Genomic DNA, 144179 nt, shown 5'->3' with positions numbered 1-144179 from the left:
CCATACCACTTTCCCCAAGCACTGTCCATCATTAAAAGCATTATGCAGACTGAAATCTTATTGATTTCAGTGGTGAAAGTTAACTCTTCATTTGAGTTTGTTTGTTTGAATTCAAGAGGATTAAGAAGTGTTTCATTCTGATTGGGTAGTGCCCATAATGTTTATTATCCATACATAAAGGTAAAGGACCCCTGGACGGTTAAGTCCAGTCAAAGGCAACTATGGGGTTGTGGCGCTCATCTTGCTTTCAGGCCAAGGGAGCCAGTGATTGTCTGCAGACAATTTTCCAGGTCATGTGGCCAGCATGACTAAACTACTTCTAGCTCAACTACTTCTAGCTCAATCTATAAATGCTCTTTTGGACCATTCTCCTTTTCAGGAAGGATGAAGAAAGCTCTAGTAGAAAAATCCATGGTCATCATAAGACTACTCTGTGATTTGCACAAAGGTCTCAGAGCAGGAGACTCTCTCTTTGCTGGTCTTAATAAGGATGTTCATATGGTGAACATATGGAAGAGCTGCTAGAATGCATCTAAAGAAGTTGGGACTGTAGGATTTTTCTGTCATGGGATACTGCTTTAGCAACTACAGTGCATACCTCTGTTTGTGTCTCAGAAGCCACAGAGCTGTTCATATTAACCTTTTCTTACAGGTGTTTGTAGATGGGTTCTGGGGGAGCAGGAAGTTAAACACTGAATGGCTCAATGCCACTGATTCCGACATGCACTCACGTTCCAAGGATTTTGAGATAGGAGAAGGGGGTGGGGAGGAAGTAGAGCAGATATTCAATATTTATACTGAATGTCTGCCTCACTCACTAAAAATTCTGGACTGGGGGGGGGTACCCCAGCATTCCTTGAAATGCTGTGGGGACAAAGCATCTTTATCGACATGGTCATGACTGCATAGAGCTGTTCCACAATGACTTACAAAACTCAGTTCCACTTCCAGTGGAGAAAGGCTGACCTGCCAGACCATTGGAATGAATGAGTTTCACTTTCTGGGCCAAAGAGTTCCTGGCAAGGTTTGACCAGAGGGCAGAACAGAGCAATCACAAGGGATCAGGACCCTGGTCAGCTCCCTGTGGTACAAGCCTCAAAGGCAACAAGCTAGAGCAGGGTAGTCCAACTTTCCGATCAAGTGGGCCACAAGAGAACCTGCGGGGTGCACACTGTCTTGTCACGCAGGGGAAGGGGAGAGTGAGGCCAAAATTGGATGCCCTCTCCAGTCCTTGCACTACCTTCCCAAAGCTAGCCAAATGAGCAGGGTCCTGGAGCCCTCCCACCTCCTTTCCAAAGCTGGGAAAGTGCTAACTAGACTGGGAAGGAGGCAAGAGAACTCCAGGACCCTTGCTTGCACGGCTTTGGGAAGGCAGCGTGAGGGCAGAGGGGGGCATGTCAAATGTTGCCAAGGGCTTCCAAAATAGACCTTTAGGGCTCCATGCAGCCCTCAGGCTGTGCGTTGGGCCACCCAGGAAACCTGTTGTAAAGGTGTTGTCATTTATGCCTCCTGCCTTGGCTCTGGCAGGGCTAGGGAGCCTCCTGGTTCAACTGTTTGTAGGGTGACAGTGATGGGGAGCCCTCGCCATGAGGTGTCTTCCTTGGATTGGAGTAGGAGTTAGTCTGTCAGGTAAAACAGATATCAGAAAGACTGACTTCTGGGGCTCTTCTTTTCCCCCTGGGGAGTCTCTGGAAGGGTAAGTATTCCTGGGCTTCATTCTTTCCCCATGTCTTCCCCATCCCTTGTTGCACTAGAGTCTGAGTCTAGAGCCAAAACGATGTGGTAGCTTCTGCATACTAGACGTATGTGTGTGCTCTGGAAAGTACCTACAGTTTTGGATCCTAACTGCATTGTGTATTCCATCCAGCTGACCCACATGCAGTGTTCTGCTCCCTGTACTGTTAAATAGGTCATAATTCAAACAAGGGTTTACCACCCATTAAGTCTGGCAGGCTGCTACCCGTTGTTGCTAAGTTTCCTCTACACTGTTGCGAGCACAAGGAATGTGAATTATAGGCTTTCATTTAAGGAAATATCCTTTCAGACTTGCTGGCATTTCTTTATTAGTTCTCTAGTTCTGTATCATCGGTGAAAACTTTCCCACCTCCTTTGAAGAGCTGTGTGGTTTCCTTGCTTGATCATCATTTCTAAGTCAGTTATATTACAAGTTCTTTTGGACATCTGGAGAGGCCATTTTGCAAAGGAAGTGAATTCGTTTAGGGAATTGCATTGTAATTCCTCTTCTCTCCCCCAATGTACTCAACAGGCGGGATGAGCAGGTTAGATTACCATTTTCTCAGGACAGCTTTCCAGCTGGCGCTGTCCAGGTGTTCTGGACTACAACTCCCATCAGTGTGCTGATGCAGTAATAGTAGCAATTTAAAGATTGCCTGGATCATTGATTTTGCTGCAGTATTTTCATGTGTGTTGTTTGACAATTGAATATAGGTTCCATAGACGGCCTTGGCTCTGTATACCTGAAGGAGCGTCTCCACCCCCATCATTCAGCCCAGACACTGAGGTCCTCCTCTGAGGGCTTTCTGGCAGTTCCCTCCCTGCGAGAAGTGAAGTTACAGGGAAACAGGCAGAAGGCCTTATTGGCAATGGTGTCTACCCTGTGGAACAGCTCTCATCAGATGTCAATGAGATTAAAAAACTATACAACCTTTAGAAGACATCTGAAGGCAGTCCAGTATAGGAAAGTTTTTAATGTTTTATGTTTTATGATGTTTTCGTATATGCTGGAAGCTGCCCAGAGTGGCTGGAGCAACCCAGTTAGATGGGCAGGGTACAATGATGATGAGGATGGTGATGTTTTGTTAACTTAACTGGTTTATGAACATAATTATACACAGCTCCCCTGGCAGGCTGCTACCCGTTGTTGCTAAGTTTCCTTTACACTGTTGCGAGGAAACTTTTTCTCAAGTTTGCTCACTGCCTGAACGGTGCCAGTACTTTTGTACAGGCTGTGTTGGCCAGTCCTACTGTATATGAAGTCCTACTGAGGAAACTGAATGAAATTTATTCATTAAGTCAAGGATTCATTTATGGTGGTTATTTCCTCTAGATCATGGTTTCCCAAACTCAGTTTGGGAACTCAGAACCATTTCACAATTCCCATCATTCCCTTAACACAGGCCTGAAGTAGGGTTGCTACTAGTCTTACCAAAGTGGGAAGGCTGAATACCTAAGGACCTGAACATAACACATTGTGTGTCCAAGAGGAGACTGTCAGAGAGTTATTAATGTTTGTGAATGCACCTTTGTATTAATCAGAGTAGTGTTCATATATTACTCATCTTAATAATTTAGAAATGTGTGGTGGAAGCCAGTTAATGCAGCAAATAGATCCAAATTATGAGTGAAGCTTGTTTCACTAATACAGTAGGACTTCAGGCTGTACAAAAGTACTGGCACCATTCAGGCAGTGAGTCAACTTGAGAAGAAATAGGGCTGATGCTATTTTTCTATAAATACTAAATCAGGATATGAGAGAACTATGAGTCGTGTGGCAAATGTACAGAAAGTGAAATTATTCTCCCTCTTTTGACTATCCAATAAAATTGATGGGTAGTAGGTAGAAGCCAAAGAAATTTCTTCATCCAGTCAAGGATTCATTTGTGGTGGTTATGTCCTCTAGATCACAGTTTCCCAAACTCAGTTTGGGAACTCAGAACCATTTCACAGTTCCCATCACCCCTGACCACTGGTCCTGCTAGCTAGAGATGATGTGAGTTGTAGTCCAACTACAGCTGGAGACCCAAGTTTGGGAAGCCCTGGTCTAGATATACCAAGGATCACTAGTTTAAGTGACTTAGGAAGGATTAGGTAAGTTTATATAGGATAGGAGATTCTTATGCCCATCACGTCTTGATCATGGTCTTACTAGGGACATGCAATTGACTATCATGGCAGACAAAACAAAAAGTTAGTGTTTGCAAATAGCCCTGATAATTTGCCTCTACTAACAATCTTTGAAATACAGCAGGTGGCTTGTTTCTCTTCTAGGCGTTGAAATTAAATTGATGAGGAACAGTCTGTGTGAGGTTGGTGTTTAAGGGATAGGAACAAGACCTGTATAAATCTGGTAATTTTCCTTAGCACTGTTCCAACATATGCTGTTTGGCTTGGCCCACATAAAACACCTTTGTCCTGTGCTAAAAATGGACCCATTGCAGTTGGCTATCAGTGGGTTGTTGAATTAAATCTGTAAGAAGCATGCCTTCTTGACTTCCATGTCTGTGTAGTGTAACTTGTGTTTAATGTTTCTGTTTCAAATATCTGCAGATAAGTTTCAGAACCATTTCACAGTATATGATGGGGCAACTCTCTCTCTCTCTCTCTCTCTCTCTCTCTCTCTCTCTCTCTCTCTCAGTGTGTGTGTCACTGAGTTTGCACTGAACTGGAAGCTGTAGCCAATCCTGGCTCATGCCTTGAAGTGCAGTACTACATTATGTGGTGAGTGGCATGTGTGAATGAAGGATCACAGATCAAACATGGCAGAAATTCCATGTCCCAAAATGCAATGCTTTACAATGGAATCAGTTCACATTGTCAGCTATGAATTAAAAACAGATGGCAGCTTGAGTGATGTCCACTTATGTGTGAATCAGTGGTGTAGATATATGGTGCAAGTTCAAATAGAACGTCTTAAACATATGCCTAAAAAGGTCAAGGTAAAGGACCCCTGACAGTTAAGTCCAGTCATGAACGACTCTGGGGTTGCTGCGCTCATCTCACTTTACTGGCCAAGGGAGCTGACGTTTGTCCACAGAGAGTTTTTCCAGGTCATGTGGCCAGCATGACTAAACCGCTTCTGGCAAAATGAGAGCAGCGCACGGAAATGCCATTTACCTTCCCACCGGAGCGGTACCTAGAATCATAGAATCATAGAGTTGGAAGAGACCACAAGGGCCATCGAGTCCAACCCCCTGCCAAGCAGGAAACACCATCAGAGCACTCCTGACATATGGTTGTCAAGCCTCTGCTTAAAGACCTCCAAACTCATGCTGGTAGCTTGGAGATAAGTTTATCTACTTGGAGATAAGTTTATCTACCTATTTATCTACTTGCACTTTGACATGCTTTTGAACGGCTAGGTTGGCAGGAGCTGGGACCGAGCAATGGGAGCTCACCCCGTTGCAGGGATTTGAACCGCCGACCTTCCGATTGCCAAGTCCAAGAGGCTCAGTGGTTTATACCACAGAGCCACCGACATCCCTTAAGCATCTTAAGCACATGCCTAGCAGTGTATAATTTGCATCCCTCAGACAGTTTGGGGAGCTTTGCAGAGAGAAGATTCTCAAAGTGCAGCCTTATGAAATACACCATTCTTTGCAATGTGTCCTCCTGAATTTGGTAGTGTAAATTAGATAGGAAGTAAACCTGCTGCCCCTGGCACTCAGTGGAGCTATGCAATGCAACTATGTAGATCTTTGCAAGGTTGTGCTAGCTGCTTGTTAATTAGGAACAGAGTGGTCCTTCTTTCAGAGTGCACCATAAAGAATATGCACATTTGCTGGCAAAGAGCATCTAATATTTCTTTAACACTGACTAGGTGACACCTCATTTAATTAGGTTGTGTCCAGCTCTCAGGACAGCCGGTACAAGCGATAGTTTTTCATGTCTGAATTCTTCAGCTGTGAAGACATAAAGCCCCTTAGTCAAATTACTAAAAACAAAACAAAACACCAAACCCACCAATTAATTTCCTTAATTTTCCTTTGGCTAGCCGCTGTATTTCTGTATTTTAGATTTAGTGGTTCAAATGAAGCAGCATTTCCTTCAGGCTCTCGCTTTCTGCCTTCTCTCGGTGGGTCGCTTGCCAGCTCCTTTCCTTTGGAATGGTTGTGTATTAATTAAGTTGCCGTGTTCTTAAATGTGGTCTTTTGCTTTTCCTTCATCAAAAACAAAAAACAAAACCATAAGCTTGTTAAAACTTCACTTCTGCTAGAAACAGATAGTGGGGCATTTTTATCCGAAATCTCCTTTGGGGTCATTTAAAAATATCCAAATTTCTGAAGACAATAACCTTCAATTTTCTATTTAAAAACCCCGAAAAAAACCACTGAGAAAGCAAAGGTTGTATGTAATGCTAGTCATACCCAGGGGAACACCTGAAGACTGGTCAGGAATGCACATAGACTCCCTGAGCCCTCTAGGCGCTGTGGTCTAAACCACTGAGCCTCTTGGGCTTGCCGATTGGAAGGTCAGCGGTTCGAATCCCTGTGGCGGGGTGACCTCCCATTGCTCAGTCCCAGCTCCTGCCAACCTAGCAGTTCGAAAGCACATAAAAATGCAAATAGATAAATAGGTACTGCTCCAGCGGGAAGGTAAATGGCATGTCTGTGCACTGCTCTGGTTTCCGTCAAGGTGTCCCGTTGTGCCAGAAGCAGTTTTGTCATGCTGGCCACATGACCTGGAAAGCTGTCTGTGGACAATCGCTGGCTCCCTCAGCCTGAAAGCGAGATGAGCGCCGCACCCCATAGTCGCCTTTGACTGGACTTAACCATCCAGGGGTCCTTTATCTTTACCTTTTACCTAGATTCACACAATGGCCAGAAGGCAGAAAGGACTAAAGTTCTTCTGATCCATCTGTCCATCCATCATATGAAATGCTTTCTTTTGTCAATCCTGAATCTCTTGCCAAGCATTACATGGCCTCGAGATCTTGTGAGAGAGAGAGAGAAAGAAAGAACTTACTGCTTCCTGCTATTTCCAAACAAAGCATAATGTTATAAACTTTTGTTGTGTCTCCCCCTCCCACCTTACTCACATTTTCCTAAATTAAGGTAAAGGGACCCCTGACCATTAGGTCCAGTCGTGACTGACTCTGGGGTTGCAGGGCTCATCTCGCTTTATTGGCCGAGGGAGACGGCGTACAGCTTCCGGGTCATGTGGCCAGCATGACTAAGCCGCTTCTGGCAAACCAGAGCAGCGCACGGAAACACCATTTACCTTCCCGCTGGAGCAGTACCTATTTATCTACTTGCACTTTGACGTGCTTTTGAACTGCTAGGTTGGCAGGAGCAGAGACCGAGCAACGGGAGCTCACCCCATTGCGGGGATTCGAACCGCCGACCTTCTGATTGGCAAGTCCTAGGCTCTGTGGTTTAACCCACAGTGCCAATTAAAAAGCCCCAAATACTGTAGCCTTTTCCTCCACAGGGTAAGCACTCCAAGGCCTTGATTATCCTGGATGTCTTTTTCTTCACCTTTGTCAGCTGTGCGACATCTTTTTTTTAAAGTGTGGTACCCCTGGATATCAGTTAGTTACCTTCAAAACTGACTTCTTTGGTGTAATGGAAGATCTGCTTGCCTTGAAAGATGGACGGGCTTCATAGACGAGGGGGCTGCCTTTCAATTCAGTGGCTGCTTAACAAAGCCAGGCAGCTGCACCAGCATGAAAAAGAAGAGCTTCTATTGTACACTGCCCCGTTCCTATCCAAAGATCAAGGATGGAGTGCTGCCAGCAAGCTGAGCTCTCTAAAACATGCACTTAGCACCCTTGAGTTTAACTACATTTGTTGCTGAATCAGAATATTCCCTCCTTTCTTTAGTCTCCCTTTTCCTGATGCTGCTGCTGCTCCTCTTATGCAGACATTCCTGTCTAATGTCACAATGCAACTGCTCGACTGGGTGGGTTTTCTTGTGCCCAAAGCAGCCCTGGGCATCATGAGGGCTGATCTGCAGGTGTACTTTCTCCAGTCACATGGGCAATGGCGGGATATGGAAATCTTTACGTCAAAAGCACAGGAATCTTCTTTGTCCCAGGAGTGGGGCTCACGAAATAAGGTGTGTGTCTTATTTATTTACTATTTCTTTTGAAAAAAAAAATAATTTTTATTGATTTTCTTTCTTGCAACAAATATCCATCATCATTACTAAACATTCATTTTTCAATTTCCCCCCTACCTGTTGACTTCCCTCAACCTTCATTTCTGGTTTGTAACATCAAATAGTACAATCTACTGTTTATATATGATACTGTGTTTTCCCATTGTTATATTTCTTGTTCTCTGTAAATAAAATTGTAAATGTTTATTTAAATCCTGCCAGTGAGTCCATTTTTTTTTGTTGTTTCTGCAAATATGTTGTAAAGGGTTCCCATTCTTTTTCAGTCACTGTTGTCCTTTTCACTCAATTTGTCTGTTAATTTTGCTAACTCTACATAATTCATCAACTTTTCTTGCCATTGTTCTTTGGATGGTACTTCTCCAGTCTTCCAATTTTGTGCTATTAACATTCTTGCTGCTGTTGTAGCATACATAAATAATGTCCGTTTTTCTTTTGGCAGCTCTTGTCCCAAAATATCCAATGAAAAAGCTTCTGGTTTTTTAACAAATGTTATTTTAAACATTTTTTTTCAATTCATTGTATATCATTTCCATTTTTTTTTTTTTTAAATAATAATCTTGCAATCCTACCACATATGGTAAAATGTACCTTCCCCTTCACATCTTTTGTTCTGTTTTATACATTTTTGCCAATTTTACTGGTGTGGTATATCACCTATACATCATTTATTATTTCAGTTCGGATGGCGCTTTCCCACAGGAATGTGCTCAAAGCGGTTCACAACACGACAGCAACCGCTCAAGTGGTCTAGGGACCACCTTTGCCATGTATATGTGAGACAGTTTTCTATCTTTTCTTTGCTTGACACACTTTAGTGGGACCAATAAATGAAACCCTATATGGTGCTATATGGAAGTCAATAGAGTTTTTCTTTAGTTGTTCCTATTGAGGTGTATCAGCTAGGCTTGCCATATTTCAAAAAGTAAAATTTCTGACACTGCCAGAGTTGTTGAGTTGTTGTTTTTTAAGTGTAAAAGTTGAATGAAAGTTGAATGAAGGAGAACTGGGGACACCTCGCCCACCTGCCCCGAGGAAAGGGCTAAATGTGGGGCCGAAGTCATGCCAGCATGTTCAGGATACCTGGAGAGGGGCATGTGAACTGAGAGGTGTTGGGCAGGGAAGAAGAAGAAGAAGAAGAGGAGGAGGCGGAGGAGGACGAGGAGGAATTTGTTAATATTTATACCCCGCCCATCTGGCTGGGTTTCCCCCGCCACTCTGGGCTGCTCCCATCAGAATATTAAAAACACAATAAAACATCAAACAATAAGAAGCCGCAGGTGGAGACAGGGGCAACTCCCTCCTGCTGCTGCTATGAGGTGGCCTAGAAAGGCAGCCTCGTGCCCAGCCGAAGGCGGCAGTCCCCGACCCATGTTCAAGGGACAGAGCACGAAGGCCTCACTGGAGCAGCAATGCCAGAGATGCCTTAAGTATTCGCTGACAGAAGATTTATTTATTATTTTAGCAATATCATTCTGCATAAAATGTACCTTACCAGCATGAAGGCCTCGCTGGAGCAGCGACGCCAGAGGTGCGAAGCAGACCCGGAGACCTCCAGCGGAGGACTGAAGAGGCCCTCAAGGAGGGGAGACAAACCCCTCACCGCCCACCCTGAGAGCCGAGAGAGAGAAAGAGATGCTCAAGGAAGGGAGGCACTCCATGCATGGCGCAGGCTCTTCCGCTGAGAGCTTCGCCTCACCCATGCCTGCATGTGCCCACCACTCTCTTGCCTCCAAAGGCGGCGGTGGCAATATGGCAGGCAGGGCCAGAGTGTGTTAGGATATAATTCCATTCCACTTTTAGAACAGGCATGTGGAGTTGTTGTATGTCACATGTCTGTTTACTTTCAGCACAGTCTGCTGGGAACTTCCGTTGTATATAGCTTTTGCCTATGCTGTTTGCTTGGACACAAAGGGAAGCAGACATGTTTTTCCTTTGTCCCAGTGCTGAATAAATGCTTGTAAATATGCTTACATATGCCTCTGTCCATATGTAAGCTGTCTGTTACATATGCCTCTGTTGCAAAGAGTTCTTATCTCTGCTGGCTTGCATGCTCAGTCTCTAAAGGTCTCTGAGGCTTGGGTTGCAGTTTTGATGCTGTTCTGAGAACTGGAGTTCGCCCATCTGCCGGCCAGTGGGCTGGAGCCAGCTGGGGGCCTGCCAATTGCCCCCGTCTCCCCGGACGCATCCCAGCAGAGTGATGGGCCAAGTGGATGCGCCGGGAGGTGAAGGACAGGGCCAAAAGGGTAGCCAACGGCAGCTGAAGTGGGACACACACACACACAAAGCTGGAAAAATCCTCCAGTTGCCATACATGTGGGAAATTCTGGACATCACTTAAAATTCAAAAAAATTCTCCCCAATCACCATTTTAGGCATCCGACTTCTGTACACGTCCAGAATTTTCCAGACGTATGGCAAGCCTATGTATCATCACCATCAAAAAAAGGACCAGTGAGAGAGGCAAAATGTGCCCTCCCAAGTGGGTTCACCAATTTACTGGTGTTCATAGTATCATAGGATCTTAGAGTTGGAGGGGACCCCAAAGGTCATTCAGTCCAACCCCCTGCAATGCAGGAATCTCAGCTAAAGCATCCATGGCAGATGGCCACCCAACCTATATGAGTTACTGTCTGAAAGTGCAATGTGTAGAGTACACAGAGATACATTATGCCCCCCCAAAAAAAACCTCATAATCCTTGTAATATATAGACACACCTTAAAATGCTTTGCCCTACGCATATATTTTTAGTACATAAATGAAAATTAGTGTCTTGAACAAAGATACACTAGTGGAAATTCATCATTAGAAGTGCAGTACAATTTGTAATACATAAGACACTGACTTTATGCTTAGCAATGCCTTAAGTATTCGCTGATGGAAGATTTATTTATTATTTTAGCAATATCGTTCTGCATAAAATGTACCTTACCATTTTGTGACCTGTCATATACTTGGCTTTCACAGGCAATTCTATAAATTGCTGTTCCTCTGTAAATGGCTACATTTTTTTAAAGGGACATTTGTCTTGCTGCGGTAAATTTTTGGATTTAGAAATACAAAAGTTTGACTCCAACTTTTATCCATTCTAGCACAATGGTGGAATGTGCCATGCTTAATATTGAGCTTTTTTTTTAGACCAGGCATAGGCAAACTCGGCCCTCCAGATGTTTTTGGGACTACAATTCCCATCATCCCTGACCACTGGTCCCTTTAGCTAGGGATGATGGGAGTTGTAGTCCCAAAACGTCTGGAGGGCCGAGTTTGCCTATGCCTGTTTTAGACAAACCCCAAAGCTGTTGGCCAAAAAAACACAATTTTTCAATTGACTTGCCTAGGATCCAGGATAAACCATTGTCTTTCAGAATGCTTTCCCTGTTTTCTGCAAAGAAACAGAAGTGAAAATTAAGTACTTAAGTTATTAAATACTTCATTATCCATAAATATATCATGGGGAACAACATGCATATACCACTTTGGGTTCCATGACAAAATTAAAGTGGGGTAGAAATGTAAGAAAACGACTAGCTAGCTGTAACTAACAGCTCTGAACATTAACCTGTATGCAAAGTGACCTTTGGTGCATATTGTGAACATGCAAGTCCATCCTTACAATTTTTTTCCATGGCTTATATTGTGTGATATTGATAATTCTGATCTACTGCTGTCTCATGCTTGACAAGCCTGGATGGGTGTGATTTACAAAACTTTGACTGAACCCTTAAAAAAAGCTTGGGTTATGCGGTTCTAGTAATTTCACCTGGGACAATGCCAAAAAGTTACAGACTCTGAGAAAGGTGAAAATCTCCCTACAAAAAAAAAGAAAAAGAAAAAGAAACACAATTAATGCTGTCTCAACATTGTTAAGCTGCTCCAAAAGCGTTTGCAAACAATATCCCTCCATTTCTCTGCTGGATGCCAATAAATGGGGGTCAACATTAATCCAAGGAATTTGAAATATAGCAAAAGTAGAGGCTCATTTACTACATTTTATGGGGTTTCTTGAGTCTCCAAGGGGCACTTTCTTCTTTTATAACGTGGAACTGTTTCGTTTTGGCTTGTCGATTTACTGCTGTTGACTCAAGAAAAGAAATGGGAGAAATTGAGTGCCAATTTCTGTTTGCTAATTCTGTGAAAATATGCTTAAACTAGCAAGGATTTGTAGTAGAATTCAACAGATTAGTATCTGGGTCAGTGTTTCGAAACCTACAGTAAATGCTCAGTGACCTAGTTCTGCATCTCATCTCTGTTGTTAATTCCCTCTGTGTACACTATGGTGGGTGTACATGATGGTAAACGTATGCTAGTAAAATAATACATTGTTGCCTTTCTATTACAGACTATGGACTGGATCCACTGCATGACTTCATGAAGCTTCTCCATAAGTTATGGTGCATTTCATTTCATTTTCACGTCATTTTAAATTTATATACCACAAGTTAATTTGTGTATACACAAAATAGACAGAAAAGGACACACACCTTAAAATAATCTGATCCAGCACAAAAAGCCAGAATACAATGGAACAATTTATATCAAATAAAGTGATATTCAATAACATATTAGAATATAATAGTACACAATAAAATGAACTCTCAAAATATCAGCAAATAATAATTAAACAGAAATTCATTCTTAACAATTACAATAAATAATTACTAAACTATGAACTTTGGCTCCAAGCGAGGGATGGATGAATCCTTCGATTCCGATTTCTCTCAGTTTCCCAGTCTGAACTTCGGCTCCTGAAATTTCAGCGTAGGTTTGCATTTTTAAAAAAACAGAAGCCCTCATTTTGGCAAGCAATTTTGACCTCTAGAATGCATTTTTGCATGTTGTTTTCACCAACATATGCATATTTAGGCATACATTCCCCATAACGTATGCATTTTTGCACACATTTTTGCACACAGACAACTGTTAATTTTGAAGGATACCCATGTTGTGTCAGGGAACACAAATTAGTCAGATTTGCATTAAAATGCAAACTGAAGTTTTCCTCCATCCTTAGTACAAGGTTACGTATACATATATGTATGAAGAAAATAATACATGAGGAGTTATATTGCAAGGTCCTTTGAGGAACGCACTGTATCTCTGTACAGTCTGCACACGGGACCTATTGCAGCCTTGTTGGGGAATCCTGTTAGCAGTGGCGGACTTACATTTTGGGGGCCTTCAACCTTGAGCTGGTATGGGGCCCCCTTTGCAACAGCCTTTACAACATCTATGCTACTGACTCTCAAACTTTGGGATTGTGGACCCAATTTTTTAAAAGCAATGTGGACGAAAATCACCTCTGAGTCACCGCCACAATTAGGGTCCCTGAAGCTTAAGCTTCCTTAGTTTTATAGTATATCGGCCCCTGCCTGTATTGGAAGATGAGAGAGAATGTTTTACCCTCACAATAACCATGTTCCCAAACATTTTCCTTTTCACCACAGAAGTGGGTGGCAATGATTCTGGTACAGGGAAGAAAGAGAAATGCTTGGAGACTCTATTGGAGTGGCAGCTAAACCTTCTCCCTCACCCTGGTGAACCCACCTATGTAGAATCATAATTTCATAATTTCATCTGACTGGTGACTGGGAACAGCCGCCAGGACCATATAACACCGGTTCTGAAAGAGCTACACTTGCTCCTAGTACGTTTCTGAGTACAATTCAAAGTGCTGGTGCTGACTTTTAAAGCTCTAAACAGTCTCCGCCCTGTATACCCAACAGAGCGTCTCCACCCCCATCGTTCAGCCCGGATACTGAGGTCCACCTCCAAGGTTCTTTTAATGGTTCCCTCACTGCGAGAAGTGAAGTTGCAGGGAGCCAGGCAGAGGGCCTTCTTGGTAGTGGCGCCCTCCCAGTGAGATGCCCTTCCATGAGATGTCAAGGAGATAAGTAACTATACAACTATACAACCTTTAGTAGACATCTGAAGGCAGTATTGGGAAGTTTTTAATGTTTTATTATGTTTTTGTATATGCTGGAAGCTGCCCAGAGTGGCTGGGCCAACCCAGTCAGATGGGTGGGGTACAAATGTCATCATCTCAAGGCCACTTTGTGATCCAGCATCTGATGGAACGTTGAGAGTGACAAAATGCCAAGAACTGGCTTTGACTAATTGATCCTGTGGTTTTGTGAAACCAGCACTTACGCCATTTTTACTTCTGCGGGCTGAACTTTTTGGCCAAATATTGGCTGGTGATGAGCCTGGAACAGGGGAAAGTTAGGGGAACATCCTTCCCTGTGTCTAAGACACCCCTTTCAGTAATGTTTGCATCTCCCCCACAAAAATGGTGCAAATCTATATGCAAGGATATAGCTGTTACAAGGGAAGGCAGGACATAAGCTGATGCACAACCCCATCTTGTCGTAAGTAACTCCAAGGAAGTAAAAGTGAATAAGGGCAAAAAGTGCTGCTGGATGACACTGGTGGGCCATGTAGCTACCAGAAGCGCAGGGAAAGGCAGGGAAAGACAGGGGGGTTGGCCTGGTTGCCTGGGCAATGGGGATGTGTCTCCCCCTTTCTATTGTGAAGACAATAGGATGGCTTTGTATGTCTTCAATGACTTCATCCTATGTGGCGCTGTGACATCAGCCAACCAGGGACCATGTAATGAACAAGATGAAGGAGCCCTTTAGTTAAAATAGGAAGAGTCCAAGGAGCAGCAGATGGAGAACGATGGCTGCAAAAAGGTGATTTTTTTTAAAAAAATAAACATGTGTGTTCTGAAATGGCAGCCAATGCAACTTGAAGCCATGCAAAAAAGCACTAGTAGTGTAGAATTCCTAGATCTCCTGAGATCTGGGTTTCAATACCATTCTGTGGCTTGCAGATGTCTGTGGTGGAAAGATCTGGTAAAAGATGAACTCTCCCTTATTCCCACTTACCAGTGGCTTTTCCAGATAAGGTATCTTTTAAAAAAAATAAATTGATAACAGCATTGTAATGATAATCCCATCCCCATGTTTTATGCTCACTTCTGAGCACAATTTAAAGTCCTGGTGCCTAAAGTGCTGGTGCCCTGTATACCTGAAGGAGCATCTCCACCCCCATCGTTCAGCCCAGACACTGAGGTCCAGCTCTGAGGGCCTTCTGGCTGTTCCCTCACTGCAAGAAGTGAGATTACAGGGAACCAGGCAGAGGGCCTTCTCAGTAGTGGCACCCGCTCTGCAGAATGCCCTCCCATCAGACGTCAAACAGATAAACAGCTATGTGACTATTAGAAGACATCAAAGAGATGAGTAACTATATAACCTTTAGAAAACCTCCAAAGGCAGCCCTGTATAGTTTGATATTTTACTGTGTTTGATGTTTTAATCTGTTGGAAACCACTCAGAGTGACTGGGGCAACCCCATCAGAAGGGTGGCATATAAATAAAAAGGTATTGTAATATTATTATTATATAAGGAGATGAGGCTAGCTTTACAGTCTGAATGTGACATCATGGTTGAGACAGACTTAAACAAACAAACATACATACATAGGAGGTGCGTACTGCATTGCTGTGGAGGGTGGATGGATAGCCTTAAAACAAGCAAGCAAAGCAGCAAGGGTATATAGCCAGACCAGCTTGTGAAGCTCCAGATCACAGGAGTGCCCCCTTGGTCCTGCAACTGTGGGGGCCCGAGGCTGTGGGTGCCATGCAGCATGCATGGCCCTGGTGCTGAAAGTTGTGGGTGCCTGGCCCCTTCATGGGGAATTTTGTGGGTGCTGGGGCCCCCAGGGAGTCGGCACCTGTGCCAGATCACATGCTAGCACCTCAATTAGTGCCAATAGTACTAAGAGAGCTGAAGTGTATGTTGCTGTTGTTAATTTTGCTGTCTGGTCTTTGACCGCAATAAAGATTGATTGATTGATTGGTTGATTGATTGATTGATACGAAGAGAGCTGTCTCCTGCAATAGAAATGAAATGTGCTTCCTGTTTGGTCTGGGAACTGCTGCTTTCTTCAAACTTCTGTTGGGGTTTTTATTACAGTATAAGCATAATCACCTTGTAAGGGAAGGTGATATTGTTAGCCTGATTTAATTGCAGACCTGAGGTTTCCTAGTGCAACTACAGAATGTGCAAGAGTTCCTAGGACATGTAACAGAGATTCAGATTCTTTATTATTATCCTGAATACACACATTAGGAAGTGAAATCTCTCCACCAAATAGTCATCTGTGATGTCATGGATTGTTATTGTTGTTGTTGTTTAGTCGTTTAGTCGTTTCCGACTCTTCATGACCCCATGGACCAGAATATGCCAGGCACTCCTGTCTTCCACTGCCTCCCACAGTTTGGTCAAACTCATGCTGGTAGCTTCGAGAACACTGTCCAACCATCTCGTCCTCTGTCGTCCTCTTCTCCTTGTGCCCTCAATCTTTCCCAACATCAGGATCTTTTCCAGGGAGTCTTCTCTTGTCATGAGGTAGCCAAAGTATTGGAGCCTTAGCTTCAGGATCTGTCCTTCCAGTGAGCACTCAGGGCTGATTTCCTTAAGGATACATAGGTTTGATCTTCTTGAAGTCCTTGGGACTCTCAAGAGTCTCCTCCAGCACCATAATTCAAAAGCATCAATTCTTCGGGGATCAGCCTTCTTAATGGTCCAGCTCTCTCTTCCATACATCACTACTGGGAAAACCATAGCTTTAACTATACAGATCTTTGTTGTCAAGGTGATGTCTCTGCTTTTTAAGATGGATTAAGAGACCCTTTTTGGATTAAAAAACTCTGCTCAGCCATAAAGTTCACTGGATAACCTTTGACAAACCTCTCTCCATATCATGGAGCTGTAAAGAAGTACATTGATGCAACAGACATTACTGATAATAACCAAAAAAGGAGTTTGGGAACATCAAGTATACACTCATATAGTACTAGATTCAGTGAAATAGACATAACCAAGATTTTAAGATATTTATGTATTGGAGCGTAATACAGAATGATGACTAGTTTTTGCCTTAAATCTTCTCTTTACTTTCTGTGAGGCAATTCCACCCTAAATGTTGCACAGATTGTCTGCAATTAAGTCCTGAGATTTCAGGAGGATATACTTTTGAGCAATGAGTTTCATATCAGAGTGTATGTCTGAGTCTGTAACTGAAAAGTTGCGTGAAGAATAGATTAGGTTAATTGCACTGCATCCAAGGTTCCTTTCTGAAGGCGTTTGAGATGTGTCACTTGTGAGTCACACTCAGAGCTGGATGTTGGCCCATTATCACAGAGACTCGGCTGAGCAGTTGTTGGAGTCAGCAGAAATGAGAGGGCGCTCTGGGGCTGATTGATGGGAGCTCTCCTGTATGTGAGAGAAATAAGCTGCCTGCGGAGAGTCTCTCAGGCAACCTCAGGTTTTTTTGTGTTTTAATTGGAAGAGGCCGAGTTGACAAAAGTCAAAACCGGAGAAGGATTATTTGGCTAACCTTAGAGCCCAGCACGAAGCAGAACGAGGATAAATTGTCTTTCTTTTTCTAGCTTTACCACTTCATCTGGGTGCTTCTGGTTTTAGCCATGGCTCAGTTCAAACACTTTGCTTTTCAATTCTAGGAACAGCAATTAGGCTTTCTTGCTTGCTTTGCAGGATACTTCTGCTATGCTTTTATTGTCTCCCCAAAGAGAATGCTGTGCTTGGGGTTCATCTGCAGTGGCTGTTTCACCCAAGGTGCATCTAAGGGGCAACTTATGCAGTCTCCCACACACACCCCCAGATTGTCCCCCATTAGTCCTCCATTTCCAGGACTTGTTTACACCCAAATAAATGAGTAGTTAATTAAAATTTCCTTCACAATATTCCTTGAGCTGTCATTTCCAATATCTCAGGATGTATTGCCACTGAAGCAGTGAGATGAAGCTGTCTCCCAGCTTTTATGAATGGAGTTTAATTCTGAGTAAACAGTAGAGAAGGATCTTGGCCATGAGAACAAGCATTGATGGTCAGGCTCAGGACTGGAAATGGAGCTTAGTATTGGTCACCTGAAAGCAGGGGTAGGCAACCTAAGGCTCATGGGCCAGATGCGGCCCAATCGCTTTCTTAATCCAGCCCATGGACAGGCCGGGAATCAGCATGTTTTTACATAAGTAGAATGTGTCCTTTTATTTAAAATGCATCTCTGGGTTATTTGTGGGGCCTGCCTGAAGATTTAACATGAGTAGAATGCATCTCTGGGTTATTTGTGGGGCATAGGAATTTGTTCATTTTTTTTCTTCCAAAATATAGTCCGGCCCACCACATGGTCTGAGGGATGGTGGACCGGCCCATGGCTGGAAAAGGTTGCCAACTCCTGCCCTAAAGCAGTGTTTCCCAAACTTGGGTCTCCAGCAGTTTTGGACTACAACTCCCATCATCCCTTGCTAGCAAGTCCAGTGGTCAGGGATGATGGGAATTGTAGTCCAAAAGCAGCTAGAGACCCATGTTGGAGGAGTACTGCCCTAAAGGATTGGTGAGCACTAGAAGCCCTTTGGATCTGAGCTGGAGAAGACTTCCCAGCTAAAGAGCTGCTCTCGGGAAAATTGGAACTTGAGGCAAAATCCCACCTACCACAGGGGATGCTCTTCACTCCATATATCCCCCAGTGTATGTTGCTGACCCTTCCTTGCTGGCTGCTCCTGGAGAAATGTCTGTTGCTTTGCTAGGTGGCTGTATGAAGCAAAGGTGCTAGGTGAAGCGTGGAATGAAAGAACTGATTCCAGGAAATCTGAGTAAGGGGCCAAAGACCTCCTCTGCAGGGAACCCTCATAGTCCAAGGTCTTCGTACTCCACTTTCTCCAGGGTCAACTCTCCAGTTCAGCTCCCTATGAAAGCAATGTAGATATTATCTATTGCTTTGCAAAGCCAGACCTTTTGGCCAAGAGGATCCCCCACAAGAGGTGAGCTGATGGCTCTGACTCCAAATTTTCTTGGGCCTCCTCTTCAAAGCTGAATCCTTTCCTTGCTGAGGTCTGCCTTGAACAGCTGCCCAGACTGGTTCAGCAATGAACTGAGCTATGTAACCATTTGGAAATAAATAGCTCAATTGCTTTCTTTGCCAATCTGATGTGAGCCGAGGGGAGCTTGTCCATCACTAATTTCTGGGCAACATTGCCAGGGCTTTTTTTTCCCAGCCGGAACTCGCTGGAACTCAGTTCTGGCACCTCTCAGGTGGACACCATTGCCATTATAAGAGAACAATGGAGGCGTTCACGGAGAGTTTCAGCACCTCTTTTTCTAGAAAAATAGCACTGAACATTGCACTATATTAAGTCCCAGTTCTGCTTCCAGACAACTGCAGAAAAGCAATGCCTCAGTAGTGCCAAAAAGCACCAAACAAACCAAATATGCACTTTACATTTAGTAAAGTACTTTTAATTGTACATTCAGTTGCTGTTTAGTTTAGTTTGTTTTATGACAGAGCTGTTTGTTTGTTTGTTTGTTTGTTTGCTTGCTTGCTTGTTTGTTATTTATGGGATTTGTTGGTATGTATTCTGTAATTTTTGCATTTATTTTTAAAGTATTTCCCCCCCTGTATATTTCTTTTAATTGTTTCCCCACTATGGGATTGAACTATTTAATGACGAGCAGGTTATAAATACTCATTAAAAAATAAATACATGTCCAGTACACAGAAGCAAATGAGTGAAATGACCTTCACATTTTCTGAACTCTCTAGGTTGTGCATGCTCATGGCAAGAAACAGGAAATGACAAAACGAAGATCACCAGAGGGAAGGTGAGGGAACTTTTAGTCACTCCTAATGCATTTCAAGGGACACAGGTGATGCTGTGGTCTAAACCACTGAGCCTCTTGGGCTTGCCGATCAGAAGGTCGGAGGTTTGAATCCCCATGATGGAGTGAGCTCCCATTGCTTGGTCCCAGCTCCTGCCAACCTAGCAGTTTGAAAGCACGTTGAAAATGCAAGTAGATAAATAGATACCACTCCGGCGGGAAGGTAAACAACATTTCCGTGCACTGCTCTGGTTTCACCTGAAGCGGCTTAGTCATGCTGGCCACATGACCCGGAAAAGCTGTCTGTGGAAGTGGACAAACGTCGGCTCCCTCGGCCTGTAAAGCGAGATGAGCACCGCAATCCCAGAGTCGTCTGTGACTGAACTTAACTGTCAGGGGTCCTTTACCTTTTCCTTAATGCATGCCAAGCATACAGCATGGGATGGAGAATTAACTTCTGGAGAAAATGACAGAGGAAGTCCTTTGCATACAGAAACTCTCAGTTTCAACCCTCAGCATTTTCAGGTAAAGCTTGGAAATACTCCTATCTGACATCCTGGAAAGGCCTTGTCCAGTCCATGTAAGCAATTCTGAACTAGAAGGGTCAACAATACAAGGCAATTTTGTATGTTTCTGTAGCTGTCATTCTGCTTAAGTAAGTTATCAGCATGGCACAAATCTCTTATTAAAAATACGAGGGGAAACTCAGAAGCAGGAATGTCCCAGCTTTCAAAGCCCACTTATTACCCTCACGAGTCACAACCAACTGCTGGTAGTGCAATATTCCTCCCTCCCCACATATGATTAGGAAGAAATAAGTCTTCCCAGGCAGGAACAAATACTCAGCAACCAGTGGGGACGATGAACTTAGTTTACTCCCCAGCCTCCCTCTCCATTGCTGGACCACACCTGAAGGAAAGGTACTTTCATCATGTAACCCCACCTTGAAGAAAGCTGTCTGGATTTCATTAAAAAAAGGGAATAAGAAATGTTTATTTATGCCAAATAAAGGCCCTCAGCCAATGGGCTGCTTTGGAAGGAAGGGAAGATATAATAATAATAATAATAATAATAATAATAATAATAATAATAATAGATTTTATGATGAAATCATAGACTGGAAATGTAAATAAGGCTGTAAGAAATATACCTATGTTAAAATAAATAGGGACTTACTTCAGAGAAAATTTGTTTCGGATGGGAGCATTGATTTGACTGATAACGGATGTTTTCTTTCAGAAACCTGACATATTGGACAAAGCAGGCCGCTCCAGAAATGCCTTTTGCTCTTTCTGTGTCACATGCCGATATTTTATTCTGGAGCCGCCACTGCAACAACTACAATACAAATGGATAGTAGCTGTAGAATGAACAGCAACACAAGATTGCAATCCAAAGACTAAGGGAGAGTAGCATGCTAACTACACAAAGCACTGCTTTGAAGAACGGTGTATGGACTTCATGAAACAAATGAAGAACAAATGTATATTTATTGCCTAAATAAAGGCCCTCAACCTGGTGGTCTTCTTAAATCAACTCAGGCCATAGAGAATATAAAAGGTACTATGTACTTTATGAAGAAACTTACTTTCAGTTTAATGATTACAGTGACACCTACTGTTCCCAAATAATCAAAGTTATGTACATTTCATTCCGCAATATGTTAGGAAATTATTGTTCTGTAATTCCCATCTACAAATTTATTGCATGGATTTCAAATGGATTTCCATCCCCTCTCAAACGGATTGCATTTTATTACTTCAGAAAAGCTTTACAGCACTGTGAAAAAGCACAACTTTTTATGAGTCAGTGTATTTATATTCGTGGTCCCACTCAAAGAAGGAAGGATTTTATGTAGCTCAAGACATCTATAAATAGTAAAATAATATCTCATTATTTGCAGTTTATGGCTGCAGCACACGTCTGAATATTTTTAGTATTAACTGCCACCAGGCACAATCTGGCCAACCTTATGCACATCCGTCACATTTATCTCAATGGGAGAAAATTAAACACTTGAATATTTGGGGATATTTGCAACATTCACTAACCAGACCTTTTTGAGGGGGCACTTAGAAGGCTGCAATGTTTTGTTTTTCCAGTGGTTATTTTAACTCGTTTTGCCCCTTGAAGGAGAGATTATGTTCAGAACTTGGGAATGTATTTTGTTAAATAAAACTTTGCACACGCTCTGTGCACATCTTGTTGGCTTTGGTGCATTGTCTTCATGCTGCAGACATAGAAGAGGGGTGGACCAATAAGCAGGGGATCTTCAAAGGTTTGCTAACTTGTTGAACATCTGCATTCAGTGTTATTAACAAATCTTGTTCTAAGTTCAGAAAGAACAAGTTTGGTGATAGCAATCGGAGGAGCTCAGTAACCTATTTTTATTTTGTTGTGAATCTCTAGTGACAACTGTGTAGTAAAAGATTGCTTTGGTTAAAGGTGTATTTGAAAATAATAAGGGATTGTTATGTGTAAGGATGGGCAATGTTTTATTAATTTCGGCTATGCTGTGTATCACATTTGTGGGAAGAAACCCAGTGGGTGAGCTCACTTTTTCTGCTTTTACTGGTCTACAGTTGGTTAGCTAACTGTAGAACTGGTCTGCTTTCATCAGTTGACACTGGTAAATATAACACTTAAAACATTTTATTTGCTGTTGGGCTTGTGCCACAGTTATCTGAATTAACCAAGTCCATTTCAGGAATTGTCCCAATTCTAGATAATTAATTGTACCATCTGCCAAATTAATGTGACTTATCTGTCTCTTCTGTTTATTCCCTGAGCTTTCCCCTTAAAAGTCTACCAGATTCATTAGTTTTTCTATTTGGAGATACACTCATTGAGCGTAAACAGCTGTTTGATTTTTATTTTATTTTTAATTTTTAGGGTTTGCAATCTCCCCTAGTCTTATTTAGTACCTCTGGGTTCCTAGAAATTTTAATGTACGAACAGAAATTTGATTTCTTCCATCTTCTATCAAGAGTGAAAAACAACTTTCCATTATGATGAATATGGAATTCTAATGGAGAAAACCATTGTGAGGAACATGAGTTTTATTATTGTGTTTTGACACTTATATTTCAGTGAAGGCAAAAGACACTGAAGTAACTGAGGTAAACAGACATTTAATACCATTTTGAGAGATTATTTGTCAAAGATGTGAAGGTCCTATCTTGGATAACGTGGTGTGTTAAGTACCTGCACCTGTTCTGTTCCCTCAAATGTGCCTCTACCACATACATTTGCCAGTTTCAAATGTTACTTGACTGATTCCATAAAATTCTTGCAAGCTCTAAGAATTCTGTACATGTAAGGAGAGGAGAGGGACTGTTGTGGTTAACAGTTGTCCTCCTGGCAACCTTGTCTTCCTTAATGTAGTTCTTAAGATACATCAAGGCATATGTTCTGGTACTCTATTTCATGCACTCCTTTTTTGGGAGAAGAGAAACCCTCTGCACCAGGGCCCCCAACCGCCTTAATCCATATTTGGATCTAGGAGAGCTGTTAGTGAACACCAAGTCAGTCCAGAGTAAAGCATATACAGTGGTACCTCGGGTTATAGACTCTTTAAGTTACAGATGCTTCAGGTTACAGACACCCAGAAATAGTACCTCGGGTTAAGAACTTTGCTTCAAGATGAGAACAGAAATTGTGCTCCGGTGGCACAGCAGCAGTGGGAGGCCCCATTAGCTAAAGTGGTGCTTCAGGTTAAGAACAGTTTCAGGTTAAGAACGGACCTCCGGAGCGAATTAAGTTCTTAATCCGAGGTACCACTGTATCATTCATTAGTTAAATGAGGATGAGCAGGGCCAGATTTAGGTTTGATGAGGCCCTAAGTTACTGAAGGTAATGGGGCCCTTTATATGTCCAGCTGTCCTTTATTAACAACAAATTGTTGCTGTTTTTTTGTGTTGAATATATGCTGTATGGTAATGTATTCACCTAATAGGTATCTAAAGCCATTTGCACATGTTGCCGTGCAACCAGTCCATGCAGATTGTAGGCACCCTATATATATAGAAATGAGCAAGTCAGTGATATTTTAAGGAGCAAGCTAGCAAGTTCCCTATTTACATCATAGGAGCCTACACAACACAAAACACTGTTGCTGTATGTAGATTTTATTTTATGTGTTTTTTATCTTACATTTTGGAAATGTACATCCAGGTTTTTTCCCTTTAATTTTTTTGGGGGCCCCCAAGAGAGTGGGCCTCTAAGCTATAGATTGTTTAGCTTATATGTAAATCCGGCACAGTGTGATGCAGCAGCAAAAAAAAAACCAAAAAAAAAAAACCCCTAATGCTTCATCAACAGAAGTCTAGTGTCCAGATCAAGGGAAGCAAAAGCACCGCTCCATTTTGCCTTGGTCAGACCACACCTGGAAAACTGTCTCCACTTCTGGGTACCACAAATTAAGAAGGATGCTCACAAGCTGGAACGTGTGCATAGGAGGGCAACCAAGATGGCCAAGAATCTGGAAACCAAGCCTTACAAGGAGTGCTTGAAGGAGCTCAGTATGTTTAGCCTAGAAAAGAGGAGGCTGGGGGGAGATATGAAAACCACCTTCAGATATCTCAAGGGCTGTCACATAGAAGATGGAGCAAGCTTGTTTTCTCCTGCTGGAAGGTCTGACTTGAACCAATGGCTTCAAGTTACAAGAAAGGAAATTCTGCCTAAACATCAGGAAGTACTTTTCTGCCAGTAAGAGCTGCTTGGCAGTGGAACGGTCTCCCTTGGGAGCTTGTGGACTCTTCTTACTTGGAGGTTTTTAAGCAGAGATTGGATGGCCATCTGTCATGGATGAGATTCCTGTATTGCAAGGGGTTGAACTAAATGACCGTTGGGGTCCCTTCCAGCTCTATGATTCTTTGAATCACCTTAAAGGTAAAGGGACCTCTGACTATTAGGTCCAGTCGTGGCTGACTCTGGGGTTGTGGCGCTCATCTCGCTTTATTGGCCGAGGGAGCCAGCATACAGCTTCCAGGTCATGTGGCCAGCATGACTAAGCCGCTTCTGGCCATCCAGAGCAGCGCACGGAAACACCGTTTACCTTCCCACCGGAGCAGTACCTATTTATCTACTTGCACTTTGATGTGCTTTCGAACTGAGCAGGGACCGAGCAACGGGAGCTCACCCCGTTGCGGGGATTCGAACTGCCTACCTTCTAATCGGCAAGTCCTAGGCTCTGTGATTTAACCCACAGTGCCACCCATGTCCCTTTTGAATCACCTTAGGATATACCAAATGTGATCCTATCTGTGCAGGACTAGGTTTGCTACTACAGTTGTCCATGCACTAGTAACTTCTCATTTGGATTACTACAATGAGCTACATGTGGGTTGCCTTTGAAAACATTAGCTCTTCTGTAATAATAACAATATTTTTTTATTTATACCCCGCCCTCCTCGGCCAGAGCCGAGCTCAGGATGGCTATCACCAGTAAAATTACAATAAAAACATAATGGGGGGGATTTAAAATATGGGTTAAAATACAATTTAAAATGCAGCCTCATTTTAATAGTAGCCCATAGATCAAAACCATAAGGGGGGGGGGGGGACGTAAGAGTCAGACTGAGTCCAAACCAAAGGCCAGGTGGAACAGCTCTGTCTTGCAGGCCCTGCGGAAAGATGTCAAGTCCCGCAGGGCCCTAGTCTCTTGTGACCAAGCGTTCCACCAAATCGGGGCCAGTACTGAAAAGGCCCTGGCCCTAATTCAGACCAATCTAACCACCTTGCGACCTGGACAGCAAAAAAATTCTTCTCCATATTATAGTTTTATATACTGCTTTTTATTTACAAAAGAGAAAGAGGTATAAATACAATATAAACATAATAAAAAACAACAATATCCAATAAAAATCAATAACTGTCAGTAAAGTATTATTGCAGGAACCAAGTACATCAAGGATCTGGTACTGGCAATAATGGAAAGCATGGGTGAATAACCCACAGTGGATGCTCACCTCATCTCAATAGGGAGAGTATTCCACAAGACACTGGGCACAACAGAGAAAGCTAAGACTGCCAATACAACATGAAGATAGTTCTTTGCCACCTGCTCTGACAAATTCAAAGTTCTGGTGTGTTTGCCTTTAAAACCCTAAATGGCTTGATACCAGGTTTCCTGAAGGACCACCTCCTCCCATATAGAAATACAGTATCTGGACCCTAAGACCATATTCTGAGGCCCTTCTGTGCATTCCCCACAGTTGTCTGCTAGAGAAAGTATTTTCAGTGGTGGCACATCATCTGTAGAATGTCCTATCCAGAAATAGCATCTTTTTGACATCAGGCAAAGTCCTTTCTATTTTCCCATGCATTTTAACTTGCAAACCATTTGGTGATTTTTCAGGTCTTTGTACTGATCTTACTCTTTGTTCTTGGTGTTCTACTCTGCAGTTGGTATTCTCCTGCTTTGGATTTCATATTATGTCTTATTTCTATACTTTATGGTTGCAAACAGCCCGGAGAATTGCAGTCACTGCTCTGCAAACAAGCAGCCATACTCCCAAAATTCAGGCCACTGTGAATTTGCTTCACCATGTTATGTCATTGATTTAATCAGTTATTTTTCATCTAAGCACCATCTGCCTCACAGTCCAAATGTTAAAGCGGTGTTGGGGCAGAGTGCATCTCTGAATGCAGAAGCAACTTTTGCACTGCTAAGCTTCACAGAGTCACATGTTCCACCTGGACTGTGACCCCTGAGTTCTTTCAGCAGAAACAACTTTGGATCCAGAAGTCTGCAACTGGAGCATGACAAATCTGTGGTCACCTTGGGAAAGCAGAACTGTTTTTAAAGTAGCCTTAATCTGGCCAAACCAGACATTCCTTTTAGGTATTTTGTGTCTGAATGATCTATGATAATGTTAATGGGCTTTGTCATTTATTTGGATTCACCACTCTGCCAAGGGCAAGGCCTATGGTTTGAAACAATCATGTTTGCATATACAGAATTTATCCTTTATATTCCTGCACTTTCTACTTATTTTTGTTTTGCAATTATAAATAATTAACATCCCTTTAATGATTTTTTTTCAAATTGCTCTACCTTAAGGGCTGTATTTTTTATTTTTATTTTTTACTCCAGGCACACGTGTAACCTCCAGTAGAAAATTAAGAGTTATGGAGTTATGTACCAGAGGAAGCTGTGTTCTTTAAAAAAGGGGGGGAACCTCTTAAATATGCAAATCTATGCAACACCGATGCCAAAATAGCTGCTCCAGTAAGTGAAACTAATGTGCTGAACTTGCCAGTACAATAATCCAAAATATGGAATGGATCCCAAACAGCAAAGTTCTGAATTCTAACTTTTCTCAGTAGTAAACAGCGTGTTACCAAAACAGCTAACTTTCATTCCTTGAAGATGCTTTATGCAGGAGTTGAAAGGAACTGCCCTTAAATGCAAATTTCTAATTTTGTAATGAAAGTTATCTATTGACCGAACAAATTTAAGTAGACTTTCCCACAGCACTTTGACTACTCAAGTGTGGTTGCTTCTTCTGCCGACTGCACTGGGGGCGTTCAGCACGACTGACTTAAATGCCCCCCTGGCCAGCCAGGCATGAAAGCAGACAATGTCTGGCCAACCAGAAAGGCACTGACCAGAAATAAGGGCCTCTGATTGGCCCGTTTGAACTTAAGGGAATTTAGGCTTCCAGAGGCTTTCCTCTGGCTCCATTCCAATATTTAATATACGGTTTATTCAGTCAACAAGCTTTTGTTGAACATCACCTTGATCTCAGGGCAGTATGAGATCCAGGCACTTACCCAGGGTCTGTGTTTCCTTTGGAAATGAGGCACAGATGAGACTGTGGTGTCTTTATGTGATATGGCTTATTTACACATATATACAACCTGAGCCTTTGATGGAGGGGTTCACAACATTAGCATTAACCCCAAGAGGTTCATCATCATCATCACCATCAATATATATATTAACACATTTAAAAGGCTGTAGCATGTTAATCAGTCAAAGGCTTGGTAGAAGAGGAATGTTTCTGCCTGGCACCTAAAGATGTATAATGAAGGCACCAAACGAACCTCCTTGGGGTTTCTGCCACAGCTGCATCCTTGGGTTCAAGAAGAAATCACCCATGGCTCTCCCTCTGCTTTTCCGGCCTTCAAGCTTTCTCCCTCTAGGTCACATCACAGCAAAGTCTGCTCAAAACTCTGTCCTCCTGATTATCTAAGAGCTGGAGGAGCTGCCCCACCCATTTGCCCTCTTGCACAGAGTCCCCTCTCTTTTGCTTTCTTAATGGCCCATCATCTTTTCCTTTGTTCTCTCTTAATGGCTCATCTCCCAGGTGATTACATCATAAGGCAAGTAGCCTGCCTTGTCTTTTAACCTTTGCTGGATCCGGGGGATCAGGAGGCTTAATTAAATTCTAACACTTACTGGGTCCAGGGATTTAGGGGAGTCTGACACCCCCCCCAAACTCGCAGCAATATATATTACCAGGTTGGAAGTGGGTAGGCTGTGTGCCAGACCCTTCTAATGACTTCATGGAATAGTCTTCCTGGTGAGGTGATGGCCTAGGAAATGGCCATTAAGGGAACAAAGGAAATGGCTTAATACAACCCGCTGCTCAACTTCCTGCTAGTTAGAAAGACAAATGCCAGAGTTGAGAATACAGCTTTTGGCAGCTCAGCATCCAGTGAGAACAAACCAGTTCCTGCACCTCTATGGTAGGGCCAGATTGTATTCATGTGTAAACCAAACCATATATCCTAAAGACCCCATGGTTTCTGCCTCACTCTGAAGGAAACTCAAACCCTGGGTGATTGCCCAGAACCTCCAGAATCTCACACCACTCAGAGATTGCGGTGGCCTGCTGCAATGAGTTAAAGAAAATGTTTAAAAATACTTTTATTAAAAAACCAGAAGCCTTTTTATTGGGTATAGTGGGTGAAGAGATACCAAGGGAAGATAAAAGACTGTTTATATATGCAACAACTGCGGCAAGAATTCTCTCAGCCCCAAAATGGAGACAACAAGAAGTACCAATGAAAGAAGAGCGGCAGATGAAGATGATGGACTTTGCAGAACTGGCGAAGCTGACAAGAAAAATCTGAAACCAGCATGATCAAGTATTCCAAAAGAGTAAATATATACAATATCTGAAAGATTATTGTAAGCAACTAACATGACTAGCAGGGTTGTCTGAATACTTGTAATGAGAATTTTTCTACCTTTCTATATTTATTTAAATTTTGAGCTATTTTGTAATGAGTGTAATTAGAATTGGAAAACATACAAAATGCAATTATAAAGGTTAATTTTGAAAGCCATCAGGCTGGCGGGAAGTAAGTCCATAGACTCTAAAGAGCCAGGGAACTGAAGTGGATAACAATGATGTGAATGTATATTATTAAATGGAAAATAAATAAAAAAAATATACAAAACAAAACAGAGATTGGGGTGGCTTGCAACAAGTTGGTTGCACATCAACTCAAAATATGGCAGGCATCTTGTCCTGTATTTCCCTCTTTCCCCAGGCCTTTTCCTTCCAGAGAAGTGGCGAAGAAAGTAGGGCATCTGCTGGTGATGGCAACATAAATAAAATATCGAGGGGGGGTATCAGGTAATCAGCCCCCCTGCATAATCAATCACATGACAGGACACAAGCGCCATTTGAATTACCGTGCCCATCAATTGGGGGGGGGTGCAGTCCCCTCAAATATTTTTTTTGGGGGGCGAAGACCCCTCACCCCTTTGGAGTCGCCTCCTGCGGCAGCAGCCGCAGGACCATCTGGCCTCCCGCCGGCTTCGCGGGACACCTGGCGGCCCCTCCTGTTGCTGCTGCTGTTGTCATGGCTCCTTCCCAGCAAGCAGCGCCCGCTCCGGCGGCGCCGAGATAGTTGCCTGGCCGGGAGCGGCTAGGAGAGCCGGGGCCGGGGGAGGAGAGCCCGGCCGGATTCATCGGCCGGGCGCGCGTTTCTCCGAGGGCGCAAAAGGAGCCGAAGGGGACCTCGCCCGGCAGAGAGAAAGCGGGTCTCTCTCGACACCCGCCTCTCCCCGGAGACGGACAAAAGACTGAACCTCAGCTGAACTTCGGGAGGGCGAGGGTCACCCTCGGCCCAGCCGGGCTCGGGGCGAGGCGAGGCGGAGGTGCAGCTCGTTAGGCCGGAACGGCGGCGCAAGCTCCTCGCGGGACCCGCACTCGACCACCGGCGCTGCTGCAACTGTAAGGCGCTGCGCAAACCCCTCCTTGGATCTCGCTCTTTCCTGTCTTTTGGGAACCTCCCCTCCCCTCTAAGGGAGCATCCCGGTTCGGTCGGGAGCATTAAGGGGGGCGCTGCTGGTGGGGGTGGGGGGCGCCAGCCTCGTTTTTCCAGGGGGGTGGAGAGAAGGGGGGTCGTGCGCGCCGCTGCGCCCGCGGAGGGCTCGGCCAGGCCTGGCCTGCGTGGGGCGGGGGGAGACCGGCTGGCGGAGCGAAGGCCGCCTGTTGCTTCTTGGGCAGGAGCTGCTGGCGCTGGCCCGGTTCCAGCAGCGGGACCTGCCGGGGGGGGGGAAGGGGAGGGGGCGGGTCTCGGTCCGGGTCTTCACTCGGCGGCTGGACGAGGAGGAGGGATGTGGCGGGCCGGTTCTGCGTCTGCCGCGGGGAGGAGGAGGAGGAGGGATGGGGAGGCCCACCAAAGCGCGCCTTCCCCGGCCTGGCCTGCTGGGCTCCGTCTCCCCCCTCCCTTTCCTCGGGCGAGGAGTTTCCTGCGGTCACGCTCCCTGCTCGCCTTCCCAAGCAGCTCTGGTTCCTACTCTCTGGTCTCTCTCTCTTCCCCCCCCGCCCCGCTCCCTTGATCGCCCTGAAACACTTGGGGTTGGTCGTGCTGCGCAGTTAGATGCAACATCTTTGCTTTTTGGGAGGGGGGGCGGACCGGGGAGCGAGCATCCTCTCCCCTCCCGTTAGGCGAACTGAGGAGCTGCGAACGGGAAAGAACTTGCCTTGTTGAGAAGGGGTTTTTTTGGGGGGGGGGAGATGTGCTCCGTTTGCATGCGCGGTGGAGCGGGCTGGGGGGCGAAGGATGCCAAGGAAGCATCATCATCCCCAGTTGAAGGAGGTCTGGCTAGCTTCGCTTTTTCGCCCTCCTCCGTGGAAACAGCTGAAGAGGACGAAAGGGAGGCGAGAACTCCGCCTTAACCTGGGCTGGGCGTTGTTTAACAAGGCTGATGTTGTGTTGGAAGTACGGCGGAAAGATTAATATAGCCCCTCTCTTTCGGTGCACGTGAATAGGTAGAGCTAGGTTTCTAACCTGTTGTAATAGCTGGGAGCACAAAGATAAGGAGTTGATATTTTCTTCAGATACAATTAGCGTGCAATAGAAGAGTTTATTGGTGTGTAGGCAGGAGTAAAGTGAGCAAAACCGTACAGACATCCTGCACGTGCTAATAAATCCACTCCTTTTATCTCGCAGTGAAAATGCCCGATAATCAGCTGATGATCATTGAGGGGGAATTAATAGCAACCCCTCTGTATTAAGGAATAACTGATGTGTCAAATGGTCGTGATCAAAACCAGTGTATGAGCATAGTCCTCACTGCTTATAATATTTGTATCATGATGTGCCCATTCTGCTGGAAACATGATTCGGCAACGCTTTCCCAAAGCAAGAAGGGGCCAGTCTATGCAAAACACTATTTCTGTGTTTTCAAAATAAATGCATGTCTGTAGTAAGCCCCAAAGTTCCAGTTCAGAGTTTAAGTGCACTTCAGTCCACTTAGCTCTCCGTTGCATTGCAACTATTGAGTTTTAGTGGTGCACTATCTATTTTAAATCATTAGCTTTCCTGAAAATCCCAACCACTGTAATCTCTGTGGTATTGTGTAGAGATTACCAGACTGCAGTGTCAGACACTTCGTAGGCTTACTTATATAAATTGACGTATTTGACTATCTCTACAAGTGTCGATTCAGAATGATTTACAGTATTGCATACAATGGGTGAATTCTGACCTCAACTAATTGTGCAGATCTGTATGTCTTTTTCTGTAATACAATTAGAATGAAGCTTCAAATGCTATGTGCTTCTTGTTTCTGATTGCGGCGGTTCTTAGTTTAGTTTTCTAAAGGCTTTTATGGACTAGTGAATAACTATAGTACAGTATAAACACTGCATAGCAGTACAGAGACTTTCTCTCTAGTGTTTTTACATATAGGAGGACAAGTGTCTTGGGTTCTGTGTATCATGACCCTGTCTTCAAAGATGTCTTGTATTTACTTGATAATATAGCACCTATTTTAAAGAAAGGTTCACGTGACATTTTGGAGAAGTGTGCTTGATTATTTATGGCAGTCTCCTCTCCAGTAAGCATTTCAGTCCACTCACTGAAGTGAATGCCAGCATATTAATGGATCCTAGTGTGGTCTAGTAAGTTTTCTTTGCTTTGCCAATGACAAAACTACACTCTAAACCTAAAGAGGAAAGGTGGTAGGCAGCCTTTTCAATAAGCAAGTTAGGCTGTTGTAGTTGACTTGAAGTCATTTTGTATCTGGCTGTTTATCCTGCTTTGCTACAGTGACATGTTTTGTTACATTGCACAGATGGTGGGCATTGCAACCCATTGCAATTGACTTGTTGGGCCAGCAAACAGGTTTGAGCAAAGAGTTGTAAGAAGCCCAGATTACGGGTGTGTTCACATGTTATATTCAACACATGTACAATCTCTGCACCTGGATACACAAGCAGTTTAGGGGGTACATTTGTACAGTATTCACATGCAGAGTTCAGTGACTGTACAGTATATGTACTCTGGTGCAGAATTGTTGTACTCTTGTCATACCCAACTGATGTAGTCTCTAGTTTATACTGCCAAGAAAAGAAAATTGCTTCAGTGACATGATTTAAATACATTAAGTGAAACCATTCCCTTTTATTGGCAACAAGGCAAGGCATGCTGAGACTGTTAAACCTCCCAAAGCTGTTTCCTACCAATATTAATTAATTGATTAATTAATTTTTACTTAATTACATTTATATCCCACTTTTCCTCCAATGACTGCAAGGTAGGGCATACAATTCTCGCCCTCCTCATTTTATTTTCACAACAACCCTGTGAAGGAGAAATGGCTGAAAGACTGTAAGTGACCCAAGGTAACCCTTTGGGATTCAAACTGGTCTCCCAGATCCTAGGCCAACACTCTTTTAAGTATTAGACCACATTGACTGCCTTTATATTAAGTAGAAAAAGTTGTGGCAGAAAGGGGAACATAGTTTTATTATTTCCATTTTTTTTCTGCAGTATCTTCTTTTATAACTAAAACACAAGCTTTTGAAATGAAAACACCAACTCCTGTAAGGTCCATAACAATAGATATTAAAATATTGCAGATAAAAAGTTATATCTGTTATTCCCAAGAATATTCATGGTTTTCTTTGATGTAGGCCTTTTACAGCAAAATCCTATACATGTTTACATTCCTTGCAGTTCAATGGGGTGTACAGTAAGCCCACAACTTATACACATTCACTTTGTGTGTATTCAGGTTTAAGCTCTTATCAATTAACAACAACAACAACAACAACAACAACAACAACAACAATAATAAGCAGAGGAAAGTGGGAGGGCATGGGGGGGGGAGAGACTTTGGTAATCCCACCCAACATTGACCTCATTGTGTTTTGATTGAATGGGATGCAAAAAATCACAACGTGGGGAAAACTGTGAAGCCAGCTCATGCTTCTACATAGTTCCATCCTTGTTTCAGACATTGTGATATATCACTATATCACGATGCTTAGCTGGTAATATATTGTGATGTTGAAAACCAGGTTTCGCCCAGCTGTAGCTGTGAGGAAGAAATGCGGAGGGGGAGAACCACTGCACCACCCTGAGATCCTTCTAAGATAAAGGTGCTCTATAAATGCAATAAATAAATTAAAATAAATTGTGGGTTTACAGTACCCCTACACAAATACGCATAACATCAGCCCTAAATGTACTGACTGAAAATATTTGGAGGAAGAGGCAGCATCATGGTGGCCTAACATCCTAAAAATACTGGAAGCAGTCTTTTGACCTACATAGACTGTTCTATGTAGAGCCAGTGTGGTGTAGTGGTTAAGAGCGGTAGTCCCGTAATCTGGTGAACCAGATTCGCTTCCCCGCCCCTCTACATGCAGCTGCTGGGTGACCTTGGGCTGGTCACACTTCTCTGAAGTCTCCCAGCCTCACTCACCTCGCAGAGTGTTAGTTGTGGGGGAGGAAGGGAAAGAAGATTGTTAGCTGCTTTGAGACTCCTTAGGGTAGTGATAAAGCAGGATATCAAATCCAATCTCCTCCTCCTCCTCCTCCTCCTCCTCCTCCTCCTCCTCTTCTTCTTCTTCTTCAGGCATAGTTAATGCTATGTATTCATTCATCCACTAAAACAGATTTCTATCACTGCCTGTTGATCAAATCTTGCCATGAGGCTCTCATAAGACCAAAACGTGAAAGATTCCTGGAAGTTGAAAGCAGCAGCAGAGCAAGCAGCCAGCTGCATAATTAGCAGGACAATTAATATCCCGTTAAAAAAATATACCTGGTGCTTCAAAGAAAACACTCTGGTCAGCCAGGCAAACTGGGGGCAGGGGTGCCAACTTGAATAAAATATTATTTGGGGGGGAGGGGGCGCAGGTAAGCCCCAGCTGGCATAACAGATCCCATGACAGGGCGCGCACACAGAGCATCTGAATGGCTTTGCCCATTAACTTTTTTTGGGAAGGGGTCTGTCCCCCTCATTGGGGGTGGGGAGAAGGTAACCTGGCCCCTAGAAGATTGGGGAGGGGGTTTCAAAGTTGAGGCACCGTGACCGAAAAGTGGTCCCGGTAGCTACCCACCTAATGGCGAAATGGGGCGCGCGGGGTGGGGAGAGAATGAAGAAACTTCTTAACACGTGTTGGAGAGGAGAGCTGGGCCGAATCCGACCCTCGCTTTCTCCCTCCCTCCCGCCGCCCGCGCGCTTCGTTCCTCCCAGAGCAGCCTCGGGGAAAATAGGGCAACTGCCGCCGCAGGATTCAGGGTCCTGGGAACCGGCGCGCGTTTCTCCGAGGGCGCAAAAGGAGCCGCCGAGGGGGCCTCGCCCGGCAGAGAGAAAGCGGGTCTCTCTCGGCACCCGCCCCTCCCCGGAGACGGACAAAAGACGCCCCCCCTCCCCGCGACGCCCTCGGCTGAACTTCGGGAGGGCGAGGGTCACCCTCGGCCCAGCCGGGCTCGGGGCGAGGCGGAGGGGCAGCTGGTCAGGCCGGAGGGGCGGCGCAAGCTCCTCGCGGGACCCGCACTCGACCACCGGCGCTGCTGCTGCTGCAACTGTGAGGCGCTGCGTAAAACCCCCTCCTTGGATCTCGCTCTTTCCTGTCTTTTGGGAACCTCCCTTCCCCCTCCCCCCCCCCCAACGGAGCATCCCGGTTCGGTCGGCTGCGCTGCTGGCGGGGGTGGGGGGCGCCAGCCTCTCTCGGCCAGCCTCGTTTTTCCAGGGGGGTGGAGAGAAGGGGGGCCGTGCGCGCCGCTGCGCCCGCGGAGGGCTCGGCCAGGCCTGGCCTGCGTGGGGCGGGGGGAGACCGGCTGGCGGAGCGAAGGCCGCCTGTTGCTTCTTGGGCAGGAGCTGCTGGCGCTGGCCCGGTTCCAGCAGCGGGACCTGCCGGGGGGGAGGGAGGGGGCGGGTCTTCACTCGGCGGCTGGACGAGCAGGAGGGATGCGACGGGCCGGTTCTGCTTCAGCCTCTGCCGCGGGTAGGAGGAGGAGGAGGAGGAGGGATGGGGAGGCCCACCAAAGCGCGCCTTCCCCGGCCTGGCCTGCTGGGCTCCGTCTCCCCCCTCCCTTTCCTCTGGCGAGGAGTTTCCTGCGGTCACGCTCCCTGCTCGCCTTCCCTTCCTTCCCGTCGCTCTCCCAGCTCCCTTTACCGTCCAGAAACACTCGGGATCAATGCGACGCCTTTGCTTTTTGGGGGGGTGGGGGTGGGGGGGCACCGGGGAGCAGCGAGCATCCTCTCTTCTCCCCTTAGGCGAACCCAGGGAGTTCAAATGGAAAGGAACTTGCATTGCTAAGAGGAGAAGATGCGGGGAGGGGGGGGGGGAGAGATGCGCTCCGTTTGCATGCGCAGTGGAGCGTGCAGGGAGCGAGGATGCCAAGGAGCATCACCCAGAGTCGGAAAGAGCCAGACTTGTCGCTTTCATATTTCATATTCTGTGAAAGCAACCGGAGAGAACTAATGTAAGACTTCCCCGTTTCCCGGGGACAGTCCCCGGATTTACAAATCAGTCCCCCATACAGAATCCATTGAAGCTGAAAAGTGTCCCCGGATTCATTGAAAAATAATCTGGTAACCTTAAACTAAAGCGAGCCGAGAACTCCGCCTTTGCCCTTGTTGGGAGCGGAACAATGAGGGTTAGTTGTGGTTGCGGCTACACACACTCAGGATCATTTCCCTTGGCTAAGCGTTGCTTAACAAGGCTTATTCCCACCCTCCTTGTGTTTAAAATGACTGGTTGAAAAAAAAGTAGAGAAATGCACAATCCTCACACTTTTGGTGTGCTTGAATGGGTAGGGTTTTAGTCTGCTGGGAGCACACAGTTAAGGACTAGATCATTACTCCACATTGGATTAGCCTGGAGCAGAAGAGTATTGACTTTGTGTATATGCAGGAGCGAAGTAAGCAACCCGGTATAGGTGTTATCCTGCACACCCAGCTGCTTTTACATCTCATGCTGAAAAGGCCCAAACGTCAGTCGCTGCTCAACATATTAATTGCACGGGAATTCATATAATCCCCTGTGTTAAAGTACAACTAATGTGTAAAATGGTCCTGATCAAAGTCGGTGTGTGAACATAGTCCCCACTGCCCTTAATATTTGTGTGGCATGTTCCCATTCTGCTGGACACATGATGCAGCAACGCTTGCTCAAAGCAAGAGGGGGTCAGTAGAAGTAGTGTATGGAAAACACCATTTCAGTGTTTTTGAAATTAATGCAGTAAGCACCAAAGACCCAGTTCAGAGCTGAAGTGCACTTCAGTTCACTTAACTCTCTTTCACATTGTGACTGTTAAGTTAAAGTAATGCACTATCTATCTTAATCATTAGCTCTTTCTTTCTTTCTTTCTTTCTTTCTTTCTTGCCAACTATCTCTGTGCTACTCTCTGGAGATCATGTGGCTATCTTTAAAGTGTGGATCTAGAATAATTCACAAGAGTGCAAATAAGGAGTGAATTCTTTCTTCAAGTAATCATGCAGATCTGTAGGTGTTTTGTGCAATACAATTAGAATCAAACTTCAAATGGTAGATGCTTTTTTGTTTTTGTTTGTGGTGTTTCTTAATTTAGTTTTTCCAAAGGCTTTTATGGACTAGTGAATAACTATAGTACAGTATAAATACTGCATGGCGGTACCGAGAATTTGTCTCCAGCGTTTTTACAGATAGGAGGACAAGAGGCTTGGGTTCTGTGTAGCATGACCCTGTCAGCAAAGATGTATTGTATTTTCTTGATAATATAGCACCCATTTTAAAGAAAGGCTCACATGACATTTTGGAGAACTGTGCTTGATTATTTATGGCAGTCTCCTCTCCAGTAAGCAGTTCAGTGCACTCACTGAAATGAATGTCAGCATATTAATGGATCTTAGTGTGGTCTAGTAAGTTTTCTTTTCTTTGCCGATGACAAAACTACACTCTAAACCTAAGGAGGAAAGGTGGTAGGCAGCCTTTTCAATAAGCAAGTTAGGCTGTTGTAGTTGACTTGAAGTCATTTTGTATCTGGCTGTTTATCCTGCTTTGCTACAGTGACATGTTTTGTCACATTGAACAGATGGTGGGCGTTGCAACCTATTTGCAATGACTTGTTGGGCCAGCAAACAATTCTGAGAACTGAGTTGTAAGAAGTCCAGATTAAGGACAAATAGTGGTATGTCCTGTACAGGGACAAGCTCCATGCACTTGGAAGTTAAACAGGCACATGCGTGCAGATGGACCTGCCTCCAGTATTGTATTGAGCAAAAATTTGTAGTAGCATGTTAGCTTTCTGCATGAGCAAAGATCAGGAGGATGTTATTTGCCCATAATACCAAACCCCCAATCCTAAACAGAATTAGGCATGGTTAACGCTTGAGCTCTACAGTGTCTTTGCAAGCCAAAGGGGCAGTTTCGTGTGGCAAAATGATTGCGTGAATTGGCTCCCCTTCTAAGGTGCTTTTTACCATGGTAGTAGATGGTGAGGGAAAGTTCTGGGTTTTAGCATACTGGCATGCAAACTGCTTTGAAAGCCACTTTATCAAAATGGTTTGCTATAAAATTCCAGCAAACTTAGAATATGGCTGTGCTTTCATTTTAGCTATGATGCCAGAAAGTGTAGGTTTGAGCTGGGTTTTGTTGGGAAGAAAGGAAGACTGAAATTAAGAAGGCCTAGTTTTAGCGAAATGTTTAGGACTTTTTCCTTGGTGTGATTGAAGTGAAGAAACCATTCTGTGTCAAAACAGAAACTTATGTTTTGTTAGATCGCTGTTGTTACCTGTGCTCTTTATAATTAACAGAGAAATAGACATTTACATTTATGAATGCCACTGAATTTGATGAATGCGTGCCCTGAACCTTCTGTTGACATGCTTTCCCATAAAGAATTGAAATACATTCTTCTTGTCTTGGGTTAAAATAGAAATCTGCATTAGGACAGCCAAGGTCAATATCAGCTTTAGGAAAGCAGAAAAGTGCCGCTCTGAATGCTGGTATAGATAGCTTTTACCTCTTGTCTCCTCCCTATGTTTTTTTTGACATCCATAGGCATGAGAGCACTGAACCTTTTCTATGACAATTTAGTCTGAATGTTTAGTAGGTTAGTATCTTCTAATGCCCAGATTATACTTTAATTTTTAGATTTAGGTTTGACCAGACCCAGCTTGCAGTAATAAAATTCAAATTCAAACACTTATGGGTTTCTAACAAGAGTATTCATGAGAATTCTAACATGGTATTCATGAAATCAATTGGATTATGTAAATCAGCTGCTTAAATATTTTTAATGTGAATTCTTTTGATGTTTCATTATTGCTTTCTGATCCTAGAGCTTCTAGCAACAGTGCGCTGTGTGTTTATTAGTTTGTATAAGAAAAATATTTTCACTTATTTTGAATTTATTTATTTATCTGAAATTTATATATGCAGCTTTCTTTTCTACCGTCAGAGGTGAATGGAGATGTTGACTGGTTAAATCATGATCAATATTTAAAGAAATGGTTTTTTTGAACAGTAGTAAAGGCAGCCTTACATTTATTACAGAACCCAAAATTAACTGTTAGGAAACAAAGCTAGCACAATCAATTATTAATAACTGCAATGAATTTCTGCAAATATGAGTGTATGTTAGTGCTGTTAAGTGATCAGCTTTATTTGCCAGGTAGTTAGAAGCAACAGGATACTTTACTTACAAATTTTACTTTGGTGGCAGATTTTGTTTTATATTAAGCCAGATAAATAAACAAAAACAACAGAGCAATAAAAAAGCAAAGCAGAAAAGTTGGTTTTGTAATGCAACTATGTTTCTAGATGGTGTGCAGGAGTATATTGGTGTGTATCCCTAAACTGCACAAGGACTCGGGAGCAAGACTGCTCACCCCTGCCTTTGCTGTTTGATGATACCATGATGGACATGTTTTGCTTCATGGAATTTTTGCCAGATATTTTCAAATGCGCTGAATTATCAGTAGGTTGTATTGGATGCAGTGGCGTAGCGTGGGGGGTGCAGGGGGGGCCGGCCGCACCGGCCGCAACATCTGGGGGGGGGCGCGCTCGCACTCGCAGCTCTCTGCCCCTACCTGGCTCACTCACTCTCTCTCACTTGCCTTGCCCCAGGTGCTGACAACCCACGCTACGCCACTGATTGGATGATATGTGTTATTGAATCTTATTCAGATTTGAAGTGAGTGTGTCATGCCCTCCTAAAGCAGTTCTGACATTATGGGATAGATACTTGTGGGCATCATTTTTAAACAGAGCATATGGGTGAAAAATCCAGTGCACACAAGCCAGTTCATGTGGTTAATGTCACAGATACCAGAAAAAGGGACAGAATATACAAAATATCAGAATATTAAATATCAGTGGTTATTTAATGAATAAATCCCAATGGATTTTTCTCTTACTAATCAAGGGAATCTATGTAGACACTTGTTTTGTTTTGCTTAGCTTTGCCTACTGAATAATTTTACAAGGCTTTTACCCTTTTCCTATGCCTTTTATATTTGATTGGGGAAATGGTCAATTTTTGCCCTTCAGAAATTTCACATCTTAAATAGCATTTTACTGGTTTTGATAGATTTATAGTAATTGTATGAACTCTTTTGTGTCATAGTTTAATTGTGTATTTGTGGATATATGTTTAAGCAGATTTCCCCAGATGCAGATCAGTTAAATGCATTGATAAATATATTACTTATATAAATACTGCACTTGTCACATTCCTGGTGTACTTTTTCAAAGTGCATATAAAAGTAGGAATAAATTGGCTGTATAATTTGAGTTTACAATAAATTGTTTACAATAAAAAATATTTCCTATAACAATTAGAATATTCTACAAGTATTGATAAAATAAGAAATAAAATAATAGTGATCATGTCTTTTATCTTTTATTTGTACTTTTGTGAGGTTTTTATTAATTACCATTAACAGTTTTTAAAACCTTTTACAGTTCATATCTTGTTTTAGCATCACAACCACTCTGTAAAACAATTCATACTCCCCCCCCACACTTTTTAGGCAGTTGGGTTTCCAATATAGTGACTTGATTCAGGCAATTCATTTATCCATTAACTGTGATAAACTTTGTCTTATCACTGCATTTACTCTGCATTGCTTTAACCTCTCCAAGCTTTGATAAGACCAGTGACCAAGTTGCATTGCTTGCTGAGAAACAAGATAGTGGGCTCAAAAATGCTAGTTATGAGCAGAATCTTGTGTGTGTTTAAAGAACATGTCATCACAAAAAATAGTGCCCCACGGTTATGCAAGGAACAATCAGTTACAGTATTGAACAGGTAAAGTAGCAACCATATTTCATGGTTATTATGCATCACAGTTTGAGAATAGATCATATTCTTGCATGTGCCTTAACTTTGGATGTAAAATAGTCATCATTTTATAAATTTAACCTGATGCAGCAAGGGGACCTATATGTCTAAACAAGTTTCCTTTTGAGTATCATCAGCTAAAGCCACAGATGGGAATGCTCATCTGAGCGTGGGTGGAGCATAACTAAAGTATGCTTTAAATAGCATGCACATCTTAATGTGTCTCCACATCCTGATGCAAATACTCATGCACAGAAAGGTTTCTAAAATGTGATTTGAGCTGCGTGGGAGTGAGAATGAAAAAAGGAGGCTGTGAAAAACTTCTGAGATTTCAGTTGTGTTTAGAGTAGGGTTGTCATATCTTGAAGAGCAAAAAAAGAGGACAGCCCGAGCCACTGCCAGCCTGAGCTGGAGAAATAGGCACACAGGGCTGCGGCGCCTGAGACCAAGTCTGAGCTACTCTGTGCCTGCACCAAAAACCCCATAAACAAACCAACAAACCCTGAATATTTCTTTTGAAATGTAAAACATCACCTAGGATGAACCTGTTGGCCCCCCCAAAAGAGGACATGTCCAGGATTTCTTGAACATAAACCCTAGTTTAGAGAAACATCTGGATTAACAGTACTGTCCTCGAGAATATGTATTGATTTTAGCAAAAGGGAGAAAAGTAAGGGTGCTCTCTCTGATCCCAAACTTACCTTGTGTCTCTGTTGGTGATGCAACAACACCCAAGCTTTGGGGTTCTGTTCTTATGGAGATCAGGATTCAGTACTGCATGGGCAGCCTCCATCTCCACATTGGGCAGGAAGCCTGCTGATCACATAGGGTTCCCATTCAAGGCAGAGAGCATTGCACCTCAGCCACGGTGAGGCGTGCCTGGCCTGACCTGGTAGCAGAGAATAGGGGGAGAGTGAGCGGCAAAGCTGCCACATGCTCTTCTTGGCCACGGACTGCCCCATGTGCCCACCCCTGGCAGTGCGGGCATATGCTCCGCTGCTGTGCATATGCATCGGGGTGGGGCTAGTGGCCACAGGCCCAGCTCCACTCCCTTCCTTCATGAAATGGTTAATCATGTTGATCAAACACTTGAATGGGGCTTGATGCTGCCAACCCAAATATATTTGCATGAAAGCATTTAACACTACAAAAGAGTGATTGGCAAGGCAGACGAAATGTTTGTGTTGCTTTTTGGGCATCTCCCGGAAGGAAAGGCATGTTGATTTGCTTTCATATATAGTATGAATTCATTTGAACTCACGGCGAAGTGTTGCTCGCAGTGGATTTAATTTATTTACAGTGGGTTGGGTCCAGAAATGTGTGAGCGGAGGTCTGTTCACAGAACGTTCCCCTGAATGGAAGGAAGAGGTGATTTTGGCCCATTTCCCCCTCCCTGTGCAATTTTGCTCGTTCTCTGAAGTTCTGTTCTGGAGCACCTGTGTGCCTTCTAGAACAGTTCTACCTTTGAACTTTAGAAGATGTGCACAGTCATTCATCTGTCTTCGGCTATTTAGCTCACCATCACTTATCTCTGTAGCTGAAGGGCTAGAGGCTTCCTCTAAAACAAAACAACAAAAGGCACAGGAACTTGCTGGATGACCAGATACCAAGTTTTGTGTTTACATGGTGTGATCACAGATGCTTAATATACACACACTTCCCTAATATTGTGTAGCTCTGTCTAGAAGAATCCTAGGGATGTATAAGTAGGATGCCTCACTTAATATCTAATTTCATCCTCTCATTTGATAATGGGGGCTCAGGTAAAGAAGTCTGACTGTATGTGTAAGGCAATTTGCATCTCAGTGTGAATGCCTGAATGGTTCATTCCTCTTTGTGTGGGTGATCAGCTTACAAATCTGTTCCTTTTGCCATTCGCTGGCCTCTGTAAAATTGATAACGTGGCACTTGCACACAAAAAGCTTCCTCTCTTCCATCCCAATGGGAGGTTGCTTCCCTGCGAAGTCCAGCCTACCTAATGAACACGTGGGGCCTGGTTGTCAGTGTTAATTCCAGTAAGACTTGAGAAATGCCATTGCCTGCAGTAAGGGCTGCAAGGCAAAGCCTGTTACTGCACCTTCTATCTTTGGCATCGCATGTTTGTTAATCTGATGCTGTAAGCCTTATAGTTCCCCCGAGGTATTTATTCGAAAATGGATTTGTGAAATATTAAGAGGACCGGTTTAATGAAGCACGGTGAAACTTCTGTTTGGAAATTATGTGTTCAAGTACAAAAAGAATTCTCACAGCTATTGGAGGGGAATTGCAGGATACATGCCTTTTTAACGAAATGCCGAAGGTTCAGTCAAATAGCATGGGATGGTGTGTTGTAGGTAACAGAGTTGCAAAATCCAGGGACTTGCCCTGCCTTCATTAGTGATGGTGTTTTCTTTATATTATGTGTGTGTTGCACTTTCTGTTTGTCTTTGCAGCTGTGTATAATTTCCCTTGAATTATTTATTTTGGTGAAAAACAAGCAAAAAAAAAAGTTGCCCAGTGGTTATGGGGAGCATAGAAAAGCAGCCATATTGTTTCTGTTTTCTACAGCTACATATTTCTGCAGCACCCCACTTTCTCTGCCCCTCTTTTCCTCCATCTCTTCATGAGAGTTTGCATAGTGGGTTTTAGAACCTGCATTTTGAATACTGCAGCATAATGTTTGTTAGCATTTAAATAAAAAGAAGCTATTGTTGTACGCCTGTGCTAGTAAATTGCCTAGGACAGAGTGCCAGTTCAATCTCTTACAACACAACATCACTGTGGCGTTGCAGTGACACGACAACTGCGCAAACGTTTGAGATGAGGTATCTAATTAGCTTGTTGTTCACTTTTTGGACTACAACTAATACAGAAATAAGAAGCGATTGATTGAGATTCTGCTAGATCAGTCAGTCGGGGCGGGGGTATGGTTCTGACATAGTAGTTTTAAATTCCTGTTTTTACAGCTTAGTGTTTAAAATCTTTCTTCCTCCCACAGTTCTCTTGTAGGAAGACCTTGAGCTGCTGACTGCTGTTTGGTGAAGTATAAATTAAGCAAGTGGAGGCCATGTTTGAAACAATAGGTAAGACATGATACCAAAACACATTTACATACTTAACAAACCCTTTTCATTCTCTTTTTAAAGAGCTATGGTGAACTGTGTTTCCTCGTGTTTATCCAAATTCAGGAGAAATACGTGCGACGTTCATTGGTAAACAGTTCACTGAGATGAAGTCCTGGTGGAGATTAATGTCTAAGACTGCTGGCAAGAAATGCTTATAGATCTATATGAAGATGTATTATGCCAAGTGAGGTCATTGGTCCATCTTGCACAGTACTCTTGACTAGGAGCAGCTCTCTAAGGTCTTAGGCAGAGCTATTTACCAGCCCTGTTAGCATTGTTAGAAACAAATGGCCCTTAAACCAAGGTTATATTCGCCAAAATGGAATGTCTAGTTGCCATTTTGGGGCAAGCCGGCTCCAGTGTCTCATTTTTCAAATGATATACTGACTGCGATTGATTCTCAGTTAAACATCTGGCTAGCTCAGATGACTACCTTGAACTAGGTTAAGAACTTTGACAACCTAAAGCATGGCAGTGGGGTGGGGAAAGTGAAGTGAAGATGCACCTCTAGATGGTGTAAATGCCAGGTTACATTCTGGCGCCCTGGCATCTTCACTGGGTCGCAAGTGACCGATAGCCAGGTGCAAAATGCACCTGGTGCTTGGCTTATTTCAAACACTGCCTGTTAGCTGCTAATTTTTAGCTAGAGATTGAACCTGGAGCCATCTGCATGTAAAGCATATTCAGCTATGGCCTCTTGCAGATGTGTGTTGGTGTCCAAGGAAGAGCTGAAGTTGACCTCATTAGTTAAGCCAACACCTGAAGCAGATAGTAGAACAATGAAGCAAGGTGAGCAGGCCCTGGATGTGGAAGACAGCTGTGGCTCAATCTGGAACAGAAGGCCAAAGGGCAAGACAAAATAAACAGGGGCCTTCAAAGGCATTTCGGATGGAACAAAGCCATGTCTCAAGTAGTATGGTTGGAAGGACATTCACATATATGGATAGAGGAGAATGATTGGACAATGTTATTGGTGCATCCATCAATCAGTGATTGGGCCATATGATTACTATTGTCTGGAAAGGAGGACTATACATTCCTGAGCTTCAAAACAATGGTGCATCCATCATTTTGTGTTAGCTCCCTGATAAAAATTCATCCAGGAAATCAGAATCCATTTGGGCCATGGGTTAACTGTAGAAAGCTAAAACACAGTCACTTATAAGTATAATTAAATGGATATTCTGCTGGCGTTGTGCTATGACAGGGCAATTGGATGCAATTTTCACTAAACCGGATGTTTAAAAAAAGTGTGTGGAGACATCCATATTTCCATCTTGTTTTAAGAGCTGATAAAGTAGCATGTAAGCATCTATGCCTAACAGTATATATGCATATTAAGGGTACCAAGTAATAGGGAATATTCTTTCAGATACTCACCGGGCCCTCCAGGCAGTGGAACGCCTGCAAGCTAAGTTACGGGAACGAGGTGATACAGCAAATGAAGAGAAACTGAGTTTACTGAAATCAGTGCTGCAAAGTCCTTTGTTCAATCAAATCCTCAACCTTCAGGCTTCTCTTCCACAATCAAGAGATCAGGTAGGATGGTAACATCTCCAGGGGAAAGAGGAAATGCCAATACGACTTTGTCAAATCCTTTTATCTGATAACACTCTGAACAGCTTGCAAAAATAGACACCAAACAGTAAAAATGTCCAAAATTTTCCTTGTAACTTAGCAAGTTTGGCCTTCTTAAAGTTAATGTATGCAGTTTTCTCACTGAATACTGATTATAGGTAAACCTGTAAACTTTAGGAATACTGTTACTACTGAAATTAGGATAACTGGTATCACACACTATTTCCCCCAAGGTTTTTTGTGAAGAACGGTGCCATTTAACCTCTGTCAGAATAGCTTGAGAGTTGTGGGGATTCATTCTTTGACCTTATTTTTAGCTGCTGGAAATAAAAGAGAAGTTTTACATTTGCACTGACATTGTGAGACGAATATATATATATATATATATATATATATATATATATATATATATTTCACAAAATTTGGATACCGCAAAGACTTCAAAGTGGTTTGCATAAAAGATAAAACAATAAAATTATTATTGCTAAAAATGTTACAACCGTTTGCTAACTTGTGCAACACAGAAGAATGCTGGTGTTAAGCCCTGCCTTGAGTTATGTGACGCATGCCTGTGGAAACATACCATTCGTAATGAAGGCCTGACTCCAGCCATTATCAGGAATGTGATAAGAATGGAATGCAGTTGTCATAAGGAATATGAATCGCTAACAGTGCAGAACTATACATGCCCACTCAGAAGTAAATCCCATTGAGTTCAAGGGGCCTGATCCTCAGTTAGGTGAGTGTAGACTTGTAGTCTAACATGCCTGGTTTTCACTCAAATGAGTGGAACACAAATGTGTGAGGTGCTGGTCATAGTTTAAATCTAGAGGCAATTGTCACACATCTGTTTTATTTAGTTAAATCTGGTGCATTGAAGCGAGTATAACAACAACAACAACAACATTATTCTTTGTACCCCGCTCATCTGACTGGGTTATGACAAATTTAGTATAACATTAGTATTACTGCTATATATCTCAGCCATTGGCCACCTTTTGAAGAAATGAAAACATAAAAATCTTTTACTGTACTTCTATTTTTTCTTTTGCTAGAAGCAACAGCATCTTTGCTCATCCACGTATAACATGGCTTATTACATTCTGTTATCATTATTACAGTGCCTTTACTCTTCTGCGCTATGTATTTTTTTTAAAAAAAACATACGTGCATTTTTGGGCATAGTTGGGAAAGAATTCATTTGATGAGATACGGAGCTTCCTTGTCTGCATGCTAAAGGGCTGGAAGAACCAAAGCTTAAGGAGTTTTTAGTTATTTGTTTAGAACATTTCACTTAAGCGTGGATGTTTTATAACTGGCGCTCAGATGCCTGTTGATAGGTTGCCTTGTAAGCCTTTTCATTAAAATAAACAAGATTTGTTGCTTATGTTGAGGATTTTAAAATGCAAAGTAAGCAAGATAAGTAGGAAGAAAATCCCAACAGCTAGGGACTAAACCAAACTGAATCAATTCTCTCTTTCAGAGAGAGAAACTGGTACTTAGCCTTCAGCACTCATTTGCATGTCAGCAAGCTAAAAGCAAGCGCATATTTTCCCTCTGAGCGTTCCCACTCTGTCCGTTTTTCTAAGTCTGATGCCATAGCAAAAGCCCGGTGTTTGAAGATAAGGGAGCAACGACAAAACTAAAAGAAATAAAAATAAATTCTGCTCTTGTGATATAACGAACTTCTTAAGTCTTCATTTGGCTTTTGTTTATAATTTGGAATATTTAAATATTCAAATAAAAACAACCGCAACCACCACTCAGTGTTGGCAATCCAGCCTTCGCTCCAACAGTGCTTGCTTCCCCTCCTCCACTGGAAAAGCTCAAAGCTGTGCTAATGAGAAAAATCCCTTTCCTTGGCTGGGTGACATTCTTCAAATTTTTTTCATACAAGTTTGAAGATAGATTTTGCAGGGTGGAAAATTACTGACTGCAGTGTAAGGGGTCTAGCCTGTCTTCACGTGCACCCCTTTTAAGTCCTGTTTCTACTTCCTTAGTGGTTTCTTTCTTTCTTTCTTTCTTTCTTTCTTTCTTTCTTTCTTTCTTTCTTTTGATAGTGGCTTCAACCGGAGTTGCATTGAGATGTAACTATGCTTGCTTTCCTTTGATTTGTAGCCTGTGCACAGCCCCAGCTGGAAAAAAAAGTGCTGGAGTTCATCTTCTGTTCCACTGGGAAAAAATATGTGAAGAAAAACAGCAGAACCGGCCAACTGGTTCTGTTGCAGGCAGTTCTGACGTTACTCTGAGGCTGTGGTATTATGCACGCTTACTTAAATGGGTCTAAGTCCCATTGAACACAGGACTGATTTCTGAGTAGACCTGCACAGGATTCTGTAAATTGCAGAACTACTTAATTACCCTGAACACCAAACCATCCAGCGTGGATCACCTCAAATCCCTATACATAGTCTCCTATTGCCTGTGTCTTTCTACCCAGTCACAGATTGCTCTTGGTTCAGTGCTTCCACAGGACTGTCTCCTGCTTTTAAGAACCATGTCTGTACCAATGTTGCTTCAATTAAGAAACTGAGCTCTCAGAGAAAGATATCACAAGTCGGAAGTCCTCTGTTAAAATCATGGCGCTGTGCTAAGCACCTTCTCCATCCTGGGGAAATTATAAACAGTCAGTGCAGAAGGTGCTGGACACAAGACTCAGCTGCAAATACAATGTTTTAAGTGCGTTTTGCATGCATTATACAAATGTGACACTAGATGGCATTAGTCTTATACATGGGGGCGTGTTATACATGGAAAAATATGGTACTCCTTAGAGGCATAACCTTTCATGGAAGCCACTGTTGCCATCAGCTTTTTTTAGGCTGGAAAAGAATAAATATAAACTAGGTTCTGAGACCAGTTCAAATTTCCAAGAGTTTTGTGCAACTTCCATTGCTATTTGATCAGGTAATCCAATTGCATAGTTTTCTTTATACATATAAGGCAATAAATTCAACCTTGGTCATAGTATCCCTGTTTTCAGCAGTGGACAGCGCAGTGGGGCTGCGCCGCTTACCTGAGCTCCCCTCAGCTGACTTGTGCCTGCATACTGGGAGGGAGAGGGGAGCGCAAGGAGGCTGTAAGTTTTGTGCAGTTCAAAGGCACCAGCAGGAGCACCGGATTGGCTCTCCTGGTGTGCTTGCAGCACGCCAGCTTCATCGCTGCTTCACCTCTTGCCCTCTCCAACTCAATATGCAGCATCAACCTGGCACATAGGAGCTCAGGTTAAGTGGCGCTGTGTGTTAGTGCCCATTTTAAGCACAGAAACCAACGCCATCTTTATGTGTTCCTACATGCATTGACACCCTAGCTCCACCTTCCTAGCAAAACTTGTGCTCCTGTAGGTTGCAGATGAAATGCTTTACCAAAGAATGTGTATTGAACAAAGAACAAGCAGGGATCTCCTAAATTTCATTGCCCTTGCTCTCCTTCTCTTCGCTCCTTTCAGTGTGAGTTAAGGCAAAAGTTTTTGAAATAAGTGCTCACTCTCATTTTGTTGCCTAAAATGCTGACATTCCATAAATGCAACTGAAGTAGATTTTTTTTTAATTGGGTAACATTTCAAACAAAATACAGAAAGTAGCATTTGATTGCAGTGAAAGTTACCCAAATGTACATTTTATCATATATTGTGGCACCGAAGGGTGGTGGGTGTTTTTTTTTTGTTTCCTTCCAAATTATGCCAATATTGCAGATGTTATATACAGTAAAAGGAAAGGCAATTGTGGCAAATTAGCTTAAGGCAATTTATAGAACAAAGCTATGCTCCTTTCATACAGTACATACATAATCACTTTGCTATAAAGCTACCTCATCATGGAGTTAACGGTGGCTTTTTTTATTGTGAAGCAGAACAGTTTATATGCAATGAAAAATATGACTTACAACTACAAAAGGCATTATTGTTGTGTGGCAATGATCACTGAGCTACTTTAGAATATGTCACATCTGAACTGAATCACATGCAGATACACACACTCAGAGAGTCCTATTGTTTCCTGTGGAAATACTTAATCTGGATGAGCACACACCTGCGTTTCTCTCCCCCCCACCCCAATTTCTTTTATTAAACTTCCAGAAATTCCAGCTACAATTCCAATACATATTAAAAATATATTCTTTTATATTATCGACTTCCCATCCCATTTTCCGAGATGTTTTTCTTATCCCCCTCTTGCTGCATCCTGTTTTCCCTCTCTCTCTCTTTTTAAACAAAAATCGTAATACAACAGTCTCTAATTCTTTCTGTTGCTCATAATTCAAATCCTGCTCATGGGTTCTTCAAATTATAATATTGGTTCAAATAATCCGGAAAGGGCTTCCATTCTTCCAAAAATAAAAACAAAATATCATCAATTGATTCTCTTATTTTAGCTGTTAGCTTTGTTGATTTGACATAGTCCATAACTTTGCTTATCCATTCTTCTTGAGTAGGAACTTCTTCCTTTTTCCATTTTTGAGTGTAAAGGATGCTAGTTGCTTTAATTACGTACATAAACAACTTAGCAATCTTTTTTTTTTTTGAATTTCTGTCCCTAGCAGTGTCAGGTTTTTTGGGCTTACTTTTCCATAATTTCCCATAATGCCCTGCCAACCTACCAGTTCAAAAATGAGTAGATAAATAGGTACCGCTGTGGTGGTAGGGTAAACAGCGTTTCCGTGCGCTCTGGCACTCGTCACGATGTCCTGTTGCACCAGAAGTGGTTTAGTCAAGCTGGCCACAGAACCCAGAAAGCTGTCTGGGGATGAACGTCGGCTCCCTTGGCCTGAAGCAAGATGAGCGCTGCATCCCATAGTCGCCTTTGACTGGACTTAACTGTCCAGGGGTCCTTTACCTTTACTTTACCTTCTAGGTAAAAAGGTAAAAGGACCCCTGACCATTAGGTCCAGTCGTGGATGACTCTGGGTTGTAGCGCTCATCTCACTTTATTGGCCGAGGGAGCCGGCGTACAGCTTCTGGGTCATGTGGCCAGCATGACTAAGCTGCTTCTGGAGAACCAGAGCAGTGCACGGAAACGCTGTTTACCTTCCTGCCGGAGCGGTACCTATTTATCTACTTGCACTTTGACGTGCTTTCAAACTGCTAGGTTGGCAGGAGCAGGGACCAAGCAACGGGAGTTCACCCCGTCGCGGGGATTCGAACTGCCAACCTTCTGATCGGCAAGCCTTAGGCTCTGTGGTTTAACCCACGTCCCTTCCAGGTCACACTTAAGCTGTAGCTGTGTGGTTCTGGTGCCCCTGACTCCAAGTGCATGTGAATAAGGCCAGGAAGAATCAGTTTGAGAGTAGGGAATGCCACCTTTTCCTTGACAGAAGGCCCTCTGCCCTGAACTGGTGAATTTAACAGGCAGAAATTAATCAGACCATCTTTCCCATTCCCTGTGCAGAGAAAAATAGCACGTGTTCAGTTCCTTCTCATTTCTAAAGCTGTTGGGGATTTCTTGAGGGAAAGGCGCTAATCCTAGCTGGAGCCAGAGTAGTACAGTAGGTCAAAATTCAGATACTTATGTGACTGTGACGTTCATGTGCTAGCTTTGGGCAAGTCGCTATGTCTCAGCCCTCACAGGGTGGTTGTGGAAGAGGCCAGACATGTAGGACACACTGAATGTTGGAAAGTGTTACAGAAATGATTGGTGTATTCATTGAACAGGTATTTATACAAGAGTGTCATTCTGCATGACTTGAAGCTGTCATGCCACTTAAATTGTTTACTATTGGCCAATTGGATTCACAGTGGCTAATTCCCCCCCCCCCCCCATATGCTGTACCTGAGTTACTCTCTCATTTTTCTGTTTGGTTTGGTTTTACCCACCCCCTCTGCTGCCCTGTAATGCAGTAACCAGAAGCCACTTTGGCTGACATAGTCTTTTCACATTAAGCTAATCTCTTTTGAACATGCAACTCAATTTCTTTAATTAGCTTTAAGAATAAAGATCATTAGAGTGGAGTGCCACTATCAATTACTATGGACGAGTTAGTAGTCAATAATACATCAGAACTCTACCATAGTCTATACTAAAGCATTATTAAAAAACAACAAGTCTTAGGATCTTGAATTAGATGAATTAAGGTTATGTTTTCATTCTTCTCTTCTGCAGCTGATCTAAAGGCATACTAGGAAGCTGTGCTCCACTTTTTCTAGGGTGGATTTGATTTAAATCAAATCGATTTAAATCACGATTTAAATCATTAGTCAGTAAGACTTGATTTAAATCTTCTTCTTTTTTTATTTTACAGAAAGGCATTCCTGCTGGTATAATCTTAATATTTACAACCAGATGAAGGTTTCATTTTTGGAATAATAATTTTTCAGAAGAGTTTTTACAGTTATATCAAAAATTACTGATATGGTTATATTGTTAGAAATACATACACAGATAATTATGAAATTATTGTGAGATTTAATAAGTTATCTGTTTATATTTGGACAACTTTTCTCCTTTATTGGAAGGAGAAAAATAACCGTTTCCTTAATAACAATTTAAACAATTTAACTCAAACAATAACATTATAGTATATGTATCCAAGTTTGTTAACTGATGTGGTTAAACTTTTTAAAAAACATTAGACTGAGTTTCAGCACACATGAAAAACTTAAAACAAATCCTTATTTCCTGATGGCCTTTGGACTATAACGTAACTTAAGTAGAAAACTATCTTTAGAAAGATTTTTTTCCTCCAAAAGCATTTTATTTTAAAAATCCAATTTAAATTAAAAAGATTGATTTAAATTAAAACAAAATCCAATTTAAATTAAAACAATCCATTTTTTAATATATATATTTAAAAAATCATTGATTCACCTTGACTTTTTCCCATTCTACCTTTGGAAGGGTAGTAAGAGAGAAATATTTTCTTTCTAAAGCAGTTTCTTTGCATTAGCAGAAGCATGCTATGTTGTTCCCTAAGAGAGGGGAGAAGTAATAGTTTGATGAGCTTCCAAGAGCTGTGATTTGTTAAAAGCATTGAAGCCTCTCCCCATTTTATATTCCAAGAAAGATGGCCTTTGTTTTCCTTATGAGAACATTAAGCCATCTTTTCCAGCATTCTGTCTTTTGACAGTGGATGCACTCAAAATAGCCCTTAGGCTGCTGTAGAATGATCTATCCAAATGATTCGTTTGTAATGTCTAAGATCTTCTCCTGGTGCTATATTCCCAAAGTTTAGAAATAATCCTACGGACCACTGCTTCTTTCAGCTGGTTTCTGCTGGCTATAGCATTTGCAATGTGTCGTGATTTCTAATTGTAGTTTTATTGCTTCTTTTATTTCTTATGTTCCATAGAATTCAAATGGTAATAAAGGAAAATATAATATAAGGAATAAAAGAAACAATGAACATATAATTGAAAATCAATATGAATATTAAATGCAGACGCACCACGGTTTGGGACCCCAGACATACCTAACACAAGTACATAAATATACAACATTCTGTTCATATATTAGAAATAATTGAAGAGCACCTTATCTCCCTACATAATAATTATTAGCAATCAATAAGCAATATAGTTTCAGAAAGTATAGTATACTATGCAGAAAAGCTGTTATAGTTATCTGTAGCCATACCATATCTGTTTTTTATACCTTCAATCCACAGAAGTAATTTACTTCTAAAAATTTCCTTTTTTTGTTTTCTGTGACACAGTTGGACCATTTCAAACCATTTCTGCTACTGTAGTTGCTTGTTGTTGCATATTTGAGCTACTGACAGATTGACAACAGCTAATAAATTTCATACCAGTTATTTGGGGTTTAATGTGATCATCTAGATAGCCCAACAAAATTGTCCAAGGATTTAATGGTATAACCTAAAGGGTCATTAAGTGTGATTAATCTGATTACTTCTTCCCAATATTTCTTTATTAATGGGTGAGACCACCAGATAGGCTTCAAATCTGCATTTGAGGATCCAAACCTCCAGTCTTTGTCCTAACTCCCAGTGTATATTTTTCTCAGTCTATGTGGTAAAGCAATTGGTAATGTTCACTTACGTTTTCTAGTCTTTGGTTATAAATTTTATGCCATTCCAGCTCAGGTTTCTCTGTCCATCACTTCCTTATATTTCTTCTCAAACTATTGCCAAAAGCCCCTTTATTGTTTTCCTTCTAAAAATCTTACCGTCTAAAAGCCATTTTCTGTGCCCTCATGTTCCCCGCCCCCCAAAATAACTTCTTAACTGCCACTAAGAAAGTCAATGTGTGGTTATACTAAATTTCAATTACAGTTGACTTTTAAGTCACCAGTGTGTACAACATTTATCATACAGTGTTCCATTGATTTGTTTCATGACTTCTGTAGTGTTTTAACTTTGTTTTGAACACGTGTCATATCATTAAGGGCATGATAAACCTCCAATGTTGGATTATGTTTGGGCTTTTTCTATTTTGTTTTGTGTGTTTTGCCCAGTAGCTGCTTGTTCTTGTGTTCTTCACAACTGAAATCCAGTAATGTTGCATAATCTTTTAGGTACATGTTGCACCTTCTATCTCCTCATCTGGCGAACTCCTACAGCTTTCTCATCATGCTGCTATTGTGGAAACTTCACTCCCAAATGAATCCTATCTGTTGGCTCAGCAGAATGGCAGTCTTTCAAGTGGGCTAGAAGCAGCTGCCCGATCTCCTCAGATTATTGTGAAGTCTGCTAGTGATGACTTTGAACTACTGATCAGAAATATGGCACAGGTAGGACTTCATAACTTGAATTAACTGTCTGGCACTGTGGCCTTCTGCTAGGGCAGACAGGTCCAACCGGTTGACCGCAATCTACAGGTAGATCCCCAGATGATCTAATTGATCCCTAAGTGGGCAATGAATGTATCCATCCCCACCCCCCTTGGGCAGTCATTAGGTGCCCGCTGCTGGCGATTTGGGAAATGAAAGTTGGCTTTAGCGCCGTGTGTGTTTCAAAGCTGTGGATTGTTTGGTGTGCGAGTTATGGCACCCCCCTTAAAAATAACTCCACAACCCTGTGCATTAGTCCCCAAAAATAGCTCTATAGCTCATGGTACTCTCCCCTAAAAAAGCTCATCAACCCTGTGCAATCATCCCTCCAAAAAGCTCAACAACTCTGGGGCACTCCCTAAAAAAAGCTAAACAACTCTGGGCAATCCATCCATCCCTCCATCCCTTCCTTCCTTCCTTCCTTCCTTCCACCCTCCCACCCACCCACCCACCGACCCACCCACCTAGCCACCCCACGCATGCTCCTCCTCTCTCCAACGACAGTGGGTAGATCACTGCCAGTTTTCCTATACTGGGAGTAGATTGCAGTCTCTTGGGAGTTGGACATGCCTGTGCTAGGGGATTAGGAACATGCCACAAGTTTTCTCGATTTTTATGAGCTTTGCCTCCCAAATGTTAGCACTACCTGTAGTTACTCCAAACGCAAGTTCCTAACCCACTTTTGCATGGTTGCAAACTGTGATTTGTCACTAAATTTGGTTAGTGAACATGCTGGTGGATATGTAAAGGTAACCGTACTTAGTCCCAAAACTTGAAAGAGAAGGGTGAAGAGATGCTTCACTGTGGGATGCCCAGACTGCCTAACCACAATGATCAGAACAGGACCCGTTCATTATGCTCCTACTGGATTAATTATTGCCTGTTTGTTTATTTGTAATTTGTTTCATTAAACGTGCACAAACTTTGAAACCACATTGCTTCTGAATTTGTTTCAAAATGGTGCTGGTTTTTCTTACAGGGACGCCTTGTTGAAACCATAGAACTCGTGAAGCCTCTAAGCGGTGGCCTAGGCTTCAGTGTAGTTGGCCTGAAGAGTGAATATAGAGGTGAACTGGGCATATTTGTGCAGGAGATTCAAGACGGAAGTGTGGCACAAAGGTGAGATTGCCAGGAACCACTTTCTTAGTCAGATTTTAGAGATGGGAAGAAATCTGTAAGAGACGTGCCACTTTTAGTCATGAGCAATAGTATAACAGCTACAAAGGGATATATTGCTCACGACTGATAGCTCATTGGAAGTTATAAAGATTGTAATATTCATGCCATTCATGTACAGTTTGAATTTCAGATCTTTCTGAAGTTGTTCCTTTTCCAAATTGTTTATCTATTTTTTAATCATTGTGTTCATTTATACTTGTTGCAATTTTTCTTTGTTATATGGCAAAGGATAAGGACTGCCCAGAAAGTTTCCCACCCTTTTTAATATTCTTTTGGGAGCTGCCCAGACTGGCTGGGGAATGAATGAATGAATAAATAAATAAATATTCCTAAATTCTTATGACCTCTATTTCCTCTTCTCACACTCTGTCCCATTGCAACAGTATACTGTTTGCCTGATATATTGTTAAATCCTTCCCCTGCCTAGTTTTTCTTTTTTTAATATGGTGAATCTGTTGGTTTCTATAATTTCTTTGATTCTTGATATTTCTTTGTTTCATTCTTCTTCTGTATTGATGTGTGTATTCTGCAGGTTGTTTTGTACTGTTGTGGGAGCTTTTGGTTTAAAGGGCAGCATATAAATTAATAAAAATAAAAATATTTTAAAATTCTATTGATTTCAGCAGAAGAGAATTAAACATGAGTTTCATTCTCCCGTTGGAAGCAATGACACTTGACAGGACTTAGTTTGTGACCAGTATGTTTTGGGCACATAGGTTTTAAAGACTGTTTAATAAATTTATTGATCCTAAAAAGAAACGTGGATTAGGCTCACAGCTTACTTTTATTCCGCTTACTTTGACTCAAGTCTGAAGAAAGGCAGATTATGTGATTCCCTGAAAATAAATTCTCCACCAGCAAATGAATGAATCCCTTTCGTGATTAAGTTAAGAGCAGAAAGATGTCCCTTCCAATGTAGTTTCCTTCTTCGGTTTTAAAGAAGGAAAACTAGTTTCCTCCCCACCTCCCTCTTACACACCTGATGGCAGTGTTTGGTAAGTAAACTGTATGGATTGATGAATATTCAGTACTTGTACCGTGAATGAAGTAGAGCACATGCTCTGTTAAGCAGCAGGCTCAAAGTCAAGAATGAAGTTCCCAGGCTATAGCTGGAAGAGCTGGAAGCAACCCACTTGTAATATGCTTAGTCTCGGATGTGGGTGCAGGGAGAGGGAACTAGCTGTGGGGTGAAGCCAGGAGACAGTGGCAGTGGGATTAGCTTCAAAGAAAGCTGATCACCAGGGTGCCAAAATAGTTGCTCACAGCAAAACTGTAGGGAAAGATTTTTTCTAAAAAAAAAAGTTTGGGTGGGGAAACAGAAAAACAGGATTAAAAGAAACTATTTTGGAAAAACTGACAAACTAATATTTGGTGGCACTTAATTTTGATCATTTCTTTTACCCTTTGCTTGCCTACGATAGAGATGGAAGGCTGCAGGAAGCCGATCAAATCCTCGCTATTAACAGGCAACCCCTTGACCAGACCATCACACACCAACAGGCTATCGGGATCCTACAGAAAGCAAAGGATTGTGTCCAGCTGGTTGTGGCCAGGGGCGCCTTGCCTCAGCTTATCAGCCCTGTGATTTCTCGGTCCCCATCAGCTGCTAGTACAATCTCAGCCCACTCCAATCCAGTGAGTACACTGTATGAGCATTGAAAACAAGCATGCCTTCCTTTTCTTAGCTTGTTGGTGGTTGCAGTTTAAATGCTGTTTTCCGTAGTCTTGTAGACTAATCACCCCTTGCCTCAAGGTCAAGATAGTCATGCATAATCTTCTCCCAGAACATTAAGCAGGCGGTTGAGTGAAACTGCATCTCCAAGGGAAGTTTTCCTACGCTGTCAATTTGTCTCCTAGTGCTCAGGCAACAATGTTCCTTCAGTAGGAAGGTCAGAGGTGCAGAATTTGTGGCTCTTCACATGCTGCTCCCACCTGGCTTTGAGTTCCCTTTAAGTTCCAGATTATTTGCAGCAGGGTAGACTTGGTGAATCCACAGATGGTAAGAAGCCCATGCCTTCAGGCTCCAAGGATGATGACCAAGTGCCAGTCAAGGTATCAGACCCATTTGGATTGTAGGCAAGACTCCATAGCATTCTACCTTTCAGGGAAGTGTCTACATTGAATCACAGCAGCAGCAAAGAACTCACATCAGTACTGCCCTCTAGACCAATTCCACCCATCACTGACATAACACTCCCTAATGTATGTACAGCGAATCATGCAAGAAGCGATCAGTCACCTAATAGTGATAGAGGCTATTAAACCTGTTTCTCCAGAAGAAAGGTCCTTAGGCTTTGACTTAATCTTTTTCATCTCCCTCTTCTCCCCTTGCATACTATTCCGGAGATTCTTCCAACCCTCCAGAACAGATTTTTTGGGGGGTTGGGGGTGCTCAGGGGGTATGCGGGGAAAGAGAGTCTTTTTTTTTTTTTTTTTTTTTTTTGCTAGCAGGAATCATTGTGGTGGCTTCTGCTGGTGCAGTAATTTAGTTGAATACTACCCCTAGTTGCGAAAATTCTGTCCTGAATTTCTTATAATTGAGAAGACCTTGCAATCCAATATTGCCCACCAGTTGTCTCCTTTCTTCAGGTGCCTCATTGTCCCAGACATCCTTGGTTCTTGGCAATCCTGTAGTTAGCACAGTTGTCCTGCCGTTTTCTCCCAGCCAGGATGGACCTTCTCTTTCAGGGCTCTGTCACACACCTAGATGCACCTAACAGAAATCTAACAACACCATGGCTGCAGTCTGCCACTTGGAAGTTGAACCTCAGTCCCTCTTAGCTGCTAACAAGCTCCTTCTATATGCTGGTGTAGTGCATCATTGGAACATCCCTCTACATCTGCCAGTGCTATGACCCACCTCTTCCAGCTCACCCATCTGGGTGAGCCACGCAGAGGATGTTAGGGTAGCTGACATTTCCCCTCTTGGATGCCCTTTCCTGACAAACAAATGGGCAGTGAGGAATTGTGTATTCAATCGCTGGCCAACCTGTGCCTTCTCCCCCACGCTAATTTTCAGAGGCATACTGAATATATCTGAATACACATTGAGCTTCTACCACCTTTACCATGGAGCTTCATTGGATTATGAGGTAGAAAGACATCTCATCACCCATGGCATGCATAATTTTATATCGTTCTGTTACATTGACTGCTTCAGAGCAGTGGGTCTCAATTCCTTTTTCTATACCTACATAGAAAAGAACATGCGTTCTCAGCTACAAGCTTTAATTTTGATTCCTGGTCCCATTTTGAGCTAATTCATTGAGACGGTAAACACTGTTGATTTGCCATTGAATGCGCTCAGAATGAACAACGCTGCATAGTGATTACTCATAGGCAGATTTCTAGAGTGAGGATACAGCCAATATTTAGCATGTTTATAGTTCTGTGCTCTGTTACACTAGAAACAAGACAAATGCTTGTCCTCTATTGTTGTTGTTGTTGAAATTAACTTTCAATATTGATATTTTCAGGTTCACTGGCAGCATGTGGAGACCATTGAGCTGGTGAATGATGGATCAGGCCTGGGATTTGGGATAGTGGGTGGAAAATCAACTGGAGTGATAGTGAAAACCATCCTTCCAGGAGGAATAGCTGATCAGGTACACAAACTATGTTCTTGTTTATAGCACAGAACGATATAGAATTACAGTTTATAAGTATTTTACCTACAATCGTACCTTGGTTTTTTAACAGCTTAGTTCTCGGGATGTTTTGGCTCCCGAACACAGCAAACCTGGAAGTGAGTGTTTTGGTTTGTGAACTATTTTTTGGAAGCTTTGGTTTCTGAACGTTTTGGAAGTCGAACGGACTTCCGAAATGGATTGCGTTTGGCTTCTGAGGTACGACTGTAATTGGTACCCATCTTTTATTTTCTTGAAGTAAAACGAGGGGGTTAGCATTTTTGTGTGGGAAAACTGCTTCATTAATTAAGAGCTGCCCCACTCCAAAAAACAGCAACAATATAAGCACATATCAAAAGGGAAGAAGGAAACGGTTGGAGCTGTGCTCAGTGCCACCGCCCATCCAAGAACAGCACTGCTGCCATCCAGCAGGCGCAGATTCTGTTGCAAAATTATGACTCCCTCATCTGAAGATGCCGCCAGAGGTGGAGAGAGAAAAGGGATGGTCCACTCTCGCCTCAGCTTCTCTCTCTCTCCTTCCCGCTTCACCCCGCTGACTGGCAAGCTCTCTGGAGGTTTCCTCCTATTCTTCTTCCAGCTGGGCTGCCATCTACCAGAAACCATGAGAAGGGAGAGTGCTTCTACAGCTGCCTCCTCCATGGCCAAACATGAAGGTTTGTTTGCCAGAAGCATCTTAAAACCACGGGCTAAGAAGCTGGCTTGTTTAAACAAATCCTAGCTGATATTGGCCACAGTTTATGGTTTAGACAACATGCTAAACTGTGGTTTGGTGTTGTTGTTGTTGTTGTTGTTGTTGTTGTTGTTGTTGTTGTTGTTTGCGCTAAATCCCACTTCGTTTCTTTTCACTAAAACCCTACCAAGCAGTGCTAGGTGCAAAAGATGCTCCCAATTTTCGCTACGCTCTTCTCATTGCAATCCCCCCCCCCCCAAAGCTGCTCTTAAGAGTTGGAAGAAGCCCTGGAACAGTATGGGATGTGGCACAGAGGGTTGCAAAAGGCTGTATATTACAATAGTGTATTATGCTTACTTTTTGAAATATAAACACTAGGCATCTTGGCATCGCTTTTACCTGTGTTTATTATTTTACTGCTGCAACAACAGATTATACATTAGAGCATAAACAAGTTTTTTGAATTCCCCTATATCGTTATTGTTGCAATACTAGTACTGTTAATGCTGTATTGTTTTTAATACTCGATTGGGAGCTGCCCAGAGTAGCTGGGGAAACTCAGCCAGATGGGTGGGGTATAAATAATAAATTATTATAATTATTATAGTAATTTCTTGTTGGGGTGCATGTGTGCCCTCTCTATCTCTCTCTATATATTTTGCCAGTGAAGTAATTGGTTTTTTTCCTCATCTAGCATGGTAGCCTGTGCAGTGGAGATCACATATTGAAAATTGGTGATACAGAGCTGGCTGGAATGAGCAGCGAGCAGGTGGCGCAAGTCTTGAGGCAGTGTGGAAACAGAGTGAAGTTGGTTATAGCCAGAGGCCCACTTGAGGAGCCCACGCCACCAGCAGTTCCTCCAGGAACACCAGTACAAACCTTTATGATGGATAACCAGGTAATGATTTGACAAGGTCAATTTAAGAAGCTGCACTGGCAATAGAGACTTCAATGGTGGTTCATTATTTAGAGTTCATGGCTCACTATTTTCTTAATCCAAAGGCATATAAATAGAGTGTGCTTATCACCATAGTTAAAAATAAATCAATCAATCCCTCACGGTAGTCAGTAGTGCATCGGTGCACTGGGAACTCTGAGGAGCCAGACATAAAAACATGCAAATAATTTCTAACCCACTAACCTCAATGTGCCACTTGAATGATGCTTCAACAACAGCTGAGCAATCAGTGTTTTGCAACACCTCCCACTTACTCTGTGGCAGCCCTTTCAGTCCAGCTGGATTATTAAAACAGTTTCTCCCAATATGCCTCTCTTCCTCCTGCCTCCCCCACCCACCTCATCACCCCCAGTAACCATCAGCCTTTTCCTTTCTGTGCCAGCCGGCACACAGCTGCAGCTCTTCACCTAGGTCAGCTGCTACAACTTCAGCTGCTGCTAGCTGTGTGCCAGCTAGCCAGCTGCCACCTTCATTGCATGCTGTATACCCTTCTCTTCTCTGTTTTGCTGTTCTGGCTCTCTTTCTTTGCTCTCTGAAAGGCTCCCTCAATTCCCCCGCCCCAAATCCCTCTGCGTTCTCCCGTTCACAAACGAGTCCTTCGCTTAACGTTCCGAAGGGATGCCAAGCAAGATTGCGGTTAGTAACATGAGAAATGGGAGAGGCAATCTGAGGCCTTGGGTGTGCAAAAACAAAGAAATACCATGCAGTAAAACAACGCACGTATTTTTCTGCGTCTTAAGAAAGAAAAAAATCTACAGTAACATGTAGAGAGTCTCAGCACCCTGTACAGATAATCTGACAGCTGTCGAACTTGATGTATCAGTTGAGCTGATTTTATTCAGCAAAATGAGGTGCTACTCGGTGGAACTGTGACTGCCACAATTGTATACTGAAATAAATAAAGGAAATAAAGAGGGGATCAAGCTGAAACCTTTCTGCCTGGAGGCATGGCTTGTTCCAGTGACCTCACAGTTTTTCACTGAACTTTCTCCCCCTGCAGTTTTCAGGAAGAATTCCTGAAAGATTATTTGAACCATTGCTTCTCATCAAATGTGTAAGGTTGGGAAACAGTCTTTTAGTCTATAAAGAAGCCTTTATTTCCTTTAATAGTTGAATTTATACTAATAGCTATTTTTAGGGACAAAGAGTAGGCAGCATGGCAGCTTTGCCTATTGGCTCTCCCTGAAATCATCACAAAAAAGCTGCTATTAATTGTTACATGCCCCAGTTCCCAAGTTATTTTTACTTTGCCAAGTAGAATTTGCATTTGTTCAGTTTTACTTAGTGACCTTCCCCTCTCCCTGCCCCTAGAATCCTCTGTGCTCCCCTTTCTCTAGCATACATAGTATGTTACCCATAAGACATCTGTATAATACACTGTTAAATCATGGCTCATCATTATTAGTAAAGGAGGAATTTTTTTAGCAGATCCATTGTGCCACACTGGGTGTAAACAACTGGAGTTCTGCTTGTGCAACAGGACCTCCCTGTTCTCTATCTACAGCACCTCGCCCCACCAAATATGTTTTAAAGGTCTCTGGACATTATCGGATTCAACCCATATGTTATAGGCGAACCTTAGCTCGATTTCCTGTTGAGTTTCATAGTATTGAGAATTATGGCTCTTGTTATGCCTACTGGCGTGGTTGCTCGAGAGCGAACAGGCAAGATCCCCACTGGTCTTTTCAAAAGGCTTTATTATTGGTGCAAAAACATTTACAGTGCAGAACATCTCACTTCCATGTCTTGCTCAGTCACTAGCAGAATCTGAGAGTGGGCGGTCCTTAAACTTTCCCCAGCAGAGTAGTCTCTTGACCCCCATCTGTCGCCTCCCCTCTCTGCACGTAAACCTACTGCGCAGAGAGGGCGTGGCTAAAGGGGGACCTGCCTCACCCCCACTTTGCTCATGCACCATGTCTTGGCTCTCTCTTGCATCCTCCAAGCCCGGCATTTCTTCCCCACTAGAGGCGGGGCTTCCCTCCTCCACGGAGGAAGTGCTGCTTCTCACGATCTTTGGAGGCTCCCTGTGACCCAGCTGCCCTTCCACCTCTCGCCTCTGAGCTGATGGCAGTTCCCTGACAGCTATTATTAGTGTTGTCGTTGGCATATTTTGCACTCAGGTGTCTAAAAGTGAATTGCACAATGGAAATACAAATGACAGCGATGTTAAAATCAGATATGAAAAAAGCAGTAAGCAAAAACTGAAACACTTCTACTACCACTTTCATTTAAAAATACTCTGTTGAATATTTGTTTGTCTACAGTATTTTCAGTAAAACAATTTGGTCATATTCTAACTTGTATTCTAATCTCTACCAGCACAAGGAGTTCCTCTTCTCCTTAAATCTGCTCCAGAGGGATATGGTAACCCCTGCAATAGATTTTAGGGGGCACATGGGGGGTGAAAGAGAGGGTTGGTAGTCCTGCTGCATTCTTGATAATTTTTTGGACTGACGGGACCCGAGCTTAGCACTACATTGAATACAACCCTTTTGTCTTTAAGTGTTAGCTCCTGAATGGAAAGTTTCAGGACCAACTTGTCATTTTATTTGCCTGAGTCACATATCCTCTCGTTATTTCAATTTTAACATATGTGTGCGTATCTTTTATTTTGAAACATTTCAGTAATAATAATATTTACCCTGACCTTTAGTTTACTTCTCTTGCATGATAGTAATATCTGTGGAACTGAATCTTGAAGGACCTCAGAACTGCAAAACACTTCATGGAGCCCCAAACAGCAAAACATTTTGTTTGTTTATTTTCGTTATCTTACTTATTTGCAAACATTTCTTCACGGACAACATTTTAACAAATGTAAGGGAGGTAAACAGCATAAAATCAACAATAAAACAACATCAATAAAACAAGTGCAGAATACATCATAAATCTGTAAATCAGAATAGTACATCAGTATAGCTGGATTGAACTGTATAAATAGGTACTTTGAAGACAACATTTTCAGCAGCTATTTTGGAGGGTTGCCATCTGTACAACTATCATTCCAGTTCCATGCTATCTATTTGCAATTTTGGCACCTGAATTGGTTTGGAAAATACGTACCAAAATTTTTGTCCCTGAGAACTGCCCTCATGGGACATTCTTTCATTTGTTTTTTTTTTTGTTTGTTTGTTTTTTTCGAAGAGAGATGAAGAGACACAAGTTGAAAATGATGCTAATGGAAATATGTTTGATGTGGAACTCACGAAAAACATCCAAGGATTAGGAATAACTATTGCTGGCTACATTGGAGACAAAACCTCAGGTAATATTAAGACCAGATCTGTGGAGGGCTACAGCTTGGTGGCAGACGCCATGGTTTGCACACAAGAGGTCTTAAGAGTTCAGTCCCTGGTATCTCCAGGTATGGGTGGAAAGGACTTCTCACTGAAACCCTGGAGAGCTACTGACAATCATTATGGACAGGGCTCAGGCTATTTTAACCAATTTTCAGGCTCCTTAACGGTGGGCCAAGCGGGACTGCAAAAGCACCATCTTCAGGTACCACTAAAATACCAGTAGCTGAAGGGGAAGGTAGCCAGACCATTACAAGCATCCAAGGTGACCAGGGACCTCCCCACTGCTGGAGAGCGTTAGACACACTAAAGAGCAGCTTGCTTAACCGCTCTCTAAAGCACCTCCCACTCTCCTTTAAATAGCTCACCTGGGCTACCAGCTGCTTTCTTGCTTGCTTGCCTGACAGTCTGTTGTTGCTCTGCAGTTGCATGACTGCCTGTTGGTGGCCGTGTGAACTGCAGCACGATGACAGCCTTACAATTTTATGTATATAGGAGGCTGTGCATGTTCAAAGAAGCCGGCATTTAACTGGGGCTGCCTCCTTGTATGCATCTATGCATTAAAATGTAAGCTTATATCCTGTAATGCGTGGTACAACCCTTAGGGGAAAACGTCTTCAATGAGACTTTGGACTTACATCATAGTACTAAGGTTAAGTGCTTGGGCGTTTTTTGGTATGATAGAGAACAGCGAAATGTCTCTGTGCTGTGTCTGGGATTTTGGACTCGGGTCCTAGGTGCTGATGTAGCAAGAGCTGAAAAGTAAGTTTTAATTGCATGAGGTTTTTCCCTTTTCAACCACAGAACCTTCTGGTATTTTTGTAAAGAGTATCACAAAAGGCAGTGCAGTTGAACATGATGGTAGAATCCACGTTGGAGACCAAATTATAGCAGTAAGTAATCATAGAGGAGTGATTTTATTGAATACTTGCTTTTATTACCCTCACTTTTATGATCCCCATCCCACCCCGTGGCACAGTTGACCAAAACGATTGATTTATTTAGAACCTTACATACCTTTTGTCTAACAGAAAATACACCTTATGCTAAACATTGAATAGCCAGCCATAGGATTGGGCCATCTCCTTGGTGTGGAGACATGTGTCCAGCAGAAGGCTGATTAGATTCAGTGTTTGAAGCTGCTATGAATAGACTGCATAAAAGAAACTGGAATGGATAATTCACACAGGCCTGTTTGTAATAGCTCCATCATCAAATGCAGGTGTCTGTTCCAAACACAGGTTTTTGCATGCCTGCTTTCATTGATCTGCACTTGGAAGCATGGTTATTAATGCTGTACCCATACAGAGAGAAAACACAATTGCTCTGTTCTTCTAGTTTTTCTTGTATCAATCATTTGGTCATCCCAGCTGTCACTGATGACACGAATATATCAAAGTGCTGTAGTTGGTTATCATGTGAACACTTATAACACCAGACTGTTACTCAGCAGTAGTAACCAAGAAGGAAAGTGACTATTTGGTTATGATATTACAAAGCTACATAAACCTAGTCCTTTTCTTTCACAGTGGCTTTGTATAAATCTAAACACTGAAAGCTGAAGGAATCTGAATGTGGTTTTCTGGGATGCTCATATTCGGAGACAACAAAGCAATAATAGATAAAAGTGGCTGGAGACCAAAATAAGATATGACATTTTGCAAGTGGCTAAGATGAGATTTGGCTCATTTTGAATTACACACTTCTTGCACGTTTATCTTCTTTATAGTGGCCTGCTGGAAATTAAAACACATTTAATCATTCAGGTGGATGGAACAAATCTTCAGGGTTTTACCAACCAGCAAGCAGTGGAGGTTTTGCGGCATACTGGCCAAACAGTTGGACTCACGTTGGTCAGAAGAGGCCTTAAGCAGGGAAATCACATTCAACCCCATGAGGACTTCAGTGGTGCTGTTGAAAAGGATTTAATTTTCCAAACGATGGATGTTGGCACAGGCAAAGGTAATTAAGAATGGCTTTGCTTCAAATGAGTTGGATTTTATTTCTCTTTCTACAGCTTATAGAACTGGGGAAAATGGGTTAAATTTGCCCTTAGAGTCTGCATTTCATTTTTTTTAAAAAAATCATATAGGGCTTTCTCATGTAAGGGATTTGTGTTCTCATCCATAGCTTTTATAAAGCTTTCCTCCTGGAATTTCAGAGCTAAATAAAGTGTCAGCGGGAAGCTCCCTGTTTAAGAGAGTCAGCAAAGATATGGATAGAGCAATGGGATATTAGAGATTATTCTTAGTGTTGAAGGAGAATATAGTGGTGTTTTTATAGTGGTGCTTTTGTTAGGTTAGATGGATGGATAGCACCACTGTCTGTGATCTTGGAAAGTTGCCATCAGTCAAAATAGACCAAATGGATTGATTGGCCGACAATATAGGGAACTTGATAAGTTAAAACACTTTCTCCACTACTTTACAAGTAAAACAACTGTACTGTATATGTGACGAACAGCTGAGCTGGTGATGCAGTGCCTTAGAATTCCACCAGAGGGCTGCAGCCTCTCTCTGATTGGCTACTAAGACAGCCAACCAGAGAGGGGTGGAGCCAGCACTTTGGGAGGGCAGATAAAAGGAGCTATTTCAGAGAGAGTGCTAGGATAGGGAGATGGTTTAAGAGAGAGCAGGAGGAAGAGAGAAAGGAGAGACTTGAGAGTTGCTTCTGGTCTGTGTTAGGGCTGGGCGATATCTGGTTTTTGACATCATGATATCTCACCAGTTAAACATTGTGATCTCCCAATATATCATGATGTCTGAAAGAAGGATGGAGCTATGTAGAGGCACTGATTGGCTTCATGGTTTTTCCCACATTGTGGTTTTTGCATAAAACACACACATACACCATGATCTCCAATATATTGCCAGGTCAAAAATTATGAAACCTATATCACGATATGAACTTCAAACCGGTTTTGGACAATGTATTGATATATCACCCAGCCCTAGTCAGCGTGTCAGATCCATTCTGAGGAGAATATTTACAGCTATAGAAAGGAGTCTCTCAGTTTAGATAGAAAGTGGCTTGGGAGAGTATTCAGACAAGAGTTAACTGGAGGGCTGAGTTTGAGGAAGGAGAAGTAGAAGCTGTGAGGGTGATATACTTTGGTCTTGTTTCAGTCAGGAGGGGAGAGATATTCAATAAATATTTAAGAAGGATGTGGTCATCCCCTGGGTCTGTTATAATGCTAGAAGTATCTCAGGAGTATGATTGATAGAAGGTTGGGAATCTGACAGAAAGTACCACCTTGCTTAAGAACCAAAGTATTAAGCTGTAACACCTATGGTACAACTAAGTTAAGGAACTGAAGTGAAATAGCTGGAAATAAGCCAAGCATTTACTAATTAGTCTAGAAACCTGTAACATCTAACTGAAAACAAGCAACTGAAGTTTAAAAGAAGCTGTGTGTTTGCTACCTTGTTAGAAGCCTGTAACATCCACTGGTTTTAGTATACCGGTAATTATTAAATAGTTGACTGTTTCCTGAAATAACTTTATTGCTTCACGAATAATTTGTTTTACCAACTTTGTTGTTGTTTGTTCAACTTCTGCCTGAGTCTCCAAGTATTGAAGTTTTACCTCCCACAAAAAACATAAGTAAACCCGTTGTGGTTATATAGGGTCTATGAAGCTCAATATGCTTCATCCTAGAAGGCTTAAAAATGCAGCAATGTGACATTGACAAGGTGTTGGATTCTAATCAGACTCTCTGAGGCATTAAGACATCAGCCTTTCCATGTCTTAAAAATCCTCTGGAGAAGCCTGTCTCCAAGTACCCTCCTTAGTAGAGGAACACTGCTTCTGCGAAGGAGAAGACCTTTTTTGTGGTGGTGCCCAGACTCTGGATATCTTCCTATTTTAGAGTGTAGATTTTTGGAATTGTGTTAATTATTGTGTTTGTAGATTTTCAGGTTTTTATTTTGTTATAATTATTGGTTTTGAATTGTATTTCCATGGTTTGTGCTTACCCACACTTCTGTAAACTGCCCTGCAATCTTTTGGTGAAGGGTGCTTAAGAAATATCTGAAAACAAATGAGTAACTTTAATTTTAATAATATCACCATAAAGTAAGAATTTATTGTAGCATTCGTGTGGTGACTTTTTCCTTCTGGCTTTAACTCCATGAGATAACTTCTGAAAGCTAATAAGCCCCGTACTGAGTTTCTGATAATTTCTGCAGTATGTTACATATCACTAGGTTCAGACAAAGCGTGTTCTCCTTCATGGAGAGCACGTGTTGCAGTGGGGGCTGACAGGACACTCCAAAGTTGTGGCGCGGGCTAATTGATCGTTGGCCACTGTTGTGATTGTGCTTCCCTTGTTGTTGGGAAGAAGTTAATGTTGCCATTTGTTGATTGACAGCCAGAAATGCTAAAACTCCCTGCACGAGGCGTAGAGCTTCCTCTTTTCGCCCCGTGCATCGGATTGCTCGTCCCCTCCCCCTAGAATTAGGGTTGTTCGCTTTGACCTTGCTATGCCTGTCATGGGGTCGTCTGCTCTTGGGGCAGGGGCCCGATAGGAATTTTGTCCATCTGGCTGATTGGCTGGGGCCATTTGGTTTTTGCCTACTGTGTAGCAAATCATCACAACTTGTAAGGTTGCGGTTAGGCATTGGTTTATGGTTTAGTTGGTTGAGGGCATGGATTGGCTGTGCCTGCCCCTATAATGCTGCTGCTGCAAGGGATTTCGTTAAAGGAATACAGGGGCTCACTATTGCTTTTGTCCACCCTGTCAAGGGGGCTCGGGCCACGCAAGAGCCCCTGGTTGTATTTGGGGAGGGCTGAGGGCAGGTTCCCTGCTCCGTCGCTACCCCCAAGTGTATTCCCCTTTTCTGACTTTCACATTGTGTGGAATGTCAGTCTGTCCTCCATGGTAGGGGCAGATAGTTGCAACCAATGCCTAAGCAACCACTCACATTTTTGTATTGTAATAAAGCTGTGGCCAAAATTATGCCAAAAACCTTAAACAAAAATTTCTGTGTGATGTGTGAGCTATTGGGGTGGCCCTGGGGACCTCGACACGCAAATTAAGAAGACATGTTCACCATAAAGCTGGGGTGAGAGATAAACTTACGGGTCATTTTTTCTTCATTAAGAATAAACCATTATTGATGGATAATGCAACTGCAAGATTTATAATTTTCAGTGAAACTAATAAAAATATTAAGAATGCAATCTTATACATGTCTTACAGATGTTTACTTAGAAGCAAGGCCTGTTTAGTTCAGAAAGATTTACTTCCTAGTTAGTGGGCATGGAACTGCTGCCCAGTGCACATAAGAATGTGAGAAATTGGCCTTCAGAGGACTTATTTGACTTATGCTTACTAGCAGCCTTTTAAATATTTAAATATTTTAAATATTAGGACGTGAACCTCTGTCTTTCAAATTATGATCAAGCCAATTGCAGGAACGATTCTTCCCATTATAGAATAAATAATGCACAGCCAAAACCTTTCCCACCTGTAACCTCCACTTCCTCCCCTCTCTTTGGATGACATAGATAGAATATACAACAAGGAGAGTATTTGCCAACTTTATGTATCCACAGTATTTAACAGCAGTCTAGTGGTTAAAGAAACGGTGGAAGAACAGATTTATTGTTTCCAGTGATTTGGCAAACGTTTATAGGTAGAGTGATTATTAGAAACCTCGGAGTTCTGTGTTCTTTCCCCTTTATCTGAAACAAAGGAATAAGAAAAAAAAGGCCAGTAGTATGAATTATTTTGATAGCATACATTTTTTTCTTCATGGCAGAAAGATTTAATGTTTAGCTTATTATGGGGAGTTGTTCTTCATGTATAAAACTCTACAGTGATAATGCAGTACGTTTTTTTTTTTTTTAAAAAAGCTACTTTCATTATTATACACCTCTACAAACACAATTTCTTGTTTGAAAAACACACCCTATATTTGGTCCAGGAGGGAGCCCTTACATGAAGCTGGATAACAAAAAATGAAAGCAGGAGAACGTATTAATTGCACATCACAGAACAACGGGGTGCACAGAAGCTGCTCAGAATATTCTTCTTCTTTTCTAGAAAGCTGTGAAGGAGAGCAGGAGCCTCCATCATTGTCATGCAGTACCAGTGTGATTCACACTGGAGAAGACGTTGGTCCAGAACAATCAGGTCTGAATTGAGAATTTATAATATAATCCCCCCCCCCACCCATTGGAAACACACTGGCATGCATATCTCAGCTTTTGCCTTAATTTGTGTGTGTGTTTGCATCCTCTGCCTTAAAAATCTGTGAAAACCTCACTGGAAAGAACAACAGACAAAGTCTGGAGCTGTTTCTAGAATTTACCTTTATAACATGTTGTTGTTTTTTTAACTGAAATAAGCACCATACATAATATCCTTCAGAGGTTATGTTTCCATAGAACTTTTATTCACAGAAGCAAGTTTCCAAAACATTAATATGGGTCGGTGCTTTATCCTAACTTCTTCAATGTAATCTCCGCTTTTTCTATTTTGCTCTTTGGGAACTTTCTACCTTCCTATCTGTGATGGCCCAATCTCTATGTTTAACATTGTTTTCTACAATAATAGCAAAAGCTGTTTTTATTTGCATTTTTTCCCATTTCTGTATTTTCTAATAGTATTTGAGTTGAGTGGCTTCAGACACAGCCTTTCATGTTCTCTCTAAATATTTGTCTTCTAACACATGTTCTTTCTTGTCAGTGCTACATGACTAACGGTCTCTTAGAAAGTTTCACTAAAACATTCGTTCTGAGTCTCACAATTGGTTTTATATATATATAAATGCTTTTTAAAAGCACCCTTGTTTTATACTAGCAACAGGTTTCTACACTTTCAACTCATAAGTCAGTTTGAATGATGTAGCTTTTAAAACATGCAATCTGGAGAGTACACACAGACACAGACACACACACACACAATCTGGTGGCAAAATGCCCACTGATTTTTAATAGAGCCATTTTGTATCCCATGAAGTATTCACACATCTGTGGGTGGTCATGGTAGAGCATGTCTTTGCTTTAACATAGGTATGCACTATTTCTGATGTGGAAACTTGACTGTATAGCAGCCCACCAAAGGCTCTGCAGATCTCTTGGTTTTACTATCTGCTTTGGATTGCAGAAATGGGTGTGGGTGTTGCCATACATTTGGTTTCCTGCTATACACTATATACCTGGTAAACCATATTTTGGCGTGATAGGTTATAAGTTGTGCTGGTTTGATTTCCATTATTAAATGATCACATTTGTGGAGATCATTTCATATTCATGTCATAGTTAAATATTGCAATGTTCTCACTTTTTCGTGGCACTGGCTGTGTACTGCGCATTCTCCTGTATTTCTTTAGCCTTGATGCAAACTCTTTCGAGTCATTCAGGTTTACTTTCCTGACACATTTCTTTTAGCATTTCCTCACTTCCCTTATCATCTTTCCGAAGAAACCTTCATGTTGTATATAGTATTATGAATTCGTGAGCAGGATTTGAACTATGAGCAACAGAAGGAATGAGAGATTATCAAATTATTGTTATGGTATAAGAGACAGAAGATAGGATGTAGCAAGGAGGAGAAATAAAAATCACCATGGGAAATGGGATGGGAAGTAAAAAAATAAAAAAATAAAAATCTATTTCTTATTGGAACGTTTATGTGAAATTCCTGGAAATCTAATAAAATATATCTTTAAAAAGAGCGAAAGAAACTTTCATGTTGTAGTACTAAACTACAGCAGCATATTTCTTATTTTTTTCCATGGGCTAAATCTATTAGAAGTGCACATATGTTTATGAACTTGCATTCTTCCACTGCCCTCTAGGGACCATAATTCAATAGTAGCCTCTGAAACTTTTGAGTGCTAAAATCTCAAATCATTTGTGCATATCGAGAGAATGTTGGCTGTCTCTCTGCATTTTATATTAGGACATTTCTGTTGTAAGCAGAAGGTTATTTATTTGCCTATAATCACTCAACGGCAAGCCAATTTTAAGTATATTAATATCACCAAAGAAGTTTGTGAAATTGTATAACTATAACTTGTGTGCCAGCTATTGAATCTGGAACTGGTGTTGCTTTGGATCTTGTAAAACTGGTCACTTAACAGTATCTAGCAACATACCTGCTGTTATAGCATAAATGCTAAGTGGTAGTTGCATTTTAAAAAGAAAAAGCAAGACCTTTTATTATGTTGTTTTGATAAAAAGTTTTGGGGAAAAAACAAAACCTCGCTATATCAATGTTTTGTGCTGTATTTTTTTAAAGATACCACTTCTTATTTTGAACTGATAGAGAACATTACGGCCAGTGCTTTTTTTCTGGGGGGTGCAGGGGTATGCATATCCCTAAACATTTTGTGAATCTAAGTTTGTAAAGTAAGTAAGTAATTTTTTTTATTTATACCCCACCCTCCCCAGCCAAGACCAGGCTCAGGGCAGCTAACATCATATATCAAATACATTAAAACACAATCAAACAGTTAATTAAAATACAGCTTAAAAATAGAATCAGGATAAAATTAAATGATTGCCCACAAATTACAACCATAGGGACCGGGAACCTCAAGTATTTATCATTTGGCCTCATTGAGGGGCAGTATTTCAATATAAGTAGGAAAAAGAGAGTGCCCCTAAACATTTTTTTTAAGAAAGAAAAAAAGCACTGATTACAGCCAGAAAAATCTCTTTATTTTATGGTTCTTAAAGTACAGGAATTTAATACGATGGCGAATGGGGGGAAATGGAGTATTTTAGACAACAGTTCTGCCAGATGAATACAGAAGCTGCATGTAATTTCTGCGTTCACAGAGAAAGTGCACTAGAGGGTAGCCAGAGAGAAACCTAATTATTCAGAAAGCTAGACGAGCACAATTAGCATTCTTTGGAAGAGAGGAGATGAAAGAAGATCCTTGCAGTAATACAACTCTCATCTGAATAGCCAGGATAAGTGCTTAAAAGACTGATCCTCAAGGTGATGCAATTCCAAACTGAATAGCTAGAGTAAGTGCTGAAAAGGTACTTAGTTTAGTGTCCAATCTATAAACAAAGTGATACAAAAGTGCTCCCACAATAAACTGTTCACCTTGCGACTTGCTAAGAGTCGCTACAGATGCAGTAAAGCGACAGCAACAGCAACAAAAGTTTCAGAGAGCTTTCGTACAACCTACTTTGATTTGAGAAAAAAATACATTGCGGGAGTTACATTGAAGTTTCCATTTCAAATTTTCATTTATTTTTCTACATTAACAGGTTGTGTGCATTAATGGCATTTTCTCTCTCCCCCCCCCCTTTAAAATAAACTGGCAGATAGATATGCACAACACGTTTTGTCACAGTTCATTTACTGTATATAAAAAATAAGGCTAAGAATAACACACGGGATTTTTCTTCTTCTATAGTTAACTGCCAAACTGCATCTTTTAGGTTTTCAGCTAACTTCCACCGATGAAGAAATATCATTGCAGAACAAATGGCAGTCATTTTTGGGAGCACATTATGAGGTGGTGGTAGGTAAACTTTTGCTTGCTGTTTATAGTGTGTGTGTGTGTGTGTGTGTGTGTGTGTGTGGAATGGGTGGAAGAGCTGTCCTTGCAAAATTCCAAAGGAAGTAAACATTATGTATTTGTCTTTCAGAATATTAAATCTCAAAAATAAGCATAAAATGCCATGTTATGTACACTTTAGATGAGAAAATAAAATGTGTTCTGGGCAAACAACAGTTCATAAAGTGCTGTAGTCCTTAGGAAAACTTGGTACATGACTGATTCATAAGTTCACGGTATGTTATATTATGCTGTAGGTACACCAAGCTATGCCAAGTACATAAATGGTTGTTGTTTGCCACAACTATACCCATGCAAACATGAAGTGAGTACCTGAAGTGTGCCTTGAAAAATTTATATGTAGTGAAATGAATTAGTGTCTGCTTTCATTCATTTTGAGGTGGCCACTAAGCTACAGTGAAGTGAAGCAACCCTTATTTTCAGATCACTTTCAGATGCTATGCCCTTACAGTGGTACCTTGGTTTATGAATTTAATCCGTTCCGGAAGTCTGTTCTTAAACCGAAGCGTGCTTTCCCATAGCAGCGGGGGACTCAATTTACAAATGGAACACACTCAACAGGAGGCGGAACATGTTCTTATTCCAAGGCAAAGTTCACAAACCAAAACACCCACTTCCGGGTTTGCAGCGTTCTTAATCCAAGTTGTTCATCAACTAAGTTGTTCTTAAACTAAGCTACCACTGCATTCCCATTGTTTGTTTGTTTTGCAAGGATGGTATGTGTACATGAAGTAGCTCTTACCTGCTCTGGAAGTAAGGGGAAAGGTAGGAGATGAAACCCAGTTATTTTTAGTTTACTAATTATTGTTATTTACATTATATAATTAATTGACATGATTATAAATTATATATAAGTGAACTAAGAAACTCGGTAAAACATGAGTGATTTGCCATTTCATTTTGAAGTTCAGGACAACTTTTTTTTTGCGATCTGTTGCGCTGCTTTTTGCAGTGCGTCCAATCCTCATATGATTAGAACTGACAACAGAGCATCATCCCAACTTTCTGGGCAGCATTTGCTTATTGATGTTATTACACACTGGGCAGTACTATAGCAAAAGTACTGTACCCATATTGCTGTTTTTTGGGGATTAAAACATAGTGGCTTGTTAGTCAATCCACCCCCTTAAGTCATATGGTGCTCATCATAACACAGCCTTCGAAGTAAAACCTTGCTCTATAAGCTTCTTTGCATGTAGTTATTATTTCAAATGAAGGGCTTTTCAAAGGACCACCTTTTCTCATGTGGTTCTGCTCACCCACTGGATCACTCTGGCATCACGGATATGGTTCACAAGGATACAGAACAAAGCCATTTAGGTTGTAGCACTCCCCTCACACAAAATCTAATTGTCTGATGGTTAAAATGGTGTTGTTTCCTGTTTTTGGACTGGTCTGATTTCCGCCCCCTCCCACGATTCTCTTACATTGGTTGATGATTCTCCGTTTTTTATTATGTGTTTGTCTCATGCTTAACTAGTCAGTTAAGCTATTTATTTTGCTGTTCATTTACGGCTGGTTGATGAGCAGGGGACGGTGTAGTACATTTCCTGTGCACTGTATCATCCAAAGGAGCGATACAGTTGCCTGAGCACACATGGCACTCTGGGGTGGCGGCGGTATTTTAAATATAATTCAGGGTCACAGTCAGAGCTACAGTTCTCAATCACTGACTAGCACAGCTGTTCCTCCACCTGGGATTTAGGGAGCCAGAGGGGATTATATTGCCAGGTGTGCATCCGGTCCATGCTTGACTGCTCCCAGAGGGTGACAGCAGCATGTACCGAATCTGGAATCCAGGGCTTTTTACGTTGCGCGGAAACACTTCCGTTTTAGAGCACTGTATTTTGCTACCCATTGTCCCTGTGGCACCCATGGAAGCTGACTTCTTGCATAACGGGAGGTGCGATTCCTTTGATTGTGGCATTTGTTTCATTTATTTGTGGCTTTCTCCAGCCGCCTTTCATCTCTGGGGCAGCTGTAGCTCACCAGCATCTGTTCCCCTTTGCAAAGGAGAATGGGACGTTACGGCTGGCTGCCCCCTTTCAGCTTACATTGCGATTCCATCTTGTCTTGATGTGAGAAATCAATGGGCATGGATGATGTTTGAAAGAAGTGAGCTTGTAGCTTAGAAAGTAGAGCATCTGTGGCAGAATGTTAGGGTTGCTGCTTTTAAATCTACTGTCCCTTTTGTCCGTGGGTCCGAGTGCAATTTTGAGAACAACTAATCCTTCAGTGTTCTGAAGAGTCATTGTGTTCCTTCTTTCTAGGTAGCTCACGTGAACAAGTTTAGTGAAAGCAGTGGCCTGGGGATCAGCTTAGAAGCTACAGTGGGACATCATTTCATCCGATCTGTTTTGCCAGAAGGGCCAGTTGGACGATGTGGCAAGCTGTTTAGTGGAGATGAATTACTAGAAGTATGAAATAATTTCTGCTTTACTTCCGATCCTTCCTTAAAGGCGATTCTGCTGAGGATTTCCAGTATTCATAGATACTAACATACTTTACCGTATGAAATTCTTGCATGAAAATTGTATGGATAAATCCTGCATTGGCTAATTGTATGCATCAATTTGTAATGGTGCACAATACACTGTAATTTTTTTTGCAGTGTAAACCCACCTCATATGAGTGGAAGTTGTGCAGATCTGCACTCTTGAGCAAGCCCTGCCTCATTCAGCGGCATTTTGAGGATGAAAAGTTCCCAAAGGATTGTGGATAATAGTAAAAACGGATGTGGCTTTCAGAAACCCTTTCCAGCTGACATTTGAATTTGTGTTACCTGCTTTCTGCATTGTGCCTGCAATTCTTGCAGGGCATTGTGTTTTGTGTCATTCTGGTGCACTGTGCTTCTTACAAATTTCATTTTAAATATATATATATTTCTGTATAATATTTTGTCTTCTGTCGGCAGGTAAATGGAATATCTTTGCTTGGAGAAAATCACAAGGATGTAGTAAATATTTTAAAAGACCTGCCCATCAAAGTAACAATGGTGTGTTGCCGTGCAGCTCCACCTATTAGTCAGTTGTTAATGGATGAATCTCAGATGATGGAACAGGTAAATCAAAGCAAAGGTGTGGGTCTTGTATGTGTAGGATGCTGTGAAGAAAGTGTGTGATCGCTTGACTCTAAGCAAGGCTGTTTCAGCCTCTCTTACTCCTGTGGCAAATTGAGGCAACCAGAAAATCTCTACAGGCACTCTTTCTCTCTCCCCTCCCTCTTCCTATTATACCTTGTTCGAGGTTCCACTCTGTGCTCATTCTGAAATAGAGAGCTTTATTTCAGGCATTGCCAATGTTTCTGGGCCTCTGGGCACACTTGGGATGTTGAGGAAGTGCCACTGGTGCCAGTCACAAAATGGTTGCTGTGAGGTATGTGGCATAAAACAAAATGGCTGCCGTACTGAAAAAGAGCAGAAAAAAGGGACAGGACACAAAATGATGTGAGCATTTCCTCCCTGCCCCAACCCCAACCCCCCCCCCCAAAAAAAAATCAGTGTGGGGAAAAGGCACACCAGTCACTACCACATTCAAACACGGAAAAAAGCCCTTTGTTCTTCTTTATTCTGATCAGAAGGAAAGGTGGATGTCCAAATCTGGCATCCAAAGACATGTCAGCATGTTTAAGGGGCCTATTGAATTAGTGTAAACAAATCGAATAGGAAGAGCAAGCAAAGAGTGCATTGTGCATTGCAGATTTTTGAGAGGACACTTGCAGAAACCTTTTGTGCGTGCCATAGGAGGTATTGGTGGGTGCACAGAGGCACCAGTTTGGCAACTCTCGCTTAACTATATAGCAGGACCTTAGCAGTCTTTCTTCTTGGCTGCGTGAATGTGGGATCTTGCTGTAAGGACATACAACAGTAGGCCTTGCATGCAAGTTAGTTGCAGGTTTGTCACTTCCTTGCAAGCACATACATTCACTTGAGCAAACAACGGAAGCAGTTTTATCCCACTACAAAGATGCTCAATTTGTGTGAGCTGTCTGTTTTACTGATAAAGCACCACAGTTGAGACTTGAAAAATTTCGCTTCTCCGACTTCAACAAAATATTCATTTCTTATCAGATAACACCAATGGCAGCTAATAAGATAAGGCAGAACAATCCAGAGGGAGGGGAAGCCCACATCTGTACCAATGGGTGGCTGTTGGAAGCAGCTGAGTCAGAAGCAAGGAACACAACACCATGCAAAGCATTTGGGGCACTCCCTCCCCTGGCTGCCTTCAACAGATGCCCTTTTTGCTTGCCTTTCAGTGGTGGAGAGCCACTAGCCATTTACTTCTTAACACTTTCCACTCTGCCTTTCATTGCTATTCAGAGGAGAGATAGTTGGTATATGAAGGCAGACCTGATGTAGAAGGAAAATTCAATCAGAAAAGTTTGGATGAATGAAATATATAATATATACATATATGGTACAGCCGGTCCGATCCAGTGACTGGAATGTTAGATAATATTTCCACCTACAAAGCCTGGTTTAAATCCCTACTTTAGATTCTCAAAGTGGCTTTGGCCATATTAGTATGGTTACTCAGAGGAAAAGGAAAAAATGTCTCCTCCCACAAAGCCATAAAATCGTTTTAGTTCTTTATCCTGGGTGGGGGGACGGACAAGATGTTGGCATTCAAGAAATGCAAGTCCAAAGTCCTTTAGACACACAGAACTAGTTGCATAGTTGTGTTTCACAATGAAGCAATTACCTCATGGGTTTTTTGTGAAGGGGGCAGGCTAGAGGTAGCTTGCCATTTTGTCAAGCAGAAGCGCTGTGTAAACAACTCATTATTAATAGGAAGGTTGGCTAGAGCTGCAAAGCAATGTGGACACAAATATACAGTTAGAAGCAAAATTAAAATGCAGGGGCTATTCCCTATGTGGCTTTAGAGTGGCTTCAGATGTTTTGAATGTGGAGAGAATAGAGCAGTGGTTCTCAACCTGTGGGTCCCCAGATGTTGTTGGACTACAACTCCCATCATCCCTGAGCTCTGGCCTTGCTAGCTAGGGATGATGGGAGTTGTAGTTCAACAACATCTGGGGACCCAAGGTTGAGAAAGGCTGGAATAGAGAGTTCAAATGACTTCCCTGTTCTCTGCATATGTTTGTACCATCAGAAGTGGATCTTGCACATTTCTCTTGTCTCTCAGCCTGTCCCCACCATCTAAGCTTCTGCATTTGACCACTTCGGATGTTATAAAGATGCATGGGGAATAAGAAAAGCAAATCAGTCATGCTTGCCATTCTCCCATCTCTCAATGTCCAGAGTTCCTTTTAGTCTCTTGTTATATATGTATCTACTTGGAATCGAATTTCAGTAAAAATTGTAGGATTTTCAGTTTTATTTATGGAACTGAATCTCTTTCATTTTGCAGTCTGTTATTGATCTTGGTGGACTCCTTGGCTCTTCAGAGACAGAGGATGCTAACTTGGACATGGATAATATGGGCCAGAGTGCAGATGAGGTTCAAGGATCTTCTTTGGCAATGTGGGAGACAAACATACAGCAAATTGAGCTAGAGAAAGGGAGCATGGGACTTGGATTTAGCATATTAGATTACCAGGTAATGTTCAAACTACTTATTTTGCAGAATGGGAGTACTTACTCAGGGGAATTCTGCCCCTTTAAGCAATGTAATGTCATTTACCAGGCCTTTCCAAACTCTACTGTCAAACGTGCAACATTAAGTAAACAAATTTGTGAAACTAATTCTATGGACCATCATTCATTTTATGGGACCTCGGTCTAATTCTATGGCACAGTGATCTCTGTAGCAGGTCAGCTTGCATAAAGTATTTTGCTACGATTCAGGAAGAATCTACACATTGCATAACAATAAAAGCAGTTAACATTTATTAAGATGATTATGCAGAATTGTTGGCATGAGTCTCCACAGATTAGAAACACTGATTTGATTTTCAACTCTGATTTGGTCGTTCCTCTGGTACAGACATGTACTTGGCCATTTATGTCTGATTCTATTTCTTTTAGAAATATTATTATTATTATCAGTGGCTGGACATTTGCACATTCAGCTCAAAGGAGAAAAATTGATATAATTAAACCAATTATATCAATTTTTCTCCTTTGAGCCGAATGTGGATATGCCCAGCCATTGATAAAAATAACAAGACCTACAAAGTCTTGCACAAGACCTACAAAGCTGCAGAGGAGTGTGAAATAGATATGCTTGCTAACAGTGAAATTGCTTTGCCTAATGCTGCAGAGCTTGGTTAGTAAAAGTCTGAGTATGTAAACATTCATAAAAGAATTGGACTGTGCCACATTAGTGGGGAATTGCTTTCACATTAAAAAATCTCTTGTACTTAGAATGCTATTCCACTAGAGAGGCATTTAAGTCGAATTTCTACTCTAGCGTTCTAGCTTTCCATGTGCTAGGACTTTCTGAATTGCTGGAAGGATTCGAATCCACAGTCCCCATTGCATTCTGAAGTGGCAGAATCCTGTTTTATTAAAGAAGTTCAATAATCTCCTGAGCTAGAATCGCAAGCTGTTATATTGCCCAGCGTAATCTCCCAGTGTTACATAGCCTGATCTCATGTTGGGCCTGGATAAAATATTCAGATTGAATATATACAAGAAAATGATCTCTACAAATGTAGGAATTAAATATTGGGTCCTGGAGGGTGTGAGTGCTCCCTCTCCTCCTCAGTGTCCCAGCAAACTGGCAGTTTTGGATATGCCACAACTCTCGTAAGATGTTTAAATAGTGAAACTTTCTATTCCTCGTGAGGTAAATGGAGCTTGGGGGAGGGATATCCAACTAATCAATGACCTAAAATCCATTAATTTCAGTGGGTCTTCTCTGAGTGTACCTATCATTGGATAGCTCCCATTGGCTTGGATTCCTGGACTACTGAAGGAGCCAGTGTAATGTTTTTGTCTAGATTGATAAAGAGGATTTGGCATTATTTTATTCATAATATGCTTCTTTTATTTTCATTAATGAATAAAGCGCTTCCTGAAATGTGTATTCCCCAGTGCTTTTACATAAACATGTTAGGGATCAAAGAATACTATCTTTCCCCCTTGGTTCTTCTGACATAATTTGAGTCGGCATGAACAAATATGCTTAATTATAGGGAAGCACATAGCCATTAGAAGTCTTTCAGCTGATCACTGCCTGAAACTCTCAGGTTTTAGTTTTAGATTTTTACACAAAGATATTCCATATGCCCATGTCTAACACAGAAGAGGAGAATAAAGCAGTGTGGGCACTATTTATATTATTTGATGGAGCCTCTTATTTGCTGTAGCACAAAGCACAATCGAAATAATCTAGTGCAGGCATAGGCAAACTCGGCCCTCCAGATGTTTTGGGACTACAACTCCCATGATCCCTAGCTAACAGGACCAATGGTCAGGGATGATGGGAATTGTAGTCCCAAAAACATCTGGAGGGCCGAGTTTGCCTATGCCTGATCTAATGGCTGCTTGCAGCTGCTATGTAAATGCAGACATATCTCATGAAAGTGGGGTTTCACCATTCACTGGGTTAGGGTTGGGTCATCTGCACCTTGAAAAGAAGCATAAAAACTTGCACGGGCTCCTAATTTATTGAGAATATGTTTTCCCCACTTTCCTCTTCTTTAAAAAGGACCCTGTGGATCCTGCGAATACGGTGATTGTGATCCGCTCTCTAGTTTCTGGGGGAGTGGCCGAACAAGATGGCCGGCTCCTCCCCGGAGACAGACTTATGTACGTGAATGACATCAACTTGGAAAACGGCAGCCTGGAGGAAGCTGTGCAAGCGCTGAAAGGAGCGCCGATGGGAACGGTTAGGATAGGAGTCGCAAAGCCCTTGCCTGTAAGGAACTTAAATCTTACACATTTTGTTTGGGGTTTCCTATTTTGCCAAGAAACCATACAGGTTGCCTGTTCGCAAATGCATGCGTTTCGTTTATTGACCTAGCAGCTGACGACACTCACTGTGGATGTGTGAACTAATCTCGTTTTGTTTTAAAGTGATGTAAAAAAAAAAAAAGTTCTGTCTGTGGAGTTTCATCCGTAAAGGTCAGTTCACACATGTGTAAGTGATGTGGCTTCGGCTGCCGTCAAGTGTTAAGCATACGCCTGTGAACCTGCCCACAGTGTGTCTGACTGCAAAAATAAATAAATAAAACAATAGCAATCTGAAGTGTATCTGAAGAAGTGTGCATGAACCCGAAAGCTTATACCAGAACAAACTTAGTTGGTCTATAAGCTGCTACTGGATTCTTTATATTTTTTATTTTCATTTCAATAGCAATCTGTACTTCAGATTCATCAGGGCTTCAGATTCATCATTTACTCAATAGCATCTTGTTTTGACCCTAGCTATGGAGCTTCATTTGGGAATAGCATACATTGGGCATAGTAATGGGAAGAGGAGCGGCCATCCTGGTTTGACAGAAAGGAATTTGTTTAAAGCTGGTTTTCTTCCTAACCACAAACACAGCGTTCTTGACTTCAATGCTCTTAAGTTCAATGGAGCTTATTGATGAACATTTGTGTTTAGATTCTGAGAGTAAGTGGGACTGAAGTCTGTGGGACAAAATAGGTTTAAATCCAATCTGTTAGGCTCAGCTACATTGGTAATCGGGCTCTTTTGGCAAATATAGTGAAGTAAATATAAATCATCAGGGCTGAGAAAACATTCCAAATTCCCAGGTGCCAGGACTGGAGTATTAGATACTACCGTTGTGCACAGCTAAAATATTATTTCAAACTCATGGGCATTTCATTCTTCAGTGCTTTTCCTAGCCTTGTAAACCATTACACCTGCTCAGGGCTATAAGAATAATCTGCAGTTCTCTCTTTTTCGGAGGCTCCCATTCATTCCCCTTTCTAAAAATTCCCTCACGCTGCATGTCGTGAACATTAGCCACTATCCATCTCAAGAGCTTCATTCTCTCTGCAGCTTTCACCAGAAGAGGGCTATGTTTCTGCTAAGGAAGATTCCTTTTTCTACACTGCCCAGTCCTTTGAGGAGGAAGGGCCAGCTGATTCAGCCCTCTTCCATGCTGAGCTGGCTCTGGTTAGTGGCCACTTCCTTTCCATGATAATGTGTTAAAACCCTTTTGATCTTATGTTTTCATACCAAACAAAATTTTGTCTAGCGTCAATGGAGAAACAGCCTTGACATTGTAACGTAAAGACGTATTTTAAAATGCTTGCTTAACTTCTTCTTTTTTAAGGGCTTAAGAAGGTTGTTTTATTGGGTCGAGATGCTGATATCCAAATACACACACACACACACACACAAACAAAAAACCCACAGACGCACACACACAGTCACGAGAAAAAGAAAGTACACCCTCTTTGGTTTTACATATCAGGACATAATAACAATAATCTGTTCCTTAGCAGTTCATAGAATTAGGTAAATACAACTTCAGGCGAACAGCAACACATGACCTATTATACCGTGTCATGATTTATTTAACAGGAAAAAAAGCAAAATGGAGAAGCCACATGTGGAAAAACTAAAAAAACGAGACAGTAACTTGGATTGGATTTCAAAAATAAATTCTGTGTTTGCACATTATCCTGTTTTGAGAATCGTACATTGATACAGGAAAAGGAAATTAAGGCTGCTGTCCTATGCTCTTCTGTAGGAGTAGTTAGTAGACTCACAGGTATTTGTTTCTGGGTAGAAACACAAGATTGGGCGGTCAACCACTTATACAAAAGAAGTGGTATTGACAAGAATGAGTTAAGGGGACGTGTATACCACATTACAAAGTGAAGTTTTTGCTGCTGTTTTTCAGGTCATGCTATATCGTCACCACAGAGTCTATCTAGAAGCTTGATGGATTCTTAGTTGGCTGCAACTTCCATCGTTCAAGCAAACTAATCACTTTTATGTTTCAGTAGGAAGTTTTAATGCATGCACTTGTGATATCACATAAGTGCAGGATTTGTAACATCCTGGATATGTTTTTATTGGGCATTAAAAGATTAGTGAAAAGTGTGCTAGCTTTGGAGTTACACACACACACCCTATTATTTCAAATAAAATGAGAGATTAGGTAGGCAGCTTTTGTATCATGAAGGTAATTAATTTTTTTAAAATGGACCTTTTTAGACAAACTTAAGCAGTGCACCACATTCTTAAATTCAACAATGGGACAGCATATGAGATTTTTTTTTTTTTCAGAGGCAGAAAATTATAGGAAATCATTCCCCCTGCCCCAGCACCTGTTTATCATTTGATGTACTTGCAAATTCAGATCTAAATAATATTCTCAGATAACACTGGTGTGTCACTGAATTTGAGGATATGGAGACATAGGTGAAAATGGAAATGGGCTCATTGTGTATCCAAAAGATTTTGTATGTTGGAAATCAAAAAGAAAACTAAAACAAGGCATGGTAGCTAAGAAGTATTCATCCACAGATGCAAATGTTTGGGGCTTATGTGATACGAATGCACCAGATAGCCGGACTGATTAAATTGCCTTTGCTGTTAGGTGGATTCAAGTGAGGCAGATCTAGTGGAGGAATCCACCTTCGAATCGCACTATTCCCCAGACAATGATGGTACATTCCAGTCTTCAGTTTCAGCTCTGCATGGCAGCGCCTGTGCCGATGACCTGAAGTATAACATCTCACTACCCTCTTCAACTCCCAAGGTAAAAAGAAAAATATGTATCATTTTATTGATTGCGGCGAAGCACCACTGAATGTGAAGATGTTTGCGTTTGGCTGCTGTATTGGATGTAGCAATGACTAATGTCGCCCCGGTTGGTTCCATCTGCTCGTAGGTTTGTTATTAGATTAAAGAGCAATTTCATTTAGGTAGTGTTGACTGAACACCTTTCAGACTTTCGGAGACCAAATATATTTTGTGCTATATGAGGAGGACAACATCGATTTGAGGTGCTCTTGTTTTGCTTCTTAAAAAAAAGAAGAAAGGTTTCAATGAATTTTAATAATACTGTGGGATATTTTCAAAAAGGTTAACGTAGAGTAACAAACTATTGCTCAAAAAATAGCATTTCCACCATATAAGACACTGTTCACTTTCTCCGTATCTTTAATCGTAGTCAGTTACTATATCCCTTTAGTAAATGTGATGTCGCAGTTAGGCTAAAATTAAATCAACAGCAAAATAGCATCAACATGTTGACATTCAATTTAACCATAAAGAGCAATATATTTTAAAAAATGATTTGATCCCATACCCAATCCTGTTCTTTAGCATGATGGCATCTTTTACATTTTCTTCCCCATGTTAGGATTTTTCTCCCTTCCATTTCTTGGCAACCTGTTAATTTTTTTCGCCTAAGCTTGAATAATTTCCTGTGTTTTTTTTTTAATACTCATGGTAGTTCTGGCATCATCATTGCCGGTGATGTTGATCCGTTTTCTTGGTTGGTTTGCAGTGTATATTCCTGAAAAAAGGTGTTGCTCATCTTTCACACCTGAGGTTCACCAGCTGGCTGTATCCCTTCTGGAATGTATTTCAGTCTTACTGGCCATGGGGCCGACAGCCGGAGTTTATCTCATAATGGAATTTCCTAATCCACAACAGAATGTACCTTTGCAGTGCCAATGAGACAGATTGCATTGTTTAACTTGGTAATTGTTACTTAAAGGGATTAGACAGAGAGCATGCTGGGAAATGTACGTTCTGCAACACATCTGGTCTTACAGAAGACATCACATTGGTGTTCCCAAAGACTCTCTTTCTGTCTCTGTCTCTCCTTTTACATCTACCAGATGCAGTCCTATATACGTCTTCTCAGAAATAAGTCCTGTTGAGTTCAATGGGGCTTACTCCCAGGTAAGTCCTTATAAGACTGCAACCCGAGAGTAAAATGCTAACATTAAAGCTTGGTAGCAATTCACATTTCATTTTGCCCAGATAAAAATAGCCACACAGAAAGCAATGCAATATACCATTTCAAATGAGCCAGCGACCTCTCTTCACACAGGGAGAGGTAATAAATAATAATAATAATAATAATAATAATAATAATAATAATAATAATAATAATAATAATATTTATACCCCGCCCATCTGGCTGAGTTTTCACAGCCATTCTGGCTGGCTTCCAACAAAATATTAAAATACCCTTGTAGAAGCAGAGGGACATGTGAAGTAGGGAATATCCACCTAAAAAACATTTTCATCCTTAGAAGAGCACAGGAAGCCCACACCTGCGGACCCTCAAAGTCATAGATCTAAAGTTTGGAATACAAGCAGTTGCAACTCCAGATGACAGACACATTGGAGTTTCAGTACAGTCATTATTTTGAAGAGGGGAAAAAGTTCATCTCAAATTTTACATGTTTTGGAGCCTTTCTTCACACTTGCAGAATGAAGCTTTTTGGGTAATTTATCTTAGATACAGTAGTTTGAGAGGAACATTAAAGCACTGATGGGTTAAGAAACGAGCGAGACATTAACTCCCTTACTGACAGACATGCATTCAAATAGTGCTCCATTAGGAGCAGAGTCGCAGGGTTGTATCAAAAGCAGCACCAGTGAAATTACTCTTTTGCAGTGGCAGATCAGGTCCACTTCCTGGTGGGGCCGGGTTGTGGTCCGGCCACCTAGCCACTCCTCTCAGCGTCAGGGTGGTACGGCATCTTGCGTCATGCTGGGGAAAACCCCGGCAACATCAGGTTGCCAGGTGGCCAATCAGGTCACTTGGGGGGTGTGTGGCCTGGGACAATTTAAGCCTCAGCGTGACTCTGTGGCTTCCTCTTCTGTTTCCTCTCCCTCCTCCCCACCCCAGTCATCCAACTCCAGCTGATTTGGAGGATGTGTGGAGGGCTGCAGGCGCGGAGGGAAAGCTCTGTCTTGCTTGCACAGGTCTGTTGCGCTAGTGGAGATGGAAGAGTGGCTATTGCCCTAGATTTTTAACTATATACATGTTCAGAACAGTAGGTGCTGTTCAGGAATGCTGATGCTGTCTGAAACATCTCATGCTCTTTATGAAATTGTCAGTGTAGTTTGGTATCATGTCTACTTGAAAATGTGCTGCCCTGAGCATACTCCCAGGAAACTGGATAGTAAGGTTGTATCCTTAGGGTGGTATTCAACTATGTTTACTTGGAGTAGATGCATTGGAATGAATGACCACGACAAAGTTAGGTCTATGAATTTCAGTAGGACTATTTGGAGTAAAATCTGGTTGAATACCCTTGGGTGCTCTTTCCTGGAAGCAAGCCCGACTGAACACAGTGAGATATACTTCTGAGTAAACATGTGTCGGTTTTGTTCTGATGGGCTGTAATTCTATGCACACTTACTTGGGGGTAGGTCTCACGGAACTGTGTGAGACTTAACTTCTGAGTAGACGAGCAGAGATCTTAGTTCGATCTTGGTGATTGGAAAAGCATTTAGTCTTTGCTGAATTCACTTTCAAGAGATGGGCAGAACAATAACATTGTTGTTGTTTAGTTGTTTAGTCGTGTCCGACTCTTCGTGACCCCATGGACCAGAGCACACCAGGCACTCCTGTCTTCCACTACCTCCCAGAGTTTTGTCAAATTCATGTTGGTAGCTTCGAGAACATTGTCCAACCATCTCGTCCTCTGTCGTCCCCTTCTCCTTGTGCCCTCAATCTTTCCCAACATCAGGGTCTTTTCCAGGGATTCTTCTCTTCTCAAATAATAACATACCAAGCTGTTATTCAAAAAAACCCAAACCTCTAAAAGTCAAATAAACTTTTAAAAACTTTTTTTTTTTAAATAATAGGCTGTTTGCAAAGAAAGTTCAAATGCCTCAGTTGGTTACCATTTACCGGAGCAAAACCTGTACACCATGGATCTAATGCAAAGGGGAGGAGAGAGCAGATCTTCTGCTGATGTATGTGTGGAACAGTCTGCTGGGAGCACAAGAAAAGATCCAGTAACACATTCTCCTAAGAAACAAGCTGAACATGAAAGCACAGGAACTTGGACAGCTGAAGCCTCACACAATGCAAATTTAACTTCTAGATTGAACCCTGATGCTACTGGGAAAGTAAGTGTTTCATTGCATATGTTTGTGCAGTAATGCCGGTATTTCCAGGGATCACAAAACGGAACTGATAGCCTTCCGCATATTACTGTGCTTACGAACTCCCTTAATAACTCTGCCAGCCTTGATAGCCTGGTTGAATTGTGGAATAACAGGCTCCCCTTGCAACATGGTATATCTTCCAGGTGTCCTTCCGGCAGTGCTGGTTCCTCTTGTTCAGGGCGACCGAAGTGGCTGGCTTTGTTGTAAAGATGGCTATGTTGGTGATCAATTTATGGCCTAGGCCTGCTTCAAAGGGTTGTGCTACTACTGTCAGCATAGCATCCGTTCTGTAAAACTGTTCTGAGCGATAGTAAGTAAGGGCTAAGTTTGAAGAGAGCTCCAAAGTGAAAGGGTGCAGAGATACAAAGCGTTTCTCTCTCTCTCGTTCTTCTAGGTCAGGCTGATTTGCAGCACAAGCACGCAGCAGGAGCTTGTTCTTGGACAGAGCAGGAAGACTTTGGCATAAAATCAGGCTTATACTCCTGCCTACCTCTCCAGCACTCTGCTGCTGCTGCTTGCACTGAAGTAGATAGTTTGCTTTATTTTCTTGCTTTGCTGCCAAGGAACTTGCATAAATGCTGATGTTTTAGCAGTAAACCATCGTGTTGCTTCTTTTTTATCCCTTTAACTCAGTCATATTAATTTGAAGGGAAACAAGAGTTCTGTAAGCAAATTAAGAATTACACATTTTCGTATTACGTGAATGCCTAGCAGATTGGAAACCATCTGTAATTGGCAAATCACACGGAATCCAATAATGCTCTCCAGTTACTTGTCTCTATAAACTGACACTGTTTTTCTTCTTATCAGGATCACGTACTCTTGATGGAAAATAACAGCTTAACGCATGCTGGGAGGTATTCTGCAACCCTAAATACAAACAAAAACAAGTTTGAGAAGACGATTACTATTGCAAAAGGCAATTCAAGTTTAGGTAGTTTATCTGCATCACCTTTTCTGCCATTGTTGTAATTTCTGCCTACTTGCTCCCCAAATAAAACTGTGTAATGGTGTGAAAAACAACAACAGACAAACCCATTGAGAGCGTGGCTGCTGTGTAGGCAATCTGCAACTTTTCAGGTCCATGGTGCTGTCTCCAGGAATATGTTTTTCTCAGGAGAGTAGGAAGATATTTCAACACAGGTGTTTTGTTTTGTTTTGCTAATTGGGTGGAATTCCTTCTATTGTTTTGCTCACGATATGGCATGAGATTTAATGTGAGTCAATAATATCAAACTGACCTACGTAATTCTAGTAATTAGTGGTGAGATGGGAAGCATATGGCCCTTAAGGTATTTTTGGCTTTCAGCTCCGTTCATCCCTAGTTGTGAGAAATTATGGGAAATGTGGTCCAACAAGATCTTTCCAAAGCGTTTGACATTGGGCTATTGGAATTAGTTAATAGAATTTATTGCTTGCATCTTTTAGCGAATAGTTTAGCTAAGAGTTGTTGTATCCATGACAACTGAGTAAAGCCTCACAAGACTGTCTAATCTTCTTCAGAGGATGAACGAACAACAGCACATTGAGACTGCAGTCCTATATATACTGTTACTTGGAAGCAAATCCCGTTTATTTAAAATATTTATATCCTCCCCTTCATTACAAGATTTCCCTGTGGGGAACAATAAAACTCATTCTAAAACCACAAAGCCATTAAACAGATGCAAGAGTGGGTCAGATTGCAATTAGCATCAGTTATAAAACTATAGAGCAACATCTATAAAAATCTCAAGCTGAGCACTTAACAGTTTCCAAATGCTTGAGTAAATAACTATGTCTTGATCTGATGCCGAACTGAGAGGTGATGGGTATTCCACAACTGGGGCACAACCCCAGTGAAGCTTCTCAAGCCCTTGCATAGTGTATAACTCCTGGAAGCTGGACCATTTAAATCAAGGGGACTTCATTCTAAATAGGATTACACTGTAAAAATAGCAATTCCTCAATGTTTCAGTGTGATGTTCAGAATGGATTTTGTGCTAGACAGCTGTCAAGAAACAGAAGTCATGGTCACACTCACAGCTTTGTATAAATGTAAATATCAGCATCTTGCCCATAATGATTCTGTAAAAACTGCCTTATCATAATATTAGCATATTTCACATGTGGTTTTATTTTTTATTCTGAGTGGGTGGGTGAGTGGGGAGGTTGTAGGTGGTGGTTTGCTTCTACGGATGCATATCTGCTATCGGCAAAAACACCTATGTATAAGGTTTAAGTTGACTGTTTTTTGGGGTCTTCTCATAGGCTGGGATATTACATGTAATATTGGCTGCAAATTTATCTTCTTTATTTTCTTCTACTTCTCCTTTAAGGGATGACAGTAAGTTCCAATAAAGATGGCTCTGGAATGATAGTCCGCAGCATTATCCATGGGGGCTCCATAAGTCGCGATGGGCGCATTGGTGTTGGGGACTGCATTCTGTCTGTCAATGAGGAACCTACCACTAATTTAACCAACGCACAGGCACGAGCTATGCTGCGGAGACATTCCCTCGTTGGACCAGATATAAAGTATGTAGAGTCAATTGGTGCAAGAACAATGTCTGGTGTATTTATTTATTTATTTATTTATTTCAAAAATAATCTTGAAGGACATCACATTCCACACTTACCTTGAAGTTATGTTCCGAATTCAGGATTTAAATGGCTAGAACAGGCACCCCCAAACTTGGCCCTCCAGATGTTTTGGGACTACAATTCCCATCATCCCTGACCACTGGTCCTGTTAGCTAGGGATGATGGGAGTTGTAGTCCCAAAACAACTGGAGGGCCGAGTTTGGGGATGCCTGGGCTAGAAAACAACTCAAAATTGCCAGTGTGAGTCCAGGAAGAAAATGCAAGATTGTGATTCTCAGCACGGCCTGCTCTGACCCAAGTTTACAGCTTTTAATGAGCATCCTTAAGATTTAAGTCTGATTTAAATCTGCCAGTCCTCCCTGGGGTACATTTCTTCCTTTACTCCCACTCTGGGATCCCTTCAGATTCAACCTGTTAGGTGGGTTTGACATAAACATTTTATGTTCTCTTGCATCAGATTGTATCAGATCAGCATCAGATTGCCTTCCTTGGGCAAGAAGGGCTCCTTTTTTCACTAGTACACTTGCTGGTTTTCCTTCATCCTCACAAAGCAGCAAGTGTCCCAGCCCCCCCCCCCCTCACACAAACAGATTCCTCCAGCTTCTAGCAGATGCAAGCATGTTCCCATGGGACCCAAGTTATGCAATGTCTTTCTGAGTGGAGAGAGCTGTGCCCTGTTATATTGTGCTGTGTGCATGCTTGGCGCAAGAAGAGCCTCTCAGCTCCTTGCTCTTTGATGGGGAGAAAACTTGGATTGCACACCTCCTGCGACTGAAGACCTTTGCTCAGGAAGATAAACTAGGGGATATCTTGGAATTTTTATAAGGGAAGTTTACTCTCTGTTTGCCAAAGATTCTTTTCTTTGAGAAAAATCTCAGTAGTGAAAAAGTGGCTAATTTCAGAAACTATGACACATGGCATTAAGGCAGAAGAATAATGTTTTAAAGTATAACTCTCAGTACATCTTTGACAAATATCAGGAAAGCAGTTTACTTTGTTTCTACATTTGTATTCCACACATGTAGACTTGAGGCAGGGTAGCTTATTACTTGAAAGAGGCACAAAAATCTAAAGCCTAGAAATAAAATACAGTGAATTGAAATAGTTTGCCGTCTGCTTACTCTTTGAAGACAACAGCAACAGGTGCATTATCTTTACTGCATGTTAGGTGTTCAGAGACAAGATACTTTCAGGTAACCCAGGTCATTTACAAGAAACTGGTGTAACCCGTAACTTCCTGGACCTATTAGTGGCATCATTGTCATTTGCTTAAATTGCATGTATGTAGTAAAAGGTAAATGACCCCTGGACGGTTAAGTCCAGTCAATGGCAGAAGGTGAATGCATGTTCTTTATGAATAGGAAAAAAATCCTCTTTACACATTGTGGTGAGCACAACTCGCTTCCTAATAAGGGTCCTTAGCTTTCTATCCTATCCAATCAGAAGCAGACCAAAAGTTCAGTTCCTCTGGGCATGCCTGTCTTATCTATCATCTATCTATCTATCTATCTATCTATCTATCTATCTATCCAAACATGTACATTTTTTTCCTAAGCAGACAAGCAGATGTGTGGCCTCACTTCTCACTCTACCTTACAATTTCTGTAATAATATCTAGGGCTTTGCTTTTTAGCAGCAGTCGTAACAGCTGCTTGTAACATCTGCCAGATAATTACCGAGCTGATTCAGAATTCACCTGCCTTCACCGAACGTGTGGAGATGAATCTCTGATCAAGGAAATAAAAGATTGATTGCGGTTCCATTTTTCATGCTTGTTAATAATCACCGCTATACACTCCCAATAAAGAGCAGATGCTTTCTGTTGGGAGGTGTGGATAGAATGGAGGTGGAAAGGGGAGAAGAGGAGAGAGAATAGGAGTGCACACTTTTAATGGCGCGTGTGCGCATCTTGCATTCAGCACAAGTCACTGACATTTGTTAACACCATTGTAAAAAGATGCTGCGTCGTATGCTTCACATTCTAGATCTTCTCCAACACCTGCTGATGATCAGGCCCCCTTTTATGTGTGAGTATCGGTGATTTAAAAGCTCATTATAGCTCTGTGTTGCAACTTGTCTGTTAAACCATTCATGCTTTCATAACACCCAAAGTAGCTGGGATATATCCAGATATAGGTACAGCATTATGTACGCAGACTTACATGGCTGCCTTCATCCAATTAGTCTGTTACTAGAATTGACAAGTTGATTCATTACCCAATTACATTACAGTATACTGGCATTTTTGGAGGTATTTAATAAAGATAACATTTTTTTGTCTTCTTAAATAGCACAGTAAAATAAGATATCGGGGGGGGGGGGAGGGAATTCATCTTCAAAGGGGAGAGGTCCATTTATGAGAGGGAACAATTTATGATTGTGCACAGGTTTCCTTTACTAGACAAGTCAGCCTGCCAACTGACAAGTATTAACCAGTGGCACGGGGCAGAGTATTTTTCTGGACTAAAACAGAAGACACGTTTCATCCTATGCTTAAAAAGTTAAACATGCATATATTTATTCACATAGTTTCAGGGGGGGGGGTATTTAAGTGTAATTTATTCTCTTTTCAACTGCTGGATAGCTGCATTAGTACAGACAACCCCCGTTTTTGGTGTGACAGATTTGTGTGTGATCGCACACACGTGCACAGGGCAGAACCTGGAAGTGACATGGAAATGTCATAAAAGATGTCACTCAAGGTGTGAAACGGGTGGGGCAGTGGCAGAACGGGGTGTTTGAATCGCACACGATTTCACACAAGCGTGCAATGACCCGGGATGCAACCCCTGTGCAAATTGGGGTTTGCCTGTACTGCTTTTAGTTTCAGCCCCCTACATTCCACTTTGCCCAGTCAGGACTCAGGTATAGGATTTTGCTTTCTGAAAAACAATGATGCTTTTCTAGTCATCTGTGACACAGCTTCATCTGGGATTCCCAGTGCATCCTTGTTCCTCTTCTTGTGATGATGTATTGGCAGGGAAATACAGAATCATTGCTCGGAGTCTTTCCTATTCTGATAGGCATAGAGAGTGGTTTGATACATGCAATATGTAGCATAATTCAGTTCATGTGCATTCAGAAGTTAAGTCCCTTTGAATTCAGTAGGACATATTCCTAGGTAATTGTGTATATAGGATTACAGTCGTAATGTCTTGGTTTTGCAAAGCACACTTCAGCAATTGTTATAGCACAGGACTGTGCTCCTTCTCACTGCATTTATGCATTCAATCTGATTATATATTGTGGCTTTTCAGCGTTGCTATACAACTGTGTATCGCAACACTAGTAAAGATACCTGAACACTCTTTCCCAAGGTGCTAGTTACTGATACAATCATGGATGTACTGATATCTGGATTAATCTCACTGTCATATTTTCTGTGACACTAATGTTTTACTCTCTCCACTGTGTAACCAAAAGACTCTAGTTGCCAAGCCTGTTGACTGTACTGTAAATTGTCCTGAATGTGATCACAGATTTCTTTATTTGGTATATTTCCTATCATAGTATGTACAGAAGGCTTTTTTTGTGTGGCTATAGAATCAAGCATGCAGTTGATTCCTTTTAGTATTGCATGCTGCCTCACGTTTACACCCCCTGTCCTCTGACTTTATTTAGCGCAGGATATGATTCATTCATTTATTTATTTTTCCTTACTTTCTGAGTGCTGAGCTGATGTATAGTCAGTTTAGTCCTTTCCAGCTTCAGTTTTTCAGCCTTTCCTGCCAGTTATGGAATCTAAAGTGGATGGGCTTATGAGCCATCTCTCCTTTTATCATTTTCTTCTTCCTAAATTGTCTTTCAACCAAAAAGAATGTTGTACAACTACCCAATTCTACTCTCATTTTCCATCTAATCTAAAGATCTGAAGTTGTGACATCTGTTGAAATTTTTTTGTTGAATGTATGAATGAAGTTTCCCCTGCTCTGGAATCTCTCTCTATAGTGCTAGATTTTTTATTTATTTATCCATGTGATTTATTTATCAATGTGATACCATTTTCATCTCTAACGTTACCATAGCTTTATTCACTTTTTCCCCCGAGTCAAAATCGTGTTTTTGTTGCATTTAACAGTTTAAAAGAATCATGTTACCTCCATAAATACCACCATCTCTCCAGACTTTCTGACCACTACTACTTATTTCTCTCTAAAATGAGCACTTTAAAGGGATAACCTTCAAAACATCAAGGCGGCATTTTAGCCAGAATGGATGTCTGCAAACAGCAGGGGTAATTTCTTCGCAGTCAAGTTGATACGGTTGATATATTGATTGGCAGTGGGGAACAGTAATGAGGCAGTAATGTATAAGGAATAAAGCAAAAACAAGCCAATTATGAATATTCCAAACATTAAAATGACAAAAAACCTCCGCAGCATTAGCCACTTTCATCCTTCCTGTTGTGTGTGCAGAACCTTCTTGGAGAGACTGCTCTAAAATTGTGGTGCCCTTGCTAAGACTATCCTGCTTTGAGTCCCAAACCACCTAATCTCAGAGGAAGGAAAATGGTACCCAGAGGAAGGATATATCAATTGATATGAAAGGGGATGTGTGTAGCTAGTGGCAGTTTTGCACTAGTAGAAACTGCTTCCAATCATGCAAGGCAACACAATTTTCAAACTCCTACCACTGCGCACACAAAGATGTGCTACAGCCCTCTGTGCCATGTTCCCTGCTGTTCCAGAGAACCTTCTAACCTTCAGGAGCAGTTTCTTTTTAGCAGACGGGTGGGCTGCAATACTTAGGGAGAATTAGTGAGTACTGTGAGAGGAAGTGCTTTTCTCCAACATAAAACTATTATTGGTGGCAACCCAGAGAGAAGCAGCTCCTGAAAGTAAACACTGGATCCACGTGTTTCTGTCACCACACCTCTGAATATTAACTGTCATGCTTTTAGCATTTTCACCAGTTTTAGAGCCCAGCATGTATCATTCATTGTTATTTCTAGGTCATCCAATAAGAAGAACAGTTCTGAGTCATGGCCTAGATCTTGGTATCGTGCTCTTGTTTTGAATTGTTGCACACCCCATTAATTCAAAGAGAGACTTTTGGCTCAAGAACCAAGTAGTGCGGCTGGAGAAGGCCTTAAAATCTTGACTGCTTGTTACTAAGCTATTCCTCAGACACCTGCAGCATTTTAGGTTTTATTTTTATGTTTCATATTGCAGCATTACCTATGTGCCAGCAGAGCAGTTTGAAGAGTACCAGGCCAGCTTAGGGCAGCAGCTAGAAGGAAGAATGCCACTAGATGTTTTTCCTTCGCATGTTGTCAGGTAATCTACTACACCATATTGCTATAATCCTTTCCTTCACCTCTGTTTACACATACATATGCTAATAGCATGAAAATTCTACCTCCATGCTTGCTGGAGCAAAACACTTCTACTAAAAAACGATAGGCAAATGTCTGGCGTCTGTTTACTCCGGACGATAATATGGTGGTTGTGGTTTTTTAAAAGCACAGACAAAGAAATACTCAGGCTAGCCAATGATTTGCTTCAGAAAAGTTGTTCACCATTGTGCAAAGATTTTGGCTTGTACATTGTGCAAAGATTTTGGTCTGTACTAAACCAGAGTTACTGGTGTGGGCTTCATGGGGAACTGTTCTTGATATAAGCCAGGATTGTCACAGTGAAGGCAGAGCATGATGGGAGGAGGGACCAGCCCCAACACTCATTTACAGCATAATAAATCATGGTCCCCCCCCCCCGGAAGAGAAAATAACAGTTAATTGACTAGTCGTCATTCTGCCTTCCTTTCCCCCACCCCCATTCTTAACCTCCACCAGTGACTTTTCCTACAAATGAGAATAGGATTTTCCAGAGGAATTGTGAAATTACAAGAAGGACTTATGATATTTAGCAATATGTTCACAGATTGGATTTGGGTTGGCATAAGCTATGAATGGATACCAGTTTTGAATGAAATTGTCAATGTGACTTTGTGAACCGTCTTCTCCAACTGGTATTGTCTTCAAATGGAAGGCTGTTGTGTGTCATGCAGTGCTATTCTGGAATACCAGGGATGTGAGGAGGGGAAGGAGTCCATATGTAGATATAAAATAGTACCTGCAGTTTTTGGATCTCGATTGATATACAGAATATAGAATCACCCCCATTTCCTATACATTTCTTAACCTTCTTCCTATTCTTGTGCCCTTTGTTGTATTTTTATTTTCTCAGTGTGCTTGCAAGGTTGTATTTTTTTTTTTATCCCCCAAAAGCCCCAAGAGTTCAAAAAACAATGTAACTGGAAATTGTATCCATTTCTAGTCTGCTTGACTGGGGAAAACGCTTTAGATTGTTTGATTTTTTAAAAAATGTGGAGCAAGGCTATAATCCTGGATTGTATTCAGTTAAGTTATATTCTGAGTAGACCCATTGAAATGGATGGACTCGAGTTAGTCACACCGATTAATTTCAGTGGGTCTACGCTGAGTACAATTAACATTGGTTATGACCCTCAGTCTTCAATACTTCAGGACGATGAGAGATGCTATTTGTAGGTTACTAAAGCATGCTGTACATGCCCTTGTTTATTACCAGAGAAATTCCAGAACTACCAGAACGGGAAGAAGGTGAAGGAGAAGAAAGTGAACTTCAGAATGCAGGCTACAGTAACTGGAACCAACCAAGGAGGTATGTGTGTTTCTGCTACTCAGATAACCCTCTTAGCAGTTTATTCTGGTTCAATGTCCAGTTTCTCACATTTTATTGATTTGGGGGCACAGCCAGAATGCCTGGATAACTGGAAATCAGGATAAATTGATATCTTAGTTAATTCACAAGGCATGTTTACCAAATCTTCACCGTGATCAACTCTTGCCTTGAAAACTATGCCCCACCTATGGAAAGACGTGTGGATCCAGAATTAGCCTCCACAGTCACTTACGGACTCACTGTTAAGACCGTGTTCATGGAAGACAATTTTACTTGGCTACAAGTGATCGCCAAACAAAGAAGACGTGGACATGGAATTTGGGTCATTTGGATAGTTTCCTTTCTTGTGCAGTTTATTGAATCGTAGTCAGGAGAACTGGGAGTGCTTCTAGCCTTGGCTGGAAATTCTAGTTGGTGCCAACTGTAATAATTACGTATGAATGACCGCCATACTTAGGCTTGTTTCCGACACACCACTCGTGCAGTGGGACACCCCCCCCCATTCCTTTCATTTCCTCATTCACCACCAGAATCTGCAACAGAGTGTCCTCAAACCTTCTGGAGCAGATTTTGAGGGTGCTCCAGGGACTGCAAGGAAGAGGACAGGAGCGGAAAGGTTTCATTGCACAAGCAGAAGTCTGTTGTGTAAGTTGAATGGCATTGCTGGATGCAGCCCTCGGCTTTGGAATCGAAAGGGCTTCCTATGAATCGAAAGGAGCAAAGGAGAAATCCTTAGGCAAGGTGGGAGGAGATCTGGAGCTGTAGAGGTGTGCCTGATCATCATCAGAGGCAGGCAGGCAGAATTACATCTGTGCCTGACCTCTTGAATCCCTAGATTGATCTTTGATAGTTCTCCACAGAGCTCTTAACTTGTGTAATATTAGCAGTGATGGATTTACATATAAACTAAACAAGCTATAGCTTAGGGCCCCACTCTCTTGGGGGCCCCCAAAAAAAAATAAATGAAAAGAAACACCTGGATGTACATTTCCAAAATATAAGATAAAAAACAAATAAAATAAAACCTACATACAGCAATAGTGTTTTGTGTTGTGTATGGACCTATTAGGTCCATAAATTACCATATAGATATATTCAACACAAGAAACAGCAACAATTTGTTGTTGACAAAGGACAACCGGACATATAAAGGGTCCCATTACCTTCAGTAGCTTAGGGCCTCATCAAACCTAAATCTGGCCCTGTTACCACCTGCCATCACTGACACCATAGGAGGAAGAGGAGGCAGCAATCAGGCACCTGTTTGTCACCCCTGGGAGTAACCACTGTGTGAGCACAATTCTATATTATGCTGTCAATGCTTTTTTTGTGTGCTTCCTCCACGTGAAATCCAGAGGGTAGCAGCATGAGAGTAGGCCTTCTCTGTAGTGGCTCCCCGTTTGTGGAATGCTCTCCCCAAGGAGGTTTGCCTGGTGCCTTCATTATATATTTTTAGGCGCCAGGCAAAAATGTTCCTCTTCAACCAGGCCTTTAGCTGTTTTATTGTTTTGGTTTAATTATTTACTGCATTTTATCTTGCATTTTGGAGGGACGCGGGTGGCGCTGTGGATTAAACCACAGAGCCTAGGACTTGCCGATCAGAAGATCAGCAGTTCGAATCCCCGTGATGGCGTGAGCTCCCGTTGCTCGGTCTCTGCTCCTGCCAACCTAGCAGTTCGAAAGCACATCATGTGCAAGTAGATAAATAGGTACCACTCCGGCAGGAAGGTAAACAGCGTTTCTGTGCACTGCTCTGGTTTGCCAGAAGAGGCTTAGTCATGCTGGCCACATGACCCGGAAGCTGTCTGCGGACAAACGCCGGCTCCCTTGACCTATAGAGTGAGATGAGCGCGCAACCCCAGAGTCGGTCACGACTGGACCTAATGGGACCCTTTTCCTTTACTTTTATTTTGTATTTTATTCTGTGAACTACCCTGGGATCTTTTAATGAAGGCCGATACATAAAAAGAAAGAAAGAAAGAAAGAAAGAAAGAAAGAAAGAAAGAAAGAGAAACTGTCAGTGGAATTTGTTGTTGTTGTTGTTGTTGCTTAAATCTTAGTAAGGTTGCGCGAGACATGCCTTTCAGCCCTGTTGTTACAAGAAACAAAAGCCCAGCTCTCTCCTTGATGATTGCATTGTGAAGCGCTTGAATGAACAGTTTCTGATTTTGCCCATATTTGTTTTCTTGTTAATGAAACATTCTCCCCTTGACTCAAAATGGCACAATCCTGAATAATAACCGAAAGTGACAAAGAGTCTTTTCAGCCCTAAGTTCAAGCACGCTGAGATGCAATTTGTAAAAGTCGCAGACTTGTAATGTAGATGCACTGCATTTCTTAACATATTTATAATTATAGGGTTGAACTCTGGAGAGAACCCAGCAAGTCACTGGGAATCAGCATTGTCGGTGGACGAGGAATGGGAAGCCGACTGAGCAGCGGCGAAGTCATGAGAGGAATCTTCATCAAACACATTCTTGAAGACAGCCCTGCTGGCAAAAACGGAACCTTGAAAACAGGAGATAGAATAGTGGAGGTAGTAGATCGCTCTCCACTTTCCCACAGTTAAAGCCCCCAACCTCCTTACACACATGTAATGGGATTGCTGGTTGTTCTAAGAAGATTGACTTCCAGAAGTAGAATGCATGTTGTAAGCAGCTTCTGGCATGACTGAACTAGATCTGTTGGGCTCAATTGGTAGAGCACGAGACTCTTAATCTCAGGTCATGAGTCTGAGTCCTCACATCGAGCAAAAGATTCCTGCGTTGCAGGGCGTTGAGCTAGATGGCTCTGGTGATTGCTTCTCTATGATTCTATGAAATGATTTCTACTGTACATTTGAATTAAGTATTTCGTTCTGGTACCCATGGTTTGTGTCCTGCAAGCACCATGGTTTCCACTTCTGGAAGTTTACAAACTCTTAACGGTTGCCCATCTCTCCGTGCTTTATAGTGGATGGTTTAATTCTCAGTCGTCTCATAAGAACTAAAGCGGTAAAAAGAGCTCCTCCCATGAGACTTCTAATGTTAAAATTGCAACTAACCACTAGCATGCTATACCTTGGCTTCCAGCTTCAATAGTGACTGAAAACCCGAATTAACTTACTAACACTAATATTATAACCTCATTTTCTTAGACATCTGCACAACTGGAAGCCTCCTTTCAGGAAGTGCTAAGCCTTAGCCTTCCTTGGAAAAACTGCATTTTGCAGCTCTTGGGGGAGTCTAAATGTCTCACCTTTTCCCTTCCTTCCCCCTCCCTTTAAAATGAAGGTTGTACTTTATACGCATGTTAATTGAGCCTTGCAGCAACTCAATGAAGCATGTAAACACAATCTTGCTTTGGAAATACGATTTTTAAAATTTTTATTTGCAGAAGCGTTTTAGAAATTCTGTTCGCTGCTTTCAAATTATGACCCATCCTGAGACTTCTCTTTTTTTAAAAAAGAAATAAGTACACATGTAAATTGACATACACAGGTGATTTGTCTGCTGTGGACTGATAATACATTGAATTTGAGGCTGGATCTATACACATTAAAAAAACGTGTTGCAGAAAAATGTGTTATAAAAACTGTTAATGTAAAACCCCACTAGGGATAGATCACGGCTCTACAACGCCATCTGGTGTCACATGTTTATAATGCAGTTATAATGATATAGTTGATGAGTGTATCTGAGTCCTGAGTTTTCTCAATGATTCACATACATTTGTCTCAATATCCTTGCAGCAGCCCTGTAAGGTAGGTCAGGATTATTGCCCTCATATTGCAAAAGACAGTACTCAGGCTTGGATAAAGCGCTTTGCTTAAGGTTAAAGCTCATGACTGGAACAAGATTTGAACTACGGGCTCCTCATTTGCAGCTCGGTCTCCTTAACACTGCACTATCCTGAAGTCCTGATGTCAGAAAAGCCTGCCCCTAGTTTTTTGCTTGTTTGCTTGTTATGTTTTCACCATGACAAAGAGAAGTGAAATACATTTTCTAGAAGTTGCTGCGTTATTATTTTTCTAGCTGCGTGTACCATTGTGTTAAGCTTAGGCCTTACGATTTCAGGTGGATGGAATTAACCTCAGAGATGCAAGCCACGAACAAGCTGTGGAAGCCATACGAAGAGCAGGCAATCCAGTAGTCTTTATGGTACAAAGCATTATAAACAGACCAAGGGTAAGCATATGAACTGTGAAAGAAAGATTTGCAGAACCAAAATATGCAGGGAGAAATTAAACATCCAAGGCTATGTTATTTTGGGGAGGACATTTCCACAAAGCTAAGGGTAGGATTCATAGTGGTTGTGATTAGCACACACATGCAAACTAAACAAAAAACCAATCCTTGAAAGTCTACTTTAGAATGGATTTGTAAGACAGTGCAGGTTTCTGGATCAAAGCGAGTGGTGGCAACCAAAAATATATATGTACATTTCGTTAGGCACTGTGGAAAAGTTTGAAGACAGGGTTTCCTAAACTTGGATCTGCAGCTGTTTTTTTACTACAACTTCCACCACCCCTAGCTAGCAGGACCAGCAGTTGAGGATGATGGGGATTGTAGTTCAAAAGCAGCTGGAGGCCCAAGTTTGAGAAATGCTGTTCTAACAGCTCTTCCACACCAAGCAGTTGTTGAGATTATGAGACTGCTCATTCAGTGCAGCTGAGACCTTCCTGCCCCAGAGCACCTGTGTATATCCCATCTTGATTACATGCTCGTCAAACATGGCAGCTGGAGACAGCTGTGGGCTGTGCATGGCCTGCACAATCTGCATGGGGCAGAATAGTTGCAAACGCCCTTTGCACCCAAATGCTCCTTTTCGTTTCAACGCTTGTAAAGCATTAACCAGGAGGGACGAAAACTTCCTGTGCAGATGCACCGTTCAAGTATGCAGAGGGACCTGTTTCGTTTTGCTTCACTTCACACTTTCAGTAACTTGCGCTGCATGGGCGACACAAACACCTGCAAAATAGTTTTAATATAGTAGCTTGCATTGTTTGTAACGACACTTCCTCCTTGTAGATTCGCTGTAAGCTGCATGTCTTGATTTACAAGCTGTTTCACATACTTTTTGTTTCCCAGCCAGAATCTCTCTATAGCTCTGTATCGTCCTCTGCTCCCAGCGGGCAGAAACCTAATAATCCATTTTACCACCAGTCGTCGCAGGTAAATTCGCATGGAGTAGCTTTGCAGAATATTGGTGATTGTGTGCAAAACGCTATTTGAGGCTTGTGCATTTGCTGTGGCATGGAGAAAAGCAGCGCTTCTAGTTTGTGCTCTTCGTTTGAAAACCGCCGTTGTGTTTTTAGAGCAAGATCCTATAAGGGGATTTCCAGTCTTTGGTCACAGACAGTAATCCACAGAACTAACCGGGTCCTATAATGAGAGTTACCTTTTACTACAGCTTTGTTAAGAAAAAAAAGTATCCAGCAATTTAACACATTCCACCAGTGCATGTTGTGGGTGGGAAATGGGTAAGTGTTACCTAGGGGATATGAATGATTACTGTAGCCAGTTATATATATTATTTTGAAACAACTCTTAACTTGCTTGTTTAATAAGTTAAGTATTCCGTTGTGCATTTTCCCCCGGTAACTTATTTGCAAAGGATGGGAGTCGCGTTGACAAGCCTTTTCAGATTCTGCTTACCACTATGTTTTTATCAATATTTAAAGTATATACCATACTTTTCCGTGTATAAGACTAGATTTTTTTACTTTAAAATTATGTGAAAAACTGTGGGTCTTCTTATACATGGATAGTGAAGGGTGGGAATTTCTTAAATTGGAGTCCCTAAAAATAGGGGGTGTCTTATACATGGGGGCGTGTTGTACATGGAAAAATATGGTAATTTATTGTCTGTTGCTGTAATATTTTCGCCTTGTAAATTGTAACAACAGTGGCAACAGTTGTGCATTCTGATCCTGTCCTTTTTTATTTAAAAGTAAGTCCCACTGAGTTGAGTGGAATTTACCGTACTTCCAAATAAGCAGGCATAGGATTTGGTAGGAGATTGGGAATGCCCCGTGGGCTTTGAAGCTTTCATTATCTGTTGCCCTTGTGTTGTGCACTCCTTCTTCATCACATCTTGCATGGAAATTTCCCCTTGTGTTCAGTGTCTGAGCTAACGATGACATAGGACCAGGGTGGATTTGATTTAAAACAGAGTCAGTAAGACTTGATTAAAACTAGTCAGTAAGACTTGATTTAAATCATTATTTTTTTTTACAGAAAGACTCACTCTAGCTGGTATAATCTTAATATTTACAACCAGATGAAGGTTTCATTTTTGGAATAATCTATTTTCAGAGCAGTTTTTACAGTTACGTATATCAGAAATTACTGATTTGGTTTTACTATTAGAAATATGTAGACGGATAATTATGAAATTATTGTGAGGTTTGATAAGTTAACTGTTTATATTTGGACAACTTCTCTGCTGTGCTTTATTGGAAGGTGAAAAACAATCATTTCCTTCATAACAATTTAAACAATTTATTTAACTAAAACAATAACGTTATAGAATATGTATCCATGTTTGTTAACTGATGTGGTTAAACTTTTTTTATAAAAAACCACACAAAACCTTAGACTGAGTTTTAGCACGCAGGAAAAACTTTTAAAAAATCCTTATTTCCTGATGAATAGCCTTTAGACTATAATGTAACTTAAATAGAAAACTATATTTAGAAAGGTTTATTCAAAGGCATTTTATTTTTAAAAATCTGATTTAAATAAAAAAAATCCTATATATATATAAAATCATTGATTTTTATTCACCCTGCATAGGACAACCTCTATAGCGGTGCTAATCATGGTTATGTAAGACCACAGCTTCCAACCTACTTCCAGCTATGGCTGAAAACTGTGGTTTGGCGGTAACCATGAGGTCCTCCTCTTAATCCCTTATCCATCAGGCAGCTTTGTGCCAGGCATATGTTTATATTGTTTTCAAGCTACCTTTGCTGGATCACAGCTAGTGATGTGGTTGCACTAACAGGCAACTCGCCCCCCCCCACTGCACTAATATAAATTATGGATGTGTGCACCTGCTTTTCTAATTTGGACTTGCAATGATAATGAAGGGATATTTGGAACAATCTTGGTGGAGTCCTGTTCCTTTTTGAGATGCTTAAAACCATGGAGAGGTCTCATGCATAAAGGGTGGTACAAACATGGATGCAGGTGCAACACTCAACATCCTTATTCATCAGTGATTCTCAGCTGGAATGTGTGAGTTGTCATTGAAACACATTGTGTCTGAAACTCTTTGCAATCACTCTGTGGTATTTGATCCATGACCACCATTTTCGCACATGGATTTGATCAGGGGTCAGCAAACTTTTTTGGGGAGGGCGCTAGTTCACCGTCCCCCAGACCTAGTGGCTGCGGACTGCAGAGGGGGCTTCTCTCTCCCCCCTCCCCCAGCCCCTCCCCTCCCCCTGCCTACCTCCGCCGCTGCTCTGCCTGCGGTTGGGAGCCAGTGGTGGTGACCATGCCTCTCCTTTCGGGCCAGCTTTCCTGGGTGCCAGGCACAAGGCCAGCAGGTGCACCAAACTCCAGCCCATGGGGAGAAGCTGGCAGGCGGGTGGCGAGGCTTCCTATCAAAGCCCAGCCCCCTTCCTCCGCAGGGTGGGGAGAAGCCAGGGGGAGGGAGGAGGGAGGAGACGCCACCACGGTGAGGGAGGGAGGGGAAAAACCACCCAAATAATGGTGCCCAAAAAAATTGGGAAAAAAAATGGCAATCGCGCCGATCCAAGTGGTGGTTGCAGAACCATTTGCGGGCCGGATCCAGAGGGCAATTGGGCCAGATCCGGCCCACAGGATTTTTAGTTTGCTGACCCTTTGGATTTGATGTTGGCCAATGGATGGTCATGTTTGTGTGGAAGTGCCCTAATGTATTTGCCTTTTGGTTAGCAAGCCCCTTTCTGTTTTTCTCGTAGAACCTCCCTATGTCTTACCTGCAGTACAACCCTTTCAGTAAGCCTCCTGCCTTCAGCAGCACTAACCCTTTTGTTGAGCCTCTGCAGTTCAACACTAACAAGGTTGGATGATGCATGGATATTTGTGATGGACTCAGTGAAAATTTATGTGTTCCTCTCTTTCTCTGCTCCTTCTCCTCTCCCTCATTTGATATTTTTTGAACAAACATCACCAGTGTCTTACTGGAGGAAAAGCATTCTCCTTATCAGAGATAGGTCCACCATAGTCACCCAAAAAGCTTTAATTTGACCACTGAACCAGCTGGTCCACAATCATAGTAAGACAGAGAGGCAGCCTGTTGCTTGTGGAAAGACCAGAAGCTGCAAGTGTGTCATGCTTTGTATTTAACAGATAAACTGTTCACTAAAGCTACAAATCTTCATTGTAAAATATTACATGAATCAGTGTGGGTTAGGATTTTAAAACACACACACACACACACACACACACACACACACACACGTATACACTGTTGAGGCGAAATTGATTGGCAGTATGACCGTATTCCCAAATCTTTTTGAGAATATTAACAAAAATAGTTTGGCTCTTCTCCTCCCCCACCCTCCACCCTGCCCCCAGTGAATTAGGAATATTAAGGAATGGTGTGGAAAATACAGAACACAAATAGCTAAGGTTGCAGTTCTGTAATCGCTTACCTGGGAGCCAGCTGTACTGATATCAGTGGGACATAGTCATGTGTCAGTGTGTAAATGAATTGTGTCTAGAGGCATTCTTGTATCACTGGTTGCATTGCCGCCGCCAGAACCTAGTCACAGGACAATTCTGTGATCAGTCCTGACAAAGTCAATAGCAGCTCCCCACTGCTGTCTGCAACGGAATTCAGGCTACAGATCTAACTAACATTGATGCCTCAGTTGATAGAGAATGAGACTCTTAATCTCAGGAATGTGGGTTCAAGCCCCATGCTGGGCAAAATATTCCTGTATTCCTGTCTTGCAGGGAGTTGGACTCATAGCTGTCAACTTACAGATTTGAAAATAAGGGACCAGCAGCCTTGAAAATAAGGGACCAGCAGCCTTGAAAATAAGGGACCAGCAGCCAAAATAAGGGACCTGCAGCCTCACCTGTTCCAGGCACTCCAGTCTTCCTGTCCTCCTGCAGTCTGGTCAAACTCATGCTGGTAGCTTTGAGAACACTGTCCAACCAACTTTGTAACCAGAGGTTCAACTGAATAGAATCTGAATCACATGCACCACAAGGCCTATGCAGCCTCAACTTAAGATGGCTCCCCGGCCTGGCTTTGCACTGCAAAGTTTGCAGCAGCACGTGCAACAAAATGGCGTCCAGCATTCAAAACCCCCCTCAGCTTGCATTAACTAGCCACACACAAGGCATGCAAGCTCCACCCCCCCCAGTCGTTCTTAGACTTCTTATTGGGTGAGCAACACAGCCAAGCAACACAGTTGGAGCCTCCCTCCTCCCTGGCTGGCAGGGAGGGAGGGAGAGGAGCTGCTTCCTTTGAAATTTAAGGGACATCATTTAAGGGACATTTAAGGGACATCCATCAATAAGGGACAACAGCGGGACATGGCGCTGGAATAAGGGACTGTCCCTTCAAATAAGGGACACTTGACAGCTATGGTTGGACTAGATGATCATTGTGGTCCCTTCCAACTCTACAATTCTACAATTCTACCTTAGGTTCCCATCCCAGATACTTTATGCTATCTGTTATTTGTTGCCATGAAAATGGGGGGGGGGGGTCGTGAAGCTTAGTGGTGGAACATGTGCTTTAGATGCAAGAAGTTCCTCTGCCTAGTCTCTGGCTTCTTAGGCTGAGCTGAGGGAAAAGAAAACCTTCTGAAATCCTGGGCAGCTGCTGTCAGTCAGTGTACTGAGCTAGACACCAGTGGTTTCACTCACTATAAGGCACCTTCCTGTGTCTCCAAGGTGCCACATAACTGCTTAAATGCAAGCGTTCTGTCTCTACTTGGTGATATAGGTAAGGGCTATAGAAGTAAACTTACTTTTCTTTTAATAAGCTAACAGCTTAGGTCAGAGGTCAGCAAACTTTTTCAGCAGGGGGCTGGTCCACTGTCCCTCAGACCTTGTGGGGGCCGGACTATAAATTTTTTTAGGGGGGGAATGAACAAATTCCTATGCCCCACAAATAACCCAGAGATGCATTCTAAATAAAAGGACACATTCTACTCATTTAAAAAAACACTAATTCCTGGACCGTCTGTGGGCCAGATTTAGAAGGCGATTGAGCCAGATCTGGCCCCCAGGCCTTAGTTTGCCTACCCATGGCTTAGATTCTCAAAACAAACAAAAGGCAAGGGGTTCTCTGCTGTTCTCTCCAGTACTGCTGTTCTGTGAGTAGAAGCCACTTTTGCTCACAGAACAGGACTTAAACTTCCTTTCCTCTCCTCCCTCCTGCAGCCCCTGAGCCACCTTCAAAAGCTAGTTGGGGGTTCCCCTTGAGCAGATTTTGGAGGGGCTGCTATGGCATTTCACTTCATGTACATCTGCATGCAAAAGTGAATTGATGCATAAATGTTTGTTCTCAGGTTGCAGAATTGTCTTTGTCAATTTTCTCCCAAGAAGGATTTTTTTGCTCCAAGGCCTGTGCAAATACATATTGGATAGGGCCTATGACTGGTAATGATAAGCCATGTTAGGCCCTTTAAGAAATGTAGAGTCATTCTGATGTGATAAAAAAATAAAGTTTATATAAAACTCATTCCCTATATAAGAATACTTGTACAGTACAAAAAGTAGCATTCTTCCAAGGATACTGTAATAAACAGCCTGCTGTTTTCTGTTACCATAGGATATGCAGAATCCAATTAGATTTACCACCAGTTGCTCCCCATGTAATCCCTTTGCTCCTACACCATTTAAGGTTTGTTTTAATTCACGGTTACTGTCCTAATTTGTAGTTAACTATCGTAGTCAGTGTATGTACTGCACTCCTTGTGTGCTGTCTGTCCTCAACCCCCCATTTTGCCCCCTTGATCATTTCAAAAGACCACGTGCTTCTTCCAAGTGTACCTGCTTCTTTCAGAGTGATGCTGCTCTCTCTGTACTTACTGTCTCCCAAATTCGTTGTCTGAAACCCACAGGATACTACAGTGAAGGATTCGGAAGTTGCCACATTTGTATTTATTTCTGCATCTTTTATAGTAGTGATGGGGGGGCTGTGGTTCTCCAGAAGTTGTCAGGCTGCAATTCCCATCAGCCCCCAGGCAGCTTGGTTGACCGTCAGGTATCATTGCTGGAATTCCAGCAATACCTGGAGAGCCAACTCTTCATAATTAAGGTCACCGTTGTTCTTATTAAGAGCTCCCTGTTCAGATTCCCGAAGCCAATCATTTTGCTCCCATTCACTCTTATAGGGTCTCTTCCTATGTTACCTTAGTGAAACCATTTGCCACAGTTAGGGCCCATACCTCTGCATACAAGAGGGCTAAGATGTTGTTGTTGTGTGTGTAAATTGTTGATGATATGTATCTTACAGCTAGGAAGCCAAATAACTCTTCTAGGTGATCAATAGCTTCTTTAAAAAGACTAAACAATGTCCAGACTCTTTACAGTCATACCTTGGTTCTGGAACATCTTGCGACTCGAGCATTTTGGCTCCCAAACACCGCAAACCTGGAAGTGAGTGTTCCGGTTTGTGAACATTTTTTGGAAGCCAAACGTCTTCCGCAGCTTCCAATTGAGTGCAGGAAGCTCCTGCAGCCAATCGGAAGTCGCGCCTTGGTTTTCGGTTGTGTTCGGAAACATTCAGCCGCACAAAATCTGAAGCTGTGTGCATATAGTTATTATATATGCACACACTAAGTATTGAAATAAAGTTAAATGCACACACACACACAGTTGTTTCCAGAGTGTCCCTTTGGCGAATGGAAGCTCCCAAAGGAGAGGGGAGGAGACAATGCCCACAATCTCTCATGCAGGTTCCCAAACCAACTTCTGCTGTGTTCTGGAGAGGTCCGCCATCTCTGTGGCTTGTTTCAAGAGGGCTTCAGGGACACAGAAGTAGGCATGTACAGTGAGCAGAGTTCTGTACATGGGAACTTTGGATCCAAACTAGTATTGCTAAAGCTTCATGTGAGTTTCTCTTCTCCCCCTCCCCACCGTTTGAACAAAGGCACTTTTCTATGTGAATCCTCAAAACAACACATCTCGCCACTTTTCTTTGGGAATAGTAAAATTATCTCCCTGCCTTCCTTATATGATACTGTTTTTGGTTTTGGAAATACACTTTCACGTCTGTGTAAGTCCTTGGTATGTAGGCCACCCAGCACATAAACCTTCACTGAATTTGGCTTTTAGTAACTATCCTGCTTTGCTTTAAGTGCATTTGAACCTTCATTTACCATGCTGGTTTTTTTTCCCATCTGCGATTGCCTTTCCGTTCTATTATTGCACAGTATTTTAACTTCAAAGGCCCAGCCCTTTCTTTGTCATCACTTCATGCATTTTCTTTGCCCAGTGCCAGTCTGCACGTTCCCAGCCGCTGTATTTTCCTTACTCTCCACAGGCATCTAGCCAGTCAGATTCAGAGCCAGAAAAGACTTCGTCTTGTAACCTGCTTCTGCCGCCTCCTTCACTGTCTCCAGGAATGAGCAGTGAAGTTTTGCAGCGTTCCAGCAACCAATACCTGGAAGAGCTGGATAAGGAAGATGAGTTCGGATACAGCTGGAGTAAGTTTGCATCTTGACAGAACCTTTCACAATTGTTTACATCTTCATATACTAAGTGATGGTCATCTTCCTTTTTTTTTATCTTGCATGAATAACTTGTGGAAACAACATTATTTTTTGCTATGTACATTTTGTTGTATGAATTCAGATTCTGTCTTTTGCATATTGGACAAGCATATTAAGCTCTGGTTGTCTTTTCCATTATAGTCCAAGTGAGATAATTGCTACTATTAGAAAACATCTTAAAAACACAAATATGTGGGGGAGTTGTGTGTGTGTGTGTGTGTGTGTGTGTGTGTGTGTACACACAGAGAGAGAGGCAGACTGTATAGAGCAGTGAGGGAGAGATTTTCTACTCTTCCATTCTGATAAAATGAAGTGCCTGGAGGCATTTTCTTCTAGTTAGAGAATTTTATTGGAAAAGAACCATAGATTCCTATTTGAATTGTTTCAGTCTGCATGAGATTATGGGTTTATGACAACGACTGCTGAATTTCCAAAGTTTGCGTTCTTTTTAAGTTTTCGGAGATAAATTCTTCCCTTGCCACCCAATTTCTCTCTCCTTATGACTAGGAAAGATCAGTCAGCGGTATGGGCATCTGTCTGGAGATCTGCACATGATAGAGTTGGAGAAAGGGAAGACTGGTTTAGGACTCAGCCTAGCTGGGAACAAAGACCGGTCCAAGATGAGCGTTTTTGTAGTGGGAATTGATCCAAATGGAGCAGCTGGAAAAGATGGCAGACTGCAGATTGCAGACGAGTTACTGGAAGTAAGTGTCTAGTAATTATACTTAAAATGAAACATGCTGACTCTAAGGACGGGGGTGGGGTGGGGACATTCGATTATTGGTGCAAAATGCAGCCTTTAATTAACAGCACATTCTTTTAATCAGCATTGCCTTTCTTTACAATCATACTGTCTTCCCGTTATAAATTTTATGTTTGCGGTCAGGATTGTTTTCCAACTATACTAGTACTGAAGAAATAGATAGATGCTGTGAAACAGGAGAAGTAAGTACCTTTGCTATGGTTTTGAGAGGAAGAAAGCCATGATTTAATGAAACAGCAAGACTGCGGTCCTGTTCCACTTAATTGGGAGTAAGCCTCTTTGAGCTCAATGGGATTTATATATAGGGTTGTACTGCTAGTATGTTGTCATTCAACCTGAAGCTTTTCCCTTAGGTTTTTAGTTACGTCTGGTTGCCTGACGTCTCACCCCATTTCTCCTTTCATGGTCTCCAAAGTTATACCAGGACTAATGTCACAGAAGTAGCCAACATCATCTCAGATTTCATAGTCTCAGATGAAGGACGATACACAATTATAAACCGATTAGAATAGAAAAAGAGGTGGACTAAGATATAGTACATTTAATCTAGAATTTATCCAGCCCACCATTTTGTTTCCATCAGTGGCCAGTCTGATTACTCTTGTAGCTCACAAACAGGGTATCAGCATGGAAGCTACCCCCTCTACAATTTGTCTGCCACCAGTACAGTGGTACCTCGGGTTAAGTACTTAATTCGTTCCGGAGGTCCGTTCTTAACCTGAAACTGTTCTTAACCTGAAGCACCACTTTAGCTAATGGGGCCTCCTGCTGCCGCTGTGCCACCAGAGCACGATTTCTGTTCTCATCCTGAAGCAAAGTTCTTAACCTGAAGCACTATTTCTGGGTTAGTGGAGTCTGTAACCTGAAGTGTATGTAACCTGAAACGTATGTAACCTGAGGTACCACTGTACTGTATATTCAGAGGTATAGTGAGCACGAGACTTTATTTAGCTACCTTGGCTAATGCTGATAGAGCTAGCCTCCACAATTCTGTTTAGCCCTTATTTAAAAACTAGGTAGGCCAATGGTTATCACGCGTATTGTTGTAAATAAATACTGCAGGTTAACTATGTAGGTGTGGGTGTGTTTATTTATGAAATATAATTCTTTTTAAAGCAAAAGATTTATACACACCTCTTTCTGCCCCATAAATTTATACACACCTCTTTCTGCCCCATAAACTGGGAGACACATTAAAAATAACTGGTAGAAAAACAAGTGTTCAGGAGCCAGCAGTGTCATTCAGTTTGTACAACAAAACCACAGTGAAATGGTACTATTTTAACTATATATCAAAATGTCGGGGGGGGGCACGGTCCATGGGCAACAACTGAAAAGGCCTCATCCTGTGTATCCAACAGCTATTGTTTGGACAGAAGCAATACATGGAGCAGCAGCACTCCAAAACACATCAGCGGATAGGCAGGATTTTTCAGAAGACATTCTTTAAAATATCACAGTACCAAGCCATTTAGGGCTCTCAGGGTAATCATCACCAATGCTTAGAATTGGGCTCAGAAATGGTCTAGGAGCTTGAACAAATAGGGGGTCACATATTCTAAACAATGGGCGCTAGTCAGAATAGACAGGCAGGAGCACGTCATAACCAACTGAAGCTTCCAAATATTCTTCAAAGGTAGCCCCATGTAGAGTATGTTGCACTAAACTTCAGTGTGACCAAGGCATGTGTGAACATGATCACATCTCCCTTTTCCAGGAACAGGTGTGATTGGTGCACCTGTAAAAGCTGTGCAAAAGTGTTTCTTGCCTCCTATTGAGGATTTAAGCACACTGTTTAGACACAGTATGCAGAACAATCCCATGTATGTTTAATCAGAAGCAAATCTTACTCTGTTCAATGGGGACTTCAGTGCACTCCAGGGACTGCATAAAATACATTTTATTTCCATTTCCATTCTTGTTTACAAAACGACCTGGTTAGAGTGGGCTGATTTACCTTTACTTGCTTGTTTAAACCTGCTGTCTTCATGCCTTTTTTTCTCCATTTGACAAACAGTGAGTCACGAGGTGATCAATCACTAGTGGAAATTGATAATGATGTTCCCAAAGTCAGCCAGCCCACTGCAACCTAATGAAGGACGATTTCAGCCAGTCGAGAGCCAAATACAAACCAGCAGCTGTTTTATATATTAAAAAAGGAGATAACAATTGTAGCATAGCGATACAGGATTAGTGCATTGCAACCATAATGGTTGAATAGCAGTTTTAATAACAATAGTGGCAAAGAAATCAAGTTTGCTTTTGTCTGTGGAACAAAGCTGGTATTCATAATTAAAGTAAGTATCCATCCCATTCTGATTTATCTAGATAAATGGACAAGTTCTCTATGGAAAGACTCATCAGAATGCATCTTCAATAATAAAATGTGCACCTTCTAAAGTAAAAATCATATTTATCAGGTAAGCAATCTCTAATGTTTGTATCTATTTTTAACATTTTGTAATATCTAAATGCATATTCAACAGTATCTTTCCCCATATAATTCAACTTTTGAAGCATTGCTAAAAGCTTCCCTGAATGATATATTTGCTTTTCAGGATTTACCACTATTGTGGGTATGTCCTTCAAAAAGCAGAAAGCAAGTGCTTTAGGTATCGAAAGTATTGCAGAGTTTTTTAAAAAACCTTTCTGCTCCATATATTATAGAAACAAAGATGCTGTCCAACAGATGGCCGTTTGTCCTGGGAAATCAACAGAGACTTCACCTTCCTCTTCTGGGCTACTTCAGGATGAAGAGGTACAATTTGTATTTCATATTTATTTTCATGTGATAGAATTGATAATGGTAGGGATGGGAAAAAGGGGATACTCTTCAGTATGTTGTAAATAGCTTCTAAACAAGAGGGATCAAGGTAGATTTTAGCAAGACTTGTTTTAACAGAGGTACTTTAATATAAATCTGAAATTGGGGGTGGGGAGGGAAGTTTGCGTTAAACAAAATGTTGTAGCACAGAGCACTGCTGCTTCCAGAATATCCTGCTCCATTGCCCCTCCCACCCTGGCTTTTCATTTTTGTCCCTAGTAGCCAGTTAAGAGCTTGTTGAACAATGAGCATGCCCAGTGGCTTCTTCCCCCCTCCCCCAAATACCTTATCTCCTATGTGGACAGTGACATTTTGGCTCCATAAGGTCTGGCACACAGAGAAATGAGATTGCTATTAGTACAGGCGACCCCCAATTTGTGTGGGGGTTGCATTCTGGGTCATTGTGTGCAACGGCGAAGCACACATAAACCCGTTCTGCCCTGCCCCTTTTCCCTGCCACGTACAGCTTGCCGCAATGCACGTGCGCATGAAGGGATGCGGGTGGCGCTGTGGTCTAAACCACTGAGCCTCTTGGGCTTGCCAGTCGGAAGGTTGGCAGTTTAAATCCCTGCAACAGAGTGAGCTCCCGTTGCTCTGTCCCAGCTCCTGCCAACCTAGCAGTTCAAAAGCACACCAGTGCCAATAGATAAATAGGTACCACTGCAGTAGGAAGGTAAACGGTGATTCCATGTGCTTTGGTTTCCATCACGGTGTTCCGTTGTGCCAGAAGCAGTTTAGTCGTGCTGGCCACATGACCTGGAAAGCTGTCTGTGGACAAACGCTGGCTCCCTTGGCCTGAAAGCGAGATGAGCTTCGCAACCCCATAGTCGCCTTTGACTGGACTTAACAGTCGGGGGCTCCTTTACCTTACCTTTACCTTTTTTTACGTGTGCATGGTCACGTGTCAATTGGATGTGCGTAAATTGGTCGTTGCCGGGATGTCATTAGATGTATTGGTTCTGTGACCTCTATAACGAACATGGCATGTTATGTTTTTCTGCATTGATGAATTTTGATACAATATTTTTCTTTCTTTCTTTCAGGGTGAAGTGAATGATCCAAGCTCTATTTTTCCTATAGATTTGAGTTTATATAAGAATATTAAAAATGTGGAATTGCCTAAAGTGAGTAGATGCTGATGCAAATGGCCCCAAACAGAAATCTGTCTGTAATTTCTTTAGTCTGAAGGGGAAGGGACCATTTCCTACAAATATCTCTAATGGTCTCAGTTCTCAATCTTACAATCAACACTAAGTTTCATTCTCAAAATTCCTGTGTTTTCCCATTTTATATTGGATCGCATGGGGTTATCTATGTGGTCATTATGCTGGTGCATAGTCTTAGACTTCCCAAAATCCAGCAATGTGTTTGGCTTCATTCAAAACATAACTAAACCATGAAAATGAGTTGTAGCAGGCCTCGGGCTCACACTCTCACTCTCCCTTTCTCGGTCCTCTGGTGTGGAGGAATTTGGATTTTTTTTTTAACTTTAAATTTAGATTAACCACATATTGCTGTATTGTCTAGATTTAGAAAAGCTGTAGGAAATGGTAACTAGGATTTGTTAAAACAACCTAGCTTCAGCCCCTTGTTTCAACTAACTATAATTAAGATTAACCACAGTTTAGCATGTGGAACTCAGTGCTCAAGGCTAGTTCTTGTAATACTAAACACTCTTTTTTGTTTTGTACAAATGGGGCCTTTCTCTATACCTGTACTTATCTGCAGTGAATATATTTTTAACTGAATTGCTTTATGAAGTGCATACTCTTATGCCAAGCATGGATTTACCTAGGAACATTATTCTGTGTGTGTGTGTGTGTGTGTGTGTGTGTGTGTGTTGTGAACTGCGGGTATAAAGTGGTATACAAATGTGTGTGTGTGTTTTAAAAAGGAACAAATACAGTCATACCTTTTGTTACGTTCGGTTCAGGTTACGTTCTTTCAGGATACGTCCCACGGCTTACTTACGGTTACTTCCAGGTTTCGCTGCTCGCGCATGCGCATATGCTCAAAATGATGTCACACGCATGTGCAGAAGCGGCAAATCGCAGATGCAGGTTGCATTCTGCTCATGTTGCAAACGGGGCTCTGGAACGGATCCCATTCACAACCAGAGGTACCACTGTAATCAAACAAATTACAAGCATACAAAAAAACCCCTATTTATTCAAGAGCCGATATTCAAGAGCAACAAATGTCTAAACCATATAGATGCACATGGTCTCTCTGAATATGTTGCATAATTCTGTCCTTTCTGCATTAATCCCTGCTTTAATGCCACCACCAGTCAGTCTCTCTGTCTCACTTTTTTAATGTGTATTTTCTGAAATAAGTATTTAATATGCACCTTGCAACATTTAAACTGCCAGGGACGGTGCCACAAGTTTCAGAGGAGTGAACTTGTTTTGATCAATGTGTTCGAGTGGTGCAGATCATTTGGGCCATCTTTTAACGAAATTAACAAAGATAGCACTCCTCAAGCATTCATACTTAAGAAAGCTTTGATTGACATTCTTCTATAACTCTGGGTGTCCCTTTGTATTTCTTAGGATCAAGGAGGCATAGGTATTGCCATTGGTGAAGAAGACACATTTAACGGTGTGGTTATTCAGAGCTTAACAGAGCATGGTGCAGCAGGAAAGGTAAGGCTGTTAAATTGTGACCCATTCAGAGAAGAAGATGATGAGTGTATAGATGGGGAAACCTTCTGCCCCCCCCATCCCATCCCAATGTTGTTATCTTTATTTCAGGATGGCCGAATTAAGGTTGGAGATCAGATTCTGGCAGTGGACGATGAAGTTGTTGTGGGCTATCCTATAGAAAAGGTATTTGAGGAATTCCTTACAGCATGTGACTTACTGATGCCTGTTCTATACAACCATTTAAGGGCATAAAAATACAGATACCAGGATTCTGTTTAGGCATTTAGTCAGGTGCTACGGGACCAGGGATGCTCTGTCTGTTTCAGGAAGGTTGCTAAATCTTTTCTCTTCCTTCTCATTCCTTCCTGTCGCAGTGCTGAACCCGAGATAGCACTTTATGTTGGCTTTTTTGGGAAGTTGAAGTGACTTGTGGGGCATATTATTTTGCTGTGAGGATATTTAAATGTTTTTAATCCTGTTTTGTTATTTGCTGCCCTGGGGTCCTTTGTTAGGAAGGGCAGAATAATATATATATATATATATATATATATATATATATATATATATATATATATATAAAATAAATGGAGCACTGATGGTTGCATGTGTATTTAGCCTATATTAACTGCAGTTCTTGCAATCAGCTCTTTGGAGGGGATGGGGAGAGCAGGGATTCTAGCTCCCTTTTTAAAGCAGCTGAATTTATTATTTCATTATTATTTATTAAATTTCTACACTGCTTTTCACCTGAGGATCACAGGGCATTTTAAAATATAAACCCCCCTCAAGTTATGTGTTGAAAGAAGCGGCATCTACCATGACTTGAATAAAATATGGGGGGCAGCACCCCACATAGTCAATTACAAGATGGAGCACACACACCATTTGAATGGCAATGTCTATTGACTTTGGGGCCCCCTGGCCCCCTCATTTTGGGGGGGGGGGGAGCCAACAGGACCTCAGTCCCCAGGAGTCCCTCACTCCTATGCATGCTCTTGGAAATCTGTTACAATATGCCTGCTATACTCTAGAATGAAAAAAAAATCATGTATCTATATTGGCTTGTTACATGAAAGTTTGCTCTTTTTTACTGTTCAAGTTTATCAGTTTGCTGAAGACATCAAAGCCCACTGTGAAACTCACAATCAGTTCAGCTGAAGAGGAGAGTCAGACAGCTGCTCAGCCACAAACACCGATTTACAGTGCTACTTCGGGTGAGAGAACTAATATCCAACAATCAGCCATTGTTTCACCTTCTGAATCACCAGAACCAGAGTCGGTTAAAAGTAAGAATCTTCTAGTTATCCCAAGTCTTGGAAAAGAATTCAGTGACATTCATTCGTAGAACTAAGCCATGGTCTGTTTTAGCCATGGTTTTGTTCACCAAACCACGAGACAATGTGCAGACAAGATTAGAAACCACAGCTTATTTATTTCACCAAAGCTTGGTTTGTTTTCAAGCTGCTGTTTCCTTGGGCCTCTTTCCCTTAGTGAGTGTCTAGGGTGGGATGGCCAAACAAAGGATGTTTAAGCAAAGCTATTACATTTAGATAAAATAACAAACCATTTTTAAAACAAGCTATGCTTCATAAACCCAGCAACAAGGCTTTCTGCATGGAGGCTTGCCAGACACATCTTTATTTTTATGCAGCAGGCAAAAACTTGCCTTTTTACCCAGGCTTTGGGACCTTAATATGAATTATTCTAAGTACTCCATTAGTGTGGCAGATACTGTAAGACCTGTCTTTTGTCTGTATAAATGTGTTTTTTTAATTGGCTTTGTTGTAATTGATTTTAATGTTTATATATTGCTGTAAGTCACTTTGTGACATAGTTATTATTAGGGAAGCTGCATACCTGTGATTTTGCCTAGCAAGCCAAAGGCACTTAAAAATTATTAGTTTTCTTCCAAGTAGGGAAGTTTACTTTTCATCAGCTGGACGTAACTCTGTGATTTTAGTGCCCTTCACTTCACCAATCTATGGCATGAGTCCAAGCTGGTTGAATGAGTAGGCATGACTAGATCTCTGCAGAAATCCAGTGTAGATAGTCTATTAAGGAATAGGAAAATAAGAGAAAAATCATAGGTTGCATTTTTAAAAACAAAACAAAAGCATATACCTCCTGATCCTTGGCCAAAACAGTTGAATAAAGTAATTAAAGACCCTACAAACAAAAGATGATGTACCCTCAGCCAAAGTGGGAGTGGCAAACATCCCACATGGAAAAAGTTGAAAACAACATCTAAAAGCAACCAATTTTATAGTTTTTTCAACATTGATGCATCCAGCCAAATGTGTGTGTGAGCAGAGATGGTTTCTCTCAGATAAGTTGTAAACATAACTTTGTATTTCTGAGAGATTTCAGACTTTGCAGGAGAGAAAGAAGCATGCAAGAATTCAGGTGGCATCTCTGTTTCTTGGGGCTAGAGCTCATCACAGGTTTTCTTATCTGCATTGAGGCGAACCGTATATGTGGGTATTTGTTGGGGGCGGGAGAATGGACAAGAAAAGCCTTCCTTAATGAATAAAAGGATAAAGTCCATAGTAGACAAGGATTTTTAAGGAGGAGAGCAGCTATAGCTATAACTAGTCGGTTTTCTTTTTCTAGACACAAGCAGGTCCTCAACTCCAGCCACATTGATATCTGACCCAGCTACATGCCCAATCATCCCGGGTTGTGAAACGACAATCGATATCTCCAAGGGACGCACCGGTCTTGGCTTGAGCATAGTAGGAGGAGCCGATACTTTGCTGGTTTGTAACAAATGCCTTTCATAACCCCAAACTAAAGAAGGAAAATGCTTCTTTCTTTGACATACCATACTTTTCTGCGTATAAGACTAGGGTTTTGTCTATAAAAATCATATTAAAAATTGGGGCTCGTTTTATACACAGATAATGAAAAGGGGGGACGTGGGATTGGTTGCTGCCGAGAGCCGGAGATTGTTAGTGCGTTATTGGAAGTCTGGTGGTTGAGTGAATTTCAGCAATCTCCTCCGAAAAAGCTCTACAAGTATGGACAATCCACCCCAAAAGAGTTCAGCAACTCTGGGCAATCTCCCCCTCTCCCATTTTCTTAATTTGGAGTCCCCCCAAATAGGGGGTGTCTTATAAAAGGGGGCGTTATACATGGAAAAATACGGTATATAATACGACTCAAATAAATGGATGGAAACAATTGATCTCTAAGTTGGGGAATAAAAATTATGTCCATAATTGCCCTAGGCAGGGGTGTCCCCCCCCCAATTCTGTTTGTTTGTTTGATTGTGTGTGTGTGTTTAGCATCCCTACAAGTGTTACAAAGTTTTTAAACGTATTTGTTGCCACTTGCCACATAAAATACATTTTAAATAATGGGTTTAATCCTTATTATGTTTTATAAGCATTTTAACATTTTTTTCTCAAGTGTGAAATGTTGCTGTTCTAATCTGTAGTGCTCCCGAAGAAGGGTGCTTTGAAGAAGGGTGTTATATAAAAGCAATCTTTATTTCCGTGCACCGTTGAAATTTCACTCACTCTCTCACACACAAACACTGGTGCTTTCCCTCTTTTCGTTTTTCTTGACCACACACTTTCATCAGGACAGCAAATGAAAACTTCTTTAAATACAATTTTTACTTTTGTACCGGAATTTATTCTAGGCACCAGTACTCATGTGTATTACTTTGTGTGTGTGTGTGTGCATTTTCAATTTTACAAATACTAACAAAAAAAGGCCCCCCCCAAAAAAAGACAGAATACAAACAATGTATCCCTTTGGACCCCCCTTTTGTGGTTCCTTTTGTTATTATTTTCCTTCTGCATCTACTCATTAATTCCAATTATTATAAAACCTTAATGAGTCCATAATTCAATTTTTTTACTACAAGATTTCTGTCAAACCTCCTAAAGTGTGTAGTTCTTTACAATAATTTTTCAGATACATTACATACTTTCTCCCATTCCTTAGTAAAATTTGATTCATCTGTATTCTTTTGAGATCTCCACAAAACCCCCTTTTATTCTTTTCTTAGGCTCAAAATAGTTGAACTGAATGACAAACGAAAAGGTCTAGCCAGTTTTATATTTTGCTTTTTAAATCCACAGGGCGCAATTATTATCCATGAGGTTTATGAAGAAGGAGCAGCGTCCAAAGATGGAAGGCTCTGGGCTGGTGATCAGATCTTGGAGGTATTACATTGTGCAACGTACAAGCCATCCTTACATTGCATACTTCTGAAAGTGGGAGTGGGGGCGGGGGGGGAGGAGAAAGGCAGGAGTGGACTAGAGGGGGGGCTATATGCTTCTGACATCTGCCATACAATTGAATCCCAGGTGAACGGAATCGACCTAAGGAACGCAACGCACGACGAGGCCATAAACGTTCTCAGACAGACGCCTCAGAAAGTCCGCCTCACTGTCTACAGGGACGAAGCCCAGTATAAGGAAGAAGACATGTATGATGTGCTCAGTATAGAGCTACAGAAGAAGCCAGGCAAAGGCCTTGGATTAAGTATTGTTGGGAAGAGGTGGGTACATGAGGAGAGCTTCTGGAAGTCTGTTTGGTCTTTGTGTGCAGTGCCGGATTTATGTATAAGTTAAACAAGCTATAGCTTAGGGCCCCACTCTCTTGCGGTCCCCCAAAAAAATTAAAGGGAAAAAAACCTGGATGTACATTTCCAAATATAAGATAAAAAACAAATAAAGTAAAACCTACTTACAGCAAAAGTGTTTTGTGTTGTGTAGGATCCTATTTGTTATGTGCAAAGGGCTTTAGATACCTATTAGGTCGATAAATTACCATATAGCATATATTCAACAAAAAAACAGCGACAAATTGTTGTTGACAAAGGAGAGCAGGACATATAAAGAGCCCCATTACCTTCAGTAGCTTAGGGCCTCATCAAACCTAAATCCGGCCCTGTTTGTGTGCAAGCTAATACAGAGACAACATTGCTAAGAGAAGGTAAAATAAGAACCACCTCCCTTAGCGTTTGAACCTAACACTAAGGGAGGCAATTCTTATTTCACCTTCTTTCACTAATGTTGTTAGTGAGTGCAGCATTGACCTGGAGATATAGTCTTTCTTTCTTTCTTTCTTTCTTTCTTTCTTTCTTTCTTTCTTTCTTTCTTTTTGGAAATGTGAAATACCTTTATTTATTTTTTGGAAATGCATTATATTAAGGTTTATACAGAAAAATACAAAGCTTAATATCTCTCCCCCCCCCCTTTGCTTTTTTCAAACAAACCAAGATCTAGATACAATAAAAACACAAAGGGGTGGGGGGAGAAATAGAGAAAGAAAAATAAATAAATAAATAGAAAGAGTAGAAAATAGGTTAAAAGAGATAGAAAAATAAGATTCAGAAAATAAAGAACTTCTGATTCTTCATCTGTCCGCTATATAAATGCAATATTCACTTTGTCTAATCCAATATAAGACTCAACGAAGATATAGTTTCAACGCACCCCTCACCTCTTGCTTAGCCATGCTGCAAGTCAGCTTCACTTCCTCATTTGTACAACTAAAATAAGAGCTTTCTACCCTTACTGCTTAGGGGTGAGGAAATGTTGTCCCCTTTGGGACTGCATCTGCTATTAAGTCTCTAAGCTTCCTTGTTCGACTAGATAGCAAAGTTGCTCAGAAAAGGGCAAGACAAAGAAGATCCTTTTCTTCTGCAACCCCCGAGACTGAAGAAGCTATTGATAGAGGCATTTTAAAATTACTCCTAAGTCTCTTAACACAAATGTAACCACCGGAACATAATATTTTTACATGCACCAATCTGGAAAGAAGAAAAACAGCTGCCTTGGCAAAGCACTTTTAGATAGCCTCCCACTCCCTGGCTCATATGCACACACATAATTTTATTTGCATGCACACACACATAATTTTATTTGCCCTTCCTCTATTCAAACCATCGGTTCAAACCATCTTCAATAATCCCACTGCAAAAACCTCCAAACAACTCCCTGGCCCTAGAGTCTGTTAAGCAGCTTCAGCTTTTGTAGTTGGAGTCAGTCAGAGCCATACCCTCCTGCCCAGGTTGGAAAAGGCCTCCAAGGCAGGGAGCAGGTCTTCCAGGACTCACAGCCAAGATAGTTCTTGTTTGAGCCACCAGTTACAACAATAAGGACTTCAAAGCACAGCATCACCTGATGTTATTGTGACATCAGATGATTGACAGGTATAAAAACCCTTTCTACCTGTCAGACTTGGCCTGCCAGGGAATCTGGCCCACTAGTCCCCTCTGCTGACATACACAAACCATTCTTACTAAATTCAGCATGTTGTTATTCTTAGTTTTCACACTTTATGACTGCAGAAATAAATTCATATTTGGCAATTGTGTCTATGGCATTGTTACCTTGGTCTCCCTTATTCACCAGGACACCATATTCTGCTGTAAGATCTGCATATGAGAATCCATCCTGTTAGGTTGTATATGTATATGAGAAAGTGCTGAAATCTCATGTTACCCACCAAAATACTTGTTTGATCATTGCTTTTAAAAGCTCGTTCTTAACCAGGTAACTATGTAATGAATACATTCATAAGTTCATAGTAAACCACCTTGGAAATGTCTTCTTGAAGGGCAATATGTAATGTTTTAAATAAAGAAACACAACAAAATATACTTCCATTATTTTGTTTGCAGGAATGACACTGGAGTGTTTGTGTCAGACATTGTCAAAGGAGGCATAGCAGATCTGGATGGGAGACTGATGCAGGGAGACCAGATATTAATTGTGAACGGGGAAGATGTTCGAAATGCTAACCAGGAAGCGGTGGCCGCTTTGTTAAAGGTAATGGCAGAACAATAGAGAAAAACATAACTGCAAAAATGGATACTGGGTCCTCTCTTTTTCCAAAACGAGAATCGCAAACGGAAATAGTGCTGTTGCACTCCCATCTGGCTTGCGGACTTCCCATAGGTATTTGATGGGCCTCTTGCCTGATGTAACAGGGACTCGTAATTCTAGGGACAAGTCTTGTGCAGGGGGGGGGGTTGGTGAGGAGAGGTTGCCACTGTGCACAAGGGCCTCCTGGCAGTGGAGTTGCTGCTACTTCTTGGAAGAGAGGGTTATGGGAAAGTTGGCACTACAACAGCACATTGGTAGGAGGGTATCGACCTCCCCACCACCATTCCTTTAAGTGTGAGTGACTCTGCTGCTGGGAGGCCACCCCTGCTGATCGTTCCCGGTCTCTTCTGGTATTTTCTTAAGGGATGCTAAGGTTGGCATTTTTTAACGTTCCATATTTGTAAAGCAAATGAAAGGCCTAAGTTAAGCAGTTCCTTTTAGGTACGTTGGGGTCACTGAAGACATCAATAGTGGATGTCCTTGCTGAGGGTTAAAGTAGGGACTAAGGCAAACTTCTGTTGGATTTGGAATGTACAGAAGCAAAGCCTGGAATGGCTGAAGGTGGTTTTGCTTGGTTTTCCAAAACAGGTTTCGGCTTGCATTCCTTATTTGGTGAATACTTCTTCATTCTCTGTGTATTTTGGAGTTGATTCTTCTCACATGCCATTCGATGTTGCAGTTAGAGAGGAGCTTCTCCCACTTAAAGCACTCAAAGTATAATTTTGTTACCTTGTCCAAACAGCAATTTGTTAATGGGCATAGCTGGCTGTGAAATACAGCTGATGTACCATCATTATTATGCCATTGCTTCTGTAGGGACCTCCCTCTATGTCCTTGTTGAACCAACTGGCAGGCATGGACAATGTGCAATCTACATGCTCCTTTGTGAGTTTAGACAAGGTTCATGCAATTTTCTCAGCACGGGTGTAATCACACAATGGACAACACTTACAGAAGGTTCAGCTAAGACTTGTGTGAAATGGCCCTTGATCTTCCTTTAACTAAGATATGCCTTTACATCATTATACTCTGGGTTAAGGAATCTGTGTCTTACAAATAATGCCTGCTCTCTAGTGCTCATTAGGTACAGTCAGACTAGAAGTTGGAAGAATAAAGGCAGGCCCATTCCATTCGGAGAGGAGAACGTCTCAGAGCAGCCAGGTTTGTAATTGCTTGCATTGGCTTCATTTGGAACCATCACAAGCATTGTTAAAATTATATAAGCAAATAAAAGGGAATTGATTTCGCAGTGGCAGTGATTTTTCTGTAGAGGCTGAACAGAGATGAATAAACTCCAAGCCAAGTACATAAAAGGCAGTTTTATGTACCCATAGCCATATTGGGTTTATTCTAGCTTTTTTTTTTAACAGCTTAGATCCTCAAAGCTGCTGTGTAGCACAGCCCTGTTCCCAATGCTGTGTAAGGCAAGGCACATCTACAAATGTACTGAAAACTAAGTTGGGATTTAACTGTATGATTTTTGCTGTCACAACTAAACATTTGGGGTATGATCTAGTCCCCCTCCCCTCCTTTCTGTCTCCTCCCATGTACTATGTTGTGCCTGAAGGGATGTTCTGGTGCTAACCCCTCTTCTCACTGTTAGCAGCTGTACTGCATCTGTAGGAGGGCTGTGCATGCCTGATTGGTTGCTCTGCACAGGGAACAGAATTGACCGTTGTCTTTCTCTCTGAGTAACTTGGTTACATCTCCATTCAAGATAGCTGCTGAGAAGTCTGATTTAGCAGGGAAAGAGAGTACAATATCTCACATATCTGGAGGGTTCTTTCACTCCAGAAAAGTGCTTCCTTCTACCGGTACACAGTATTTTTACGCCAAACAAGATACTCTGCCAAGCTCTTGCTCTGACTGCTCTAATATGCTGCAAACTATTAAGTTTGCCATTCACACTTGTATTTTCACTCCCATAGGGGGGACCATGTCCTTGAGCACAACTGGCAGACATGGTCCAAGTAAAATATTACTTACGAAATATGAGACAGTAGTTATACTTGGATGATAAAATATCAGCTTAGTGAGCCAAGTTATGAACAAGCTACATGCAGCCACTTTGCTCCTTCCTCTGCAAGAAAACCAGGAAACCGTTTAGCTATAGTTTCCTGTTGCATCCTAACTAGGAAACTGTGGTTAATGGCTTCCAAAGAAATCAGGATATTAAACAAACTTTAAACCTTGGTTTCATATCCTGGCTTGTATAAAGAGAGGAGTGACCTAGCTGAGTGTGGCTGCACGAAGCTTGTTGGTATTTTGGATTATTAAGCTGGACATCTGAACATGCCATTGTTGATGTAGAAAGAAAACTGGACTTAAGGGATTCTAGTAATTCTCAGTGGTGTAACTCTTTAAGGTCAGCGAGGGAAGCGGCAGCCTGTCATCATTCAGTTTCCCAGGTTCGGGATCCAACCCACCAGAAAGTTATGAAAGTACTCTGAAGAAGAATTCCTGTAAGTTTCAGCTGCTGCTGTTCAAATTCTGTAACTAATATCTTCTCAGTTATTTCTGTGCTGTTAGATACATGCTGTTCTCCCAGCAATCACATGGCATTTTGTGCTTTCATGCTCACGTGTATTGGTCATGTTCCAAAATTTAAAAAATATTTGTGTGTCGGCAGTCACACATCAATTGGATGCTTCTAAAATGGTCGTCGGCTGTGTGCAGGAAATGTCAAGCTATGACTTGCCATTAGATCCCTTAATTGTGCTTGTGTCTGTGAAATCCAGTAGTTCCAATGGAAGAATAAGGAATTATTACTCACCTTTTAATAACAGTAGGAATTTCCATTAGAAGGCACAACTTGAAAAATAAAGATAATCCATTTATATCAGATTATTTCCTAAGAATGTGGGATAATTTATATATAAGATAAAATTAACAAATTTGGCCAGTCAGAGAAGGTAGACAAAAAGAAAACTGATTGATTGAGAAATGGGGCATTTTCATACTGTATTGGAATTTGAAAGTATGGGATTCTATAAAGTGGTACTTTGGGTTAAGTACTTAATTCATTCCGGAGGTCTGTTCTTAACCTGAAACTGTTCTTAACCTGAAGCACCACTTTAGCTAATGGGGCCTCCTGCTGCCGCCATGCCACCAGAGCACGATTTCTGTTCTCATCCTGAAGCAAAGTTCTTAACCTGAGGTACTATTTCTGGGTTAGCAGAGTCTGTAACCTGAAGCATTTGTAACCTGAAGCATATGTAACCCAAGGTACCACTGTATATCCATATGCATTACTGTGGGTAATTTAGTAATCCTCAGTATTGTTTCGGTGGTATTTCTTTCCTTCTATTTATTTTGCCTCCATACAATTCAGATAACAGCTGATATTTCATTATTGTATGAAAATATAACAAATTATCTTATCAACTGAAAGTATACCTATAAAAAGATTTTGTGCACTGGGGATGAAAGCGATATTCATGACAGAACCTCAGTGACTTCAGAAATAAACAAAACAAATCTCTCTTCTTGTTTATTGGCCATTGATTCCCTCTAGCAATGAAATGTTTAAGCCAGGGATGATGGGCAGATTTTGATCTACTTTGTTTTTGACTAGAACTACCAGATATACCAACCAGAGACTGTGGTTAAATTTTTTGCCCCCCCCCAAGAGAGTGGGGCCATAAGCTATAGCTTGTTTAGCTTATATGTAAATCCAGCACTGAGTAGATCCCAATCTTTCTTATGCCCACCCTAATTGAAACAATCAAGAACCAGCTTTTCTTGTGGCAGTATTCAACAGTATAGGAGTACTGCCATTTCTTTTTCTGTTGCCAGGGGCAGCTATTTTTTTGCTGGCACCCACAACACTTTTATCAAGATACAAGTAGCAGCACATCATTTATTATTTTTATTTTACCAAAAAGAGCACTGGTTATTTCTGTGGGGGGGGAAATCAAGCAAGTTCCCCATTGCCTCTGATGTAGCACATAATCCTGACTTTCCAGCAGCAACTTAATGACCAAACAAATGTCATGAAGGAAAGAGGGAGATGTGCTTAAGGAAAAAATTATCATTTTTGTTTGCTTTTAAGTAAACAAGCAAACCTAGAGACTAGCGCTACCAGGTTCCTTAAATTGCTTTGAAAACAATGTAAGCTTTAACAGTGATAAAAAAACAAAATGTTCTGGAGTGCCTGGAAAATAATGTTTCAAAGTTGAAAACACCAGTGATAACAGTGCTGTTTCCCTTTTTAACAGTAGCATCTGAAATACAAGGATTAAGAACAGTTGAAATAAAAAAGGTAAGTAGAACCTAGAAGCTGGTATAAAATTAAGGAGAATTGATTACTAACTTGAATAGATGCAGGATTGCATCATGCATCAATTTGGATATTCTGCTTAATGGAAGATTTCGACTGCATTATATTTTATTAGGGTTTTTTTTTATCAATAGACCTCTCGCACATATTTTGAAGTTACATAACACAAATTCCCATTATTTATCCAAGGAAAGAAAGTTAGGTTTGGAGATTTGAAAATTGCTTCTCTGCCTGATTTTTGGGTGAACCTATCAGTAGTCTTATTTACTTGGCAATTGCAGAATCTGAATCTTCAGAATGTTTTGTATCTCTTCCTTTTACAAACATACCGCCATTTGCATTATGAATTTATATCGTGCTTTTGGTTGGAAACCAGAGAGCTCCTGCTGGCATTCTGAAAAGCTGAGGCATGCCCAGTGGGCAGGTTGGTTTTGTTGCTTTCCTACTTTAAAATAATCCCATATTACTAGCTGCCTTTGTAAGCACCTTCTGTCCCAGAAACAATTTGCCACATGGCATGGAGATGGACGTGCTGTGGAAGAAGCACAAGCCCAAATCTCCCTTGATCATGCACATCTATTTACAAAGCTGTTCCTTATCCTCATCTTTGTCAGGAATCTTCAGATCATTTCAAAACACAAACACTGAGCTTCATAACAGGAATAGAATAAAGTAGGTGCAAGAGCTGTGTTCAAATTCCACTTCCTGCGATGAACTTTTAAAGAAAGGTTTTAAACTGCACAAAACAGCAAGGGGAATAAAACTGGACAAGCGATGCTCTCCAGTGTGGAAACTTTAACTGACAAGAATGCTTGCTTTGCAATGCAGTTGCTATGAAACATGCAGGAAGACGCAGCTGCTCAGATAATGTGGCCCCACGCCATCTGGGCCTTGAGATGCTGACGTTAAAATCCTTGAGCTGAACACAATGGCTAATAAAGCATCAAGTTGAGCTCCTACAGAAGATGTGGGATACAGTTGCAGCAGTGAAAATTCCTCACAGAAAACAAGCTTATTAGACTGTGCAAAGTTGCAGCCATTAAATACTTAAATCTAAAGGCAGCATTAAACAAAGTGCAAGATTCACAGATTGCCATGCTATTCTCCCTCAGCAGGCTCAGAGATTGGACGTTATATGCGCAAAGAAGCACTAGAGGGAGCTTGGCTTTCTTTATATAGCTGTTTCATTTTTACTTCCACATTTTAAAAAACCCACTGGTATTGCAGATAACGGTGTACTGATAAATGTGGGTATGTTTGTTTATACAGTGGTACCTCTGGTTGAGAACTTAATTTGTTCTGGAGGTCCGTTCTTAACCTGAAACTGTTCTTAACCTGAGGTACCACTTTAGCTAATGGGGCCTCCCGCTGCCGCCACCCCGCCAGCATGCGATTTCTGTTTCATTCTGAGGTAAAGTTATTAACCCAAGGTATTGTTTCTGGGTTAGCAGAGTCTGTAACCTGAAGCATCTGTAACCTGAAGCGTCTGTAACCCAAGGTACCACTGTACCATTGTGTCAGGGAACTGTCATCTGAGACGAAGGAGGTGGAAGGGCTCATGGAGGGTGAGAGAGACCACTCAGCGGAGGAGGGGACCAGCAGGGGGAGAAGTGGAGTTCCAAGGGAAAGTGAGTCGGAGGGAGGGCTCAGAGACACTTCAAGCGAGAACAGTGGGGAGGTTTCAGGACCTCCCGTAGGGACACCCACTCCTCGGCGGAAACTGTCACGCCGAGAGTCCAGAAGACGCGTTTCCGTTAAGGAGCTTTTATGCTGGAAGAAGTTCCGTAAACGCCCACTGTCCGATTCTACGAGCAATTGATGGAGCCATGCTTAAGGAGCTCCATCACAGACAGAGGTTTGGGAACTTAGCCAAACTCTGAGGGATCAGGATTTTACGCACAAGCAGCTCACCATCCCATCACAGCAATCGGACAGTCCCTGAAAGCAGCTTGTGCAGAGAGGCATCATGAGCAACCCAGCCGGAGCCGGAGGAGCAGCAGGAGCTGGAGAAAGTCCAAGTCTGGAAGAAAGGTACAGAGTGTTGGAACTCCAGCTAGCAATGCAAACGGCGAGGCTAGAAGAAAGGAGGGCGCAGGATGCAGAAAAGGCAAAAGGCGCTACACTAGCAAGAAAGATGCCAGGAATGGTGCAGAAGTTTGGGGGGGACCCCAGGAACTACCAAGCCTTTAGGACAGAGATGCAGTATGCTCTCGAACTGCAGTTTAACGACTTTCCCGATGAGGCATCGCGAGTGGCGTTTGTGATTGGCCATCTCGAAGGAGGGGCGAGAGACTGGGTCAGGCCCCTGATGGCAGGGAATAGTGACATGCTGAAGGACGCGAGGAAGTTTTTTCGCGCCATGGATTTGATGTTTTCCAGCGAGATTGAACAGGGACTGGTGCGCAGACAATTGATGGCTTGCAAACAGGGGAGCCGATCGGTTCGTGAGTACTGGACTGAGTTTACAATGTTGATACATAAATTGGGGTGGGACCTATCGGCGGAACCCATTCAAATGCTCTTTGAAGAGGGGCTTTCTTCGGCGGTGAAAGACGAACTTTCCCGGGCGCCCAGGGCGGAGTCTATGGACCAGCTGACCAAATCAGCGCTGACCATTGGAGCGCGCCAGGAGGCAAGAGCCTTGGAGAAGCGGGAGGGGAAAGGAGAGCGTTGGAGGGATTTCCGCATTCCAGAGATTCCAGAACCAAGTTTCCCGCCCGGAGAGCCGATGGAGGTTGGAACAGCGCGCGCGCGCGCAGTTTCAAATCCCAGTGAAGAGGAGGAAGTCCAGGAGCCAGTAAAAGCCAACGCCTGTCTGCCACTGTCAGGGCACTGCAGACAGGCCAAGGAGCAGTAAAAGTGCCCACTCCGGAACCTCCAAGACCAGCCCTAGTAATAGAGGTGTGGCTAGAGCTGGCAAACGGATACCCACTGAAGACCAAGGCGCTGTTGGACTCAGGCAGCTCCTGTAATTTTATGAGCAAGGAGTTTGCAGCTGAACACCAGATACAGACACTCCCTTTAAGCAACCCCCTGCAGGTCACCACGATCGATGGGAGGGAGCTGTTGGGGGGAGAAGTTAGCCTACAGACCGTCCCAATGGTTATGAGGGTGGCAAGGCACACCGAAAGGATAGCGTTCAATGTAGCCACCCTGGGAGGGGCGCCAGTCATTTTGGGAATGAGCTGGCTAGCGTTGCATGACCCGCTGGTGGGCTGGCATCAGAGAGTGGTCTCCTTTGGGTCAGCACATTGCCTGGAACACTGCAAAGAGGGGAAGGTGCCAGAAGAGAGACATATTATCCCAGAGGACCACTGGGTGTGTGGTGCGGCCTGGGTGGGGCAAAGAGAACTGGTAGAGGGAACGGTAAATGATGAGTACGCCCAGGATAAGCTCAGAGGTTTAAGGAGAGAGGGAGAAGACCCCGGAGGTTTTGAAGAAAGAAACGGGGCATTGTATTACAAAGGGGTGCTATATATACCCGAAGGGGAATTGAGGGGGAGAGTACTCAAACAGCTGCACGACAATCCCACAGCGGGGCATTTTGGGCAACACAAGACCATGTGGTTGGTGACCAGGGAGTTTTGGTGGCCCAAGGTGAGGGAGGATGTACGGGAGTATGTGAGAAGGTGTGACCAATGCCAGAGAGCCAAAGGAGAAAGGCGGGCACCAGCGGGGTTATTAGAACCGTTACCCACACCAGAACGACCGTGGGAGGCGGTGTCGATAGATTTTATGACTGATCTGCCCAAATCCCAGGGGAAAACCGCCATACTAGTCGTAGTAGACCTGTTAACTAAGATGGGTCACTTTGTAGCTTGCTCACATGCAGTCACGGCGGAAGAGACAGCGAAATTGTTTGTAGAACATATTTTTAGGCTGCATGGCGCCCCCTTGAGGCTGGTTTCCGACAGAGGGAAACAGTTCACGTCCAGATTCTGGAGGAAGCTTATGAGCTTGTTGCACGTAGAGGTCAACTTTTCGACTGCCAGGCACCCTGAGACCAATGGGCAGGCGGAGAGGGCAAACGGTATCCTTCAACAATACCTGAGGTGTTATCTCAATGACAGAGAAAACGATTGGGTCGAAAAGTTGGCACTAGCGGAATTTGCTTACAATAATGCAGAGAATGTGTCCACCGGGATGAGCCCCTTTTTGGCTAATTATGGGTGCCACCCCAGGGCGTTTCCAGGGGAAGGAGGAGAGAGATGGAGTGTTCCGGCCGCGGAACTTTTTGTAGAAGAAATGGAAGCGATCCATCGTCAACTCCAACACAACTTAGAAAGGGCCAAAGAAGAATATAAGAGGCAGGCAGACAAGAGCAGAAGGGAAGGCGAAACAATTAGGGTGGGGAGTAGGGTCTGGCTATCAACCCAAGGATTGCCGTTCAAGGGGGGTTGCAAGAAATTGAGACCCAAAACATTGGGACCATTTGAGGTCATCCAACAGGTCAACCCAGTGGCTTTCAGACTCCGGTTACCGAACCACATGAAACTGCACCCAGTATTCCACAGGTCATTACTGTCACCGTACAGGGGGGAAGGTGAAGGGGTATCCACACGGGGGCCAGCCATAGAAGAAAGGGAAAGCCGCAACTATGTGGCGGAAATCATCAACTCCAGGTGGAAGGGTAATCAGGTGGAGTATTTGGTCGCGTGGGAAGGGGAACCGGAGTCGGAAAACACCTGGGTGAAGGCAGAGGAGGTACAGACTCCGAGGAGGAGGAGTACTTGGAAACCGGAAACAGCAAAAGGTGGAGGGAAGTGTTCGAAACTTCGGAAGATGAGGGAGGTTCCTTCAGGGGTTTTGCTCCCTCGCCTCCCGCAGAGGAGGGGAGGGAAGGGGGTGAAGGGGGCCCTGGAGGGGAGGTGGATGTCAGGGAACTGTCATCTGAGACGAAGGAGGTGGAAGGGCTCATGGAGGGTGAGAGAGACCACTCAGCGGAGGAGGGGACCAGCAGGGGGAGAAGTGGAGTTCCAAGGGAAAGTGAGTCGGAGGGAGGGCTCAGAGACACTTCAAGCGAGAACAGTGGGGAGGTTTCAGGACCTCCCGTAGGGACACCCACTCCTCGGCGGAAACTGTCACGCCGAGAGTCCAGAAGACGCGTTTCCGTTAAGGAGCTTTTATGCTGGAAGAAGTTCCGTAAACGCCCACTGTCCGATTCTACGAGCGATTGATGGAGCCATGCTTAAGGAGCTCCATCACAGACAGAGGTTTGGGAACTTAGCCAAACTCTGAGGGATCAGGATTTTACGCACAAGCAGCTCACCATCCCATCACACATTGGATTGGTTACAAAGAATTAGGGCAGTAGGAATAGAACAAAGGTAACAATGAAATGCTAACTTGGCTGAATCAAGCCAATTCAAAGTGTTGGTGCTGATCTGTATATCTTCGGAGTGTCTCCACCCCCATCGTTTGGCCCAGAGACTGAGGTCCAGCTCCGAGGGCCTTTTGGTGGTTCCCCCACTGCATTAAGTGGACTTACAGGGAATCAGACAGAGGGCCTTCTTGATAGTGGTGCCCACCCTGTGGGTCACCTTCCTGTCAGATGTCAAGGAAATAAACAACTATCTGACTTTTAGACGGCATCTGAAGGCAGCCCTGTATAGGGGAGTTTTTAATCTGTTATCAAGATAACCAGGTGACAGCAAAAACTGCAAAAAAAAAAAAAGTAGGGACAATTAAAATATATTATTTGATCAACTTTCTAACATTGCTCAGGTCTTTTTTAATCAAAAGAAAGCCTGTTGCTTCACATGTCTTAACTGTGGTTAAAAGATTATGTATCAGTTCTGTCATTTGTACTGATGATACGTCTAGAACGTATTTCATATCTAAGCATTTAGCTTTATCCTCAGTATATTGTATTTTATTTTATTGCTATGGCTAGTGGCTGATGCAAATAAAGTTTCTATGTCTTATGTCAAGCTGTTTGAAGCAGCCCAGAGTAGTTGGGGCAACCCAGTCAGATGGACAGAATAATAATAATAATAATAATAATAATAATAATAATAATAATGTGGAAGTTTAGATGGAAAGCCTTTGGCCGTAGATGGGGATGAAGGGAGTTGTAGCTCTGATTTTAGAACTTGCACAAAACGATTCGAGTGTTGAATAATAGCAGCTTTTCTTTTGTTGTTGTTGACTTTGTGTTACAGGGCCCTTCAGATTCCTTGGGAGTTAGTATTGCTGGTGGCGTCGGAAGCCCTCTTGGAGACGTTCCGATTTTTATAGCCATGATGCATCCTAATGGAGTTGCAGCTCAAACTCAGAAATTGAGGGTAAGAAAAGAATAAAACAAAACCTTTAAAATGAAATGTTCTAACTGCAAGATAACAACTTCAGTTGTTGCTTTTCACCCTCAAATAGGTGTCTTGGGGGGGGGGTGTCTAGCAAATGGTGTGGCAAATTCCAGAAAGGCTGTAGACTCACTTCAAAGGAAGAAGGCAGGGTCTTTTCGTTTCTTGGCCCATTCCCACATTGAAACTACATCAGTTGCAGAGCACATTGAACATCTCAGAAAGGATGGTGTCGAATGCAGAAACCTGTGAACCCCTCCCACTTGGTTGGCTCAGAAATCTTAAGACACTGCATGGATGGATGAAAATTTCAAGCAGGGTTGCTTGATGGTGCAAGCAGAATAAAGGTGGATCCACCTCAGGTTGACTCCCCAACTTGATTCCGCCACACCCTCACAAGCAGGCTCCCCAACTCAATTTTGTTTACGCACACCAGCTGCTAGTATGTCATTTGTTTTCACAGGCATGGTTTTGACGGCCACATTCAGGGAAGTTGCTAGAGAAGGACTTTTGCCTCAGAAGTCTTTTGCATGGATGGGCATTTGTGCCGAAGCAGCAGTTTTTCATGGTGCAGACACTGAAATAGGCTCCCAAGGGAGGGAAGCACCTGTGGATGTAGTCTGTGAACCCACAAACACCTGGCTTGTGGCCGGATCTTACGTTATACTCTCATGTGTATATATATATATATATATATATATATATATATATATATATATATATATATATATGATTTTCAAAAATAAAGAAAGAAAAAAGAAAATAAACATACATCCAAAGATCATACAGAATCCACATATCGAGATTACTCTGAATCGCCTGACTTCCCCCCCATCCCATCCATGGGTCCTCTTAATTCTGTTTTCAACTGAATATCAATACTTCTCCATATTTTTCATCTTCCTAAGTTATCTGTACTTTCTGTTATATTACAAGTTGTATTTAGAATCCTGCTCATGCTTTGACCTGTCTGCAATGATTTTGCATATGCATTATAAACATTTCCCATTCTTTTTAAAAATATCTTGTCCTCTTGGTTCCTGAGCTTCCCAGTTAATTTTGCCATTTCGGCATAGTCCATCAACTTGATTTGCCATTCTTCTTTGGTTGGGGTTGTCTCTTCCTTCCATCTCTGGGTGAGCAGCATCCAAGCGGCCATTGTAGCATACATGAACAATTTCCTCTGGTCTTTTGGGATCTTGGTACCTATAATTCCTAGTAAAAACGCTTCTGTTTTTTTTTAACAAAGGTTATTTTAAACATTTTTTTCCCATTTCATTATATATCATTTCCCTTATATATTTTTTATTACATTACTATTCCACCACATGTTATACTCTTCATGAGCGACCTTTTTAAAGACCATCTTCCTTGCTTGCTTATAATTCTGGAGGCAGGAGCAAGTTCTCATTTTTTTATTTTTTATTTTGCTATTATTCCTGCAATCAGCAAAGGCTGAAAACCCCTTGAAATATACACTTGTCCCTTGTCATCTTCAAAACCCTCACAATACAATGAAGCTTCCAGCATCTTCACAAAGGGAAGAAGGGAATCACTACCGAGAATTTTTCCATCTGTCTTTGCAATGGACAGGAGAAGCTGAGCACAAAATAAACCACCACCTGAGCAATACCTTATTTTTAATGGTACAGACATAAAGTGCTTTCCCGAGCTGCAGTTCTGTGGCAAGCACTTGGCAATGCAGAATGTGTATCTGTGGTGATCTGTACTTAGGGAAGCAGTTTCAAACCTGCCTTGAAATGGGAAGGGGGTTGTTAAAAGTCCTCTTTGCCCAGTGGCTTTCAAGAGGCCAACTTGATATCATTGACATCTGACTTCTCTTCCCCCACCCTTCCCTCTTTTATATTCCAGGTAGGGGATAGGATCGTTAGCATCTGTGGAACACCAACCGAAGGAATGACTCATTCTCAGGCTGTCAGCTTGTTAAAAAATGCTTCTGGCACTATTGAAATACAGGTAAAAAAAAACACAACAGAGACAAAAATAAAGATTGCCCACAGAGCTATTCAGAACATTTATTCAAACTTTGTTTTCAAGGACAGAAATTATAGCCTTTGAGGGTCTGAGTAGAATTTAGCTTCCAGTGGCTGTAATTTAATATATTTTGTCCATGGAATGGTTTATCCATTTTGATGAACGGTTAGTAGCCACAGTGTTTCATTGTTGTTGTTTTTCACACGGTTTGTAATCAACGTGTTTCTTGAAACTGCTTTCGGCTGCAATTATAGGCAATGGTATGCATAGGGGAGAACTGGAAGCATAACTGAAGGTGTTTAGCAGCTGATCGCATGGATGAACAGGCAAGCGATTCCCTGTTAAAGGGAATAGCTTTTTACCCAGTCCACTGTGCGAACTTCTGTTTGCCCAGTCCACTGTGTGGCTGGTAGCAGGAGGGGAAAAAAATCTAAACAGCTTTCAAAGCACAAATATTACTTTCTGAGCCATGGGAGCCCAGGTAGTTTCTTTATGTCACACATGCAAGCCATAATTGGATCTTCACGGGCATTCAAGATATCAGATGGTCCAAAAGCCATGGGTACACTTGGAAACTTGTCAGTTCTTTCCAAATTCAGGCCTGTTTGCTTTAGGACATTTCCACATAAAGCACAGGACGTTAAGGGTCTTGGTGTGCATAGGTGTGAGCCTGCTGTGGTTAGATGTGCAACCTCTAAGCATCAGGCTCAGTTGAGATGCATTATTCCTCTTTGCAGCCACAGAAGCTGCGCACAGCCCTTATAAGTTACCTTTGTGGCAGTTGCAAAGTTGCCTCCCAGCACTATTCTAGAAAAGTGTTTCAAACTTTAAAAAAAACACCTGATCGGTAAAAAAAAGGGAGAGGGCACTGAAGAAATGTTAAACTTGCAAAGCACTTGAATAAATTTAACCTGTCTGAAGCATGGAGGTAGGACCAAATAGGAAATGAAAATCATGTTGGTAAGAGAAAAAGCCAAGCTTGCTCGGAAGGAAAACACACAAACACAAACTGACCCTCATGTTTTTAGGTAGTGCATCTGTGAGCCTTAACAGAGCAATTGCTCTCAGAGTTCTGGGTGGAACCACAGGTGCAAATCTGTCTCTGAAACAAGCATGTATGAATTAAAGAAAACACTCAGAAGCATTTGGCGAAGTGTCTGTGGCATCAAACACTATACAAATCTCGGGGTGCATTTGGTAAAAAAAAGAATGGAGGACACAGAAGCATTCAGTTGATGTTGCCCCATCAGTTTTAGTCCATTTCCTGCTACAAAATCTTGCGCATTCTCACAAGAGCAACCCTGTCCGTATCCAAAGCAAGGCACCATTTGTCTGGCTTGGGAACCAGAAACAGTAATGCTGCTATTGTGTTTGTAAATCACCTAGGAAGTGCTTCATATTTCCATCTGCATCTTAAAAATGTCCTTGCAAGCACATACAAAAGCCTCAGATCCTGATCAACACCTGATCAACACCTGAGACTTGCACGCTTCTTCCAGTGACGGGCTCAAGCTCCTTGGGCTTCTCCCTCTGAGAAACATGCACAGGTCAATCCTTTAGATTTTGCAGGGAGGAGAAGCAAGTGAGAAAATAACAAGCGCAACTCTCCCACCGATTCTGACATCCTCCACTCTCTTGCCTGCCCATAACAACTGTGGGGCTTCTCTGCATGCTGTTTTCATGTGATAATCTGTGTACTCGTTTCATTTATATTTAAACTGAATCTGCAGGTTGTAGCTGGTGGAGATGTCAGTGTCATAACCAGCCAGCAGCAAGATCCACCAACATCTAGCCTTTCGTTTGCTGGGCTAACAACAAACAGCATCTTTCAAGATGATTTGGGGTGAGTGGCTATGCTGAAACTGGTATCTTAACGGGGGGAGGGTGGGTGGGGTGGTCCCATCCATTGGCATATGTTCCCGTGACCAACCAGTCACCTCTTCATGTGACCTTTGGAGCAAAAAGATCTGCCCATCCTTGATTCAGAGTGGCTGTTGCTGGACTTCACCTTTCCGCATCTTGCCTTACAGACCTCCACAGTATAAAACCATCACTCTGGATCGGGGACCCGATGGCTTGGGCTTCAGCATTGTAGGCGGGTATGGAAGTCCTCATGGAGATCTGCCCATTTATGTTAAGACTGTGTTTGCAAAGGTATGCGCCAAGATCAAATTTTTGCTTTAATTAAGTTGTTACTGAAGATTTTATTGTGTTACCAAACAAACAAGGAGAAGTACATATAGTGTCTCCACTTTCAATTCATAGAGGTTTTTTCACAGCTCGTTCACATTTGGTATGAGTGTCATAAGCCTCTTGCGGTTGGGAGGAAAGAAAGGGGGAAGAAAGAGAGAAGTAGGGTGATGGGGGGGTTTTCATTTTGTTCCATTGCATAGTGTTAGTGCAGGGCAGGCATGTCCAACTGGTCGATCATGATCTACTGGTTGATCACGTGATCCTGGTTGATCATGACGTGCCCCGCCCTTGTTGCTATTTCCCCTCGCTGCCACCGGTGCTTTTGTGAATGCTTTGATTCCCTGCATCTGCAGGCAGAGTGTGTGAAGGAGTGAGAACTCACTCCCCCTAAAAAAAGCTCAACAACTATGGGCAATGGCAATGGGTAGATCACCCCCTGTTTCCTGTTTTATTATACTGGGAGTAGATCACAGTCTCTATAGAGTTAGACGTGCCTGGTGTAGGGATAGATCATTGTCTTTTTGTGTTGTGTATGTGATAAAGGGGAACCACACCTGGGTGAAGGTGTCCTCCTTTGCTTGTCCCCATGCTAGTTTAAATTTAAGACTCCCACTTCTCGGAATTAACATTTCAAATACAGAAATACAGTTTGTATTTCAATTTATATCTTTTCTAATTTACTCGTGGGTCAAAAACAATCACCCCAACTTGTGTGTGTGTTGTAGTTGTTTTAATTGCTGTATAAACTTGCTGCTGGTGCTGCAGTAAGCTGCAGGCACAATCCAGTACTTGGCTGCTTTTCAATTTCAGGGTGCCGCAGCAGAAGATGGGCGCTTGAAGAGAGGGGATCAGATCATTGCCGTCAATGGGCAAAGCTTGGAAGGCATCACACACGAAGAAGCGGTGGCTATTCTGAAAAGGACGAAGGGAACGGTGACCCTGACTGTTCTCTCTTGAACCCTCTTCCCCGAAAATTCGGGTCAGCACAGTTACTCTGTCCACATTCCACACAGCAAAGAGAATGGAAATGCTTATATCGTTCTCTTGCTTACTGCAGCTGCCAGATTGTTTGACATCATAGGTGGAAAACACAACAACAACAAAAAATGATCTTATTTTTATATGCAGTAGAAATAGTTTCTTGCTGTCAAGGTACAGAGGTTGGTTTCTGTAGCATAGGACAGTGGCAGGAGAACTTGAGAGCAGTACTAATAGAATCAAAAGGGGAGGGAATCAATGAAAGGAGAAACAGATAAAGTAATTATGAGACACTTGATGTGTGATGGTGGGGGGGGAGGGTATGTTCTGAAATTCCGAAAATGTGTGATCTTTGGCTTTGGCAACGTTAAATTTCCAAACATCAGCTAGCCAGTCATGACCTCTGACAACAAAGGAACCTCTCAAGGCTGTGTGTCAGTCAGTCTGATTTAAGTTTACCACTGTTCTTTAGCTGTGTCCATCTGTGAAACTTAGACAAGTTCCTTTCTGCAATATTATTGCTAGGGAGCAACACTTTTAAAAGGGTCGTGTTGGAAGCTTGCTGGATATTCATGAGAATCATAAGACTGGGTTGGACTGCCTGGCCTTTTTTTAATGGTAGCAAAACGTCAATCACTGAATAGGATATGTGTGTGCTAGCAATGCCTGTCTGTTGCAAAGGTCGCAAAGATACAGTGCAACTCCTCTCCCTTCCCTATGGAATCCCTGGCAGTGATAGGAATGCTGTCCAGGATCAGAGGTATAGACTTTGGGGAGGGGCAGCTTTAGCCCCTTTCAGTGGTGTAGCTGTTTGTTCTGTCCCACAGAACTAAATGGGGCTCTCAATATTTAATGCCACGCTCCAGATTTCATTTATTAAGTCTTGGAGTGTAATAAACCTCCATAAGAACTCTCCCTATAAAACACATGTCCTAACAGTCATCATGGAAATTGCTAATCCTTAATTAATTTTAAAATTAAAGCATTCAGTATATGGTTGCAGAGAGAGAGAGAGAGAGAGAGAGAGAGAGAGAGAGAGAGAGATGGGAAAGTTGACTGTATTGCTGTTAGCAGAGGTGGCTCTAGGGGTATGGCAACTGGGATGGTCACACTGTGCACTGAGCTTTCAGGGTGCCGAAGCAGGCATGCCAGTATTACTCCAATGGAAAGTGAGAGGCGACGGCGGCACGTATTTGGGTGATGCACAGGGTGCCACTGAAATTTGAGATGCTAAGGTCCGCCACTGCTGTTAGAAGACAAATTTAAAGGAAACGATTTGGAAATACCTAGTTGTGTCATTGTGGCACCTGACTTAGAATATTTGGCAAGCCTAACTAAGAAAGTATGTATAGCGGCATGCCAAATAGGTGTTTGAGGCAGCCACAGTTAACAAGACTCTAAGCGGAGTTCCAGAACTCCAGAAATAATCAAGGAATGAGATGTTGATCTTTTACAAGAATGTTTTCCATCTCAAGAGATTTCATCAAAGCAGTTAGTTAGCTGCTATGTAAACCTGTCTATCAGAACGGTTGTAGTCTTCACTCCAAATGCATAATGTCTTTGCACATGTGCCTGGGAGCCTCTTAGGGTACAAGAAACACCAGGGCAACACAGTCTCTGCAGGAAACAAGTACAGCTACTTTGCTGTACTTAAGTTCTCTGTAGGAGCCATGGTGACACCTGTTCATGATGATTGGAATTTGGGCTTAAGAAGGATGTTCCTGCAGCTGAGATGAACTAGCAGACCTGGAGCTTTTCTTTTTCTTTTCTTGCCTCTGAAGCATGTGAACTTGATTCACTTGCCTAGGCTCTAAGGCACAGGTAAGAAACCTGTGGCCCTACTACTTACATCTCTGACCTGGGGCTGGTGGAAGTTGGAGTCCAACAACAACTGGAGGACCATCATGGATGTCTTCTCCCTGCCCCAAGGTAATGCCTTATATTAAGTCAGACTCTTGGCCTATCCAATTATATACTGCCAATGCTGGCTCTCCTGGGCCTCAGTCTAGGATCCATTTAACTGAAGACCCCAGCATCTAAACCTTTAAACTTTCTTTGGATAAGGAATCTGCACTGCCATTGAGCTCCTCCAACAGTGAGCCATAATGGAGTCATATACCCAGCCACCACCATCTTGTTGGCATCTGCTTTCTCTTTATAATACCCAGTAGTCTTAATGACATGGGCTAATGTGTGGCAGCAAGTCAGGCTGGAGGAGGCTTCTGGGAAGGGGTTGTATTAGTTGGTCCCTGCAGTCCCTGCCAGCCCTATGATTTCAAGAGTATGTCTTATGAACCTGTGAAATCTGCAATACAGGGAGCACTTGCAAAATGCAGCAGTGGTTTGAGAATGCTGTTGCTCCGACCAGCAGAAGTAGAAAAATCCAGGGGTCGCATCCAGTTTGAGTTTTTAGAGGATTAGATTGGCTAAAGTCTGCCCATGCCTGCTGTTTTTATGTTGTGTATACATGAACATACTGCAGATATCTGGTACACCATGTACTTGAAAGATGAATACTGTTCTTAATCGCTGCTCCACTTCAGAGTTTATTTATGCAGAAAGTAGTACTTCATAAGAGGTAACTTTCCTATGAACAAATGTCCCGTAATGTCCCAAATCCCTGCCACTGTCCATGATGTTGAATGCTTGATCATAATTTAGTTCTTTGAGCATTGTGAACAAAACCAGCTCAAATAGCCCACAGTTTTGGGGAGTGAAAGTGTGAGAAACGCTCAAAGAGTAGCACTAGGATGTTGAAGGTAAACAAGGAAGACTCACACATTAGTCTACAAACAGGAGCTGCTGTTTGTTGGATGGAGGATTTATCAGGAAGAAGGTTTATGAATCAGGTAATAAGTAAGTAAACATCTGCTAGCACAATCCTAAATGTGTTATAACTCAGAAGCCAAACCTTAAGTTTAAGCCTGAGTTAAGTCCCATTAAACACAGTGGGGCTTAACTTCGGAGTAGATATGTAGGATTACTCTCTCATGACTTTATGCTTGTAGCCTGCAAAACATTTCCTACTCCTCTGACAACACCTACTCCAAGTCCTCTTCTGTAGCTCTCCAATTTCCTTCACCCAGTATCTTTGTCTGTGCTATACACTCATCCAAGCAGGGAAGGTTCACATTTTGTGAACATCTTTTTCCTCCTGTGATAGATGCTGCCCCTTCAGAGATTTTAGGTCTGTAGACTTCTTTTTTGTGTGGGGGAGACACTGCAGAGGGGAAAACACACACCATGCATTCAGTTCCCCTCCACGTCTAGGCAAATGTTTCCAATGCAAGACTTTTCACAGTCTACAGCAGGGGTCAGCAAACTTTTTCAGCAGTGAGCCGGTCCACTGCTCCTCAGACCTTGTGGGGGGCTGGACTATATTTTGAAAAATAAATAAAAATAAATGAACAAATTCCTATGCCCCACAAATAACCCAAAAATGCATTTTAAATAACAGGACACATTCTACTCATGTAAAAACACGCTGATTTCCAGACCGTCCGCAGGCCGGATTTAGAAGGTAATTGGGCCGCATCTGGCGCCCGGGCCTTAGTTTGCCTACCCATAGTCTACAGCAGGGGTGGCCAACTCCCAAGAGACTGCAATCTACTTTCATAATTAAAATCTGGCAGTGATCTACCCCCTTTTTTTAGGGGTTCATCTTAAGGTTTTTGAGCTTTTTTGGGGAGGAAGGCCCCGTTTTTGTGGGGGGTCAGGTCAAAGTTGGTTTTGGGGGGTTAAGGAGCAGGCTTTCTGGGGGAGGAGAGTTCTGGTTTTTTTTTGGGGGGGGGAACCAGGGGAAGTAGGGGTTAAGTCACTCACATTGCTATGGATGAAAACAGTCACAAAGACAGAGTTTCCTCTTCCTTTCCTGAGTTCAAACAACAATGCAGGACGGCAGGAGGGGGCAGGGCAGGAGTCAGATTTACCAACGCAGAAAGGGAGCCAGAAATCGACCATGATCTAACAAAACATCATGGGGATCTACCAGTAGATCATGTTCGACCTGTTGGACATCTGTGGTCTACAGCTTTGTTGTTACACCTTGCCTGAAAATGGCATCTTTCCCTTCCTAATAACAATGTAATCATGATGCAGATATTCTGATTTGGCTCCGTAATGTTAATGAGAGGCAAGGAAATTGCTTCAGAGAAAGTGAAATTCCTATTCTGGAAGTACTGCTCATTCTGAATTAGATTTGTCAGCCCCCATCAACTGGCTGTGCGTTGACGTTATTGTTACTACAAAGGAAGGCTAGTTTCAAAGCAAAATTTTGCACCGCAACTGCAGTTAGTTGGGGCAATGAATAGCACTGAACTAGCATTTTTAAAAAATAGCTTTTAGAAGTCTTTCAGGAAACACTTTGCTCACCTTCGCAAAACACCCTTTTCACACTGGAAATGTCTGTCAAAGAACGTTTGGTTCTGCACTACACTTTAATAAAACTTTGCAACTTTTACAGCTGAGTTAGGTAAAGCTTAATGTGTGCAACAGAAATTTTCAAATGGTAAAAAATAGGTTCTCTTCCTGAAGCAGTATGTTGTGTTTGCTGTTGTAGCAACGTTAAACCACTTGGTGCAAAAAAAAAAAAAAGGGAAAAGGAAGAGGTTCATACATCTTAAGAGCACAGGTGTTCCTTCTGTTTTCCACTATTTCAAGAAAACGCCAGAAGGCTGTTGATATTGAATTGTTGCTACTTTATGACACAGACAGTTTAAAAAACAAACCTGAATTAGAATATTTAGGAATACACTCACTTTTTCTCAGAATAAGAGAAAAATAAAATTAGGGAATTTTCCTCAGACATTCTTAGCCGGTAGCTCAGCGCAGCTTAATTAAAAAGAAGTCCTTTGGTATCATTAATTACTTTCAGATACTACATGGGCGTAGAGTGAGAGAGACTCTTTGTAAAGTACTATAACTGGAAACAATCAGTGTTGAATCATTGTCTTGTATGTACTAACAGCTTAGAGTGTGTTATACCTACCTTACCGTATGTGAAACCACTTGAAATATTCTCTATATTTGTAACAGATGTAGTGTACAGATATTTTATTATGGCGTTCATGTTTAAATGCAGATTTAGTTTAATAAATGTGAAGCTATCTATGGTGAACAAGTGAGATTTCAGGTGTCTTGGTTGTTCCTGTAAGGATAAGGTGGGCAACAGAATGGCGAGCAGGTGCAAATGTTCATTCCATAAACACCTGAGGGAATACCTTTGTTGCCATGCTTATTTAATAAATGCAATATACAGATGTCACAAAGAATCCATTCTTGTGTTACAGCCCCCATATTGAAGGCAATTGAGTAGAGGTAGACAGATTTATAGAGGACAAGGCTAATGCTCCCGTTGCTCGGTCCCTGCTCCTGCCAACCTAGCAGTTCGAAAGCACATCAAGTACAAGTAGATAAATAGGTACCACTCTGGTGGGAAGGTAAACGGCATTTCTGTGTGCTGCTCTGGTTCGCCAGAAGCGGCGTAGTCATGCTGGCCACATGTATGCTAGCTCCCTCGGCCAATAAAGCGAGATGAGCGCCACAACCCCAGAGTCATCTGCGACTGGACCTAATGGTCAGGGGTCCCTTTACCTTTACCTTACATCTTGTGGCAGTCAGTTCCATAGTTTCAGTATGTCTGATGAAGGAATTTCTTTTGTCCTGAATCTTCCAGAAGTCAGCTTTATGGGATGGCCCTGGGTTCTAGTATTATGAGGGAGGGAGGAAAACTCCTCTTACTCCATGACACACATAATCTTACACATCTCTGTGCTATCCCTGCAAATCCGTTTGTTGTTGTTGTTGTTGTTTGTTTTTACATGCTTAGGATTCTTAAGACTATAGCACATTCAGTATTTCCCATGGCCAAATTCCTCGACACATTTGCTAGTGGGGGGGAAAGCAGATTTGTGAACTAGACTACCGTTTTCCAGCATCTGCAGCCCTCAAGAAGGTTGCAGGCTGCTCAGCTCAATTAACATTTGCCTTCCCATCTGCATTTCACATGGCATCACCTGCTGTCAGCTGCAAACATTTCAAATCACTGGCAGTATGGAATTACTATCCAACCAACTGAGAATGTATTGAATAGAGGTGGCGGCAGGAGAAAGCTGTTCAGCCTG

General features: G+C 42.1%; 1 protein-coding gene across 45 annotated transcripts; it reads left to right on the top strand.

Moving 5' to 3' along the window:
* Positions 1-29241: 29241 nt before the first annotated feature.
* MPDZ (multiple PDZ domain crumbs cell polarity complex component) lies at positions 29242-143180 on the top strand. 45 transcript variants are annotated; one of them, XM_083592641.1, is made up of 50 exons: positions 29242-29727; positions 43545-43629; positions 45044-45210; positions 53718-53933; positions 54952-55091; positions 56573-56786; positions 58628-58756; positions 60163-60366; positions 63571-63691; positions 64527-64615; positions 65489-65684; positions 69769-69858; positions 73128-73214; positions 75542-75684; positions 76182-76328; positions 78637-78825; positions 80881-81090; positions 82183-82299; positions 83735-83896; positions 86974-87240; positions 88090-88213; positions 89598-89796; positions 91848-91889; positions 95034-95138; positions 96411-96503; positions 98883-99060; positions 100580-100690; positions 101594-101677; positions 104455-104556; positions 107289-107360; positions 109005-109167; positions 109741-109937; positions 112325-112416; positions 112664-112754; positions 113864-113944; positions 115373-115465; positions 115574-115648; positions 116565-116679; positions 118076-118221; positions 119554-119637; positions 119782-119975; positions 122106-122253; positions 123385-123471; positions 124676-124772; positions 126528-126571; positions 132751-132873; positions 134764-134868; positions 136617-136729; positions 136917-137040; positions 137890-143180. In XM_083592641.1, exons 2-50 carry the CDS (start codon positions 43614-43616, stop codon positions 138034-138036), a joined length of 6333 nt encoding a protein of 2110 aa, XP_083448767.1. In that variant the 5' UTR covers positions 29242-29727; positions 43545-43613; the 3' UTR covers positions 138037-143180. The 45 variants fall into 45 exon arrangements, with proteins under 45 accessions (XP_083448767.1, XP_083448754.1, XP_083448778.1 ...); XM_083592619.1 differs by lacking the exon at positions 29242-29727 and adding an exon at positions 35167-35244 and having other exon boundaries at positions 116565-116751; XM_083592652.1 differs by lacking the exon at positions 101594-101677 and having other exon boundaries at positions 29244-29727; positions 116565-116751.
* Positions 143181-144179: the final 999 nt, after the last annotated feature.

This window comes from Podarcis filfolensis, assembly GCF_964270895.1.
Source record: "Podarcis filfolensis genome assembly, chromosome: 17".
Lineage (NCBI taxonomy): Eukaryota > Metazoa > Chordata > Lepidosauria > Squamata > Lacertidae > Podarcis > Podarcis filfolensis.
Note: the sequence above shows the minus strand (reverse complement) of the source record. Positions and strands in the feature narration are given on the sequence as shown.

Coding starts and splice junctions, on each gene's coding strand:
- MPDZ (XM_083592619.1), top strand. Junction 75,685..76,181: donor GTGGAGATGAATTACTAGAA/GTATGAAATAAT, acceptor TTCTGTCGGCAG/GTAAATGGAATATCTTTGCT. Junction 101,678..104,454: donor TTTACCACCAGTCGTCGCAG/GTAAATTCGCAT, acceptor TTTTTCTCGTAG/AACCTCCCTATGTCTTACCT.